Below are 144,179 nucleotides of genomic sequence, written 5' to 3' on the forward strand. Positions count from 1 at the left end.
AAAATTGAACTCAATACCTTTCTCCCCAAACCCCTGTTTCTTTCTAATTTCACTATTTTTTCCAAAGGCACCCCCACCACCCCCACCACCCCCACTCCTCACTTTCCCTCTCATACCACATATTGGATCTCCTGCTAAATGCCGTCTATTGATTCTACCTTATCACCATCTCTCATATATGCCCATTTCTCAATTCTTACATAGCCACCACTCTAGTGCAGGTCCTCATCACCTCACACTTGGATTATTGAAATAGTCTTCTGGTTGTTTTCCCTATTTTAAGTCTTTCTACTTCCAACCTTCAATTAGCTATCAAAGTGGTCTTCCTAAATTGCAGGTTGGACCACATCAACCTCCTATTCAATGAACTCCAATGGTTCACTATTACCTCTAAGATCAAGTACAAAATAGCTTGTTTGGCTTTTAAAGTCCTTCATAAATTGGCGCCCTCTTACCTTTGTCTTCTTACACTTTACTCTCCACCCTTTGTATGTTTTATGATCCACCAATACCAGCCTCCTTGTTCCTCACATTCTATCTCTTAACTATATTTTCACTGGCTGTCCCTCAAACCCAGAATTTTCTGTGTCCTTATCACCACCTCTGGCTTCCCAGGCTTCCTTCAAGTCTCGGTTAAAATCCCACATTCTGCAAGAAGTCTTTCATGACTCCCCTTAATGGTAGTACCATCCTTTCAAGATTATCTTGTTTGTACATAGTTGTTTGTATATGCTATCTCTTCTATTAGATTGTAAACTCCTTGAGGGCAAAAACTGGTTTTGCTTTTCTTTGTTTGCTCATTGCTTAGCACAGTTCCTGGCACATAGTAGGCCCTTAATAAATGCTTATTGACTTGACTTACTGACACCTGCTAGCAACATAAACATGGAATTGGAATTTTGGGATGTTTGACTAAAATTTTGAGTTTTCATTGGAATGTTGGTGTTTTGTAGATATAGCTTCTAGATAGATATCAGTACAAGTAGAGCATATCAAATATAGAGAATAGTAGGTATAATTCTGTTCCCATGTTCCATTGTTTATATTCATATTCACTATATTGATATAATCTACATTATTGAGAAATCGCCACATCTGCCCTCCAAATCTGGCCATTCTAACATGTGTTTTTATTTTCTTCCCCAATTTGGAGAATTTATATTACAAACCACCTCATATAACCTGAACCTATGTTTTGGCATGGCTTTTGAAAATGTTTTGAATATGGTAACAACTGGTATTTGGTTTTAATTATGCTTGATTACAATTTTAAATATACACATGGACACTAACAATGATGTTAAAATCCTACTTGTTTATTTTTCTGCTTTTTTTGTTCTTCAATTACTCAAGTTATTCATCCTAAATTCTCATTCCTCTTAATGAAACTCTTTTAAAGGCCTGAGCAAAGTTCAAACATTTTGTAAGAGATAGGTTATTTTTGGAGACATCAGTTTGGTTTAGCATGCATAACAGTGACAGAAACCAGGAGGTCTACAGTTATACAATGTGTTCTCTTTCCATAACTTTCCATGTCTCTAATTTATATTAGGACTAGCAATAAGTCATCCTTATTTACTTAAATCCTAAAAGTCCAGAACACATTCATTTAATGCACAAAAGTCTACTCAAAAATGTTGCTTAAAAAAAGTTTATGTGAAATATATTAAATTCTACACCCATGACAGTAATCCCTGATCCACAGGTAAAATGCTTCCTTTGTTTTCTACTAAGAGAGCATTTAATTTATTTCTCCTTTTTAAAACTTATTTATATGATCCATACAGCACAAATCCAAAACAAGGCTTAGGCCTGGCCATAGATAGACACAAGTAGACAGCTGAATCCATGTGTGATTTAAACAACAACAACACCACTGAAAGATTCACTTTCCCCAAGGATCTTCCCAGTAAAGGAGTGGCTCCTTTGCATTATGGGATTGTTGCCTCCAGAAGTTCCTTGTTAAAATTGTTCTCTTGGTCTTGTTTACTAGTTAGGGGATAACTACTACTACTCATGAAGGCATTAACATGTATTTATGTATTAGATTTTTCTGGAAAACAGAGAATAGGACCACAAAGGAATAAAATCCAAATTATATTGAATGGACTATTAGACCTGGGCTGATTATAACAGTGCAGGATCTTTGATCTAGACCTCATATTTCTCAATTTAAATTGTGGGGGCAGGAGTCATTGACCTTTAAAGTCCCTATCAATTCTAAGTCTATGTCCTCCAATAAATGACCAGCAAAAGGACTCTGCTCCAAGGAGAACGATGGGAAGCAGGATTCCAAAGGCAAACAGCTCCTACTTAACAAGAGTCTAGTCAATGAAGCTTGTAAAAACCACTCTTGTTACTGATGGAGCCAGTTTGAGGGTCATTGAAAGTTGGGCAAGAGCAAATCTTTCAATTCAGCCTCATTCAGATAATAGGACCAAAATCAGAGATGTGGTGAAACCAAGATTTTCTCCACATGTGTTCAGACTTCACTTCTTGTTAATACATTGGCTTTAAATTTTCATCATACAGTTATCCCTTCCACATGTCAGGGGTTAGGGGTGCGTCTCCCCTGGCCCTGTCCTACACCGGGAAAATCCACGTAAAAATTTTTTGGCCCTCCCTTCATACCAGAGAAGTCTGAATTATTATTGTGTTAAAAGATAAAATATGTTGATATTATATATACTATACATATATTTCTGAGTTTATAAACTTTTTTCATGTCATCTGCTGGCCTTCATGACAAAACTCCCACAAAATTTCCTTTTAATTTCTAATGCTGACCTGTGATACATCGAAACTGCAATGAGGAAAGTCTCGATATGGAAGGGATAACAGTAATTATGCCAAGAATTAAACTGGTTCTTCTTTTTAACCAATTTTGTTATTTCAAACAACACCAAATAGATAATTTTGCCTGAGCAGATTCTGCCCCAGGGGCCCTCTTTTTTCCTTTAAACACATCCTTTCTTTTTGCGACTTAATCAGATCCTGTGGGCTTAGTTATAATATCTTTGCAGACAATTCTCAGATTTATAGATCAAGCCCTAGTGTACTGCCAGAACTCCAGTCCTGCAGCACCAAATGCCTTCAGACTTCACACACTCCAGACTGAACTCCCATAGACAGCTTAACCTCAGAACAGAATATATTATCTTCCTCCCCACTCTGTTCCACCTCCACTCAACCCATCCCTCTTCTGAAGTTTCCTATTTCTATTGAAGGCACCATCATTCTTCCAATAAGGCAGTTTGGCAATTTTAGTCATCCTCAACTCCTTACTCTCCCTCTCCCCTCAAATCTTTTCAGTCACCAATCTTTTCATTTCTGTCCTCACAAAATCCCTCACATTTGTCCCCTTCTCTGTGGTAACATAACCACCACCCTAGGTCAGACCCTCAAAAACTTCTTGCCTTGTGTTATTGCCATAGCCTTTAATTGGTCTCTCTGCCCTGTCTCTCCTCTCTCCAGTCCACCCACCACACAATTACCAAAGTGATTTTTCTAAAGCACAGGACTGACTGTGTCACTCCCCTACTCAATAAAGTTTGTTGTTGTTCTGCAGTTGTTTCAGTCTTGTTTGACTCTCTGTGACCCCATTTCTTAGTTTTCTTGGCAAAGGTATTAGAGTGGTTTGCCATTTCCTTCTCCAGTTAATTTTACAGATGAGGAACTGAGGCAAACAGGGTTAAGTGACTTGCCCAGGGTCAAACAGCTAGTAAGTGTCTCAGATGAGATTTGAATTCAGGAAGATGAGTTTTCCTGACTGCAGGCTCAGAGTTACACCGAGCCCAAGTACACACTGCACCACATAGCTGGCCCAGTAAAGTTTAATGGTTCTCTATTACCTGCAAGATCAAATATAAAGTCCTCTGTTTGGCACTTAAATTTTGACTTTTAATCTACCTTTAATCTACCTTCATATACATTTCTCCACTTCACAAACTATTTGGTTTAGTGATTTTATCCTTCTTTCTCTTCCTCACAAAGGACACTTCATCTCCATGTTGCCAGGCCACTGCATAGTCTGTGTACCATGTCTGGTCTAACAATTAGAAGCACTGCTGGACCAAAGGGATTGGGGCAGTGAGTCCATCCCACTTCCACTAAAGGGCCCCTTTGTTCTGGAGTAAGCTCCATCCTGAGGGAGCCTGCCCATCTACTTAAAGTAAAAGACAGACTCCTTTTTCTCACACTCTTTGGCTCATTATGCCTCTCATTTCAGTGCACCAAGGAAGGTTGCATAAGACTTAAGTCTTTGGTTCATCCCGTTCAAATGGGGAGATTAGAAAGATTCTCAATGTACATTATGAATCAGATATGGGAGAGATATTTATTTCCTATGCACAAACACAAAAAAATTCTAAACACAAAACATGTACAAGTACACATTGACAGAAAGACTGAAAACAGAATTCATTAAATTAACTTACAGCTACAGTTATAATCTCACAGGAGACTGATACTTAAACCTAAACAAAACATAAAGAAGTGTGCAGAACTATAGAGGAGGCATTTTATATTCTAGCTTGACTCTGCAATGGGAGGAAGACATCTGGTTAAGGCTTGAACTACTCCTCTATTTGGTAGTCAACTTATCAAAGAGCACTGGATTAGTTGCTGAAGATTTCTCCCCTTGCCACCAGTTAGTTCTGGCCAAAGGATTCAAAACTATCAAACCTTTCAAACTCATAAAGTTGCCTCCAAGCCTGGACCTATCCATCTTGGGATCAATATTTGTTCACTTCAGTAAAGAACAAATACAAAACCCAGGATCAGACTAACCTAGGTAGGACATGGGCTTTAGCTGCCATGTGCTTGGCAGTTTTCTATTTCTGTTGGAATAAGGGGAAGGGTGGACCCTCCCTCTAAACACTCAAGGGAGAGTTACTTGCTACAGGGAGAGGTAAAGGGAGAAGAGAGCCAACAGTGGAGAGGTTCCCTTTTTAAAGGTCCATTGAGTCATCAGTTCTTCCTTTTAGTGTCTAATTAGGGGCTGGTTTCTTCATTCCTAGAAAGCCGTTCAGTGTTGAGACACCAAAACTAAGCAGGGTTTCATCATCCCCAAAGCACACAAGCACTAACATAGTAATTACACAGTCAGATGGAAACAGGCAGAGAACGGCTGCCCATTCTCTATGTAATCCCTAGTCATATTAGAATTCACTTCCTCCTTGGCTCTGCCTCTCAGAATCTCTTGTTCCCTTCAAAGTTCAGCTCAAGGGCCACCTTCTGCATGAGTTTTCCTAATCCTTGTTGATTGACTGAGCAACAGCAGTACCATTTTACAACCTGAGCCTGTGGTGAAAAGATAATAGAAGAAAGTGAAACCAGACAAAGAACAGATCTGTTTCTCAGAATAGACCAATTTTATATCTCATGGCCCAACTCAATTTCATAAAAGAAGAAAGTGACTGTTTTCATTAGATCAAACCACCAGAAAACAGCAGAAAGGAAAAGGAATATGATCTTTTGTTTTTTTTTATCCCTCCACATGTGATCCAAGTGAGGGCCCTTCCTTTGACAACAGCAGCAGTAAAGAAGCAAAAATAGATCAAATTGTAAGCCAAGATCCACTGCAGACTAAAGTCTGAAAAATTCTCATTTTTGTGTGAATTTAATTTTATTTGCTCCCACCATAGTGACTGTTTATCAATGAATAGCATTGGGGTTAGCATCTCCCCTGAGACAGGGATTTAGAAGAAGCCCTAAGGAAATTTACAGATGCCTATTTTTAATATGTTCGTTGATATGGGGATTGAGTGGCTTTGGGGCCCTGAAAAGGCTGCAAATCCCTGGTCAAGATTCAAAAAAAAGGATAGGCAGAATCCCATGTATTAAAATTCTAAAAGGAACAATCAGCACAGAAAGAGTGGGGGGAAAAATCAAGAATTAAATTCTGAAGACACAAAGGGGAATAACTCCAATAACAAGAAAAGCAGTGTCTGGGAAGATGGATATGGATGCCAAGGAATTCATCAACCAATTTCAATTTTTCAAAAGATTTATATAGAAGATGGAAGCAAGGTCAGGTAACAGATAATGAATATAACAGTCCGGCATGGTCCAGTAAAGCTAATGTCAATAGTGTTAAAGTTAAGAATGAGCAAAGCCTGGTGAGGTAAGCAAAGGACAGAAAAAAGGGTTTTTTTTTTGTTTTTTTTTAAGGCTATCTTGCTGGTGGGCTGGGAAGAGGGCGATCAAATAAAGGAAAGGACCATTGCTTAGCAGGAAATAAGAGAAATCTAAATTGATACTAGGTAGAAGGCAGAGCTTCTTAATTCTTAGTTTGTTTTCTCTTTCAAGGCAAATGGCCTTTGCAACAGGAATGATAAAACAAAAATTACCGACTATGGTAAGAGAGAAGGCAGTTGCCCTTGATGAATTTAAGGTATCTAGTATTAAAAGAACCAGCAGATGTGATTGCTGAGGCAACATTAGAGAGGTTTGAAAGTAGAGAAACAAAAAAAATACCAGAGTACTAGAAAGGGGAGACTCTTAATCCTGTTTTCAAAAAAAGAGAAGAGAATAGAATCTATAAACTACAGGCCAATAAGCTTGGTTTGATTCCTGGTGAAATTCTAGAGCTGATCATTATGGGGAAGGAAATAGCATTTTTATAGTGCCTGCTATGTAGCAAGCACTTTTGCAAACATTATCTAATTTGTACTTTACAACAAGCCTGTAAAATAGGTGCTATTATTATCCCCCTTTGACAGTTGAGGAAACTGAGACAGAGGTTCAATGACTTGCTCAGGGACACATACCTATTAAGTTTCTGGGGTGAGATCTGAACTCAGATCTTTCTGATTCTAGGCCTGGTACTCTATCCACTGCATCACCAATTGCCTCTAGTGCTTTAAAAAGACTGTTAGCTGATATCTAGCAAAGAAGTGGTGATTCCAAAGAGCCAACATGGACAAGTCATGCCAGATTAACCTTATTTCCTTTTTTGGTATTTAAAGGTCACCCCACCCCCCCCTTTCCTACATTTCTAGTCTTCATACTCTGCTCCTCTCTATGTACTCTACAGACCAGCTATATTACACCACCTCTACTTGCTTCTTCTCAAACACTTACCTCTACCTCCATGCCTTTGCATTGACTATCTCCTATACTCTCACATCTCACCTCTGCCTTTGGCTTCCTTCAAGACAAGGCTCACGTGATACCTTCTGTAGAATGACTTTCCTTGTCCCCCACCTACTAGAGCCTCTCCTCTAAAGTTACCTTCCATCCACTCAGTCCATATTTTCTGTGTCCTTTTTTATTTACGTATTGTCTCCCCTTTTAGAATGTAAGCTCCTGGAGACCGGGGACTGGTTTTTGCTTCTCTTTGTATCTTTAGAACTTAATATGGGGCCTGGAACTTAGTGAGTGCTTAATAAATGTTTATTGATTTTTTAAATAGGGTTACTATATTATTATATATGGGGAATGCTGTAGATATAGTTTACTTGGATTTCAGCAAAGCTAAGCAGTTGATAAAATACTATTTTCATGGAAAAAAAATATGGACAAGATAATAATATAATGGACTTGACACTGGTTAAATGGCTAAACTCAAAGGATAGTCATGAATGGCTCACTCAGCTTGTTGTAAGTCTGCAAGAAAGTGCCACAGAGATTTGTGTTTGCCCCAGTGTTGTTCAACATTTTTATCAAATACTTAGAATAAAGTATAGATTGCATATTCATCAATTTTGCAGATAACACCTGGCTGAGAAGGCTAGCTAACAAACTGGATGAGCCAGATACTGGAGTCAATATCAAAAGATATTGATGAGAGTAGAGCTCTGGGGGTGATCCTAAGAAGATACAATTCAATGGAGGAAAGTGTAAAAGCCATAAAATCATAAATTTTGAGCCAGAAAGAATTTTGGATGTCACCTAGTTTAATCCTCCCCCTTCATTTAACAGTTGAGGAAACTGAATCCCAGAGGGGTGAGGTGAAGTATCCAATGTTACACAGATATTAATTAGCAGAACAGGTATTTGAACCCAGATGAGCCAACTCCAAATCCAGTGCTCACTCTGCAAGTCTTGGGAAACAACTGGAAGCTACCATTGCAGGGAGGTTCTGGACTCCTTCAGAGATGACTTTTAGGACATCAGCCCTATGTCCTATGTCTTACTCCAAATTCATTAGATGAGAAAATCTTGGGGAACAGCTGGAAGTTATCAGTGCAAGGAAGTTCTGAATTCCTTCGATGACTTCTAGGAAGACAGTTATATCTCCTGTATCTACTCTGACTCTCTTGGATGAGAAAGTCTTGACAGAATAACTGGAAGCTGCCAATATAGAGAAGTTCTGAACTCCTTTAGAGACAACCTCTAGGAAGCTATATCTCAGCTATATCTCCTATGTCCTCTTCAATAGCATAGGGAATACAAAGCTGAAAATCCTTCCAGCTCTCAGGCAGTGCCTGCTGGGGTATCTAGAGAGGCTTTCCCTTTATTTATTGACAGGGAGACAAAGCCTTTCAAATTAGAAGAGGACCATGGAGTTGTGGCCACAACAACATGCTCTGTGTCTCACATAGAGTCCAGGACAATCAGTTCTTCAACCACTATCCACACTCATCCTTGGCAAACTCAATCACTCCTACCTTTATGCAGATGACTAACAAATTGTATTTTCAACCCTAAACTCCTAGTTGATCTCATATTTGGGTTAAAACATTAACTTCCTAAGTATAGGAATGGTTGAATAGCAATCTGTCTAAAAAGATCTGATAAAGCCATTTGTAAGCTGACCTCTTTCTACCTTTCCAGTCAGCTTAAACTCTACTCCTCTCCTCATACTCTATGAGCCAATGAAACTAGCCTCCTTGCTGTCCTTCATACAAGGCACACCATCTCCCAACTCTATACCTTTTCATTAGTTTTCTCCCATGCCTGGAATTTTCTCTATCTGTTTCACCTATTCCACCTGGTTTTCCTGGCTTCCTTCAAGCCTCAGTTAAAATCCCACCTTCTGCTAGGAGGCTTTCCAAGTCCTCAATTCTAATGCCTTCCCTTCGAGATTACCTCCAATTTTTTACATTTTGCATATTTATTTACAATGTTCTCCCCAATCAACTGTGAGTTCCTTGAGGGCTTGAACTGTTTTTGTCTTTCTTAGTCTCCCTAATGCCTGGAACATAGAAAGTGCTTAATAAATGCTTGTTGACTTATTGACTGACAGATAATCTTATTGGACTGAAGGCCCAATATGATTCAGCAGTATGATGTGGAAGACTGAAAAAAAACTCGCACAACTTTGGCCTGCGCTAAGAGTTGAGTAGTTTCCAAGAAAGAGCTGATAGGAACAGTACCCAGACCACTTCTGGAATCTGCTTTCAGCTCTGGGTGCCACAGTTTAAAAAGGATAATTCTGGAAAGGATCCAGAAGACAACAATCAGGACGGCTAAAAGCTGTTGAGTCTGTGGCATATGAAGATGAGTTGAAGGAAGAGGGCATGTTTAGCTGAAAAAGATAAGAATCAGAGAGAAAATGATAGCTATCATCACATACTTGAAGAGCTATCATGTGTAGGAGGGATTGGATTTGTTCTCTTTGGTCCCAGAGAGTACCACCAAGAGCAAAAGTTGGAAGGTAAAAGGAATTTTTAATTTAGGTCTGATATCAGGAAAAGCTTCCTAATAACTAGAATTGTCCAAAAGTGGAGTGGGCTGCCTCCTCCAAATGGGGTGGATTCCTCCTACTTGGAAGTTCTAGGTAGAGGCTGAACAACCATTTGCTGATTATCTTATAGTGGGGATTCTTTTTGGGTATGAGCTGAACTAGATGGCTTCCAAACATCCCTTTTCACATTAAAATTCTGTAACTCCATAATTCTTTGACTCTGGTATGTACTAGATGCCCTAGGTGTCTGGTTAAAACTATCATGGAATTGAAAACATAAAAAATTCTGGCTGTCTAGTCCTGTGTCATACAAATTAGGAGAATAAGGAAATGGTGAGAATCACTTTCATTAAATGGTTCCCTATACTTTTATTTGCATTTTATTTGTCACATACCCCAAATGATAAGTAGGCCATGTCTTTGATATTCAGGCAGCAGTTTTTTTCTACATCCAGCAGAAGAATTGAGAGCAGCCATTAGCCCACCAGACTACAGCTACAGGTTGCAGCCAAAGTTACAGCTTGTGCATTGAGCAGGAACTTCTCTACAGAGCAAACCCCTCTAACTGATCCCTAGAAATCCCTGAACGTGAAATGTGAAAATTCTGAGATTTTCTTTTACAATGGTTGAGTTTTTAGGCCATTCAGAGATTCACTTTATAGAGTAAGTTTAACCATAGAGGAGGACACCCAGACTTAGATATTAATGATTCTCCACCACCTCCAAAGTCCTTTCTACTCTTGGAGCCTTTGATGGTCATATTATATCATGAAAAGACTTACAGCTCTAAGAGAATCTTTGTATTTAGAAGGAAGGAATATGGTACAATATAAAGAGAAAATAATGAATTGGGAGTAAGACAACTTGGATTCCATTTTCCTCCTCTCCAGCATGGATTAGAGTGAATGTTCTCTATTGATTGTCCACTCTTCAAAGGAAAGGATGAAACTGTAAAAAGTAATAAAAGATAAAGGAGGCTGAGGTGAACCCAGAAGGCTGACTCCTAGGTCAGGTTGACCTCCCTGGTGCCTAAAAGTCAATCAACCAATCATTTATTAAGTGTTCACTACATTCTAAGCACTGTGCTAAGCTCTAGGGTTAGAAAGGCAAAAACATACACATACACACACACACACACACACACACACATATAGTATATATAGTATAAATGGAAGATAATCTTGTAGCATTTGAACTGTCTTGGGAAAAACAAAACAAAACAAAACAAAACAGAGATTCTCAGGCAGAGGTGAGGAGAAAAACTATTCCAGGCATGGGAGAAAGCCAGTGTAAAGACATGGAAACAGAAGTTGGGAGTACAGGGTACAAGGGACAGAAAATAGGGCGATGGAGCTGGATTGGAGAGTACATGGAGTGAAGTACAATGTAAGAAGAATGGAAACATAGATGAGGACCTGTTAGGGGCTGAGTTAGAGCCAAGCCCTGTCCTCCTCGGACCTCCAGGCCCAGGGGCCTGCTAAGATAAACTCAGGGCTTTGGGATGTGGGTGGAGCCAGGAGGAGGGGTCTCGCCTTTGTTGCCTCCCTAGCAATCCCAGGTCTTTGCCCGGGCCTGCCTGACTACGTGGAACTTCCGGCTCTCTGGCAGAGCATGTGGAACTTCCAGTTCTTTTCCAGTTACTGCCTGACCGCAGGGAGCTTCGGGTTAGCGCGGGAAGAGAAGGGGAGGAGAGTAGGCGGAGTCAGGGCGGTCCTAGGACCCAGGTGTATTAGCTTTACCTGTCCTTCACCCACGTAACCAAAGAATGTACCTATGTCACTAAAGATATAAATGTGCTGCTTGCTGAAATAATAAACGGAGTCCTTCACCATCTTTTGGCTCCCGCCCTGTTCATTGTCCGCAAGATCAGGTCCTTTGCTTAGGCAAAGGCCTGGGGCTTGGGGGGTACCCCGAGCATAGTTACGAGGCTTCGGAAGCCTGTAACAAGGACCAGGCTGTGAAGAGCTTAAATGCCAAACAGAGGAGTTGATATTTGATCCTAGGGGTAATAGGAAGCGACTGAGTTTTTTTGTGCATTAGGAAAATCACTTTGGTAGCTGAGTAGAGAATGGACTGGAGTGGAGAGGAATATAGGAGGCCAGAGTGGAGAGCAATTAGGAGGCCAGAGTCCAGATGAGAGGCACAAGGGTGGTGGTTACATGAATGGAGAAAATTGAAGTATTCAAGTGTCATTGTGAAGGCATAAAATGATGAGATTTGACAACAGTTTGGATATACAGTGTGCGCACAAGTGAGGTGTCAAGGATGACACTGAGGTAACAAAATCCTGACTGACTAGATGGGGGTGCTCTTGACAGTAACAGGAAAGTGAGGAAGAGAGGAGAGTTTAGGGAGAAAGATGAGTTCTATTGGATCTGTTGAATTTGAAATGCTCATGAAATAATCTAATTTGACATGTCTAAAAGGCAGTTGGCGATGCAGGATTGGGACGATAGGAGAAAGACTAGGACTGAATATCTAGATCTGGAAATCAACAGCATCAAGATTACAGCTGAACTCATGGGAGCTGATGAGATCCTCAAGAAGGAAAAGAGAAGAGGGCCCAAGACAGAGACTTGGGGGATACCTACAATAAGTGAATATAACCTGGATGGAGATCAAGCAAAGGATACTGAGGCAACAAGTAGGATGAGAATCAGGAGAGAGCAGTGTCACAAGGAAGGTGTGGTCCACAATGCTAAATTGCAGAGAGATGAAGAAGAATAAAGATTGAGAAAATAATATTAGATTTGGTAGTGAAGATGATTGAGAACTTTGAAGCAAGCAATTTCAATTAAATGATGAAGTTGGAAGCCAGATGGCATAAGTTTAGATATGTGAGTATGAAAAGACGAAATGGAGACACCAAGTATAAATGATTTTCTGAAGGAGTTTAGCCAAAAAGGGGGAGGAGAGATAAAGGATAACAGCTAATGGGCATTGGTGAATCAAGTGACATTTAAAAAAAAAAAGATGGAGGAGCATGGGCATGTTTGTAGGCAATAAGGAAAGAGCCAGTACATATGGAGGCATAAAGATTAGAAAGAGTGTGGGCTATCACAGTAGGGATAATCTGCCAGAGAAAATGGGAGAGGATGACCCAAGGGGACATCTTTTGCATGAGTGCAAGGATTCTCCTCATGGATAAGGACTGTCTCTTCATCTGAGATGGGGTGAAGGAGGAAATAGTGGGGAAAGATGCCCGAGTGATATGAGAAGAAAGTGAGCTCTTGGTGAATTATTTCAAATTTTGGTAAATTGTGGGGTAAAGTGCTCAAATGAGAGAAGGAAAGAAAGTACCATAGGGGCATTGAAGAGGAGAAAAAAGATTTGGAAAAGCTGCTGTTGTACATAGGATGGTGAATTGATTAGGGAGATCTGAAAGGATTGTCTTGCTTCAATCAGGGTTAAATTGAGATTATATAATATAAATTAGTAGTGGATTCGGTCAGCAAAGTTTTATGATTTCTTCCAGCTTCATTCATCAGCATGTAAATAGGAACAAAGGAAAGAGATGATGGGAATAATCTAATGCTGGTGTTTAGCAAGGCACTGTCAGCAAAAAGACTATGGTGCAAGTGGTTGGAGCATGGAAGATAATTTGAGGTTCAACTGATTCACCAAGGGGTCAAGATATGAAAAAGAGGAGTTGGATATCTAGTGCAGATGGAATAAAAATAAAGAAATGAGAGGTGGAGAGACTGGAGTCACAGTGAAGGCAAACAAGTGTTTTAGGAGTTGTAAGGCATAAAGAAGGATGGAGTGATAAAAGATTATTATCAGATAAAAGAATTTGGGATTTGGGGGGAGAACTTTTGGTGATGGCAAGATCAAAACTGTGAATATCTCCGTAGGTAGCTTAGATGGTATGAAGAAATGGGCCGTGGGAGCTGAATAGATTGAAGAACTGGGAATTACAGTGTTTGAGGGAGTGCTGGTAAGAAGGGCACTAGAGAAAAATGAGAGGGGTTTAAAAAGGGAGACAGGGATACTTCTGCATCACATGAACAAAAGATGGTAGACTAGACACTTTCTCTAATCCCCACAACCTCTCAAATCTATTCAAAACAGAAATGATACTCCAAATAAAGCAACCTCAGCTGTTTCCATGATCAAGGTTGTCTAGAATTCTACAGATTATAAAAAAAACAAGCCAAGAAATGAAGCCCACTTAGTCTGAGGTCACTCTATACCACCTCCCACTCTACTGGTAGTAAGGCTACACTGGTAGACCTGAGGACACAAGACAGATTTACATCAAAACCCACCCCTGTGTACGCCCTGGTCCCCAATCCCTCCTTCCAGTGTTGTGGAGACCTTGGCTCCAGACTGTGGGTGTTTTCCCTGGTCTTGATAGCCAGTTTGCTCACAGCCCATCAGGACCTGCCAGGTATGGCAATGTAAAAGTACCCACTGTTGCAGAGCCCTGAACTGTTGGTATTAGGCTTGAGAATTGAGGAATAAAGGAAATGGGATAGCTCACTAGAACAAGGAAACTAGTCAAGTCGATCAGTGAAGCACTCCTAAGTAATCTGATCTTAAAGACAGGATGCACAAAGACAACCTAAGGATCATAGATCTCACAGAGGAACATGACAGGACAAAAAAAGCTTAATACCACAATAAAGAAAATAATACAAGAGAACTGCCCAGAACTTCTGAACATAGAAAGTGAAATTATAATCAAAAGAATTCACAGATTGCCTCCAGAAAAGAACCCAAGGCTACAAATTCCAAGACATAAAGTAGTTAAGTTAACTAATCCAATTCAGAAATAATAAGACAGTTCTACAAGCCATCAGGAGAAAGTTCTTTAAATACAACGGAAAGGATTTTTGAATAATGCAAGATGATTTCACACTCACTGGAAAAAAGGAGAAGGAAACAGAGAGCAATGGAGCTCAGAATGCAGCCTAGGCGGACCTATTCTGCAAATCTTAACCATATAGGGCAAAAAAAAATGAACGTTCAATAGTAAAGAAGAGTTTGAAATATTTTTAAGAAGAAAACCAGAACTGAAGAGATTATTTGCCTCTTAAATACCCCAAACAACAGAAGTGAATAATGCATTCAGCCGTAATTCAGCATTCAGAGTGACAAGAGAAAAACAAGAGACTTCTTTCTAAATGTACACAAGGAGATGGGGTAAAGGTGGAAATCTGCTAGAGGTAACAGTAAAGAGGCAGAGGGGGTGGTATTATGAATCGAACCTGGTTGGTTGTTGTCCTTCCTTCTCAAAGAGGACCAAAATGGCATCACTATGCTTGAGTCAAGATTCGATGAGTCCGACTGTGGCTGATCAGGCCAATAGAAGCTCAGAAGGCTCTACCACAGGTCAGGCACAAATAGTCCATGTGAACATTTGGGGAGGATACTCCAAACTTGTGTATCCCGTGTTTCCTTTGAGCTGTTGCAATTCTGCTTTGCTTATAGAGCACAGCACCTTCTCTGATGTGGGCATGCTATATTGAGTGGTCCTGTGCCAATGTCTCCCATGTCACACAATCAATTCCAAAGTTCTCGAGAGAGACCTTGAGAGTGCCCTTGTATTGCTTCTTTTGACCACCATGTGAATGCTTGCCTTGTGTGAGTTCTCCATAAAATAGTCTTTTTGGCAAGTATCTGTTTTGCATTCGAACAACGTGGCCAGCCCATTGGAATTGTGCTCTCTGAAGCAGAGTTTGAATACTTGGCAGTTTAGTTCAAGAAAGGAACTCAGTGCCTGGTACCTTATCCTGCCAGGTGATCTTCAGAATCTTCCTAAGACAATTCAAATGGAAATGATTCAATTTCCTGGCATGGCGCTGATAGACTGTCCAGGTTTCACAGGCATACAACAATGAAGTCAGTACAATGACTCTGTAGACCTTCAGTTTGGTAATCAATCTAATACCTCTTTTCTCCCATACTTTCCTTCAGAGCCTCCCAAACACTGAGCTAGCTCTGGCAATGCGTATGTCAACCTCATTATCAATGTGTACATCCCTGGAAAGTACCTACCAAGGTAAGTGAACTTCTCCACAGCATTCAAAACTTCTCCATTTGCTGTAACTGAGGGTTCCACATATGGATGGTGTGGTGGTGTCTGACGGAGCACCTGTGTTTTCTTGGTGTTATATGTTAGGCCAAAATTAGCAGAAGCAGCAGAGAATCCATCCATACTTTGCTGCATCTCAGCTTCAGAGGCTGCGTTGAGTGCACAATGGTCTGCAAACAGAAAATCGTGTACCAACACTCCCTCCATTTTGGTCTTGGCTTTTAGCCTTTTCAAGTTGAAGAATTTACCATCAGTGCAGTAGCTGACCTTGATGCTGTGTTCATCCTCATTGAAAGTATTTGACAACATGGCTGAAAACATCACGCTAAAAAGCATGGGAGCAAGTGCACAGCCTTGTTTCACTCCATTGGTGACTGGGAAGGCATGAGAGCATTGTCTATTATCTAGAAATCGGGCAAGCAGGCCATCATGAAATTGATGTACAGTGTTGTTGAAATTCTCTGGGCAACCAAATTTTGACATAATTTTCCATAAGCCATCACGACTAACAGTATCAAAGGTTTTGGTCAGATCTACAAACGTTGTATACATACCTTTGTTCTGCTCCTGGCATTTCTCCTGGAGTCGTCGGGCAGCAAACACCATATTGACTATTTCTCAGCCCTTTCTGAAGCCACACAGGTATACGACTATCATCCAGGTGAAGGATCAGCCTATTAAGGAGGACTCTGGCAAGAATCTTGCCAGCCATGACTAACAGAGAGACCCCCCCTGTGATTGTCACAGGACAATCTATTTCCTTTACCTTTATAGAGATGGGAAATGGAGGCATCCTTGAATTTCTGGGGCATAACCTCCTCTTGCCATATAACCTGGAAAATTTCAGTCAGTTTTTGTATGAGCAATGGACCCCCTACCTTGTAAATCTCAGCTGGAATAGAATCAGCACCAGGTGCTTTGCCACATGAAAGGAGCCTAATGGCATTCCAAACCTCTTCTTCAGTTGGAGCTTCAGCTAGGGAGGGGCAGCTAGGTGGTGCAGTGAATAGAGTACCGGCCCTGGAGTCAGGAGGACCTGAGTTCAAATGTGGCCTTAGACAGTTGACATTTACTAGCTGTGTGACTTCGGGCAAATCACTTAACCCCAATTGCCCCTCCAAAAAAAGGCTACATAAAATAGAACCTGGTGACACCCTTCTTACAGGTGAATAGATAATTTTTTTATAACTACATTACAACATGGGAGGGTTTTAAAGGAGATGGGGGGTGGAGCAAGGGAATAGTGAGTTGGGGGGCTGTCAAGTGAAGGGCTAGCAAAGAGTAAGGTGACCTTTGTGGTCTCAGAAAAAAAGTCTATAGGTAAGTACATGAGGAAGATTAAAGGCAGGAAGAGGAAGGAGGTCTTGCTTTGGAGGTGAGAGGGGGTTCTATTGATGAATGCTCCTGTGGATGAAGAAAGATAGTCAGTGAAAACAGATGAGGACCTTAACCTGGATGAGACCTAGGGGATTTTGTGCTTGAAAAGTGTACTTGTCTTGGGAGCAGGGTAGATAGAATCCCTGGGGGCAACTGGCACCTGAAAGAATGTGAGACAATGGGCACAGGGAGATTTCTAGGCAAATGTAGAAAAAAATGTTCTATAGAAGAGGATATAAGTCAGTGGTGAGTACAAAAACAGGGATGTGGGCCCTTCTATGGGGCAGTGTCCTCTCTGACATCTGCAATAATTGGCATTGTTCTGGGAGTGGGGCCTAATGGAAGAGAGGAATCTACTTGACTAAGAGGAAAAAAGAGGGGGAAGAAATATATAACCAGATAAAAGCAGGATAAAAAAAAGAATAAATAAAACCTTAAAGGGAAAGAGGTATCTAAGAAGAAGAGGGGATTGGGGTGAGGGGAAGAGAGGCAGTAGGAACAGGACCACCTTAAAAAAAGATTAAAGTAACTGAAGGAACATAGTACTATGTTTATAGTAGGAGAGGGAACTTGAAATTGAAGAGTTTCTGCATAGATAACATTAATGCATCTAGGATAAGAAGGGAAGTGGTCCATGGGGGAAAAATCTTTATATCAGATTTCTTTGATAAGGGTTTGGTATCCAAGAAATATAAACAACACACACACACACACACACACACACACACACACACACACACACACCATAGCTATTCCCCAATAGGCAAATGGCTGAAGGATATGAACAAACAGTTCTTAAAAGAACCACAAAATATTCACAATCATCTGAAAAAAATGCTTCAAATCACTAATGGTATGACAAATGCAAATCAAAACAACCCTGAAGTTTCACCTCTCACACTGCAAATTAGCAAAAATTATTTTTAAAATGGCAACATTCAATGTTGGAGGGGTCGTGAAAAGACAGGCACATTAATAAATCACTGGTGGAGATGTGAAATGGTACAACCATTTTGGAAAGCAATTTGGAATTTTGCAAATAAAGTGACTAGAACATCCATACCTTTGGATTTATATTGCAAGGAAAAAAAGTCTTCAGATATTCCAAAATATTTACAGCAGCACTCTTTGTGATAGCTAAGAATTGGAAACAAAAAACATTATTCCCCATCAACTGGGGAATGGTTAAGCAAATTGTAGTACATAAATGTAATGGAATATTACTGTGCTATAAGAAATGATGTGTGTGATGAATTCGTAGAGATGAAAAGATCTAGATATTAACTGATACAGAGTGAAGTAGGCAGAACCACAAAAACAATAGCCATAGGAACTACAACAATGTAAATAGAAAGAATAACCACACACAAAGAAATCAAAAGTAAGTGTAACAAAATAATAAAGATCAAGTAGGACTGTAATGAAGAGACCTAAGAAGACATCCTGATTTGCCCTTTTGTGGAGGTAGAAGGGCCATGGGCGTTATACATTGTACATGTTTTCAGACTTTTTTTAATGTATTGAAAATCAGTTGCACTGACTTTTTCCTCCTCTCCAAAAAAATACTCTTTGTTGTATGGGATGGCTCTCTGGGAAGGGTAGAGAAAGGATACGTAGGATACTATGGTGATGTAGGAAATAGAAAATATCAGTAAAAACATATTTTTTAAAAAGGTTGTTGGAAAATTATATTTTTTAACCTAGAGTTAGACTTGAACCCAAGAAAGGGGAATAAAACTTTCTTCTTCTTTATCCCCTCTCCCTCTTACACTACTTCCAGGACCCAAGATTCAGAACAGCACTCTAGCAGGTACACTATGGTTTAAATAGACTTTCATTAGCTTCCTTGGAAATCTAAACACAATTTGTAATGTTGTTCCTATGGGGAAATATCTGATGAATTCTAAACAAAAGCTTCTCTTTTGGAATACAGCCTGTTCATAACCTGCTCATGTGCCCTATATAATAAATTATTTCACTAAGCATCAAACATAACATAGGTAACCAGGACAACTGCAAACAAAAAAACAAACAAAAACATACTCTAATTGGCTATAGCTCTTAAATCTGTACCACTTATTTGTATACTTAACCATGTATTTCTTCACAATGTTATTTAACTATCGAATGTACACATGTCCAACCTTTTCAAGTAGATTATAAATAGACAAAGAGATAGATGACAGAGAGAGCATTTCTTAAGTGTTTAGTATATGCCAGGCACTGGAGATACAAATTCAAGTAAGCAAGATAGTCCCTTCCTTTGAAGATTTTACATTATGATGGGGGAAGGCAACAAATAAAGGGAAATGGGAAAGCAAGGGAGAAGGTAGAAGGAGGACAGATATTTGCAGGGGGCAATGCAGCAAATGAGTCTGGAGAAAGTCCAGGAGTGAGAATGAAGTGTGGCTGTGATCTTTCCTAAAATGGTGGTCTGGGGAGGGAGTCACCAATCAAAAGAGGAAACCATAGATTTTGACCTCTTTGAGGTCGAGGATTATGTATTTTTATCTATCTACCAAAAAGTATCTAACACAGAGCTGGGCACAGAGTTGATTCAAATAATGCATGATAGTTTATGTTTTTGTTTTTCCTGAGCCCCAGCTCAAAATCTCAGGTATCCCCTACTAGGACATTTTTTTATTGTTTGGAGTATATTCAATATCCCAACTGGGATTGTGATAAAGTGGGAATCCCAGGGCATCCTTATACAGAAAGTCCCTCAACTACTTTTCCTGGTGGTTTACTTAGGTAACTTAAGAGTTTAGTATTTAAATGGATTGTTAGCTCAATATGAGTCAACAAGGCACTATGGCACCCCACCCCTCCCCAAAGTTAATGCCATTTTAGACTATATTGATATAAGCCTAACCACTAGGTGTCGCTGTTTCACAAAATATGTGTTTATATATGAATAGGTGTGCATAGACATAGAAGGGTTAGAATTAGGTTTAGCAGTATTTATGGCTAGGAAGTTTTTGTGTGTGTTTTTTTTTTAAAAAAGGGGAAGGAAAAGATGACTTTTTTATTTACTCCTTCTTCCCAACAGACACGTGGGAGGATCTACTCTTTCAAACCTTTCGTACCTTCTTCCCGAGGCCACCCCAGGAGCCGGTCAGGAAGCCAGACTAGGCCCTAGTCACAAGAATAATCAAAGATGAGTTCTTTTCATAGAGAAACTGGATGGTGAATGGTCTGGAATTCCCTTTTAAAAGTTCTTTTTGGGGGGAACTTATGTTAAAAGGAAAGAGGTTAGATGGCCATAGATTATGCTACTTTTAGTTATTAAGTCATTTTACTCACGTCCAATTCTCCATGACCCCATTTGGTGTTCCCTTGCCAAACATACTAGAGTGATTTGCCATTTCCTTTTCCATATGAGGAAACTGAGGCAAACAGGGTTAAGTGACTTGCCCAGTTTCACACAGCTACTGTCTGAGGCCACATTTGAACTCAGGTCCCCTTGACTCTAGGTCTAGATGTTCCAGATTATACCCCTACTTAGAGAAAAAGAGTCTCCTGGGAATTGGAAACCCAGGTTGCACAAAAGTTTCCTAGCCAGTTTCTTAAATTGCCAGCATTATCCCACTGTACACGCTCATCTCTTGAATCAACAGACATAAGGAAATGCAAATGCAAATTGACCACATTATTCTGGAGGGAAAGAGCAACATTTAGCACAAAGGAAATTGCTTAGCTTATAACACAAAAATCAAATGCAGACCAATACTTGTTAATGAACAGCAAGTGGAGGAGGAAAGGGAGTTAAGTCAGTTCAATCCTTCATGTTTCTTGCAATTTGATGACTCTGACTGCAACTTCAACCACACAGGTGAGCTTCCATGATATATAGAGCAGCCTACCTCTGCAGCAGTTCCTATCATCTCTTTCACTTCTCTCTCTGGTTTGGGAAGGGAAACTGTACCATCTTTCTATTTTTCCTTCAGCTGGTTTAGTTACTCCCCTCTCTGTCTTTCTATCCATGTCACTTTACATGACCATTCTGATTGGCTCCTTCACATTGTTCATGGTAGGTACTCAGTACTAATTGGACATTTCTTCCCTGGGGAAAGCATGGAGAATCAATTGGTGGCATTGTTGAGAGGTTGAATGCTTTTTAGAGACAAGGAGGATGTGCAAGTGTTCATCCATCCACTGAGGAAGACAGGGCCAATCCCTCAGAGGGTTCAAGGGGCGGGGCAAAGACTTTATATCTTAACGCTCCTACTTCATAGGGCTCCCAGGAAAGGGAAGATGTTGGGTGGTGGACAAGGAATATTAAGTGGGTGGTGGTACAGTAACTATATTGGTATTGACCCTGGATGTTTCATAGACTTCTCAAACTCAACACATTAAAAACAAAATTTATTATCTTTCTTTCCAAACCCTCCACTCTTCTGAACTTTCCTATTACTGTGAAAGATACTACCATCTCTCAAGTATCTAGTCCCACAACCTCATTGTCATCCTTACTATCATTAATCTGTTGCCAAATCTTGTTTTTACCTTCTCAATATCTCCTGTATGTGCTCCCTCTGCCCCCTCATAAAGTCATAACCCTAGTTCAGGTTCTCATCATCTGTCTTTTAGACCTCGACCCTAAAGCCATCCTCTATTCAGCTGCCAAGGGAATTTACCTAAAGTGTAGAACTATGTTATCTCCCTGATCAATCAGCTCCAGTGAATCCCTCTTACCTCCAGGATGAAATACAAAGTCCCTTATTTGGCACATAAAGTCCTTATAACTTGGTCCCTTTCTACCTTTCCTGCTTTCCTTTCTTACTCCCCTCCATATACTCTACAACCCAGCAACAGTGGCCTGCTGGTGGTTCCTCAAATATGACACACCATCTTTTGTCTCTGTGTTTTTGTATTGGTTGTCTCTCAGGCCTAGAATGCTCTGCCCCTCCATCCCTTAGTTTCCCTGCCTTCCTTCAAGACTCAATTCAAATCTCCTTCTGCAAGAGGCCTATCTTCATACTTTTATCTACTTTGTATATCTTGTGTATACCTGTATACCTTGTATATACTTCTGTATATCTTGTATATACCTTGTATATATTTACATGTTATCTCTGCCATTACAATGTATACTCCCTAAAGTCAAGGACTTTTTTTTTTTCGCTTTTCTTGGCATTTCTAGCCTTAATGCCCAACAGATAGTAAGCACTTAATAATACTTGTTAACTGATTGAATGGCACTGGGAAAGACAATGTTCAATAAGGTAATGATCTTTTTAGTTATCTTATTTAGATATAACCCTGATCTATGACAACAATCAATTTGCAAGAAATATATTCATCTTCACTATAGCAGTGGTGTTTTTGGCACTGCTCCTATTGGGGATTTATTTATGCTGAGAAACTCAAGGTCTGAGTCAGAGTCAATAAATATTTATTAAGTACCTACTATGTGCCAAACATTGTGCTAAGTTCAGGGGATACAAAGGTAAGCATAAAGCAACTCCCACCCTCAAGGAGTTCACAATCTATTGAGGGGAGACAACACATAAAAAGGGGAAAGGGAAGATATGATAAGTCTTAGGGGTAGGGGGTGCTGAGGACATAGAAGTTTCAGAATTGATTTCATCTTGCAAAATGATGATTTTCTGGAGATCTAAAGATCACCCATTAGGAACTGCAAAGACATGGTGTCACTCACCATATGGACCAAACCATTTTAGTTTGGGACTCTATCTTTCTGATGGGGGAAGGCAAAGTCTGGGGTTTCTGATTTTTATTCTCCCTTATTTGGTCAACTGTTTCAGGTAAGGGGGTTTGTTTTGCTGTCTTTCTGCTTTAGTTTTTCTTTTCCTCTTTCTTTGCTATCTATACCAGGCTTCTTGTATTTCTGAGGTCATACTGTCATAATTATATCTATATAAATATGAATATAATATATGCATTACATATACATATGCATATATATCTGCATGCATACACACACATATAAAATTATTATGGTCATTTAAGTGGTGGAAGGTCTTCTAGAAGACTTTTAGGAACTTACCACCAGTGGTTGAAGTAAATATCCTAAGCCCCTCCCCTCCCCTCCCACCACCCATCTAAGTTAGGGCCAGTTTTTCCTTAAAAAAATATTGAAAGTGTTCATGTCATTTAATTAGCTCAAGACAAAGTTCATACCGTTGATATAGCTTCCTATTCACTTGGGTACAAAAGCCAGGATGCAAAGGGCTGGAGCTCCTTCCTCAGGCTTCTGACCAAAGGCTAACAGGCTCATCAATAACACAGAAGAGTTGTGCTCAACCGAATCAAGGCTGTAACCTGGATGAACACCCTTATTTTCCTCCTGACTCTGCTTGTCTCACCAAGATTTTGCCGCCATTGCTCAATTGCCTTCTCACCCTAGAACTTTCCTCCATGCCAGCGGCCTTCTCATCCTGGAACATCCCTCTGCCATGCTGGCCTCCTTAGCAAATTAGTGAGTTCCTTCCAGGGTGCCTCCATTTTGTGGATGGGCCCAGGCCAGCCATGGTTCATTTCCCTCCTAGCTATGCATCTCACTGTCCTGGACTTCATCACCCTGCCCCTTCATAGTATACCCTGTAAGGGTACCTCTTTTCCCACCTCCATCCTTTTCTGCCTTTTTTTATGTGTTCTCTTCTCCCATTAGAATGTTTATTCCATGAGGTCAGAGACTTTCTTTTTGCTTGTACTTGTATCCTCAGCATTTAGTACAGTGCTCAGTATATAGTAAGTGCTTAATAAGTGCTTCTTGTCTTGCCCTGCCCTGCCTTCCCTGCTCTGAATACTCTTCCACTGCATTGAAGACGCCTTTTGTTAACTGTTGAATGGATTATAAATATATTGTTTCCAAGTTTGGATGTAAACTACAAAGAGACTGGCATGAGTCAGACCCTGCATATCAGCAGAGAATTTCCTATTCATGGCCTCTAGGGATGTCACTAATAAATTAGGGAAGATGGCACACGCCACACACAACCTCTTACATGTGAAAAGTTAAATGGCATCTAGTAAACTCACTTGTAGTTCACCCAACCTCACCCTGACTCTTAACTCATTGCTACTTATTTAATTTTATTCTCCTGAGCACTAAAGTAATTTCTCATGAATAAACTAATAATCTCTTTCTCATCAGGTAATCAATCAGCTCAAGCCCCCACCCCAGTTCATACAAATTATTTAATGAACTAGAGAAATCTTTTACCCCTATAGCAATTATTCTAATTTTTCTATATTTAAATAAAATTACTCAACATATACCTATATAATTTATTAATAGAATTAGTTAATATAAGGACATATAATTACTTATGTTTTGGATATGATCAATGTCACAACCCAATGTCACTTCAAATCTTCAACATAATTGTCAGTTGACTTTTGACTCAAAAATTATTCTTATAATGTTCAGCTTTTCCCCACAGTAAATAGTATAGATTGCTAATAAAAATCTCTTCTGAATATCTACTTTGCAAAATAAATTCGAGAAGAACTTCTTCAGAAGAGAAAAATGTTTCTACCTCCTTTCTTGGTCTTCATCATCATTCCCCCAGGAAACAATGTCCTCAGCTTCTCTTAAAGGGGTGGGCAACTTGAGGCCTCAAGGCCACATTCAGGTGTGGTCCTTTAACTGAATCCAAACTTCACAAAACAAAGCCCCTTAATAAAAGGATTTGTTCTGTAAAACTTGGACTCAGTCAAAAGGCTGAATCCAAGGACCTAGAAGGCCACAGGTTCCCCACCCCTGTGTCAGACTTAAGCTATCACTCTTTAAAGAGTTTCTCTCCACAATATATCAAAGGAATCCTCACAGATAAAACACACACCTCTAATAGTCCTGTAGAGGAAGATGCTTTACATCGCCTTTCTCCATGTCTTCTTCATAGATTATTCATAGATCTTCATGGATTGCAGTTAATACACACACACACACACACACACACACACACACACACACACACCCCTTCTTCCTTACTTCTTAGGGAGAAGCTTCTCACAATAAGCTATTTTCTTACCTGTATTTTCATAGATCTTCATGGATCGCTGCAAAAATATATGCCTTCTCTCTGATCCCACAGGGAGCACTTAATGTCAAGACATTTTTAAAAATTGACTTTTTCAACTATCAACACCAACTGTTTCTCTATTTGAGTCTCTCTGGCCCCTTCAGCTATAGTAATGATATCTGTAGTCTCTGTGAGAGACGCATATAAAAGGAGATTACATCTGTCCAGGCTTTTAGGGAACTTGGCGAGCAGATCCTATTGCTGTTGTTTTCCAACTCAGTTTTGCTGGAGATAGCAAGCCCTGGTCCCTTGTTGATTTCTTTGGGGTATGGCTGCTTATCAGCTTGGTGGCAAAGGGTTCCAATCCCCCCAACCCTCCTCCCTGCCCCTCCTTGAAACTTGTCATTCACTAATAGACCTATGAAGTATATAGTTGAGATCAGGCCAGGCACAGAGAGAGAAACTTCTCAGATGGTCATTTGCCACCTTGATTTCTCTTTCCTCTCCCTCAGAATTAATGTGTTGGCTGTGCCCATACCTCTTCTCCCCTGCCCCCAACCCCAATCCTCTTTTCTGCTCTTTTTTGTCGTCTCAACTTCATCAGCAGAGTTGTCGAAAGATACAGGGTCTATTAGACGCAGCATACATAATAAACCTACAAATTCGAGAAACCTCACAGCCATTTGATTTAAATATTTACTAAGCCTCATGGGCAAGGCATCATGCTAAGCTGTGGAAAGATACAAAATGATGAAAAAAGAACATAAAAAGAAAGATGATCTAGTTCTTACCTTTAAGGAGGTTACATTTTAGTAGGAGAGTGAGACGTACGCAAATAAATTCAATACAAGTGATAACCAGAAAAATCAATAGAAGTCATATAAGGAAACATAAGAAATTAGGAAGGAGAGGTATCCTTTACTAGAGGGAATCAGGGAAGCCTTCATGAAAATGTTGACAAATGAACTGGGCTTTGAAGGGAGAGAATTTCAATAGGAAAAGAGTTGAAGGAGTCTATACTAGAAAGGGAAGACAGTTTCACAAATGCACAGAGGTCAGACATAGGAGGAAAGGCAGAATTATAACAATGTACCTTCTTTTTTTGAAACTAGTGAAACTTCTGGCTCTGAATAAAAGTTTAACTAGGCTTCAGGCAAACATCAGGTAAGCAAAAAACACTTTTTTGCTTGTCTCCTTGGACCAGTTCCATGGATGTTTTCTTTAATAATGGTTCTTTACCAGCAAACAACATCCAGCTGGGGAAGGTAGAATCGTCTCTAACCAGACTGTGATGTTAGGTACCCATAACTCCTAATTAAATGTAGCTCACCTTTTGGAACCTTCCCCCAAAAGGATGTGGAGCAAGGGCAATAGCCCCCAGCTCCCTCTAAGCTCTGAGACGTTTCAGGTTTTACCTGAAGGAAAATTACCCAGAGAACTTTTCCTTGGATCCTGACCCTGAAGGGGTCTCGTAGGTAAAACAAGAACAACGACAAAAGCCAACCAAGTGAAATGTGGAAAGAAAGAAGCAAGCAGCAAAGGACCAAAGAATGTGACGTGGTCGAGAGGATGAGAATGATGAGGTACTGGAGCCATAGCAGTGTCCCAGCTGGATTCTGTACGTTGTATGTACTCTCCCACTGTAGGCTGAACCGAGGGCTATCAGGCACCTCTCATCCCCAGTGGCAGAGAGAAGCAATAAACACTCCGGGACAGAATCCCAGAATCAGCTAGAACTATCCAACATTCAGGAATGGGACTGTGATGAGGCTACCCTCCACTGGCTTCTCCCTTCTGCTTTCCCCATCCCTATGCATTCCTGAGGGGAAGAGATCCTCTCATTGGTTAGCTACCTCCTCCCAACATCCACTATACTCCCCTTCTGTACCCATTCCATAATGGGGGACTTGCTGTATCCATAATGGGGAACTAGGTTTCATGACTCCTTTCTCTAACCTTGTAGCAGCAATCTATGGCTACTCTTAAAACTGCTTGTAATCCATATTATTTTCAGTGTTTTCTCTGTGTGTGTGTGTGTGTGTGTGTGTATGTATTAAAATCTGGATGGCCATTAAATGGAAATGACAAAAGCTCTAAACCAAGGTTTAGTTGGTTTACAAGTTGGTACAATCCTTGGTAAAATGGAATGATGGATATGATGGACTGACTAAATAACAGAAGAAACATGCATGGTTTACTGATAGGACAACAAAATATTGGGGCCATAAAAGACATTGGAAAGCAGTAGCCTATAACCCATGTACTAAGAGAACTTTGGAAAGTACTGGGATAGGTGGAAGTAGTCAACATGCTGAACTTATAGCAGTACATCAAGCTATTAAAACAGAGAAAGGAGGACAGTGTCATATATTCACTGATTTACGGGCAGTAACTAATGGTTTAGCTACATGGATGCCAATGTGGAAAAATCAAAATTGGGAAATCCATGGTAAACAAGTTTGGGGCAAAGAATTATGGGAAGATATATGGGACATGTCTTTGGTTACTAATTTGTCAGTTTTTCACGTAGATGCTCACATGGCCCTCACTACGCTGGAACATGCTGATCTAGTAGCAAAGATTGCCACTGAACATATTGTCCCTACTTTGACACCGACTGATACTTCTACCTTCTATGTGGAGTCTCACATACTTTGCGATACAGAACCACATGGGCATTTTGACAATTATCATCTACATTGTTATTGCCTTATTGATACATTATTTATTGCCAATTTAAATTATTTGAAGGATAGCTTTAAGATTGGGAACTGAAGCATGACAAAACCCAGGGAGAAAATTAGATTCCAAATGATTAGGGTTATCCCAACATAAGTCAATCTCAATTGGGATTATCCCAATACAATTTAATGTTGCCTAAGTGAGATTTCTGACTGGGGTGGGGAGGGTGTGGTGGTTCAAGGAATCAAGAATTAATAAAGATGATAATTGAGGGAGAAAGAGAACAATCCTTGAGGACAGGTACATGCAGGTCAGTTTGTTCCTTTGCCCTGAAAGTTCATCCTTGTTGGGAGATCCTCTTTTGGAAGGAGAGACAGGAGAGAGGAGAGAGACAAGAGAGATAAGTGAAATGTAAGGGGCCTGTCCATTCAGTCTCTAGCTCAGTGGGGGGCTGACTGCTCAGCTGGTTGTGCTTATCAGAGCCACCTAGTGGTGACACAGATACAAGACTAAAGGGGAGTACAAAGGATTTTGAGGTCCAAGGAACCTCTGCAAAACTCTAGACTCATCCTTTCATTTTATCCATGATAACACTGAGGACCAGAAAGGTAAAAGGTGACTTGCTCAAGGAAACGCATTCCCTTAAGTAGCAAAGCAAGGTTTAGAACCCAGCTTTTCTTAGTCCTACGCAGGTCTTTCCACTACATCATGTTGGCTACTACAGCATTTAAAATAAGAATTTGGACTCAACTGGGTGCTTTCTACTGCCTTTGTCCATATTTCCTCAGCAACCCAAATTGCTTCAGATGACAGTGGAAAGAGTACGTAATGCCAATTTAGAGAGACATTGGATCTCACTTTTTGCTCTTTTAATTTCAGACAGATCTAACATATAACTACGATTTTGGATAATGACTGACCTTTTGAATGTTTAAAAATTATGACTGCCTCCAAGCAGATGTTTGTGGGTACACAACCAAGATGTCATACACATGATTAACCAGGCCATATGAATTCCTGGTATTTTGTATCAGGTCAGGATTTTTATTTTGGTGTCATATGTTTCAAGTACTCACATTGTCCTCTAACCTTTCAATTTTTTGTTGTTATTTATAACACAAAAATATTTTGGGGTGACTTTCCTATATCATATTTCAGTGCTTTTCCCCTTGAGATATGTTTTATAATGTTGATTCACAAACTATATTAGATATTTGTTTCAGGACCTAATATTTACAATAACATAATATAAACAAAAAGAATTTTCTTTAAAAAAAACCATAAGACTAGAGCTGATGTGGGTGAATTGTGCTACATGAGGAGTATCCATTGATTTTTGCCTACAACATATAATTTGTGGATTCTACTAATTATTATAATTATAAAACATTCACTGAATGCCAACAATACACTAGATATATGAGCAGCTATTTGACAAGTCAATCTCTCTGAGCATATTTTCTTACCTGTTCAATAGTGATAAATAGGACTGTTGTGGGCTAAGAGTTTTTCAAGACTTAAAATGACATACAAATTTTAGTTATTATGTCAGCTTCCTGTGTTCTTTTTCCTTCTCTGGTATCTTGCTTCAAACCCCTCCTACTCGGTAGCCTTTGGCCCTTTCTTCCTCCCCTCCCCCCCCAAACAAACAAACCTGCATTCACATGAAGGTGTTCGCATTTTAACCAGAATCAGAGCCTTAAACAAAAGGAAAGAGGTTTTTTTGGGAAAATGTCAGATACTATCTATTTTCTATGAGAGGTACTGTTTACTTTATGTTATTTTGGGGTGACCAAAATTCCAAACCCAATGAAATCACACACACACAAAAGAGACAAGATTCTATTCCACTTATGTTCAGGACAACTCTGATTGAAATTATTACTTGCTCTGTTTTACAGATGGCTCACCTGAAGCTTATAGATGACTAGTGATTTGCCCAAAGTTATTCCATGAGTCACTCATGAGTATATCTAAAAATAGAACCCACAGAATGAAAATATGACTCCCAGTCACATGTTCTCGCCACTGGACCATACGTCTGTTTAAAAATGTAAACAGTCTCTCTTACATCATCCGAAACTGAAAACTGATTTTCCTTCCTCTTTGTAAACATATAAAATTGACAAGGAAATTAACAGACTTGACACCTAAAGTACAGTATTATGCTCTTTTCTGGGAAGGATAGTGATAAATTGTAGGGTATCCAAAGAAGGGCAGCCGGGATGGTGAAGGGCTGGAAGACCATGTCATATCAAAATCAATTGAAGGAAACTAGGGTGTTTAACCTGAAAGAGAGAAGACTTAGGGAGTACTTAATAATTGTTTTCAAATATTTGAGGAGCTAAACTGTGGAACTGTGATTCCACTACTCTGCTTTGCTCTAGAGGGCAAGTCTCGATCAAAAGGTAGATATTATATAAAGGGCAGAATTCAGTATGGTTGAATTCTAAACAATTAGAACTATTCCAAAGTAGAATGGGCAACTTCAGGAAGTAGAAGGTATTCTTCCCTGAAGCTCTTCAAGCAAAACCTGGATGAAAAACCCTTTGTCAGGCACATTCAAAAGGGGGAGCCTTGCTTACCTATAAGTTGGAATAGATGGCCACTGAATTCTCCTTTTCTGAGATTGTGTGATATATCTAGTCATTTCTGCTTTATAAAATAAAAATGAATAGTTCCTCTTTAGTAAATTCTAATTCTTTGTTTAATAGAAGAGATTCCTACCTCCATTCAAAGGTACATCTCAAGGGCTACCTCCTATGCATAAACCCTTCCCTCATTTCTCCAGTTGCTAACAATTTTCTACTTTCACTCCCAAGTTACTTTATATCTATTATATATAGAATTGGAATTTTCTGAAGGGAAATTCTCACATGATATTCAGTTCTTATTAGGTCACTAGACTTTTTTTTTGTATTTACTTATCTGTGTCGTTTCACCCCATAGAATGTAAGTTTTTTGAGATCAGAAACCATTTTTGCTTTTATCTTTGTAGCCCCAGTGACAAGTACATCATCTGCAATATAGTAGGTTCTTAATAAAATCTTTTTTGAATTAAATTAACAGTCTTTTTGGTGGCAAGGAGGAAGCTGATTTTGCATTTAAATAATTTCACTGGTAAGGAGAGTCAAACTATCCTCAACCAGGAGAGGATTGGTAGTTTTGGGAACAAACAGAACATAGTAATAATAACAGTAACTAACATTTTAAGACACTTGACTCACAACAACTTTGTGAGGTACCTGAGTAATTAATACCCTTTTTTTTACAGAGGAAGAAATAGTGGCCCAGAGAGTTAAGTGACTTGGCCAAGATCCCTTCCTGAGAGAACCAGAATTTGAGATAAAACTTGAAAATCAGGAATATCTTGACTTTAATAAACAACCTTGATGTGACTCTGTCCGGCCTGTAGACAGTCTTATAACACTGGAGGCATTCTATCAATATTTTTAAGTTGTGCTATTATCTAAAATATTTTAGATAAAGTATAACTAGACCTGCCCCTGGATACAGGTCACCAACTTATCCGTAACTTCCAGACTTCCTTGGGGCACTGAAAGTTTAAATGACTTGGCCTATGTCATGTGGCTAATAAGAGAGGCAGAACTCAAACTTTGGTCTTCTTGGTGCTTAGACCAGTCCTCCATCCACTATGCCAGGCTGCTTCTTTAACCTATTTGCTTGGGTACTGAAGTAACTTTTCCCTACCATTTTCCCCTTTTGATTGCACTTAAGAATACATACCACATAGGGAATGTCTCCTCTTTCTACTACCTTACCTCCCTGTTATTTTTAGTGACATATGGAACATAGATTAACAATTTTTTGACTCCTGTGTTATAAGCTAGTATCATCACCAATGTTAGACTTTGAAAACACAATCTATGAGTTATTCCCTGGGCTAGATTTTGGGAAGCCAAGCCAACACATTGCCAGTAAAGAAATACAAATAAACCAGAGGAGGTAGTCAAATCAACAAAAAGCACTTAAGTGTCAGGCACTGTTTTAGGTGCAGCATACTCTTCTTTCCAATGCTTGCTATTCATTAGTTCTAAGTTGAATTTCTACTCAAATAGCAATAAATTATAATCCTCTTGTACTGCTAGAAAAATTCACTGAAGTGTTATTTTCAGGAGGAAAAAAATGAATTATCATTCTTACAGATTTTTTTCTACATAGAATTCTCATCATACTGGGTTTCTGAAGGATTAAGTAGAAATATGGAAATAGCAAAATGAATGCCCCTAAGTATCTTCTAGCTTTAAATCTTATAGTGCTATTGTACCTGGGGCACCCTCCTATCACATGTGAGCACTCCAGGATAGCCACTTTAGATTCAAGGTATTCTTTTGGGTCTGTATCCATTCAGAGTCTCCATCAATGTACTATAGTCAGCCAGAGGACACAGTTAAAAAAATGACATTTAAGAGCATGGCAAAGAAAGTCACATTAGAATATTACTTCACTCCCTTCCCTTACCTTTCATAACCACACAGATTATACCTGGGGAGTAGGAAATTCAAAACTCAGACACTGACTTTCTTCTGGGTATGTTGCTAGGCCTTCTCCCATCGGGTGTGAAATCTTCATTGGGAATGTTTTTAAATTTTTTTATTTATAGTTCCATATTCTTTCCCTCTACACTCCCCTATTGAGAAGGCAAGGAATATGATACTCATTCTCCATAGACAGTCATGTAAAACATATTTCTGCATCAGATATGTTCTGAAAAGAAAGAAAAAAATATGCTTCAGGCTGTCCTCTGGGTCCATCAATGCTCTCTAGAAGTGAATAGCTTTTATATCATGTATCTTTTAGGATCACTGTATTAATCAGAGTTACTAAGTCTTTCATAGTCAATTGTCATTATAATATTGCTATTACTGTGTAGATTGTTCTCCTGGTTCTGCTTACTTCACTTTGTATCAGTTCATATAGATCTTTCCAAGTTTTTCTGAAACAATCCCCTTTGTCATTTCTTACAGCACGACAGTATTCCATCTCATTCATATACCATAACTTGCTCAGTCATGGCCCAATTGATGGAGATCTCCTCAGTTTCTAATTCTTTGCTACCACAAAAATTGCTGCTATAAACATTTTTCTACATATGGGTCCTTTTTCTTTTATCTCCTTGGGCTATAGACCTAATAATAGTATTGCTGGGTCAAAGGGTATGTACAGTTTTATAGTTCCTGGGCATACTTCCTACTTGTTCTTCAGAATGGCTAGAATAGTTCACAGCTCCACCAACAATGCATTAGTGTACCAATTTTCCCACATCCCTTCCAGCATTTGTCATTTTTTTATCTATCATCTTAGCGAATCTGATGAGAATGAGGTGGGACCTCAGAGTTGTTTAAATTTGCATTTTGCTAATAATTAGTGATTTGGAACACTTTTTCATATGGCGATTGATACCTTTGATTTTTTCCCTCATATCCTTTGACCAATTAACAACTGGGGAATGGTTCTTAGTAATTTGGACCAGTCCTGTATATATTTGAGAGATGAGATCTTTATTGGAGAAATTTGTTGCAAACATTTCTCCCAGCTTCCTGCTTTCCTTCTAATTTTGGTTGCCTTGGTTTTATTTCTGCAAATACTATTTAATTTTATGTAAACAAAATTATCGTATTTACCTCCTGTGAACCTTTCTATTTTGTTCATGCTTATAACTTCTTTTACCTAGAGATATGACAGGTAATTTCTCCCATGTTGCCCTAATTTGCTTTATGATATTACCCTTTATGTCTAAATCACATATCCATTTTGAGCTTATCATGGTACATGGTGTGAGGATATTGGTCTATGCCTATTATTTATTTACCAAACTATTTTCCAGTTTTCCCAGTAGTTTTTTTTTTTCTGGTCAAATAGTGAGTTCTTGCCCCAGTAGCTAGGATTTTTGGATTTTTCAAGGCTACTGTGCTTATTTGCATCTAACCTATCCCATTGACCAACCATTCTATTCCTTATCCAGTACCAAATAGTTTTAATGATTACTATTGTGCAATATAGTTTGAGATCTGGTATTGCTTGCCCCCCTTCTTTCACATTTTTTTTCATTGATTCCCTTGATCTTCTTTACCTTTTTTCTTACAGACGAATTGTGTTATTATTTTTTCTAGCTCTATAAATGATTGAGCAATGTAATTGGCATGGCACTAAATAATTAATTTAGGTAGTATTGGCATTTATTACATTGGCTTGGTATACCCATGAACAATTACTATTTCTGTAATTATCTACATCTATCTTTATTGGTTTGAAGTGTTTCAAAATTGTATTGATATACTTCTGGATTTGTTTTGGCAGGTAGAATCCCAAGTATTTTATATTGTTTGCAGTTCTTTTAAATGGAATTTCTCCATCTCTTCCCACTAGGTTTTGTTGGTAATATATAGAAATGCTGATGATTTGGGGGACTTTATTTTATAGCCTGCAAATTTGCTAAAGTTGTTTGTAGCTTTGACTAGTTTTTTACTTATGTCTCTGGGGTTCTCTATAGCATCATGTCATCTGCAAAAAGTGATGTATTTTTCTTTTTTTGCCTCTATTCCTTCAATTTCTTCCTTTCTTCTTTCCCTTTCTTTCTCTCTCTCTCTCTCTCTCTCTTTCTTTCTTGTCTCATCACTATAGCTAGCATTTCTAGTGCAATATTAAATAATAATAATAGTGACAATGGACATCCTTGCTTCATGTTTGACCTTATTGTAAAGGCTTCTAGCTTATCCTTATGGCAGATAATGCTTAGCCTTGTCTTTAGATAGACATAACTTATCATTTTAAGAAGAACCCCATTTATTCCTATGCTTTCTATTGTTTTTAATAGGAATGACTATTGCATTTTGACAAAAGCTTTTTGTGCATCTTTTGACATAATTGTATGATTTTTGTTGTTTTTATTATTCATATGGTTGATCACATTTATAGTTTTCCTAATATTGAACCATCCCTGCATTCCTGGTATAAATTCAGCCTGGCCATAGTGTATTATATTTGTGGCATGTTGCTGTAATCTCCTTCCTGGTATTTTATTTCAAATTTTTGTATTAATATTCATTAGGGAAATTGGTCTATAGTTTTCTTTCTCTGTTTTTTTCTCTCTCCCTGGTTTAGGTATCAAAACCATATTAGTGTCATAGAAGGAATTTGGTAGTACTCCTTATTTATTCTTTCAAAGAGTTTATACAATATTGAAATTAATTATTCTTTAGATGATTGATTTTTTTTTGTAAATCCATCTGGTCCTAGTGTTTTTTCTTAGGGAGCTCATCTATAGCTTGTTTGATGTCTTTTTGTAAGATAGGGCTATTTAAGTATTCTATTTCCTCTTTGTTAATCTGGGCAATTTTTATTTTTGTAAATGTTCATATTTTTAATTTAGATAATCAGTTTTATTGACATTGTTGGGCAACTTAGCTCCTAATAATAGGTTTAATTTCATTTTCATTGGTTGTGAATTCACCTGTTTCTCTTTCTTCTTTAAAAAATAAAATTAGTGGGGGTGGAGCCAAGATGGCAGAGTAAAAGCAGGGACTTGCTTGAGCTCTCCTCCAAACCCCTCCAAATATCTATAAACAAATTCTAGAGCAGCAGAACCCACAAAATGACAGAGTGAAACAAATTTCTGGCCCAAAACAACTGGAAGGTTGACAGGAAATGTCTGTTGTGCTAGGCTGGGAGAGGAGCACAGTCCAACGTGAGCCACACCAGAACAGACTGAACCCCGGTGAACTCCAGGCCTCAGGAGACTGAACCACTAGTAGTTGTGGTGGTTTCCAGACTTCTCAACCCACAAATGCCAAAGACAACTTAGAAGTTCAGTAGAAAAGGTCTGTTAGACCTAGGTTAGAGAGAATGTTCCAGCCTCAGCCCCTGAGGGGTAGCAGCTGTTTCCAGAACTCTTGGCCCACAGACAGTGAGGAGATTGAGAGGCTGATCAGAATGGGGATTGCAGGGATCTCTTTGCTGGTTTCTCTTGCTTTGCCCATGTTTGGATCTGGGTCACAGTCTTGGGTGGTGATCCTTGGGTGAGGAGCACTGGCCTGGAGGAGCTTGTTGTAGTAGTGGAGAGGGAATCCTCCTCACGGTTCCAAGGCAGAAAAGAGTATTTGTGATCACTCACAGATCAGAGCACTGGCCAGGAGAAGAGAAAATACCTCCCCTTTGATCATATCACCTCAGAAGAACTGAAAATTTACAGGTCCCTAGAGGTATCTCTGAAAACAGCTGCACAAAACCCCTGAAGCTTGGGACAGTACACCTTCCACACTGGAAGCAGAGCCTTACCTTAACAAAAAGTTAAATAGTCAAGTAATTGGCTGGGGAAATGACCAAACAGGGGAAAAACCCTCAGACTATAGAGTGACAAAGAAGATCAAAACATACAACCAGAAGAAGGCAATAAAGTCAAAGCCTCCAAGAAAAATACGAATTGATCTAAGGCCATGGAAGAGCTCAAAAAGGATTTTGAAAATCAAGTAAGAGAAGTAGAGGAAAAATTGGGAAGAGAAATGAGAGTGATGCAAGAAAATCATGAAAAATGAGTCAACAGCTTGCTAAAGGAGAACCCAAAAATACTGAAGAAAATAATACCTTAAAAAATAGGCTAACCCAAATTGCAAAAAAGGCTCAAAAAGCCAATGAGAAGAAAAAATGCCTTAAAAAGCAGAATTGGCTGAATGGAAAAGGAGGTCCAAAAGCTCACTGAAGAAAATAATACCTTAATAGTTAGAATGGAGCAAATGGAGGCTAAGGATTCTATGAGAAATCAAGAGATTATAAAACAAAACCAAAAGAATGAAAAAATAAAAGACAATGTGAAATGTATATACACACACATATGTATGCATGCATGCACGCACACACACACACACACACACACACACACACACACCTGCACATACAAACACAGTCAGAAGGCACAGGGTGAGTTGAATATGAAGGGATGATATCTAAAAAATAAAATTAAGGGGTAAAAAAAGGAATATACTGGGAGAGGGAGAAAGGGAGATGTAGAATGGGGTAAATTATCTCACTTAAAAGAAGCAAGAAAAAGCTTTTACAGCAGAGGGGAAGAGGGAGAAGGTGAGAGGGAATGAGAATCTTACTCTTATTGGATTTGACTTAAGGACGGAATAACATACACTTCCAATTGGCTTATCTTACCCTAAAAATCTATCTTACCCTAAAAGAAAGTAGTGAGAAAGGGGATAAGAGCAGGCAGATGAAAGAAGGAAGGGCAGATTGGGTGAGGGGGTAATCAGAAGCAAACACTTTTTAGGAGGGCAGTGTCAAAAGAGACAATAGAATAAATGGAGGGCAGGAAAGGATGGAGGGAAATATAGTTAGTCTTTTGCAACATGACTATTATGGAAGTCTTTTGCCTGACAACACATGTATAACTTATATTGAATTGCTTGACTTCTCAATGAGGGTTGGTGGAGAGGGAGGAAGGGAGAGAATTTGGTACTGAAAGTTTTAAAAACAAATGTTAAAAATTGTTTTTACATGCAACTGGGAAATAAGATATACAGGCAGTGGGGTATAGAAATCTATCTTGCTCTACAGGAAAATAGAAGGGGAAAGGAATAAGAGAAAGGGGGGGTCATAGAAGGAAGGACAGATTGGGGGAAGAGGTAATCAAAATGTACACTGTCTTATGGTGGGGAGAGGAAAGAGATGGGGAGAAAATTTGGAACTAAAAATCTTGTGGCAGTGAATGCTGAAAACTAAAAATAAATAAATTTTTGAAAATTAGCTAACAGCTTTATCTATTTTATTGTGGGTTTTTCCATAAAACCAGATTCTAGTTTTAGTAGTTCATTTTTTTACTTTCAATTTTACTAATCTCTCCTTTGATTTTAAGATTTCTATTGCGGTGTTTGGGGACTTTTAATTTGTTCTAGTTTTTTTCTTAGTTGCATGCACAATTAACTGATTTGCTCCTTCTCTATTTTTAATTGATGTAAATGTTTAGAGGGACAAATTTCCCCTTTAGTAGTCTTTGGCTTCATTCCACAAATTTTGGTATGTTGTCTCATTGTTGTCACTATCTTTAATGAAATTGTTTCTATGATTTTTTAATTCACATTTTTAGGATGAGATTATTAGTTTCCAGCTAATTTTTAATCTATTCGTCAAAGGCCTTGTTTCAACAATCTAGCTAGCAGCTTCTGTGGGGGTGAAAGACCAGCAGAAGCCCAACAACAAGCATGCTACCAGCACGCTGCAAAAGCACAGGTTCTTTTGATCTGCTTTAATAAGGAAAGCAATGTTAAGGGGTTGAAAAGCTTACTTTAATTCAGCATACAAATATCACTCACTTAGTTCAGGGGAAAAAGCCAGAGCAAAATACAAACAAATTACAAACATCAACAGACAGATCAAATACAGATTCATAGTTACCAACATCTAGGTTCAGCGGGGGACCTCATAAAAAGGGCTGGCCCAGAGTCACACGTGCCAACATGGCTTTGGGCAAGAGCTCCGAAGAAGAGAAAGCCAACCCCTGGTTTTATATCTTTTTCAGGGTCAGGGGTGAGTCACACATGCAACTCACCCAAGTGACCTAGAATCATCACAAAGAGGCAACTTAAACCCACGTGGTCTAAAAGCCTCTGCTGTCCCAGACATGTCACTCAAATTTATGTGTAAACTAGGCCCTCCCCTGAGGCAAGGAGGCACCAAGGACACCCAAATCTAATCAAGGAAACAAAGGCCAAACTCTTCAAGGGTATTTGGTTCAACTATGTGCTAAGAGCCCATTTTGCTTACCAACACAGGCCTTTTATTCAAAGTAATTTTTATTATCAACTGAAAAGGGAGCCTGTCATGTCTTTATTTCTCTGCATTTGTGAGGTTTTAATTCCCTAATACATGGTCAGTTTTTGTGAAGATGCCATGTACAGCTGAAAGGTATATCCTTTCTATTCCCATTTCTCCAGAGCTCTACCATATTTAACTTTTGGAAATAGGACCTGGAACTGGGTAATGGGCAATGGAGCTGCTGAAAAGAGCCTGAACCTACCCCCATGCTAGTTCAGGGGTCCATCTATATGATGTTTTTTTTTTTTTGACCAAGTGTTCAATCTCCTTCCTCACACTACTGGTGCTGCCACCTATAAGACCCACAGTCAATGTGGCTTCTGTCATGCCATGCTCTAGGTCAGCTCCCACCCCAGTGACTGCAGGCCTCTTTTTTTCCTCCTAAGCTTCAGAGTTGGAAAAACAACTCACTGTGATTTTTTTTATTGGTTTTCCTACTCAGAATTCAATTTGATGAAGTTTGTTTTAAACTTATTTAGAGGGATAGTTTGGGAGAACTCAGCAAAATTGTTCACTTTATTCTACCACCTTGGCTGTACCTCTCTACTGGGAATATTGGTAACACTGGTCCTATGGGGATTCTTGATCTTGTAATGTTTCTTGGGCAATACTGTGTGCTATTAGCTTCTGAGCTTCAAGTCTTCAGGCCCACCTGCTTATGCTTTCAGCTCTAGTATGCTAGGGTATAGAGGTAAGATAAGGACAGGAGGAAATCTCCTTAGTCATAGTCACCCATCTCAGCTAACAAAAGCCCAGAAGATTGCACTCAGGCTAAAACTCTTTTCTTTGGAAGGGACCTCTGAAGTCCTCCAGTCTAAGTGATATATTTCTCTTTTATCTTTCTCATTTACCTCCCCATTTCCTCTAGATTTTCCTGAATAATGTGAATAGTAATTCTAATTATGTCTTTTATGCATATGAAGATTTTCAACTTTCACATGGTTTCCAGATCATCATCAATCCTGACCTGCAGGCATTCTAGTTTGTTTCTGAAATTCAAAAAATGTCTTCTATGCAAATTACATTTTATTTTGAGGTCACATGATAGAGGTAGGATTATGACATGTAAATGGCTACAAGTATCATAGAGGAAAATGTATTTGTCATGAAGAATGTGTCTGGTCATGAGTGCATCTTGCAAGCTTTTGTCACAGAATCTCAGAGACCATCCAATCCAGGCCTCTACAACCTGTGGCCTGTAGGTCACTTATAGCCTGCAGGCTGCTTGTGGCTCACCAAAGAATTTCCTCTACATACAAAGGATGTTTTCTCCTACATTTTTTGCAAGGTCACAGGTTGTGCAGGTCTGATCTAATCCAACCTGTACCTGAGTAGGGATCCCCTCTATATCAGCCCCAATGAAATGTCATTCAACTTTGGTTTGTAGACCTCCAGTGATAGGAAATTCACTATTTCCTGAAACAGCCCATTCCATTTTTTGGACAGCTTCAATTGTTAGGAATATTTTCCTTAGGTGAAGGCTGAATTTATCTCTTTTCAATTACTCTTTGTCCTAGGTCTGTCTCCTAAGAACAAGCCTATTTCATATGAAGAAATGATCATATTCTTGTTTCTCTCAATTTAAAAATGGCTCCACCAACAGAAAACAATTTTTAAAATTTGCACTGGAACAGATGACTTGGGTGTCAAATAAGGCAGTAGTTATTTAAGAAAAAGGGTTCTTAGGCAGAGGTTTATTTAAATGAAGCCTACCTAAAGATGGAAGGAAGTACTAAATTAACTAGCTGTGTCACTGAACCAATGGTTTCTACAGACATATCCAGTCTCTGTTACTGATGTGTTAAAAATAGAATGAAATATAGTGAAGATGAGTCTGTTATTTTAGAAAGTGTGCTGGGCTGGGAATCAGGAGACCTGACTCTGTTCTTGTTCTGTCTGTAAAATTAGTGTAACCTTTGGTAAGTCACTTAATCTTTCTGAGAATGTTTCCACAGCTATTAAAAAATGAGTTATTGGAAAGCTAATGTGAGGTAATACATGTGAAATCCCTTTGTAAATTGTAAAAGTGTTATATAAACCTTTTCCCAGCTTTTCAGGTATGCACAGTTGATAAACATGCAGGACACAGTAGTTTCTGAAAGATGGCTAAAATAACCAATTTTAAACTTTTCTTTCTCTCTCAGCTTAAAGTCATTTATGATTTCTGAAGACTTATCATTCATTTTTCTATTTAGATTTACTTGACTGAGAATTTATTTCTTTGGGAGAAGATTTTCAAACTCACAAATACCTTACCCTCAAGTTATAACAACTTACTAAGTTGTCTGATCTAGGCATTTCCCTGACATTCAACTTGACTGGTTTTGGTGTATAGCATTGCATTTGCACATCCGAGTCAAAACACTCGCAAACATCAAGACTGGTTTGATGAAAATGATGGGGAAATTCAGAAGCTGCTAAACGAAAAACGAGAACTCCACAGGGTTTAGCAGCAAGATAATTCACCCATCTCTGAGAAGGCAGTATTAAGTTCCATCAAAAGTAAAGTACAAGCAAAGGTCAGAGAGATGCAGGATTCTTGGCTCAGTAAGAAAGCAGATGAAATTCAGTTTTATGCTGAAAGTAATAATCCAAAGCACTTTTATGATGCCCTGAAGGCTATTTATGAGCCAAAGACCTAAGGTGCATCTCAACTACTCAGTGCTGATGGAGCCACACTGATTAGTGATCAAGACATAATCCTAGAGAGACAGGCTGAACACTTCCATAGTGTTCTCAACAGAACATCATCAATCAATGCGGAGCCCATTAACCATTTACCTCAGGTTGAAGTCAATCCCTCCTTAGCTGAAGTTCCAACCAAAGAAGAGGTTTTGAATGCCATTAGGTTCCTTTCATGCGGCAAAGTACTTGGTGCTGATTCTATTCCAGCTGAGATTTACAAGGTGGGGGTCCATTGCTCATACAAAAGCTGACTGAAATTTTCCAGGTTATATGGCAAGAGGAGGTTATCCCGCAGAAGTTGAAGGATGCCTCCATTGTCCATCTCTATAAAGGTAAAGGAAATAGATAGTCCTGTGACAATCACAGCAGGGTCCTCTCTCAGTCACTGCTGGCAAGATTCTTGCCAGAACCCTCCTTAAATAGGTTGATCCTTCACCTGGAAGATAGTCATCTACCAGAGAGCCAGCGTGGCTTCAGAAAAGGCTGAGGAACAGTTGATATGATGTTTGCTGTCTGACAACTCCAGGAGAAATGCCAGGGGCAGAACAGAGGTCTGTACATGTTTGTAGAACTGACAAAGGCCTTTGATACTGTCAGTCATGAGGGCTTATAGAAAATTATGTAAAATTTGGTTGCCCAGAGAAGTTCATCAGCATTATACATCAATTTCATGATGGTATGTTTGCCCAGGTTCTGGATAATGGACAATGCTCTTGGGCTTTCCCAGTCACTAATAGAGCATGCTTGCTCTCATGCCTTTTAGCATGATGTTTTCATGTTTTCAGTCATGTTGCCAAATGTTTTCAATGAGGATGAACAAGGCATCAAGGTCAGCTACTGCACTAATGGCAAATTCTTCAACTTGAAAAGGCTATAAGCCAAGACCAAAGTGGAGGGAGTGTTGGTGCATGATTTTCTGTTTGCAGATGGTTGTGTACTTCATGCAGCCTCTGAAGCTGAGATGCCACAAAGTATGGGTTGATTTTCCGTTGCTTGTGTTAATTTTGGCCTAACAATTAACACCAAGAAAATACAGGTGCTCCATCAGCCAGCACCACAGCACTCACAAGTAGAACCATTGGTTACAGCAAATGGAGAAGTTTTGAATGCTGTGGATAAGTTCACTTACCTTAGTAGTGTATTTTCCAGGGATATATACATTCATAATGAGGTTGACACACGCATTGCCAGAGCTAGCTCAGTGTTTGGGAGGCTCTGAAGGGAAGTATGGGAGAGAAGAGGTATTAGACTGACTACCAAACTGAAGGTCTATAGAACCTTTGTACTTACTTCATTGTTGTATGTCTGTGAAACCTGGACAGTAAACCAGCACCATTCCAGGAAACTGAATCATTTCCATTTGAATTATCTTAGGAAGATTCTGAAGATCGCCTGACAGGATAACGTACCAGACACTGAGGTCCTTTCTCCTTTCTTAAACTAAACTGCCAAACATTCAAATTCTACTGCAGAGAGCACAACTACAATGGGCTGGCCCCCTTATTCAAATGCAAAATGGATGCTTGTCAAAAAGACTATTTTATGGAGAACTCACACAGGGCAAGCATTCACATGGTGGTCAGATGAAGCAACAAGGATACTCTCAAAGTCTTTCTTCAGAAGTTTGGAATTGGTTATGTGACATGGGAGACACTGATACAGGATGGCTAAGCATGGAGTGCCCACATCAGAGAAGGTGCTGTGCTCTATGAGCAAAGCACAATTGAAATAGCTCAAAACAAACACAAGATGCACAAATTTAGAGAATCTAACCCAAATGGTCACATGGACTATTTGTGTCCAATCTGTGGTAGAACATTCCAAGCTCATATTGGTCTGATCATTGGCTCTAGCTTAGTGATGTCATTTTGGTCCTCTTTGAGAATGAAGGGCAACAACCAACCAGCTTGACTGGTGCTTGGCAATGTTTAAAAACAGCAGGATAATGAATATTTTTGGTCCTTTGGTTGTTTTTTTTTTGAGGTGCAGCAAGTAATAATAGATAATTAGACCAATTTGTCAAATTATTTTATATAGACTTGGTCACTCTGTTCAAAGTACTTATTGAACGGTAGATAGGGACATTCAGTTTAAACTGACCTAGGTCACATCAAAGAATCTTGAACAAAATGTTTCTCTCAGATCTTCTAAAATTTTATTTTATTAACAAGAATCTATTTTCTCTTCCTTCTACTTCCCTCCATATTGGGGGGGGGGGAAAACTCCAAAATAAAATCCTTATAATATACATGATCAGGCAAAACGAATTCCCACTTTGTCCATATCTCTTCTACTGAAAAATGTTTCAATGTGTGCCCGAGTCCATGACCTCTATGTCAAGAGGTAGGTACTGTTTCATCATGAGTCCTCTGAAATTGTGGTTGGTTATTGTGTTGATCAGAGTTCTTAAGTCTTATAAAGTTGTCTTTACAATGTTGTTGTTGCTATGGTATAAATTGTTCTCCTGGTTCTTCTCACTTCATTCTGTATCAGTTCAAATAAGTCTTCTCAAGATTTTCTGACACCATCCCTTTCATCTTTTCTTACAGCACAATAGTCCCCCATTCCATTCATATATCATAATTTGTATGGCCATTCTCCCAAACAATGGGCACTCCTTCAGTTTTTAACTCTTTGCTAATACATAAAGAACTGCTATGTCTACCTACCTAGAAATCACTTTAAATCTACATTGTATATAATTTTCTGTGTACATGCATTTCCCCTTAATGAAATATAAGCTCCTTGGATGCAGCCACTAATAAGAGTCAGAGTATCCTCTTCACCTAGCACAATGTCTGCCATATGTAGAAGAGTGGCAAATAAAAGGTTAAATTCTGGAACTAAAGACCATTAAAGCAAAATATCAGAATCTTTTAACCTTTAGTTTAAAAAATAAAAAGAGCTCCCTCCTACATTTTCCTAAAACAATGTAGAATAACTTCATTCCAGAGCTAAAAAATTATAAATTAAATTTTGTAAAAGAAATTCCTTGTTGAAGTACTACAAAATCATTTAGCCTTGTATATTTCTGCTAAAACAGGGACTCTACCTGGGGACCATAGGCTTTTTTAAAAAAAATTTTGATAAATGTATTTCAATCTAATTGGTTTTCTTTGTAATCTACATACTTAAGTTTATGTATTTGAAAGCATCTTGAGGAGTCCATGGACTTTACCAGACTGCAAGAGAAGTCTATGACCAAAAAATAAAAAGTTGAGAGCTGTTTAAAACTTAATTTCTTATTTTAAAAATCTAAATAGTGACTTTTAAGGGAATATTCACCCATAGGGATATTACTCAAAAAGTGATAGTTTTCTAGTTCTTAACCAAAAGTGTTATTTTAATAGCTCATAAATTTCTTGATTTGCACTAAAATTTTCTTGAGAGCCATATCTAGATAAAGAGAGTTCCAGCGTACTGGCAGTTTATGGTAGACCAACTCAGCCAAACTGAGTTTTAAAATCTCATTCCGGTTTATTTTTTTTCCTTATACTAGGATTTCTTATTTCTGCTCCACCCCTTCCCCTGGCTCCCACCAACCACTGCAATTGTTCCAGATTCTCCTAGACTTATAAAGGTATTGGATAGGAACAGAGATTTCATTGCACACAGCTTTAATCCTTAGGATTACTCAGAAAGGGTTGTTCTGGCTTGTCCCATTGATGCAATTACCCTTATCTGTCTACATTAATTCTATTCAGTCAAAATTTACCTAACAACATTGACATTTTGTTGCTTTTGTACTTGACACATTTACACAGCTGTTAGTTACTTTTTCTGGAAAATATGAATGAATATGGGGCTTGGGATAGGGTGAGATTTTTTTTTTTTATGATATAGCAAAAACTTGAGAGTCTCAAGTTTTTTGGGGACGGGGAAGTTAAGTATCTAGTACTCATGTTCTCTTGCTGTGGTGAATGATCTAATCTTGGAAATAGGAGATAGACCAAAAGAGAAATTTTTGGGGGGTGGGGGTTGGATTATTGCAATAATTGATTATATAGATTTTGTTTAATGGACCATAAAAATGGACTTTGGGTTTTATGAATGATTTTCCACAATGGCATTTTTATTGCCAAGCTGGCTCTCCAGTCCTGTATGGTACTCCTCCTAATCATGTATTCAAAATTTAAATTGAGGAGGAGCTCAAGAATCTTGAATTCAAATTTTTTTCTTGGCAGGTATAAGGAGAAACACTTGGGAAATATGTTCTTAGATGATGCTGGAGCAAAGGAGATTAAGTGGCATTTTGTCTATTTTATTTTTACTATTTGAATTTGGCCACTATCTATTTCTATCACTCTAAGAAATTCTAACCCCCCAAATAGGTAGGATAGAGAAGCTGTGTTTATTAATGACTCTGGCTGCAATTCACAATTGGATGATTGGAGATCTTAGGAACTTCTTATCCTGAAAATAGAAGAGAAAGTACTGTAACCTTAAGAAACAATGTTGCCAAAAGCTTTAAAAGTAACTGATTGATGATGGGTTGTTTTGGTAGAAGGTTAGAGTGCTCACCTAAAAAAGTAGTTTTTAGCAGTAAGTGTAGCAGGGCGCAAAAGTACTATAATTGGCAGTTGAGGCAAAATGAAGAGTCCACTAAAAGTGAAATCATAATCCTATTTTTAATATGTTTGGTTTATAAAAATTAAAAAATTATTTTCTAGGACATCACTCACTTAAAATGTGGTATTTTTTTGTGACAAAACTTCTAAAAAAAATTCTATACCTTAAAAAAAATTCCCATTCTGTTACCATATCTGTTATGTATATTTATGGAAAGGTTAAGCCATTAGCAGAAGAGGGCAAAAAAAATAAACAGTGAAAACATTCTGGAGATGTACTGCTTTTAATTTTTTGATTCATTGGCTAACTCCCTTGTCATTCTATATATTGCTTCCTGAAAACGTGGGTAGAGATTTCCATTGCACGTGTTATTTAAGTTGTTTAGTTCATCCCTAATCCTTAATAGAAGTAGTTGTTATATTTCTGTCCTTCCTTAGTCTTAAATATACACCCTTACTAAACCTCAGCACTTTGAAGTCCTTTGTTGCATAGATATGTGACTAACACTTACAAATAGAATTTGGAATTTCACCAGCTCCAGACTGATATCTACTAGGAACTCATTTGTGCCTTGTGTGCATACATACCCAGTTGTGGGTGGGTGTCAAAGGATGAGGGTAGAGGCGTGTGTTATGTGTGTGTTTGGAACTTGTGAGGAAAACAGTGGCTTAAGCAAAGAGAGGACTGTACGAAGTTTGTTGTTTCAGTCATGTCTGTGACCCCATTTGGAGTTTTCTTGGCAAAAATACTGGAGTGGTTAGTCATTTCCTTCTCTAGCTCATTTTACAAATGAGGAAACTGAGGCAAACTGGGTTAAGTGACTTGCCCAGGGTCACACAGCTAGTAAGAGTCTGATGCTGGATTTGAAATCAGGTCTTCCTGACTTCAGGCCAGGACCTCTATTCACTTATGAAGTTTAGAGGGGTAAGGACAATATGAGAACTAATGGAGGTGGGATGGGATGGAATAAACAAGGTGAGTACCCCTATTTGACCTGAGGAGGGACTACGGAGGATCTACAGGGTCAACCAATACCTTGGGATAGGCAAAAATGCTGGGAGATCTGTAAAATTAGATATTTGTAATTTTAAATTGGGGAGTGGCCAAGAATTTAAGTTACTTCTAGGGTTGCCTTTTGGATGGCAGGCTAAAAAGTATTTTGTGCCACACCAGTGTGGATATTTTATATTTTGTATTTATATTCAGAAAATCATTTGGAAGAAAAAGTGTTCAAGGAGATCAAACTAGAGGTGTCCATAGGATGTGGGTACCTAAGGTTTATTTGGGTTTCGGGTCTAGCTTAAGAGATGTGAAGGCCTAGTGTGGGCGGTTACAATTCATGTAGTCTTCATCAGAAACCAAGTTCTGCCTACAACCAGACTTCTGAAGGGCTATTTTGGGACCACATTCTACACGGCTCAGAACAAAACATGCACTTTCTCAACCACAGAGATCAGGAGACGATGCTACTCGCCAGGATGTGTGCATAGGGCGTGGGATGGTGGGGGAGGGCTGGGGGCGGAGTGTATGCCAAGGTGGGAGCTCCCCCCGTCCCTTCCTAGGGACACAGACACACCGACACACACACCCGCGCGAGCAGCTCCTATTCTCCCTAGTCTCTAGCAGGGTGGCGACGGGGAGGAGGCGGCCGAGTGAAGATGGGGTAGAGGAATTATGTCATTCCTAACCTGCCCCTCCTCCACCTTACCCTTGCTGAAGTTCCAGCCCAACAACATCCGGGTCTTTCCAGCTGCTACAAGGCGCCGCAGCTGTTGAGGGGAGAGAGGAAGGGGAGGAGGGAAGAAGGAAAGGGGGGGTAGGGAGAGGAGGAAGAGGAGGAGGAGGGAGTGGGGCGTGAACGCGCCTGCGCGCGTGCGCGCTGGAGGAGGCGGAGGCGGCAGCGACATTAGAGGCGGGAGCGCGCTTGGGAGCGAGACAACCGGGTCTCGGCGCTTCCTCGGCCCCGAGCTCGGGGACTCGGCGGCGGCTGGATCGCAGGACCGGGTGGCTGGGGCGGGGGTGGGGGGAGGGGGGGCCGAGAGACCGACCCGGGACCGGCGGGGCCCGCCAGCGATGAGCTCGCCGTTTGCTCCCCTTCGGGACCCGCTCAGCGCCTCCGTCCCAATGCCTGCGATGATCTGAGCGGCGGCGAGGGCGCCACGAGCCGGGGTCCCAGACACGTTCCGCCTCTTCCCCCCCCTCCCCTTCCCTCCTCCCGGACGATCCGGCCCGGCCCGGCCCGCGACGTGCGGTGACCCCCTCCCCCTTTCCCTTCCCCTCTTCCCCTTGCCCCTCCCTAGCCGGGCCGCCGCCACCGCCTCGGACCTGGGACCCGCTTCTTCTTCTGCCGCTTTCGGTAAGCACCGCGCCGGGGACGCAGGGCCCGGGAGGGGGAGGCCGCTCCGGGGGCTGCGCGGTGGCGACGGCGGCTCCTCCTGGAGGGGGGGAGGGGAGGGGCAGGAGGGGGAGGAGGAGGAGGAGGCAGCGGCCTGGCCAGGCCCGGGGCCTGTAAACAAGCTGGGGCGGCTGCTCGGGCACTCCCGGGAACACCCTGCAACCCCACCCCCTTACCCGGCCTCCCCCTAGGAGGAGACGAGCGGACGGAGGAGCTCGGGAGGCGCCCGCGGGGAGAAGCTCGAGGGTTAACGCTTCCTCCTGGGGCAGGCGGCGGGGGCTGGGGCGGGGAGTGTTCTTGTCGGAGGAGGAGGAGGAAGGGAAGGCGACCCTCCCCGGCCCCTCCCTCTCCCCCCTCCTCCTCTCCCTCCCTCCTCTCGGACCTCCCTGGTCTTTTGACCGGAAGACCCGGGCTTGCTAGGACCACCGGCTTTCCTAACTTTCCCCCCCCCCTCAAGGGAGATAGGAAGGTGCTTCGTTTTGAAATGGCCCAGATCTCCCCCACCCCCTCCACCCCACTTCCCCCAGCAGCCTTGTGCCCCGACTCGTGGGGGAAAGAAGTGGAGAGGCTTTGACTGAGATGATCAGAATCCTAATGTGGGAACAATTCTTACACCGGGGGCAGGAAGTATGTATGGTTTTCCTTCAGGTAGTTAGTTGATTAAGCCGTATTTGCCTTGGAGTTTATTTGGGGGAGAAGTTGTAGAGAACATGTAGGTGATGGGGAGGGGAGTAGGTCAATTAGGGGCTAGCATTTTAATTTGAGTCTGTCTAGTGAGGTATTTAAATTTTGACGTTCGGTTATTACAGGGTAAGCGGGAACCAAATCTACTGAAGTGAATTGTATTGATTTTTCTCTTAGCCTTTAAACCGTGGTCGTATAAAAGGGTAAACAGTTATTGGTGATGTACAGTGTAGTTGAAGTCCAGTTGGTGAATTTTTGCATATTTGAAACATTGTCTAGGAAGCTTGCTTGTGAAAAGAAACTGGGTACTTATAAAAGCCCCTAAGTTTTTTAGATTCTCTTCTTTCTTTTCCTCTTCCTGTATTAAACATCATGTTTTAAAAAAAAATCATGAACTACTTTAATTTGAATTGTTCAATTCAAGAAACCTGCTTAGTTTTTGTTCATTTTTCTGCTAAGCCCGTGGTGAACTGATGAGCAGGATATGTTAGGTGAACTAGAATTATGGTATTTATTGCTAGAATAAAGTCATATTTTTCCCACAGTAAGACATCTTTGGGTCCTTGAGTGGGCTTAGAGATTTCAGAATTTTTCTAAGAAATATCTCTTAAACTTTGCAAGATTTGAACTTTGTAAACCTTTGAAGTGCTACATAAATGTCAGTTATTAGTATTACTGTCATTTAAAATGATGTGCCTAAAAAAGCAAAGTGTGAGATATATATGTATATGTATGTATGTATGTATATATATCCACACACATTGTCATTTGATATTAATAATAAGTAGTCTGGTATAGTGGAGAAAGTGCTGAATTTGGGGTTTGGGTTCAAATAGGTGGGCAGTAGAATCACTATGATCTTGGGCAAGTCACAGAACTTCCTTGGGCCTTCATTTTCCTTATGTGTAAAAATGAAGGAGTTGGATTACATGACTTAGCTTTATAAACTCAGGAATTTTTAAAGATGAAAGAAGCCTTAGAAATCATCTAGTCCAGCAGCCTTACTCTGTAGATGAGGAACCTGATCCAGAGAATAGGTTCTTAATAAATGCTTGAGAAAAGTGTAACTCATCCAGCAGTTTCTTACTTTATGCATAAGATCATGTGTTTCACTTTTTCCGGGAAATACATTCAAACACAAAACTACATCCCTTCTATGATCAGGAATTAATTACAGAATCCTAAAGTCAAGCCTTTTTTTGTTCAGCTCATACATGTGGAGCACATTTCTAAATCTTGTTAAGAATTACCTCAGTTTATGCTTTTCAGCAATAGTCATAGAATTATAGCACTTTTCAATAAAGGATTCTAAAGCATTGAAATCATATGCTTAGCTATAATTTAACATTTTTCACTGTATTTTCATTATGTATGTGTATATGTATATATATACTCTGAGGCCCAAAGAGGTCGAAAGTTGATAAGCCTAAACATAATTTGAGGGAGACTGGAGTTCTTTTGATTTACCATAATTGCTTTTTTTCAAGGATTTCATAAAAAGTATTTCAGGAGTATGCTCTCTATTGAGTGTTATTTGAAGTACTTATTCTTCATACATACAACATCCAACATAAATCCTTTCAACGTGTGTTTCTTTGGTATTCTCAAATTGGTGTGTGATTTGCTCTCTGGAAAAAGTATTTCCGTAGAGAACCTCTGCTGATTTTTTTTTTCCTATGAGAAACTTTTGGTAAGAGGATGGAGGTAACTAGAGAAAAGTTAGCTGAAACTACAGGTCCGTACAAGCAATTCACACTTGATAGTTGATATGAATGGCATTATAATGGAACATTATAAAAGTTTTTCTGCCAGTTCAAGCTGGATCTTGTGTGTCTTGACTAGATTTACGTATTTATTGAATTTCCTATAATTTATCATTTACTTAAAATATTAAACAAGTATATAATATATTCATTTGAAGTTTGAGCTCTCTGAATTAGTGTTTTATTTTTCACCATAAAACTAGCCCCATCACAAAAAAAAAATTATAGAGATATTGGTCCATGAATAATCTGGCTCCAGTATACCTTTTTAGTACACATTAACCGAGTGTTGGGTGGATGAGTGCTGGACCTGGAATCAGAAAGACTTGAGTTCACTTCTTTTGGACTCATCCCAGCTGTGTGACCCTGGGCAATATCACTTGATTTCTGTTCTTCAATTTCTTCATCTGTACAATGGGGATAATAATTAAACCTACTTCCCAGAGTTGTGAGGATAGAATGAGATGTTTGTAAAACCATTTGTAAACTTTAAAGTGCCATACAATTGATATTGTTGTTAGTTGTTCAGTTGTGTCCAGTTCTTCTTGGCCTCATTTCCATTACATTTGAAAAAACTGAGACAAACAGGGGTTAAGTGACTTGTCCAGGGTCACACTGCTAGTAAGTGTCTGAGGCCAGATTCAGACTGAGGAAGATGAATCTTCTGGACTCCAGGCCTGGCACTATCCACCTAGCTTCCCACTAATAGTAGAATTTTATTGCTATTCCCCTTCACCCATTCTGCAGTCCAGGGTTGATATCCTACTGGTTGTTTCTCACTCAGCACCTTCTTTCTTTCATCTTTGCCTTTGCACAGTGTGTTCCCCATGCCTTCGATGCATACCCTTCCCTCTCTTTGCCTTTTAGAGTTGCTAACCCTAGTTGCTTTGAAGACCAAGACTCAGTTTGGGCGTTATCTTCTCTATAAGGACCTTCCTAATCCATCCCACCCTTCTTTCCTCCCCAGCTGGTCTCACTGCCTCAGCTCCAAATTATCTGGTACTTACTTTTTATGTATTTTTTGTTTGCATCAGTTAAAAACCATTTCTTAAGCTCTTGGCCATGTTTCAGACACTATGTTAACCCCTTGAAATGATGCAATGATATAAATGAAACAGTCCCTACCCTCAGAGAGCATAAATTCAATAGAGACATTGACACATTCACACAAGTATGTACTAATTGAGGACATTACTTATCTGTATACTTGTTTGTGTCCTCCCCAGCCTTCCAGAATGCAAACTGAGGGCATGTACTCTTCTGGTTTTTTGTGTTCTCAGTAGGAGGTTTATATTTAAATACTTGCTCATTGATTGACTAGCATCAGTTCAACCAGAGTTGTGTAAGAGTTGAGCAATAAGGTGAAACAAAGTGTGCTATACTTAAACCTTGGGTAAGGGGAGAAGTAAGGCAACTAGGTAACAATTAAGTAGACTTACATCCTCAAAAGTAACATAATGGAAAAATTCATTCTTTTTTTCATCTGAAACCATTTTTATGAAAAATGTTTTAAAACTCATGTGATAAGCCTGTAATAAAGCTAGACTTTTGTTCTTTTAATCAATTGTGTTTATTAATAATGGTACTAAATACAAGGTTAATTTCACTCATACCCTCCCTACCCCATCCATATCAAATAGCTAAGTTGCATATTTTAGTATTAGTCTTGACTTTTCCGTAAAAACACTTCTAGACAATTTGACCTTTGCATCTCCTAGTTATGTAGTATATCATCCCTTACTCATTTTCCCTGTTGTTGAGACAAGTAGGAGAATCTACCTTCTCTAAGTTTTCTACAGGTACTAGTATTGTATGTAGGCAATCCATTGACTGCCTTATATTAATACTTCTGTAATCCTCTTATTTGTAGCCTGAATTAAGTGATCTGAATCTATATCATAAAAATTCTGAGCTAATGTAATTATGTATAACACATTTTCCTAAGAGCCTTTTGAAGTAGGTAGTTTAAATACTTCATTTTAGAAATGAAGAAATTAAGGCTGAGAAATTAAATGGCTTGTCTGTAGTCACATAGTAGGGGCAGCTAGGTGGTGCAGTAGATAGAGTACCAGGCCTGAAGTTCAGAAAACTCATCTTCCACCCTGGGCAAGTCACTTAACCCTTTTTGCCTTGGTTTCCTCATCTATAAAATGAGCTGGAGAAGGCAAACCACTCCAGTACCTTTGTCAAGAAAACCCCAAATGGGCTTACCAAGTGTCAGACATGACTGAAAAAAGCCTGAATGGTCACATAGTAAATGAACCAGGTTTCATATCTAGGTCTTTTTTGGCATCCAAGTCCATTACACGTTCCTCTGTAACAAGCTAAGACAACTAGAGATTCAAAGAAGAAAAGTTTTTTTCTTCGTGTAAGGGATGATCTTTAGTATTGCTCTGTGATGCTTGCTGCCTCTTAAATTAAAAGTGTCAGGGCTGCATTCCAGCCAACACCATTTGAAAATAAATATTACTCCACTTCTTAATCTAAGAATAGTTAGGACCTTTCAACTTTGTTTAACCCAAGAAATCTCTTGGATTTTAGAAAATTAAGAATGGGATGAATGAAAGGCTTTCAACCATCTGTCAGGGAAGTTTTAGAAATTTTTACATTGGGAGGTTGATTGGGCTCAGCAACCCCAAAGGTCCCTTCTAGTTCTGATTCTATGATTCAGACAAAGAATTGTTTTGGAATTTGTTTTAACTGACTTTTAGAGATAAAAAAGTTTATTTAATTGGAAAAAAGCTTTACTTAATATTTTGAAAAAATTTTTTTTTCAAAAGTCACAACCTTGCTGGATCTTAGTTTCCTCATGTGTTGAAGCATGGGATTAATCTATATAACCTCTAAGGGACTATCCAGCTCTAAATCATGATCTTATGCTTAAAATAGGATTTTTTAAATGTAAAAAGTATGATATGAAAAGAAACGTTTGATCTCATGGTCAAGTGGTTTTATCTCCTAGTTTCTATGTAGCTTTTAAAAAGGTTAGATTAGGGTTGAGGATTTACGAGAAAGAAGAAAGTATAGTATTTGATGCTTTACTAAGTACTTTAAAGTGTATCATAAAGTTTTAAGCTTCACCCTTAGAGGTCTTGAAAGAGAAGTATTTAGGACCCACTTTGTGAAAAGCCTTGTGCCAGGCCCTCAGTAAGGTACAAAGGTTAAATAGAAACTACATACAGCTCATAGTCTAATATGGGGCTGTGACAAATGCACAGATAATCTATCAAACAATACTATTTGAGTGTGAGATCCCATTGGGAAAAGGTCATTACTGACTTGGATCGGGGAAACTTTCATGGAGGAGGTGGCATTTGAGTTGAGCTTTTAAAGATAGCAATATATTAACAACAATAGCTAGCTTTTATGTTCAGGCACTGTGCTAAACACTTTACAAATATTGTCTCTCGTTATTAACCTTAGGAGGTAGGTGCTATTATCCCCATTTTAAAGTAGAGGAAACTGAGGCAAACAGAGGTTGAGTGACTTGCCCAGAGTCACACAGCTAGGAAGTGTTTTGAGGTCAACTTTGAACACAGGTCTTCCTAATTCCAGGCCCAGAGCTCTGTCTCTTGTACCACCAAGCTGGATATACTAGGATTCACCAAATAGAGGCATTACAAGCATAGAAAGTAGTGTGATCAAAGTACAAAATCAGGAAAATTCAGGGAGTGCATGAATTTGGCTAGTGTTGCATATGTGATATGAGAGAAGTCTAGACAGATAGGGTGAGAGCAGGTTATAGAAGTTCTTCAATTCTGGACTAAAGTCTGAACTTCAGGCAATAACGAATCATTGAAAGCTTTTGAACAGAGCGATTTGATGAGATCTGTGTGTAAGGAACATTGGACTGGCAGGGGTTTGACAGTGAATGGATTGCTGGAGAGAATACAGTGGAGGTGATAGGACTGTTTGCCTTCCAGTAATGTAGGTAGGTGGTAACAGAAACCTTTAGTACAATGATAGCATTTGCAGTAGAAACCGGGGATACTCTCCATTGGTTGAAGTCTTACCTTCCTTCAAAACCTAACTTATGTTCAGCTGAAGGTAGTCTCTCCCTCATCCGATTTCTCATGGTTCATTACCTGGGCCACCTCTATGCACTTATTTCACTCTTCCTTGTATCCTAGTACTTTGACACTAGGAGAGTAAAACAAGTAGTAATTAAGTGTGGCATTCAAATTCATTTGACTGTGAGATGCCAGAAAAGTCACAGAAACCCTAAAGTTGCAATAAAAATGATGAGTTTGTGTATCTCCTTCCAAAATACAGTAGTCCTGTATTGTTATGGGAGAGATCCTACTTTAGTGCTATAAAAGATAGTAGAGACACCACCTCTCTCATTTGATAGATGAGGAACTAAGGCTGAGGGAAGTTAAGTGGCTTGCCTAGACCATCTAACTGGTAAGTGTCTGAGGTGGGATTTTAACCCAAGTCTTCCTGACTGCTAGTCAGCACTTTATCTACCGTTGTCCAGGGGTGGGGAACCTGCAGCCTCAGGGCTACATGTGGCCCCTAGGTCCTCAAGTGAGGCCCTTTGATTGAGTTTGGATTCCATCAGAGGGCTGCACTTGAGGACCTAGAGGGTCACATGTGGCCTCAAGGCCACAGGTTCACTACTCCTGCACTATACCAAGTTGCTTGTGAAAAATGATTGCATTCGCTCATCTATAATATGAGGGATTTACCTAGTTGATTTCTAAAGTCCTTTCCAGCTTTAACACTGAAAGATATAAATCTTTTTGAGGATGGTTTGTAACTATGCATATCATTTAAGCCTTGATTGTTTTAATCAAGGAAATCTTCCTAAGGTATCTTTAAGTGTTTTATGCACATTGTACCCATATCTACCTATAAATAGAATGGATATCTTACGTAGTCCTTAAACTCAACATGTTCAAAATTGAACTCTTCATCTTGTTGCCAAAATAGACTTCTTCCCTCCACTTCTTTATTTTTAGTCATCAGCACTGCTGTTCTTGCAGTTATTGGAGGCAATGGGGTAGGAAGGAAAGAAAGAAACAAGCATTTATTAAATGCCTTCTATATGCTTTAGAAATACTTTTTCATTTGATCCTCACAACAACTATGGGAGGTACATGCTTTTATTATCCACATTTTACAATTGAGGAAACTGAGACATTTAGTGATTAAACCACTTGCCTGGGGTCACTAAGCTAGGCAATGTCTAAGATTTGATTTGAATTCATCTGTCTGACTTTATGCTCGGTGTTCTAACCACTGCGAGCCATCAAGCTGCCTAGATGGTAGTACAGAGGGAAAAGCATTGGATTTTGAGTCCAAGGACATGGGTTGAAATCTAGGTTGTGCTACTTAATTATTACTCATTTTACTCTCCATTGGTTGAAGTACTGCTGTCCTCCAAAACCTAATTCATGCCATCTTCTTCGCAAAGCCTTTGACCTTATTCTCCCCCAGCTGAATGTAGTGTTTTACTGCTCACCTTTCTCCTAGCCACCTCTATGCACTTACTTCACTCTTTCTTGTGTCCTAGTTGTTAGTGTATATGTTTTTCTGTCAGATCCTTAGCTTCTTGAGATTAGGGTTTATTTATCTTTATGTTCCCAGTACCCAGCATAGCACTTTGCAAGTAATTGTTCATTTTAGTTGTGTCCTACTCTTTGTGACCCCATTTGGGGTTTTCTTGACAAAGACACTGGAGTGGTTTGCAGTTTCCTTCTCATTTTACAGATGAGGAAACTGAGGCAAACAAGGTCACATAGCTAGTAAGTGTCTGAGGCCAGATTTGAACTCTGGGAGATAGTCTTCCTGACTCCAGGCCCTGCACTCTATCCACTGCGCCAACTAGCTGCCTGGTTGCAAATAATAGGTGCTTAGTAAATGTTTGAAATGAATGGTAAAGAAAGTTTCTAAGCACTCCTTAGAGAACATTTTTTTTTTATTATTCTTGAGCACTAATTTTTACTGAAGGTAATTGGAGTACTTACCAGGCATTCCAGAACAAATTCGGAAATATGCATTGGAAATGGAAAGAACTCTGTCCAATAACAATGCTGGAAATGGAAAGAGATCAAGAGAAAAAAGTTGACTGTGGTATAAATAAAGGTTATCACTGTTCATAGACTATGTCAAATGACTGATCTCTTCTGTTTTTGTTTAATTTCCTCATAAGCAACCATGGAATTGTACAATATTAGGACTAAAAAGAACCTTACAGACTGTTTTGTCTTTCTTTCATTTTACAGATAGCAAAACTGAGACTAGGGGAGATTAAGTGACTAGCCCAAGGTCCTACAATGAATCATTTAATAGACTAAGGACTGTGATTCAATCTTCTCTACTACCTAAGTTCCTTTCTTCATTCTACTTAAGTCAATAAATTAAACACTTATTAAGCATTGACTCTATCCTGCAGGTAGAAGTAAATATAAACCTCTTAAGGACCTTACATTAAGTACAAAGTAGTTTTGAGAGGAAGAGTGTGCTAATCATAAAAGGTATTATTTTAAAAGTGGCATCTACGTTATGCTTTGAAGGAAACAAAGGATTCTGCAAGGTAAAAGTGTGAAAGAACTGAGTGCATTTCACACATGGCAAGCAATAACACGTACAAATGCATGAAACCTGAACACAGAATGTTATGTTTTGGGAATGACTAACAAGCCAGTACAATTGTATTACAGTAGTGAAGGGAGGAATAATATGAAGAAAGGTAAGTAGGAGCCATACAGTATAGAGCATTTTAAATGTCAGAGTGAGGAGTTTGTATTTTAGGGAAATAGGAAGGAATTGGACATTTAGTAGGGGTGGCATGGTCAGACCTATGTTTTAGTAATCAGTTTGGCAGCCGCTGGGGTGGGGGAGGAGAGGAGAGAGGGATAGATTGGATTAAGTTGGTACTGGAGACAGGAAAACCAGTTAGGAAGTATTGGAAGGAGTCAAGGTAAGAGATGATGGGGGCCTGAAGTGTAGGGTAGGGATTTTAGGAAAGGAGAGAATGGAACAGATGTGAGAGATGTTTTGAAGGTAGGAGTAGCAAGACTTGGCAGCTGATTAGATATGGGGGTTTGAGGTTGTGAACTTGAGTGTACTCAACAAAAATAAGGAAATTTGGGAGAGGGATGGGCTTGGGAGAAAATATGAGCTCAGTTTTGGACCTGCTGAATTTCAGATGCCTCTGGAACATTCTCAAGTGGAGATGTCTAATAAGCAGTTAGTAATGTGTGAGACTTTAGTTCATGAGAGAAATGAGGGCTGGATATAAAGATCTGGTAATTATCAGAATAGAGATAATTGAACAAGATAGTGCTGATGTGATGACCATCAAGAATGTAGAGAGAAAATAGAACCCAGGATATAGCCTTTTGGGACATCTACCCACTTGTTGGGAGGAGGATAATGCTCTGGTAAAAACAAAATAAAACAAACAAAAAAAACTGAGTTGGAATGATCAGCCAGGCAGGAGAACCAAGAGCGTTGTCAGTAAGCCAAGGGAGGAGAGAGTGGTAAAGAGAGAGGTAAACAGTGTCAAAATTTACAGGGAGATTCTAGTTAATAACTTCGGACAAAGAGCTCAAACTTTCATTCTTGAAATTCACATCACATTTTCAAATTGGGAAACAATAGTATCTTAGCATCTAGAAAAGCATCTTGTACCTAGCAGGCTTACAGTGTGGCAGTAAACTTAAATTTCTGTGGCACTTTCTTTAAAGTTTATGGAAGAAGCAAGAAAGCAACAATAATGATCATTCCAAGGATGGAGAAATTCGTGTAATTATTAGAGTACATTGAAAGAAAATGATAGGAATGGGCTTATGGTACTTTGGAAAATAGTTGATTAATTTTAATGGCGGAAAGCATTCCTGAGTCATGGCAGAAGAAAAGGATGTGAATTGGAAGGTGGTTTTAGGGGATCTGTGTTTGAGATTTTTATTCTCTCCTGCAGAGCAAGCATGTTTACATTTTAGCTTTTCTCTCCTTGTAGGAACAGGTCAGCTCTTGCCTCATTGACAGCTTATGAAAACTGTGTCTGTTATGAATGTGATAGATTTAGGATATGGATGAGTGTTAACTCCTCATACCTCCATGAATCCTCAGCATCTATGTGCCGGACACTGCTTAAGCACTGAGGATATAAAGAAAGGCAAATATAGTTCGTGCTCTCAAGGAGCTGTCATTCTAATGAAGGAGACAAACATGAAAATACATAGATACATACAAGATATATAGAGAGTAAGTAGAAGGTAATCTCAGAGATGAACGCACTAGCAGCTGGGGGCAGGGGCGGGGGATGACTGGTCACTTTCCTAGAAGGTGACCCTTGACTTGAATCTTGAAAGAATCCAAGGAAACTGAGAGGTAGAGGTGAGAAAGATGGAGCATTCTAGGCATCGGGAACAAGCAGTGCGAAAGCATGTAGTCAGGAGACAGAATGTCAAGTACAATAGGATTATTTAGCTGGATCTTAGAATGTATGGAGCTATATGTATAGTGGAAGAAAATTGGAAAGGTAGGAAGAGGTCAGATAATAAAGTGCTTTTAAATGCCAAACTAAGGAACTTATGTTTGATTCTAGAGTTAATAGGCAGCCAGTAGAGTAGGCCCCACACAGCCTGCAGCCCATGGTCCATAGGCACACCTGGTGGCTGGTGAAAAATGGGGGAAAACATCCTCTCTATTTTTCATGGGCTGCTGGAAATCCTTTGGTGGGCTGCAGGTTGTGCAAGCCTGCACTAGAGTTTATTGAGTAAGGGAATAAGATTAGTTAGACCTATGTCTTAGGAAAACCACTTTGGCAATTGGGTGGAAGATGAATTGGAGTAGGAAGAGATGTCTGAAGCAGGGAGACTTAAATAGAAGGCTATTTGATAGTCTGGGAGAGAGCTGATAAAAGCCTGAGTTAGAGTAGGTGGTTTTTTGAGTGAAGAGAAGAGGATAATATTTAGGAGAGGCTGTGAAAGCAGAAATTATAAGACTTAGCAAATGTTGATTATATGAGATGAGTGAAAAGAAGGAAGTGAGGATGACTCTAAGGTAATAATTCTGAGTGATAGGAAAGTTGCTGGTGCTCCCTGTAGTAATAGGGAAGTTGGAAAGAAGGGGGGCTAGGGGAGGATAATGAGTTCTGTTTTGTACATGCTCTTGAGATGCTTACAGGAGATCCAGTCTAGACACCAAAAGACAGTTGATGATGTAGAATTGGAGCACTGGAGAGAAACTGGGGTTAGATGTATAGAACTAACAATCATTTGCATAGAGATGTTGAGGTCACCATTAGAAGATGGAGGAAAGGAAGAAAGGGTCCAGGACAAAACTTTATGTGATGGTCAAAGTTAATGGGTGTGATATGGATGAAGAATCTAGCAAGTAAGACTGAGAAGGATCTGTCAGATAGGCAGGAGCAGAATCAGAAGAAAACAGTATTGTGAAAACTTAGAGAGGAAAGAGGATCCAGGAGAAAGTAGTCAAGTGTCAAAGGCTGCAGAGATTTAAAAAAAAAAAAAAGAATGAGATTTGAGAAAAGGGCCATTAAAATTGGCAATTAAGGAATTATTGGTAACTTTGGAGAGGGCAGTTTCAGTTGACTAATGAGCTTGGAAGCCAGATTGCTGATAGGTTAATAAGAAAGTAAGAGGAGAGGAAGTGGGGGCCCATAGTCTGGGCTTTCTCAAGGAACTTCTCCAAGAAGAGGAAATATATAATGGTGATTGATTGTTGAAGGGATGATGGGAGAGACATGGGATGTTTATAGGCATCAAGAAAGAATCCATTACACGGAGAACGATTTAAGATTTGAGAGAGTGGGGTGAAAGTGGGGACACTCACAATATAGGTGGTGCTGGGATCAACAGGGCTTGTAGAGGGGATGTCCTTGGCAAGAAGTGCTACCTCTTTTAACCAAAACAAAAGCAAAGGAGGAAAAAGGTGGACAAGTTTTTGGGTGAGATAGAATGGGAAGGAAGGGGAGAAGAGGGAGCTCTGAGCAAATGGTCCCAATTTTTTTTTTTTTTTTGGCATAGCTTTTGTCTTCTTTGAACTTGATCTTCAGCACAACCTCAGAAAGAGATCATCAATCTTTGCTGCTGCTTTTTTAATTTTGGTGCAGACTTGTGATTTCATTTGGCATAATGAACTTCCTGCTGAGGGGGCTTACTCTCCTAATACAGATTAGCTACTGTTTTATACTTTGCCCAGGGTCACATTGCAAGTTACTTACCTGAAGCAGCACTAGAATCCTGTTCTTCTGACTCAGGCTGGCTCTCAATACACTCTACTATGCTTCTTTCCCTCATTTTAGAGATGAGGAAACTGATGCTCAAAGAAGTTAGAAGACTGACTTAGGGACACATATCTAGTTAATAACAATTAGCCTATTGCTTTGTCTTTTTTGTTATGATTAGGAAAGAAGCAGTCTTTCCAGTCCTCTCAGTTAAAAATCTTACGGTGGAAGTTATTGTCTTAACCCAGGTGATCTGTTCTTCCTTGTTGATGAGAATCAAATCCAAATTTGAAGTTTTCTTTACTGATTCTTCTAGCTTATTGTGAGGGATGAAATTATTAAGACAACTCAAAACATTAGGTGAGGAAAGGTTTTGACTAAATATGTTTGATCAAAACCTGATGTCCAAAATACATAGAAGTAATTAACAAATATATAACTATTTTCAAAAGAATTGCTTGTTATCAACAACCATATGAAAACAGGCTCCAAATCACTAATAAGAGAAATGTAATTTAAAGTAACAAGCAAACTGTCAAAGATGACAAAAATGCCTGAAACAGTTGATGTTGGAAGGGCTTTGTAAAACAGGCACTCTAATACATTATTAGTGGAACTGTCAGTTGACCCACCTGATCTGACATACAATTTAGAATTATTTGAGAAAAATGACTAAATTGTTTATATTGTTTGATCTATTTATCCCACTCTGAAGCATATATCCCAAGTAGACCAAACAGAAAAGTTTAATATATTCCTGAATGTTTTAGCCTGTTTTTGTGGTTGCAAAGAACAGGAAATAAAGGTGTCCATGGATTGGAGAATCAGTAAGCAAACTGTGGTATGTGAATGTAGTGGAATATGATTGTGTAAGGAAAGACAAATATGAGAGCTCAGAGAAGCATGGAAAGATTTACATGAACTGAGCCAAACTAAAAGAACAGTATATGCAATGGCCATAGTAATTGAATTGGAAAGAATATTGCAAAAAAATTCCTGGAGAATAGGTAATGAAATATACCACCTTCTCAGCTGAGGTGTGGGAAGAATGAGTGGAAAATATTACTGTATTGTCAGATAAGGTCACCCTGTTGGGTTGTGTTTGTTTCTTTGCTATAAGAGAAGATTTAATTTTAGGATGAGTATTCAGAAATGAATGATATGAAAACAAAGTTTTTAGAAAACATAAAAATTGTTAATTCCATTTTGGGCAGAAAGAAAACTAGCAGATAATTGAAGTGCTCCATTACTACCTTATTGTCTCTGCTAGGCTTATATATTTATTGAACTCCATCTTTTTCCTCTTCTTCCCCCACCTGTTGTATACTCTGACAATATTACTTCTCTTTTTACTACTTGTTGACCATGCAAGTTCTCTCCACCATGCTTTGCCCATTCCCTCATCCCTATAGTTCCTGGATTTTTTTCACATAAGCAAATTTTTTTATGCAGTTATACTGTGCCTGTCAACCTCTTAACTACCTTGTTCTTTTCAAAATAAGTACCCTTCTAGAGCCCATATTCCAATTATAGACCTCATCCTGCCAAGTCTTAATGGTGCTAATGAAGTCAACTCTATCTCCACTTCTTTTCCTACACAATTTTCAACCCTTTCTAATCTGGTTTCTAACTATTCTTTCCAAGGTAACCAGCCATCTTCCAGTTGCTAAACCCAATGACTTTTTCTCACCTTTATTTTTGTTATTAATTTATTTAATATTTAATTTTTTCATTATTATTGCCTTTCTGCTATTTTTGACACAGTTGATTACCACCTTCCTTGTTTGAAACATGGAATTAGAGTTGGAAGCTGCCTTTGAGATCATCTGGTCTAGTTCTACCACTCAACGCTGGAATCTCTTTTACCTGTCCTTGACAGGTGATTGAAAACCTTTAATTCAGTCCATTCTTTCATTTCCTAAAATGCAGAGCAGTAACTAGACAATTTTCATATTTCTTGGTTCGGATCTTGTTTGAAGGGTATAATGTTTTGAGGATGTTCGACATACCTGTATTCAAAGTACTAACATTCTAAAGAATTCCCACAGTAATTTGCACTTAAATACATTTTTAATCTTTTGTATTGGCTAATATCACTACCCATATTATAAACCCCAGGAGGGCAGGGAGAGATTTTTTCCCCTCTTATCTTCTCAGGTCATAACTTAACATGGGTAATCAAAACTGAATATAAAATTTTATGAAAACAGCATACTTCTCAGACTGATGGAATTTTCTTGCCTTTAGCAGTTAAAAGTTTTTTTTTTTTAAAGAAATCTTACATTTCTTGATGCAATGAAAGAGAAAATTAAAGCTAGCTTGATTTTGCTTTGCTAACTAGTAACCCAAAATTGAGGAGATTTCAGAAGTGTTTTAAAGTTGTATTACTTCAGAAAGACAGCTTAATTAGTAGAAATAAAAAAAAAATCTTTTTACTTGACAGGAGTATATTGGTGAGGATTTATAGGCTCTTTTGATGTCTTGGGGAAGTTTTCAACGTGAGGGTTGTCATATAGTTGGTTTCTAGAGAATGTTCAGTTTGAGGTCTTGCCATTCTTTGTTATCTTCGTTTCCTTTACATGTATGGATACCACTCACCCAAAGTGAGTGAGATTCTTGCATTTTAAGATATTATTGTAATTTTAGGTAGCTGCATATAGCCAACTGGTTTTTATATTGTATAGCTTTGCTATGGTCAGTGGAATGAGAAACTCCTCAAGTACAAGTGCAATTATTTTATTTGTACATAAGTTGAATCTGAATTTCAGTGAAGTAAATTTTGCACTGAATACTTTGAAATACTATAACTTTCTAAACTTCCGTGAATTGTCTGAAGCTAGATCTTGGTATTAGAAAACACATGGGTTGTATATAAGTATAGTCATGTGACTATATTTATATTTTTAAAGATTTATTTATTTATAAATTGACCTCCCTTACCCCCACAGTTTCTTGGAAATTTTAGTAAGTTGGACTTAGTGTAACAACTATACTTTGGTTTTTTTTCAAGTCATTAAAATAAAATCTACTCAAATCAGATGTTCATGAATCTTTTTGAACTTTTAATATTGCAGTTTCATATTAGGAATTAACAATATTACCAGAAACAATGTTGAAGAATAGAATGTTGAATTAGTTACTATAAAAACATTTTTATTGGGTGGAGGAAAGATCCCCATAATAACAGACATACAGTGCTTTATAGTTTGCATAGTGCTTTCCTCACAGACCTATGAAGTTAGTAGTACAAGTGTTGTTATCCCCATTTTATACATGGTGAAACTAAGGTTCACAGAAATGGATTTGCCTACGGTCACACAGGTAGTAAGGATTGGAGCCTAGATTTGAAAAAGATTTTCTCAACTCAAAGACCAATGTTTTTGCTTCCACACTGTGAAGTTTATTAGGATAAGAGTAAAAGAAAGAATGATTTAGTAAGTTAGTAATAGGAGTATGTATCAGAGGCTTCCATCTTTTATCCTTGGCTTTGTGGCTTTATGAGCTTGACTGGTCACTTAATCTCTGTGTTTTAGCAGAGTGACACACCCCTAGGACAAAGTACACACTGAACTAACACTGCTTAAAATTTCAGAATACTATTGTGCTTTGTGATATCATACAGTCTAATCTGAAGAATATTATAGAAATGTTTGTCTTTATATTTTTATTTATATTTTTCCATTTGTGACAAGTTATATTCATAAACTGCTTATATCACCCAAATATTTTTTAAAATTCATATGTTCATAGATTTAGAGCTGGGAGGGACCTTAGAGACCATATGCTTCAAGCTCATTTTACAAATGAACTGAGACCAAGAGAGGTTGATTGACCTGTCCAGGGTGCTATAACTAATGTATGTGTGAGGCAGGTTGTCTTCCCTCCAGATTGTTGCCTTCTGCAGTATGTTTTGTGTTTGTTCCTTGCTATAGTGTAAATTGGATTGATAGGGACTCCATAAATGTTTTTAATTTTTTAAAATAGCATGAAGAGATGAACTGGATGGTGTACGAGGAGTTACTTTCTAGACTTTTTTGTTTGATTCTAAGGGTTTCCTCTATTCAGTACACCAGAGATGTCAAACTTGAGGCCTGGGCCAAATGTGGCCAATAAAATGCCAGTGAGGCCCAAATCAGGTTAATATGTAATTGAGAATAAAATAACATAACAAAATAAATAAAAAATATAATAAAACATAGATAATATTAATTTGTGTTTCTATTTGAATTTTACACCATTGCATTATACTACATTGCAAAACAAAAATTTAATAAAACTTTTCAGCCAGTAGATATGTCAGCAAAATTACTGTTTTGAGATTCTCAGCAGATGAGAGAAATTGTTGTGAATGTTGGAAACTCCCTAGGTAAGTTTTAAAGAAGACTAGAGCTACGGTGGCTTAAAATCTTTTCACAGCTGTTGTTGGTACTGTAACTGTTTTGAAAGAAAATAGATTAGGCTTTAGTTTCTCCTGTAACTAGAAACCTCCTAAACTAAATTTAGTTTGAAAATTCTCAGCCAGTAATACTTAAAAATGACTGCACAGTATACTTTAATAAACATATTGGAAGTGGGCTCTGTAAAGTACTGTGACCAATTCAAACAAGAATAGCATGTCTGCAGAATATTCCTAAAAGGAACCCAAGACCCCATCTTATTTAGCTGGATCAGTGAATTCTCTCTATTAGTATAAAATGCAGTCTTTTTGTACCTTTTCATCCTCTGATTCTTACCCATCCCTTTCGTAATTTATACAACACTGAAAGTTTTCCTTTGGCTCTTGAATAGCACCAATACTTCTCGCCTATGGCTGTCATTTTTGTTATTTCAGTGGCCTACCACCTTTTCTTATTTCTTAGTTATACATATCTTTTGATTATGTCCTTATGCCTTTTTTATGGGCAAGTCATGTCTAAGCCTCATGCTCCAACATGCATCTTTCTGCTATCCTTTGGTTTACCTATGGTTTTGATTTACTATATGTGACATAACCAGGAGGTGTTAAAGAAGAGCTTTTGTGGGAGATGGCTTGTAACTGAAAGCATAGAGTAATTTCCAAAATTCATTCTTGATCTTAGCCTCCTGTTCAATTGTGGTTTTTGCTGTCCAAACATTATATGATTGATTTTTTTTAACCCAAGGACAGAATTTTATATTTATCCCCATTAAATTTCATTTAATTATATTTGACTCAGTATCCTACCCTATAGAGAATTATTTGAATCCTGACTCTAATGCATCAAGTCATCATTTCCTCTTAGCATTTTAGTGTCTACGTCTTTGATATGCCTACCATTATAGCTTTTTTTCTATCCCTCAGTCTTGTTATACTAATCCCATTCTCCAAGCTTTCAAAGATGTACAGCATTAACATCACCTTGGGATTTATTGAACTCATCTAGTGCTACTAGTTGCTCTCTTATTATTGCTTTACTTTGGGTTTCAACTTTATCGGCAATTACTTGATCTGTATTTGAAGCTTTTCCAGCTTGGTAAAATAATTCAAGGTAAAGTATGGTGGGGGCAAAGGAAAGATCCTGAGAGTCCTTTAGACATTATCATCATCATCATCACATTTATATAGCACTTAAGAATTTGCAACACTCTTTACATATTCCTCACAGCATTTTCCAGATGAGGACACAAAGCCTAGAGAAGTTAAATGTTTTGCCCAGGGTCATGCAGTTATAGCTAATGAATATCTGAGGTGAAATTTGAATCACCTCAAAGTATGTAGGATCTGAATCACTTAACCTCCTTAGGCCTCAGTCTCCTTATCTTTAAAATTGGGTTGTATTAGATGATCTCTAACATCCCTTCTCCTTCTAGAAAAGTGATCCATAATATTTTTAAGCATTTAATAAGTTATTAGCTGTTTATTTGATAGAACAGAATAACAATACCTTAAAATTGGAAGGTACATTAGCAATATTTGAACCCACTTCATAACTGTACAAGAATCCATGCTTCAGCATTCCTGAAAAATAGTCATCTAACTTTCATTTGAAGACATACAATAAAGTGGAGCCTACCATTTCCTGAGGCAGCCCATTCTGTTTTTGGGTAGCATTCATTGATAAGGTTTTCCCTGCATGGAGCCTAAATTTGCTTCTCTATATCTTTTACATATTGCTCCAGCTTTTGCCCTTTGGGGCTAAAGAAAATGTTTAATTATAGTTTCACATGATAACCTTTCAAATGTTACTTTAAATTTTCTCGGACCTAATCCTGATTCCCTGATCTTTTTCAAATGATTCTCAAATGGCGTGATCTCAGAACCTCCATTATCCTAATTGTCTTCTTCTGGACACTTTCCATCTTGATATCCATCCTAAAATATGGTGCCTGGAATTGAATACTGTACTTCAGATGTAGACTGAGCAGAATAGAGAGAGTATAGTGGGACTTTTCACCTACCTCATTCTGGATCTGAAGTCTGAGATTACTCTAGCTTCTCTTGGCTGGCATTCCTTTGATCATGTCTCTTCCATCTTGTATTTCTAAAATTGATTTTTTTTTTAATCTGAGTAGAGAATTTTTCCTTTCTAAATTTTATCTTGTTATAGTTGTCCCAACGTTCCTGTGTCTTGAGAACTTTTTTTTTTATCCTGACTGATAGTAAGCAGGTTAGCCATTGCTCCTAGCTTTGTGTCACCTGCACATTTGATAAATATGCTGCCTGTTCCTTTGTCTAACTTACTGATAAAAATCCACAGGTTAAGAACAAACCTGAGAAACTACTAGCACATTCTTTCCAAGATGCTACTGACCTTTTGGGTACAGCCATTTAACTTAATATGTATAAGTGTACTATCATTTTGCCCACATCTCCTTATTTTCACCAAGGATAGCAGGAGAGAATTTGTCAAATATTTTGCTAAAATCTAGATAAACTGTATATGCAGCATTCCTCTGATCCATGAGTTATCTGTCAAACAAGGAAGTGAGGTTAGGATATAACCTGTTCTTGGTGAATCCATGCTGACTTTCTGTGCTCAGAGTTATTTTTTCTAAACGCTTTCTAACCACCCCTGTAATGATGCATTCTAGAATTTTTCCATGAATAGAAGTCAGACTCACGGCCTCATAGTTGGCAAATCCTCACTTTTGGTTTGAACACTGACACAACATTCTTTTCCGACCCTGTGGCACCTCTAGAAGAGAGTAGTTTTAATTGCTTTTCTCTTTGTCGGTAAAGGCATTTTCCTCTCCAGGGAGTTCCCTATCCCAGCAAAATTACAAGTTTAATCCCTATGCCCTATCAAGTATTCAGTAGTTCTTATTCTCTTTTCTGCCACATTCTTAGATCTTTCAGTCTCCTGACAGATTGATTTCCCTCTCACCTTATTTAGATCTCTTTCTTTTTGGATTTTATCTTGACACCTTCCGTTTTTAAAGAATAATTTATCCTTTATACCATCTACATTCACTTATAGGCCAGAAGTCAGCATTTAATTTGAATATAGATAGTTATTTGGCTGTCACATGCTTTATGCTGCTCATTCCAAAATTTGCCCTGCCCTCTAGTTTTCGAAAGCATACTCCTTAAATCCCTTTTCTATCTGTGACTAAAAAGCTCCTATAGCTTTCTTTCTCATGCTGTCTTCAGCATTTGAAGATCTTTCCATTGTGATCCCCTTTGGTATGATCTCAAGTCCCTTTACCCAATGTGATTGCTTTCCATCTGTGTGGGGTGAGACCACCCGCCAGCAATTAATCTAAAAAAGTCAGAGGTCTCTCAAATTTCTTTATTATGATCCTTCAGGAAAGGGCATTCTCCTAACTGATAGACAATTGGGGGGGGGGAGCGGGCCAGAGGGCAGAACTTAGCTTTATATTCTAACGTCTACCATCACCACCAACCCCCCCCCCCCCCCCCCCCCCCGCCACTGGCCTTTTACTCTCATTGGTGGAGTTCAGGCTTACAATCTAAATGCAGAAATCAACTATCCCAGGTACAATTTAGCCAATGCCAAACTCTTAAAAAAAACTTTTTTTCTTATTTGGCAGGGACACCATTCAGGTGATTTTAGTTAACTTGAAACTGAGGCCTAGCTGTCAATCAGAAGCCTTGAGCCATCCCGAAAAGTCCTCAACCCCATTCATTCCACTCAACTCACAGAAAAGCTGAGATCCAGATTCCGTGAGAGGATTTCACCATCCCACTCACACCCATCTTCATCTTGTCAATGGACTTTTAATAATATTTCGTACAGAACGGAGCACACCATTCTGTGTGTTATCTTCCAGTACACAGTATAAGAGAAATTTAAATCTAACGAATGGAAATAAAGCAGTTCTGAAATTGCAATTAAATGAAAATGCTATGGTGAATAAAATTTTGATTTACAGATAGATTTTCAGAGATGTCATACTTACTTAAAAGGTTCAGTCACATTTAATTCCATCTTTACATAGAAATTAGTTAAATAGACAAAGAACCTTAGAATTGGTAGGGACTCTAAAAACTTTTGATCTGACTTCCTCATTTTACTTGTAAGGAAATTGAAGCTCAGAGTGATACTGGAATTTAGCCCATTTTGCAACTAATACACTACAGCTAGCTCCCCAACCAATTAGTGTAGATGATGAATCCCTGAAGTGGTTGCGTGTATTCAGATTTGCACTCTTCAAAGTTATAATTATATAAAATATGGAAATTGATTCCAGCCCAATGGAAATATGCAATGTACATTTGAATAATCCAGCTACTTCAGGGGATTCTTTGTTCCAACCAATCTGGAATTAGCTGTATATAAAACTTAGCAAGTCACTTCGATGCTCTAGGCCTCAGTTTCTCGTGTGTAAAATGAAGAGCTTATTACTATGTCACCTGAGTTGCTATTGCAGCGGCCTATAGCCTAATGGCCTTTGTAATTGAGCTTTCTCAAGTACAAGTTAGAGTTATCAGAAAAAGCTTTGCTGTGGTTTGTTGAAATAAATAGAATGAAATACTCTCTAAATGAGGTTAAACTGTATTTCGTAAAGTGAAGTATACCTTGTGTTGCCCAGTGCCTTCTGATTCTGAGTGCAATAAACGTTGATTCTGATTGTAGAATTCTGTGGCTTAAATACTTACTGCCTTAAAAGTCATGTCTCGGGTCTTTCTGGTGTGCTTTCAGAGAGTTGATGTTTCTAGGCTTGAAGTGCAGAGACTAGAGAGTGTCTATAGTCAAGGTTTGTTGAATCTCAAAGCCAAGATTAATCTGTCTATGGAGTTTTTATAACTTTCGATTCTTAATTAGTGACATAGCTTATTTTATACAAATAGCTCTTGTTAGGGAATTTTACTTTACCCCCCTTTCTCTTTATTAAAAATACAATCGGTCTTTAGTTTTAAACATTCTTGAGTTGATTTAAATGAAAATCCTTTGCAAGTATTAGCCCGTAATTTTTCAGGTGCTGGGGGTGAGAACTATGTCTTCTCTCATCTCACCCCAGAGGCTTTTGTAGTCACTTAGCTAAATTATAAAAGCGTTTTTGAAAATATTTGTCTTTGTTTTACATGTTGAGTTTAAGATTGTGTTATTATAAATGCAACTTGTGCTTTAATATTTTTTTCTAATCTTCATTTATTCTGTGATGAAGCATAGACCATTGGTATATGCTATTGCAGGAAAAGTGATTTGTCAACTTAAAAGATACCTAAAATACGGTATTGTCGAACCAAAGTGCTCCTGGAATGAGTCTTTTCATTTATGTTTACTTGTTTTCCTGCAGAATTTGTAGGTAACACATTGTGTTGATATTTTAATGTTGATGAAACAGACTTGAAGGGAATATTCACAGATCCTTCTTGTGTTTAAAGCTAGAAGGGACCTTAAAAGTCCATATAGTCCAACCCTTTGTTTTACAGATGATGAACTAAGGACCAGAGAGATTAAGTAACTTGTCCAATGTTGAAGCAGCAGAGATATGATTTGAATTCACATGGGTACTGGGGATTTTTCTCATACACATTATTTCCAAGGTTGTCTCTATCTTGTCTTCAAAGTCACTGAACTGCATTGTGGTGCAGTGGAAAGAGTACTGAATTTGGAGCCCAGAACCTGGTTCTGTCACTTACTGTAACCTGTATGACCTTAAGCACTGTTTTGTGGGCCTCAGCTTTCTCATCTATAAAATGAGGAAGTTAGACTCAGTGGCTTCTTGGCTCTAGAGCTATACTTCTGTGATTTCAGAGGGCATCAAGTCCCTTTCCTTCATTGTATAGATAAAGAAATTGAGGCCCACAGAGCAAAGTAACTTGCACAAGATCAGATAGGTAGTAAGTTGCAGATATGGGATTAGAAGACTCCAGAGCCACTGATTTTTTTTTTTTATCTGTCCCGTGATATCTCTTCTAGCTCTAATTGGATGATGTGATAAATATTGAACTCTGAATAACTAGTTACATGAAGATGAATTTAACATCATAAAAAATAAGTGTTGTGGAGAATTTTCTTGCTTCTTTCTGCATTTCTCTCCTGGGTTATTTTCTCCTTAGTTGGTAACCTCAGGATATCTATACAAATTTTTATATATAATAATCTAAAAATGTAATCTTATTAATAACTTCAAATTTTTTATTTTATTTATTTTTTTACAAGTTCCTTTAGACCTGGGATTCTTATGCCGGGGGCTTTGAACTTTTTTTTTTTAAACTTTGATAACCATATTTCAACATAATTAGTTTCCTTTTGTAATAATACTATATACTTAATTTTATGCAATTAAAAACATTCTGAGGTTGTACTAGGCTTTACTAAACTGTTTCTAAGGGGTTCATGATACAAAAAAGGGTAAGAACCCCTGCTTTAGACTTTGCTGTCTAATTTGTTGATATGTTTGTCATTTGAGTCTTGGGGAGAGAAGTTTTGGGGTATATGATATGTCATAGACTGTTGGCATAGTGTTGTTACTAAAATAGGTGTCTTTGTTTTTTTGGCTGTAACTTCTAGAGCTGCACCTATCTCATTTTGTCAGTAGTGTGAGATTTTCCCCAAATGTGTTATTTGAAAGGAATACCTGTTTGAGATTTTTCCCCCCCAGATGCCTTATTTCCAAGATCATCCCCATTTTAATCTTTTATGGTACTTAGTAGTTTCACATTTCCTTTATTTGAAAAAGAAGTGTGATTACCCTTTAAAATATTATTTTTTTTAACCTACTCATCAGCTAAATGTTTTCACATACATATAAGAAAACTGAAGTGAAGGCAATTTTGTTTATGTCAGTATTTTATCTTCTGTGCTTGCATGTTTTCTGAGCACTGAAATTTAGACTTTTTAAAAAATATAGTGTGTTGTGTCATAACTTTTTGAGCAATCTTATTTTTAAAACTTTAGGTCTTTACATTTAGGGGATTATAGCTATGATTTTAATAATTTATTGCTATATTTGCATGTGTGGTGAAAATGAAAACCTTTATTTAGCCAGCTTAAAATGTACTTATTACATAAAAGCATAGTCAGAATTATACCATCAAAAATATTAGGAATCATACTCTTTTAAAATGTTTTAATTTCTTTCAATAAAGACAAGCATTTAAACATAAACCAAAAGTTTAAAAAAATTAATTCAGTGATTATAAATGTGTATATATGTGTATGCATATACATATGTATATATACACACATGCATATGTACACTTTGGTTATTTACCTATCAAAACAAAAAAGCCTATATTAACTTTAACAGAGTGGTAAAGGAATTATCCCATGTATTTAACACTCATTTGTTGCCTTTTAATGTTTTGATTTATTTACCAAGTTGAAGCTGTGCATGTTTTTCTTTTGGTTCTACTTTCTTTCACTCTAAATCTTCCCATATTTCTTTGAAGTCTTCGTCACAGTAATCCATTCTATTTCTATGCCATAATTCTTCCATTCCCCAGTCAGTCACTGAGACATAATTTGTTTCTGGGTTTTTACTCATATTAACAGTGTTACAAAGAGTATTTTTAATGGGTAAATTTTGTTTTCTGTCACTTGTGTCCTTAGAGTATAGGTCTAGTAGTTAGGATCCCGGGGTCAAAGGCTATACATATTTTTGTAACTCTCCATGTTGCTTTCCAAAAACTAGTTTACAACTATACCAGCAGTGTTTTAGAGAGCAAAAATTTACAAAGGTGACCCAGCATTGAGTTTTACTGTCCCTTATAATCTTTGTCTATTTGGGAATAAGTTGATAAGAGTCTTAAACATTTTCATTTTTCTGATTATTAGAGATGTTGAACCCTTTTTTTCAAGTGGTGGTTAATAGTTTTGACATCTTAAACTGAACATATCCAAAACTGAACTCATCTTACCCACCCCACCCCCCAAGCTCTCCCCTCTTCCTCACTTCCCTATTGCTACTGAGGGTACCACCATTCTCCAGTTACCTAGGTGTCGAGCAGCCTAGGTGTCATTCTCACCCCACTGTAGCCAATCTGTTGCCAAGGTCTGTCGATTTTACTTTTGTAACATCTCTCACATTCACCCCCTTCCCTCCTGCCATTACCACTGCTCTAATGCAAACTCAAATCCCCCCACACTGAGACTATTGCAATAACCTGCTGATTTGGTCTCTCTAGCACAAGTCTCTCCCCACTCTAGTCCATCCTCCACTCAGCTACCAAAGTGATCTTCCTAAAGCGCAGGTCTGGCCATGTCATTCTTCACCTCTCCTCAGTAAGTTCCGGTGGCTGCCTAACATCTCCAAGATGAAATGTAAAATCCTTTAGTATTAAAAGACCTCCACTCCCTTATCCTCGTAAACCTTCTCAGTCTCTGAAATCCAGTGACACTGGCCTCCTTGCTATTTCTAGAGTAATATACTCCATCTCTTGACTGGACATTTTCGCTGGCTGTCCTGTATGCCTAGAATGCTCTTCCTCATCTCTACCTCATATCTCCCTTCAAATCCCAGGTAAAATTTCATCTTCTCCGGGAACCCTTTCTCAAACTCCCTTAATTCTGTGCCTCCCTCTGTTGATTTGTCTCTTAATGTTGTCTCTCCCATTAGATTGTAAGTTCCTTTGAGAACGGTGTTTTGCCTTTCTTTGTATCTCTGTCACTTAGCACAATGCATATAGCACATAGTAGTTACTTAATAAATGTTTGTTTGTATCTCTTGATTCTATTAGAGAATAGGTCTTTTCCTTTAGCCAGTTGTATCAGTTCCTTTTAGATTGTGGGTGTCATACTTTCATCAGAAATATTTAATGTGAAGATTGCCACTCCCCCGCCCCGTTCATGTATCTTTCCATTTTCTGGATGCAGAAAAAAAATCTTTTCTATTTAGAAAAGATCTTATTTTTACATAATTACATCTTTATATTTTCTTATTTCCTTTAAGTCATAGCTGTTTTGAGAACTTTTTTTCCAACCACAGTTATGAAAGATATAACATTCCATTCTCCTAATTAGCTTCTTTAGAATTGTAACCATTTAACAATTTTGGACGTAAAGTTGGGGGCAGGGAGGAGAGAACCAAAATATTGTCATTTTTGGATTAATATTTGTTGATAACTTTGATTTTTATAATTCTTTATGTCTCACAGTTAACCTTGAGTTAGCTGCTGTTGTGAATACAATATACAATTTTTTATGTCTGTGCGTGTGTATATAAAATTTATAATCCAGTTACATTTATTATAGGAAGTTGGTTAGAAGTGATGTGCCTTACCTGTTACCATTCCAAATTTTCTTTTCTTTCCTCAAGCCTCCTTCTTCCATTTCTCTCTCTCAAATAAAGATCTTGCCTTACTTTGCTGAGAAAGTTGAGGTCAGTGGGGCTCTCTCTTCTTTCTACCTCTTCATGTCAGAACTCCTTGACATCATTTCACATTCTGCCTTCCTTTTCCCTAGCTTCTGAAAATGAGGTGGTTTTTCTCCTTGCCAAGATCCAACCTTCCACACATATTCTTGAGCCTATCACTTCTTGTCATCTCTAGCAGATTACTTTATCAGTCAACTCCCACTCTCTAATCTTCAGCCCCTCCTTATTCAATTGTTCTGTCTTACTGCCCTCAGATATGCCTGATCCCAACCTTTAAAAATGTCACTAGAACCTGTCATCTCCTCAAGCTATCATACTTTGTCTTTCCTCCCTTTCTCAATCTTTTTGAAAAAGCTGTCTACAGGGTGTCCCTAAAGTATGGACACATAAGAAATCTCATTAGCATCCCATTTCACAGAAGACTGTTGTTCAGCGACTTCTTTTTCTGGGGTATGCTAAAGGAGAAGGTGTACTCAATGAAAATCACAGATGCAACACACTTAATTGAACGCATAAAGAGTGAATGTGCTAAAATTGAGGGCGATGTGGAGTTACTGCATCGAGTTAACATGAATCATGTGAATCTTGCAAAGCGCATCAAACTTTGCATCACAAATGATGGGAATCATATTGAAGATGTTATTTGTTAATATTCCAATTAAATAAGATGTTGAAAATTTCATTCATTTCATTTCTTGAAATTATGCATTTTTGCCTATGTGTCCAGACTTTAGGAACACCCTGTACACTTACTTCACTACACCTACACTTCCCTACACTCACTTCTTAACCCCTTGCAGTCTGCATTCTAACCTCATTACTTAACTGATGAAACTACTCTTTCCAATTTAATTGACAAATCTGATAAGTTTTTTTTTTCAGTCCTTAGATCCTCTTGTTGTCTCTATGGCTTTTGACACTACTTTCTTCTCTTGGATACTGTTTTCCTTCTGGACTTTTATGATACTACTCTTGACTTTTACCTATCTGACTTATCCTACTCAATCTCCTTTGATGGTTTATTGTCCAGATCATGCTTCATAACTATGGTTATTCCCTTAGCTCCATTCTTTTCTCTCTACACTTTCCATCTTGGTGATCTCATAAGTCCCAGTAGGTATAATTATCCTCTAGATACACAGGATTTCCAGACATACATCTAGACCCAGTCTCTCCACTGAACTTCAGTCCTGCATCACCAGCTGCCTGTTGAGTGTCTCAGAGACATCTCAAACTCAGCATGTCTAAAACAGAACTTATCTTTACCCCAAAATCCATCTTCCAGACTTCTGAAGGCACCATCATTCTTCCAGTCTCCCACATTCATAATCTTGGTATCATCCTTGACTCCTCATTCCTCCCTCCCCAACATCAGTTACAATTACAGTCTGTTACCAAATCTTGCAAATCTACTAAATCTATTTTTCCGTCTCTTCCATATGACCTCTCCTCTGTATTCACATAGCTACCACCTAAGCACCTTGTGCCCAGATTATCGAAAGCCTCCTAATTGGTTTTCCTTCCTCAAATCTCTCTCTAGTTTGTACTACTGTCAAAGTGATTTTCCTTGAGTGCTTCTTACTGAACCTACTCAATAAACTCCAGTAGCTCCCTCCTGCCTCTAGGATAAAATAAAAACTCATCTTTAACTTTTAGAAACCTTCACAATTTGACCCCATTTTTTCAGCGTTATTGGACATTACTCCTCTCCTACTTTGTAATCCAGTTACACTGGTCTTCTCTTTGTTCCTCACACATGACACTCCATCTTCCATCTCTATTCCTTTGCATTGAGTATCCTCTGTGCCTGTAATGCACTTCCTCCTCACCTCTGCCTCATAGAATCCTTCTTTTCCAGCACCACCTTCTACATGAAACCTTTTCTAATCTATCAAAATGCCCTCCTCATGCTATGTTGTATTTTTCTACATTACATATTTGCATGTTATTGTTACAGTTTGTGTATACAAACAGTTCTTACTTTATGTAAGTGGACAATTCCAGACCTTTCTGTAGACCTTTACATAAAATAATTTTTACATAATGCAAAGTTGTCCTCAAAAATGAGGAAGAAGGGAGGCATATATAGAGAGAGGGGACAGGCACACTGTTCAGGGACATGTTGGGGACAGAGAATTGGGAGGAAGAACACATGGTGGCAGTGGGGAGAAGGGGACATGTAGGAGCCAGAGACACGGACTGGAGAGGACAGGTGACAGTGTGGGGTTGGGAACAGACATACAGTACTCTGGGGACTGCTGGTGCAAAGGTCTCAAGCCAAGCCCTGAATCTTATTGTACCCGGCCTGTCCATTCTTCTGCTTTCACTTTTTTTTTTGGCACCATGAAATGCAGAGCCTAGGGACAGGAGCAGAGAGAGAGAGAGAGAGACAGAGAGAGAGAGAGACAGAGAGAGAGAGCACAATACTGTACAGCAAAGTTAACATATTTTGGGGAGAGGACTGTAGATTTCTTTCAGAATTCATTAGGTAAAATCGAAACGTGTAGTGCGATGAACTGTCTGTATTTATATTTGTCCTTGTCGCTCATTTCTCCCATTAGAATGTAAGCTCCTTGCCAGTAGAGCTTTTTTGCATTCTTTGCATTTGTAGCCTCAGCACCTCTGATAGTGGCACATAATAGGCAATTAATGAATAATGTTAAAAAAATAATAAATTTGGGGAGAGGAAAGAAGGCTGTAGGATGTGGTGGTAGTGACTATGCTAGCCCCAGAACTAAGGGAGAAAGTGTGCGGTAGAGGACACATATGCCTTTGTCATTACCTACGCCTGAGGGGTATGTGGAGTGTTAAGGAGGATTTGAACTTCTTGTGTGAGGGTTTACTGACCCATTTTCAGGGCTGCTCATCTACTTCTGGTGTCCACCTGATTCACCCAACTCTCACCTGTGGCTTCAAGAAGCTGTAGCATGTGCAGTGACCAAACCCCGGTACACTGTCCAAGACAGGCTAAACCAGGTTGAAGATAAACCACAGACCTCAAACCTGTTGGTGAGTTAGGGAGATGTTTGTCCCAGGCGTGCGAAGACTTTGCCCTGGTAGAATGGGCAGATGAGAAGAGTTTATTCCAAAGGCCATGAAGGTAGCTGAAGCAGTTGCTGTGGAGTGCTTAGAGTTTGGTCAGGCATCAAAGATGCCAAGGTCACACACTGCATCCTGGGCCATCACCAATTATCTTGATTTTTGTCTTGCCACTGAAATTGGATGACTGGAAAAGAGAGTGAGGCTGATGATTTTGTGCAACTCTGCCTCATTTAAATCCAATTCATGAGCCAGTCAAGCCATCACCCCATGATGTCATTGGTTCTCATCAAAAACAAAGGACAAACAACAACCTACAACTGAGATGCAGTATAATAGTTTCATGTATAGGTTACCATTTTTAAAATAAACTATAATATTTTCATTTATCATTGATCTTATAAAATCTCAAATTCATTTATTAAACATATACATGTTAGTGCTTTGAATGAATGAAGAAACATTTATTAGGCACCATGCTAAGTGCTAGAGGTACACAAATAGAAATGTAAGAAAGTCCCTGCCCTTACGGAGCCCATATTCTTATGGGAGAAATATTATGTAATATATAAATATAAATGTGTATATTTATCATGTAAAAATGTGTATACATAAAAATATATGTATTTATATAAATATGTATTTTTATCTGTATATGTTATAAGCTTAGAATTGAGATAAATTCTGAACCTAAAAGATCACAGGGCTTAGAGCTAGTGGAGACCATAAGAATTCGTCTTGTCCGGCCCCTTTCTCGTTTTATAGGTTGTGTTAGCAGTCAGGAGGATCAGGAAAAGCCTTGTATGAAATAGGAACTGAAACTGAGACTTGGATGAAGATTGAGCCTCTAAAAGGAAGAGTAGAATGGATTTGAAAGATGAATTGTTGTATATGACCAACAATAAGAAGGCCATTTTGACTAGACAGTAGAATGTGTGAGAAGAAGTAATGTGTAATAAGTTGAGAAAGGTAGGATGGAACTATAAATACTCAAATTGAATTGAATGGAACTTCCCTTCCTCAAGTTTAGAAAGGTACCCTTCTTTTCCTAGTACTTCAGTATTTAAGGCCATGTTTATTTATACCATTTAAGATTTTTTCTGTTTTGATCATGTCTTTTGCCTTTCAAGACTAAAGAGTTAAAACTCCCTAGTCTTTCTTATACTTTTTGTATTATTATTATTTTTTAAGTGTTCATACTTTTTTTGGAGGGGGGAAGGCAGGGCAGTTGGGGTTAAGTGACTTGCCCAAGATCACACAGTTAGTAAATGTGTCGAGATTTGAAGTCAGGTCCTCCTGACTCCAGGGCCAGTGCTCTATTCACTGCGCCACCTAGCTGCCCCTACTTTTTATATTAATTAAGATACTCGGGATCTCTTCTTGTTCACAGGTGTCAGAACTGAAAAGGATATTACAGGATTATCTAGTTGAATTCTCTCATTTTCCATATGAGGAAGTTGAGGCCTTGGTATTTGAAAACATTTCCCTCAGGTCACACAGCCATATATTAAATTATTCTTGTACGCACTAAAGCCTGTCTACCACTATTTTTGGTGTTCACTCAGACCTTTGTGAGATCTCCTGCCATGTAGTTTTAAGCATTTCACTACTAGGAACAATTTAAGGTAATGTTTATAGAAAATTTCTTCAGTCTACTTTGTCTTCCAGTTATTTTTTAGAAATTATTATTTTTTTTTTACTTTGGCCACTTAGGCAAATCTGGCTATTAATATTCTCCCCCTCCTCTTGCCCTGTCTCACATCCTCCAATTTTTCACATTCATCTTTGTTGTCCTAACATTGAGTTGCCATATTTTTTAGACCTGGACTCATCAAATATAAAACTGTAGAACCATACAGGCTTATAGGACCAAAAGAGAACTTAGAGAATTGACTTATCCAAACCCTTCATTTTACAGGGAATAAGCCAAAACCCAGAAGGGGTAAGTGACTGAATCAAGGTTATACACCTAAGAAGTGAATGCAAGTTTCCTGATTCAGAATCTTGTAGTTGGTTCTAGTTCAACTCATACTCTAAACCCCAAAAGTTACTCATGTTTTGCTTGAAGAACTCCATTGTGGGTTTCTGCTTTTTGAGGTAACCCCTTCCTTTGGGATGGTTCTGTTAAGAATTTTTTCCTTATATGTAAGTTAAATTTGCCTCTTTTGCGCGCACGTGCACACACGCACCCCTTCTTATCAGTCCCCTCTTCCCACCCCCATACACACAAACACCTCCCTCTCTCTCAGGTCCTCCTAGTCCTTCTTTTGGGACCAGGTAGAACAACTCTTATTTCCTCTTCTATGACAACCCTTGACAATGATGATTATGTACCCTCTAAGTGTTCTCTTTTCTAGTTTAATGATCCTTAGTTTTTGCGATTGATTTTCATATGGCATGAACTTGAAGTCCTGTGCCATGTTGATTTTGTCTTCCTCCACACTCTCTGCCACGTATCGGTGTCCTTTTTCAAATATTGTACCCAGACTAATGCTCTTTGTGCTGTATTTCATTCTCAAAGTTGATGCTATGTTCAACTGTAGTAGAATATGGAGACTGTGTGGGCCTGCCAAATGTAATGATGTTGTGAGAAATGTGGTTTTGGGGATCACTGGACTTCCCCAAATTGTGAGAACACACGGCTTTGGGGATCATTGGACTTCCTAGGCAGGGCCAAAGTCCTGAGGAAGAACCCTGTGATAATCCCTAGGGAAGGCTGTACAGACCACAGGACTCCCAGAGGAAGACCAAGTGGTAGCCATCCCTTAATCTGTGGGGATCACAGGGCCTCCTAGGGGTCAGACCCTAAGGAGGACCCGAGTGATGGCCCCTTAGGATGGCGGTAAGACCGCCAAGGCTCCCAAGACAGGGCCGGAAGTCCCAAGTGATGTCTCCTTAAGAAGGTTGTGCAGACCACAGGGTTCCCCAAGGGAGTCAGCAGTGGTAGCCCTCTTAACACTGCAGTGGGGATCACAGGACACCCCAAGACAAGATCCAGGAGTAAGCCTGGCGAGCTTCCGCTGCCTGTTGCTTTCCTTCACTTGACCTTAGGAAAATCCATGTGATTTGCCCATTCTCACCCAAAGAACTCAAGACCAGAGTGGACAGAGGAAGGCATTTTATTATACTCCTCGAGAGAGCAGGTGTAGTGCTACACTCACACTGATATAGCTGCAGGAGCAGGGGTAACCATTCCCTCCACTCCTGCTAGAGTTATGGTTAGTTTACAATCTTTGTTTTTTTACATAGTTTTTCTAGGTTATACAGTTTATATAAATAGGATAATAAGGATACAGAAGCAAAAGTGAAGTTAATTAGATTTTCCTTGTCTTAGTTTGGGATTAAACTATATTCTTTTACTTCCTCTACTTTCCCTCTTTAACATATGCAAATTATGCAAATCAGTAGGCCTGGATTCTTGACCAAGACCAGACCCTAGATAAGCTTGAACTGGTTCAAGCAGTTTGGCCTCTCTAATTCCCCTGACTGCCTTCTCAAAAAGTATGCACATGTGTACAAGCCTCTGACCTCTCACCTGACCGACCTTGAGGCCTGGTCTCTGCTAAAGCTGGGGTGGGGGAGGGCGGGGAAGCACACCTTTAGTTCTGTGGAAACAAAACTCCTCCTCCCATTTCTTACAATGTTATTCACATTTTCTTGCCTAGTCTTACTTTATGGCAGATTACTCACTTGCTAAGTGACTAGCTAGGGTTAGGGATGTAGTATTTGGCTGTGAGACTGAACTTTTCCTCAGCATGAAGTTATCTGATCCACCCAGGGGCCAAATCTGTTACCTGGACTTCATTATCATCATATCCTAATCCACACCACTAATTGGCCCGGATAGTTCTCTATATGTGCATCATATACATCAACTAATGCCCATATGCTTTAGCAACTTTTAGTATATTTACTCCATCTGATCTTCCACCATGGCTTGATTGTGTTGTTCTACCTACCTCTCACCTAACATGTTATCACAGAAAATGTGCATCTCTTGCCTTTAAAACCAAACACTGAGAGCAAGGAAAATATAATAACAAAGTGCTGTGCATATTTGCACTTTAAGGCACTTTGAGATTTCTAGAATTCTTTCCTCACAACAAAACTGCAGGGATCTTTTGCTGGATTAGATTGGATTTAAACCTAGGTTCTCTAATGCCAGTATTCTTTCTATTCCTGGGGTTTGAAAAGAAGGGAGAGAGAAGACCTTTTATAAAGGTCTCTTGATAAGTCATCTCACTTATCTTTTCTGTCTATAAATAGAATCACCTAAGATCATAGGATTTAGAGCTGGAAAGGACTGTTGTAGTTATCATAATTCTATAATCCAGTCCCCTCATCTTACAGATGGAACTGTGGCCCAGGGAGAAGAAATGATTTTCCTAGAATCATACAGATGCAGAGAGCAGAGGCAAGGTTTGAATCCAGGTCTCCAGTTAAAATGCTCTTTCTTTTATGTTATAGCCTAGAGAGGTAGGAATCAAGTGTTTCACAATGAGGTTCCACAATTTCTCTTGGTAATGTAGTCCTTTACAGCTAACCTAAATCTTCGAAACTTATTTCTTCTTACTCATTTATTAGAAGACAGGTTAGTGAATCACCATTTTCCATATAATACGATATTTCCGCATGTATAAGATGCTCCCATGTATAAGACATAAAGTTATTGAACTCAAGTTTTATTCATCTGCTCATAGCTTTCAGGCATCTTTTGGGCAAGTCTGGTGCGTGTATGCATGCTTAGTCCATTCTCTTTCATGAACCTGAAGCACCAGTTGTGTCCTCCTTTGAAATCAGTAACTTCTTTTTCATCAGCAATTCTTCTTGCCTCATGCTGAACCATCTTTGTGGACACAGGAATTCCAATTGCCCTTTGCTCTTCAATCCACATCTTCAGTTCCCTCTCAATTTAAATCAGGCCATTTTGCTGACTTGCCTCTCATGGCCTTCTTCTGCCTTGGCATTTTCAGTAGATTTTCTTCTTCCTGTAGCCAGTCTCGGATTCTTTTCTCAGTTGGAGGAGGATCAAACTTACATTCAGCAGCATGATTTCCATTTACTTTTGCAAACTGCATTGCTTTTAACTTGAATTCAGCACTGTACGAAAATCTTCTGAGCCATTTCTGGGCAGAACATGGCAAAAGGTAACCTAATGTACCGGTAACAAATGCTAAATGATGAGCACAAAGACAACAACCTTGAAAAGGCAAGAAATGCAAGTTAAAAAAAAATCTACAATCACTGTATAAGATGCACCCAGTTTTGGACCCCAAATTTTTCAAAGGGGTGCATCTTATACATGGGGAAATACGGTAATCTTTCAGGGCATACATATGGATGCTCAGTGTTTGTTGTTTTAGATGTGCCTACTTCTTACCTATTTCTTCAGACTTATTAACTTGTTTACTTTCTAACTCTTTCACAATTAGAGCCTTGAAGTGTAGCACAAATAATACTATACATTAAATTCCATTTACTTTAAAAAATAATCAGGGCTTAATATGAGAATAGGAGAGTATTTTCTGTTTAAAGAAATAATGTTTTATTGGCATCTTTTATTTTAATATCACCTGCATTTCCAACTATATCCCTTGTCCTACTCCTTCCCAGAGAGCCACCCCTTTTAATAAAGAATAAAAAAAAAAGTTCTGCAAAACTAACCAACTTATTGAGGAAAATCTGAATTATATGCAGTATTCCACAGCATGATTCCCCACCTCTGTAAAGAAGTGGGGGGGTGTCTTCCCTTTTCTCTTCTTTGGGGCCAAGATTGGTCACTAAAATTTCATAGCATTCTATTTTAGTTGTTTTGTTGTTATATATTTTTTCCCTAGTATTGCTTACTTCATTCACTCTGAATTAGTACATATGAATTTTCATGTGTTCATATTAATAATTGTATTAATAGTATTGTATTAATAATAATTGTGGTAGGTAGGATTTATATAGAAATTTAAGGCTTGCAAAGCACTTTACATATATTATTTCATTTAATTTTCATAACAACTTGGGTGATGTAGGTTCTATTATTAGTCCTCATTTTATAAATAAGGAAATTGAGGTTGAGCAGTTAAGTGATTAGTCTAGGGTCACATAGCTAGTTAAGTATCTGAGGTAGGATTGAAATTCAAGTTTTCCTGATTTTAAATCTACTACTGTATCCATTCTACAGTATTCATTGTTTCTTATAGCGTATTCATATATCACAATTTATTTAATCATGTCATAGTCAGTGGGCATCTGTTTTGCTTCCATTTTTTTTGCTACCACAAAATGTGCTGCTATAAATATTTTGGTTCTTGTTTCCCTCTCCTATTGCTCTTGCTAATCTTACCAGCTCCCATGAATTTCAGATTATCATTTCTATATAGGTGATTCTCAGAGCTATTAATCCAGCCCTAACCTGTCTCTTAAATTCTAATCTCATTACCAACTACTCCTGGACTATTACCAGTAGACATCTCAAACTTAACAAGTTCAAAAGAGAACTTAGTATCTTTATCCACTCCTTCCCCACCATCTTGTCTTACTAATTTTCCTATTACTGTTGAGGGCATCGACATCCTTCCAGGCTCACGGTCTCAGTGCTATATACTCTACTTCTCTCTCATCCTCATCCTACATATCCAATCCATTGCCAAGTCTTGTTTCTGCCTTCACATCTCTTGCATACATTCCCTTCTTTCCACTCAGAGCTGCCACCTTAGTCTAGGCTGTCAATACCTGATACTTGCACTATTGCAATACCTCTTGGTCTCCCTGTCTTAAGTCTCTCCCTCCATGTCTATCCAAAGTGATCTTTTTAGAGTGCATGTCTAACCATGTCATCCCCACCCCATACTCAAATTCCAGTGGCTCTCTTTTACCTCCGGATCAAATATAAAATCTTCTGTTTGGCTCTTAAAGCCCTTCACAATCTAGCCCCATCTATCTTTCCAGTTTTCTCTCCCCTCCACTTACTCTGCAGTCCAGTGATATTGGCCTTCCTGCTGTTTCTCAGACATGAGAGTCTCTCTCCCCCCACTGCTAGTCCCTTCTCTCTCAGATTATCTTCTATTTACACTCACGTGTATCTTGTATGTACGAATTCATGGGTGTGTGTGGGGGTGTCTTCTTAATGGCAGGGACTGTGTTTTTGTCTTGTTATATCTCTGATGCTTAGCACAGTGCTTAAAACATACGCGCGTGCACACACACACACACACACATATATATGATTTGGATTTTTAAAAATTTTCTGAGTATATTATCATATATGCTTCATGTTAAAGTTTACTGCATTTCAATACCACCTTGCTCCCCTTATACAAAATGGTAAGAATCTTTCTGTAATCCCTTTTTATGAGTTTGTTTCTTTACTACTTTGAAGAGTTTTAGTACCATTCACAAACTTAGAATTTTAGCTCTTTTCAGGTAATGTATTAAAGATTTTTTTTTGTATTTTTTTTGAGGGAGGAAGGCAGGGCAATTGGGGTTAAGTGACTTGCCCAAAGTCACACAGCTAGTAAGTATGTCAAATGTCTGAGGTTGGATTTGAACTCAGGTCCTCCTGACTCTAGGGCTGGTGCTCTACTTGCTTCACCACCTAGCTGCCCCTTAAAAATTTTTAAATAAGACAAATCCTAACATGAACCCCTAAAGATGTCTGCCCTTTTAACTTCTTTTTCCAGATAAGGGTTTGTTTATATCACACCTTTTGTTTTCTATCTTTAAGAAATCTATGACAAAATATACTCCCCATTCTTTCCAAATCCCATGGGAAGCATAATTTCCACTAAGTAGTACACAAGGATAAAACACCCTTAGACACTTTTTATAATGCTTTGAACAACTTGTTTTGAGTTTATTTTTACAAAACATCTCCCAAGTTTCTATATAAATCACTGTTATTAGTTTATCCATGTCTAACTTCCCTCAATATTCCCAATAGGTGAGTAAAAAGATAGGGCCCTTAATTAAATTAAATGACGTAGTAGAGGATATTGGAAAGATCTTTGTGTCTTAATTCTAGGTTTGCTACTAAGTAGTACAAGCTTTGACAAGTTTCTAAGGAACCGAGGAAGGCAGCATAGCTTGACATATTTACCAATGAATAGTCTTGAGTTCAGGTTGTTGGGTTCTGGCTCTGTTACTGACTACCTGCGTAACCTTGGATCAGTCACTTCACTGCTTTCAGCCTCAGCTTCCAAATAAGAGAGTCAGGGGTTCTTAACCTGGGGTATATGAATTTTTTTTTATAGCATTCATTTTAAGTAGTTTTCCTTTGTATTGTTATGCATTTTAAAACATTCTGAGAAGCAATCCGAATTCATTATGCACACAAAAAGGATAAAAACCCTTAGACTAGATGATCTTTAGATTTCTTCTAGCTAAAAGTGCCCATTCTATGGACCTCAATCTCAGAATAAGGGGAATGTTAGCTATTCTAGTTTTTTTAAATGAAAATTTTCTTTTTCCATAGGTATTCTTCTTACTTTTCATGCTGTCTGCCCTTAGGGGCAAGTAACACTGTTTTGTCTCTCCATTCTTCCATTTTTTAATACTGATAAAGTCAAGCTAAAAACAAATATCAGGGAACTGTCTTGAAAGAAACCAAAAACATTCATTAAATGCCTACTATGTATAGGTACTATGCCAGTCCCTAGGGAGACATAGATTTAAAAAAAGAGATACAGCACATGCCTTCAAGGAGCTTAGGGTGGGGATTTTGGGGACAGAATGACAACATATGTAAGTACAAAATACGTACAAAGTAATTTTTTAAAATATGTCTTAGTTTCAATTAACAAGCATTTATTTTCACATTAAGCCCCCACCTCAAAAAAAAAAAAAGGAAGAAGAAAAACAAAACCCTGTAACAAATTTTTATAGACAAGGAAAGCAAATTCCCATGTTGACCATGTCTTTGTCATAAGGTGGGTAGTATGCTTCATCATCTGCCCTCTGTAAGTTTTTTTTTTTTGGAAGGACCTCTTGTAAAAGGTGTGGTACTTGAACTGAGTATTGAAGGAAGTTTAGGAATTCTAAAAAGGAAATGTGAGGAGAGAATTCCAGTCAGGAAAAAAAAAATCCAAAAGCTTTCAATATATGCTTACCTTGTGCCAGGCACAATGCTACTAAGTGCTCTGGATATAAAGAAAGGAAAAAATGGTACCTGCCAGAGTTCAAGTTCTAATGGGGAAGGCAACATGTAAAAAACTAGGTACATAAAAGATATATACAGAGTATATGGAAGGTCATCTCAGAGAAGGAAGGCACTAGTAGCTGTGGGAAAACCAGAAACGGCCTGTTGCAGGTGTGTTCTATGTTGAGTCTTGAAGGAAGTCAAAGAAATTTAACCAGGAGGACTATGAAGAGAGAATATACTAAGTGTGGGGGACAGCCAGTGCAAAGCCTTGGATATGAAATAAAGAATTTCATGTTCAAGAAACAAGAAGTAGGCCAGTTTGGCAGTAGAATAGAGTATGTGAAGTGAAGTGATGTGTAATAAGTCTGGGCAGCTGTATGGAGGATGGATTGGAGAGAGGAAAGACTTTGGACTGGGAAACATGTTGCAATAGTTAGAGACAATGAAGTACTGAACTAAGGTGGTGGCTACTATCTAAGTGGACAGAAGAGGATAGATGCAACTGATAGGCTACATGGAAGGGTAAGCAGTGAGGGAGGGATAAGGAGTCTAGGGTAATTTCTGGGTGATTGGAAGGATAGGGAGGTAACTGATGAAAATAGGAAAGTTCAGGAGAGGGGTAGGTTTTGGGGAAAAAGATACCTTGAACATGTTAAATTCATAATGTCTAGAGGACATCCATTTGTGATGTGGGGCTGGAGTTGAGAAGAGAAATTGTGCTGGATATATAGATCTGGGAGTCATCTACACAGACAGTAATTAAACCCATGGGAGCTGATCAGATCACTGAGGAGAATGAGCAGTGGTTTTTAATCTGAGATCCATGAACTTGTTTTAAAAAATATTCTGATAACTTGTATTTCAACTTAATTAGTTTCCTTTGTAATCCTATGTTTTATTTTATGCATTTAAAAACATTATCCTGAGAAAGGATTCATAGGCTTCACCAGAATACTGAAGGGTTTCATTGGGGGTGTGGGGCGGGGCGGAGAGATTACTCATCCTTGCCATAGAAAAAGAAGAGGACTGAGAACAGATCTTTGGGATTCACTCACATGGGGGGGGGGCACGGGGCTCGGGGTGCGGGGTGGGAAGTGAGATGTCAATGCTATCCATCAAAGGTGATTGAGGAGTGGCCAGATAGATAAAGAACTTCTAGAGAGTAATGTCATTAAACCTAGAAATGTAAGAGTTTCCAGGAGTGAGAGGGTGGTCAACTATATCAGGGGCAGCAGAGAATTCAAGAAGAATTTGGACCAAGAAAAGTCCATTGGATTTGACAGTTAAGTAGCATTGGTATTCATATCTTTGGAGAGTATTTTCAATCGAGTGATGAGGTTGGAAGCCCGATTGAAAGAGGTTTCACAAGGTGAAGGAGAGGAAAGAGGTGGATGCAATGAATATTTACAGGTTTTTGTAGGCTTTTGATGAGAAAGAATGAGAATATGAAACAGCCACACCCACCCACCCCCCCTCACCTCCCCCCACACAGGGTAGAATCAAATTAAAGAGGCAAAACCAAGGCATGTTTGTTGATGGAGCTACTAGATAGGAAGAGATTATGGGGAAGGGGGGAAGAGTGATTGTGGGGGCAATCTGTTAGAGAAGAGAGGGGGATGGATCAGCAGAACTACCTCATAATTAAAGGCTCTGGAGTAAAGGAGAGGATAGAGGATGTTGACAAGGGGTTTTGAGATATAGAATAGGAGTAATGTCCTCTATTTTCTCAGTAAATGATGAAGTATGTTCTTGTGCTGGGACGAAGTAGTGAAGGAAGTAGTGTGGGAGGCTGGAAGAGGAAAGATTTAGAACAGCTGCTGTGGGGAATGCTATGGTCAATTAAGGAAGCATAAAAAAAAACATTGCCTAGCATTATTGAAAGGGTATGGAAATGGGAGAAGTCATTCACACTTGTCTTTTACCTATTTTACTTCTCCCTCAGCCCCTCCTTTTTTGGATTTCAAATCTTAGGATTACTCTGTTCCTTCATACACCCTTCCTTTCCCCACCCGTGTGAAATCATCCCTGACCTAGCTAGGTGCTATTAGACCTGGGAGATTATAAATTGGTAGCTTCTGTAGGATCCAAGTATCTCAGCTGATCAGTTAGATCTGGGAGCCAAACCCTGTGTTTTACTGATGAAGAAACTATAGGGCAGGGCTGACCCTACAGAAGATTGTAGAGTAGTGAAGTTTTGGCTTTGTACCTTCCCAACCTCATTATTATTTATACCTAATTAACATGTAGCATAATTATTATGCATATCATTAAATTTTTGGATTAATTTAGTGTTGTAATTAAAGCTGATCTCTTAATATGAATATATGTGTTAAAATAGGCTTTTCATAACTGAAGATAAGAAACTGGTGAATTCATATTTTAAAACATTTTTGGAGGGATGAGATAAGGTGAAACCATGTAAGTGTCTAATTAAAACTGAGTATCAGGGCCAACTCTTTAATTTTGGATTAGTGAACTTTGTCACTGCTAATGTCAGAGACCCAATTCATGGGGTCTAGGCAGAGCAGTGGAGAGAGAAGGAAAGCTTCCTTCGAAGAGAAGGGAAGATCCTGTGCCCTAGTCATCACCCAGGTTAGGTGAACAGAAAAGAGAAGAGGCTTCAAGGGAGGGGAGCTATCCCTTAAACTAGAATATCTGCTTAATCCTCACCAAGGGATGATGTTTAAGTTGGTAGGGTCCAAACAGACCAGTAGAGCTGCCATTAAGGAATTTTATGCTTATAGTCACATTCAATAAGCTTATCTTCACTTTTAAGGACTTTGTCTTTGTTAATTCTTAGCAAACAAAACTTGCAGTTCTTTTTGTCAAATGCTTTTGTCTACTGTTTTCATTGACATGTGTCTTTTTCAGCATCTTTGGCACTTTCCCTGTGGTACTTCAGAGGGAATGTTAAGAATCTGTGGTGGTTAAGAATAGCATATAAATTAGTAATTTGACCCATCCTTTTAAAAGAAAATTACTATACTACAGTCAGAATATGTCTTGTAACTTTTTTCTTAGTTCTCCTTCTTGTCAATAAATGCAAATATTTGTGTATGTATATGTGTAAATTTTGTGGCTTTGACTGTGTGTGTGTGTGTGTGCGCGCGTGCATGGGGAGAGGGGGGCTGCTTTTAGCTGCTCATAAGGTTTAGCCTAGTTGACCTCGAGTTCAAAGTTGCTATCATATTCTCCCCACTTTGGCTAGATGAAATTTGAATACTGTGGGGAAATTACCATATTGTTATGCCATTTAAAATCTTAGACGCAGAGTTTATAGCATTTTCCAGTAGTATTCTTACTTCATGCTAGAGGTCTGGAGTTTGTATCCGAGTAAAGCCTCTGAGGCAGCCTGGTGAAATGGAAAGAACACTGGACTCAGAGTCAGACTTTAGGTTACAGTTCCATTAACTGACTTTGTAATCTCCTGCAGTCCACTTAACCTACCCACTGGTGATTTTCCTCATCTGTGAAATGAGGAAATTGGACTAATTTGATCTCTATATCTAGTAATCTGTGAATTTGGTTCTAATTTCCTACTCTTTAAATGCTTCCCATTCCTTCCCCTAATCATGATTAGTCAGAACCACTTCTGTAAAGCCATACACATCTCTCCTTTTCCCCTCTTTAATCTTGAGGCTTCAGATAAAGAGCTGGTAGTTCTATACCACAAAAAAGCACAAGGACCCAATCAGATTTAAAAGTTTCTTTGCAAGAGCTATTATTTAAAATCAAACTGTTGGTTGAATATTTTGTTTGTAAGAGCAGTTATTTGTTAGGTATCTTAACTGTATTTCCTCTTCTTCCTCAGAACTAAAGCATCAAGACATAATGGGGGCATTTTTAGATAAGCCAAAGATGGAAAAGCATAATGCCCAAGGACAAGGTAATGGGCTACGTTATGGGCTAAGCAGTATGCAAGGTTGGCGAGTTGAAATGGAAGATGCACATACAGCTGTGATTGGTTTGCCAAGTGGACTTGATGGATGGTCGTTCTTTGCTGTGTATGATGGGCATGCTGGTTCCCAGGTTGCCAAATACTGCTGTGAGCATTTGTTAGATCACATCACAAATAACCAGGATTTTAAAGGATCTGAAGGACCACCTTCTGTGGAAAATGTCAAGAATGGAATCAGAACAGGTTTTCTGCAGATTGATGAACATATGAGAATAATATCAGAGAAGAAACATGGTGCAGACCGAAGTGGGTCAACAGCAGTGGGTGTCCTGATTTCTCCCCAGCATACATATTTCATCAACTGTGGAGACTCAAGAGGTTTACTTTGTAGGAACAGGAAAGTTCATTTCTTCACGCAAGATCACAAACCAAGTAATCCTTTGGAAAAAGAACGTATTCAGAATGCAGGTGGTTCTGTAATGATTCAGCGTGTGAATGGCTCTCTTGCTGTGTCTAGGGCACTTGGAGACTTTGATTACAAATGTGTCCATGGTAAAGGTCCTACAGAGCAGCTTGTCTCACCAGAGCCAGAAGTCTATGAAATTGAAAGATCAGAAAAAGATGATCAGTTCATCATCCTGGCATGTGATGGTATCTGGGATGTTATGGGAAATGAAGAGCTCTGTGATTTTGTAAGATCCAGACTTGAAGTCACTGATGACCTTGAGAGAGTGTGCAATGAAGTAGTGGACACCTGCTTATATAAGGTAGCTAGATCTTTAAAAACAGAGAAGATGTTTCATGTATCTTAGTTATAGCATTTTGTTTCAGTTTGGAATCTATGGCTCTCAGAAATTGTTTTTAGCACAGTTTGGGACAGTTATCCACCAGCTATTAATGTTTTTATTTCAGAACAGTGTCAATAGAAAAAAAAAAGTGTAGAACCGTAATTTGCAGCAATGATAGCAGAGTGTTTGGTTCTTAATAACTATACTTACTTAGGCTTTTTAATTATATGTAAAAGCTTTACTTTTCATGTAGTAAATAAACCCTATTATTTGTTACCAGCATTTTAGCAGGTAGCCTCAGATAAAAGAATTATGACTGGGCAAGTTACATTAATACACATCAAAAGCAGAGGCTAAACTTTTTAAAATGAAAATGAAAAACATTTTTTTGTTCACTTTATTTTGTCATCTTGATATCTTTATAGTGACATAATAAAATTATTTCAGACTTCTCAGTCGTATTTCATAGGTATCAATGGTTTTTACTAGTGATTTTGCAGATTTTACAAAACTCTTCTAATATAGTGTGTGATTTTATCATGCAAAAGCAAACCACTATAATTTTTTTGAACTATCAACATACAGGAGCAGTGTGGTGTAATGGTTAGAGGACTGGCCTTGGAGTCAGGAAGATTTTGGTTCAAGTCTTCCTTCTGAAATACACTAACTCTGTGACCCAGGACAAGGCACTAATTTCTTAGTGCACACAGGCAGTTCTCCAAGATCGTACATAGAGTTTCTTCACCTGGAAGAAGTTCCCTATCCAAATGAAATCACAGGTCCAGACAAATCAAATATGCACACTGCTTGTTCTAATTGATCTTTGCTTTGAAATACTTAAACAGACAACCAAAATATTAGCGTGGTAGTTTGATATTTTAAAATAACACCTGATGGTGTACTATGTTGATTATGGGTTTTTTTTTTTTGCATTTGATACACATTAAGATTAAAAATGTTAATGTAGCAACAGCTTGAATAGGAGTCAGGATTTGGATTCATATCGAAGTTTGAGAAATGGGCATGTCTCTTGATCTTTCTAGGTCTCAGTTTCCTTATCTATTCTATTTAGAAAGTAGTAGTCCTTATGTAAATTACCATGTTCCCCATACATTGAAGTATCTTCAAGGGAATTCTGCCTAAAATAACAAACATTCACATATTAAGAACCATTTTTCACACAACAAAATTTAATACTTTTATTTAAAAATTTTTTAAAATAATGATAGTTGTGATGAGGAAGTCTCATTGTTGAGTACACTTTCTCTTTAGTATCAAAAATTGGCTTATTTAAAATAGATGCACTTTCTAGAGCTTAAAGCAGCCATGTAAAGTGTTATAAACTTGGTTTTCAATTTTTAGTTTCTGTCATCAAATTTTTAGCCTCTACATTTTGTAAAGTTGGTTGCAACTTTCAGCAGGCTTCTAGTAACATGGGTCTACAAAAAAGATCTTCACATTTATATATAATTCCATATCAAGTCTTGTTATCATGAATGCTAATAGGCTAAGTTCTTTTCTGATAATAGAATTTTCTTGAATGGAGTGTGAAATTTTCTTTCATCAGCTATTGTTTAAAGTAAGTAGGAACTTAGAAATCTTTTCATATTATAAAAGTTCAAAAATAGCTAGGTTTAATGGGACTTAATCTGTAATGCTTTTTGCCATGTTTCTTGGGGTGCTTTTGAGGGGGGGAGAAAGACCACTGAGTACAAAGAATAATTTATTTTGAATATAATTACATTGACATAGCAGTAAACTTTTATAGGATTGTTGAAAGGTTACAAAGAAGGGAGGGTGGGAAGGAAACCAGAATATTTTCTCAAACTCTTTTCTCTCCCAGGGAAGTCGAGACAACATGAGTGTGATATTGATCTGTTTTCCAAGTGCACCAAAAGTATCACCAGAGGCAGTGAAGAAAGAGACAGAGTTGGACAAGTACCTGGAAAGCAGAGTAGAAGGTGGATCATTTAAAAAAAAATAAGTAACTTTATTAGAGAGAAACCCTACAACAATGAACCTTTTCACACATTAGCTTTTAATTAAACCTTTAAGTGCTATTGATGTCTAGTATACATCAGTGGGACAAAGCACTTAATGTAGTAGCCATTTAGATGTATGCTATATGTCCTTCTAAAGTAATGCTAGTAATAAGACTACAGCAGCTGTGACCCTGGAAATTGTTTAGGATGCTTTTTTTTTCTCTTGAGGCTAAAGATGTACACTTTTCAGAGTTTCTTGTCAATTCAACTGGCAGGAATAACTTTATCAGTAAAATCTGATTTTTGGCATAAGTTAAATAAAAAGCAGTAGGTGAATTATGAAGATGGTAATTTAAGTGCCATTTTTCTGTGAAAAGCTATGTACATTAATACACTCGGGTCAACTAAGGCTGTTTGGTTGTTTTTTTTTTTTTTTAAATAACTTAAAGATCATAGTTTTGTTACTAAAATCCAGTTAATCTGCAAGTGCCACTATATTTTAAAGTATGTCTATGTTTCTATTTCAAACTGTATTTCAGGGTTTCATAGCAAAACCATGAACTGCCTGATTTTAGATATATTGGGTCTCTGCCTAGCAGTAACATAAGTGTTTGTGTGCCTTATATTAAGTTTGGGTTTTTTTTTAAGTTGAAATCAGTTGGGATTTCAGGTACATTTTATATTATAAAATTGCAAATGACTTTGAGACCACTAATGAACTGTTTGTAACTCTGATTAGTGCCTTTGGATATTTAAAGAATCTAAATTTTTTTTAGTAGCTACAATATGCAGAGTAATGAAATTTTCCTAAAAATACTAATTACTGCATATAAGCAATATAGTGTATAAATTATAAAGTACCCTCTAGGTAAACCACCTGTGGAATGACCATGTTAGTGTAAAAAGGCTATTTGGGGTCCATTATATTAATCACTTGCATGTTAAAGGCCTCTAATAGCATGTAAGCATTGATATAACACTATTCTGTTAGGTTCCATCATGTCTACATTATGAAAATTCTTATGCACTTTAATTTTGTTTTCTTTTTAACTTTTTGAGATTTAAGTGTATTATCTTGATCACTTTAAATTCCTAATATCCCATTTAAGGCTGCCATTTACCTTTATTGACTACTTTGTTCCTTGATAGTGGTAAATAACATGTGTGCAATGATTGCTAACTCAGTAAGTAGCTCTTGACATAATCCAGTGAATTCATTTCTTCACCAACAAGTTCCTTGGTTTTTAGTACTTTAAAAATTCAATAAGTATGCTTTATTCCTAGGTAACATGCTAACCTAACATTAATAGAAAATACTCAAATTGAAATCAAGTCACATTGATCTGAATCACTAATTAATGGGAGGAGGGAATTATAAAAATTACGTACATATATTTAAGGAATGATGTCAAATTTTAAGTCACTGGCTCTTTTAAAAGAAGGCCAGAATTTTGCTCATTTTGTTCCAAGAAAAACAGATATAAACACTTTAGTTTTGATGAAGTGTAAACAAATTTTAAATATGCATTGCTACTTTCTTTAGTTTGTTTCAAAGTAAAATGACCAAATTTTCATTTTAATTAGATATTTGTGTGCTATAATATTAGATTTTAGAATTGTTTATTAGTACCAAGCAAGAAATGCCAGGTAGGACATTTATGTTGGTACCTGATAAATACCTTGAAATTTTATTGTATTAAGTTTAATAATGTTTTATTATTAAAATACAGATTTTTTTGTATTCAAAATTAAAATTATCTCCTCTACCAAGGAGAAGGCCAAAACTTAACTACTATGGCAAATAATGTAACTGCTGCTACTTAAAATGCCTTAGAAAGAATGAAACTGTTAAAACTTCGCTTGAAAGAAAAGTAGAAAATACTAAAACATGTAAGGAATTTTTAAACCAACTTAGCTTAGAAGATAATTTTAGGATAATATTTGGTGAGCTGCATAGGATCTGAGTTCAGATTATCACATCTGCCACTGATTACCCATGTAACTTTGGGTAAACCATTTAAGTTCTCTTGGCCTCAGTTTCCTCATTTAAAAATGAGAGTGTGGGACAAGTTGGACCAGTCGGCCCTTTGAATTCTCTTTTAACCCTAGATCTATGGTCCTATGATTTTTTTTAAGTCCATTAATTTAATTAGAGGAGGTAGTTTGTAGAGAATTTTGTATGTCTTTTATTCTGGTTGAGCAGAATAAATTAGTCTTCAAATCCAAAGCATGCATTAGAAATTTTTTTCTGGCATGTACTAACAATTGCTACGAAATGCTAAACTTGTTTTTAATTACTTGGATGAAACTCTTATCTATGGGCGTCTCTTAAAACATGAGAAAATAGCTTTAGAAAGGCTTCTGGGTGCTCTCGCTTCTCTCTTTTTTTTTTTTAAACCATAATCTCTGTTTCTACTAAATATTTAATGGTTCTAGCAATAAGCTTTTTTATTGAAAATTAACTTTATAACCAGAGGTACAGTAAATTCATGAAAAGCCCCTTCTATATTTTAATCCCCCAGTAAGTTTAGGTGTTATTTTTGTAAAGTTTTCCATCTTTCTATTGTGAATCAGGATTGTTATAATACTTCTCATCCAGTTTCTAAGCTGATATTTTGGACGTTATTATTGTTGTTTTTATTTAAAATGCCTTGATGATTTTGCCTCAGCTTTGGGGTAGGATGGGGAATATCTATTAATATCCATGCTAAAAGGAATATTCTGCAGTGCTAATTAGAGTGTATATTTTAGGAATTGGGGTTAAAGGGATTGCTATTTTAGAGACTTCATTCCTGGTTTTGCTTTTAAAATTAAAAAAAGAATTAACAAGGTTTGTATAGTAGTAAGTGTCAAGTAGATTGAGCAAGTTTTTCCACTTGGAATAGAGAATCATTAGCCCTGTTTTTCAACTTTATATTTTTAGAACGTGTTTGTTTTACTGTATTTTTTTTTGCACTTTATAACAAAAAAGGGATACAAGTTACATTGAAACATAGGTGATCTTTTTTTTTTCCTTTTTATGACTGAAACCAACAGAATGGTTCAATTTGTCATCAGTGTTATTCAGATTGTATCTATAGTTATTTCTCTAAATAATTGTATTAACTTAGTGGAGTCTGTATGTTAAATGTACCAGGTTGTGAAATTGTGTAGCTTAGGTAAACACTAAATCCATTTATTTTTGTACAGCAGAATTTTAGCATTAGACTTATGTAGCTCTATTAGATGTTAAAGATTATACAATAAAGGAACTTGGAAAACCAAATCTGAGCTCTTTGCTTTTTATTCAGATTTAAGAGTGGTAGAAAACTTTGGACAATAAATGTTAGATGGTAAAATTTTGGCCTTTACTCTGAAAGAACAGTTCACCACTTAAATAATGTGGGTTACTGAATCTGGTGATAAATAGAATTCTTCCAAAATGTAGCCTTAGTGTTAGGAGTTTAATATTTTGATCTACAAACTTCATCTGATGGAAGGAAATAAAGAGCTTTTGTATAAATGGCTACTTTCAAAGGTATTCCTAACTTGACTAAGAACTAAGATGATGATTGCTTTTTCTCACAACCATGCAGATTGCTAAGAGAAAATTTATCTCTTGAAGAAAACTTGCAAAAACATCTAGTGTCTTTATATAACTGATTTAACCAACTATAATATGCATTTGAATACATATAACACATTTGACATGGATACACATGATGCCTTTGGCATGGTCCTGCCCTTAGAGTATTGTTAGTAATCAAAGTGAACACTTTTCATACTTAAAGAGCTTGTTTTAAGAATTCAGTGTACAAGGAGCTTGTTTTAAGAATTTATTGTACAATCCTGTGTACATTACTTTTTCTTTGGCATTCTGTGGTACAAGTGGCAAAATATATGCGTGCCTCACATTGTAACAGGTCACATCTATTAGTGTACCCATTATTGGAGAATTTAATAATCAGTATTTCTAATTTGTTCTTATTTGAGTAGTCTAAGAAAATTGCCTTTAAATTGGGCCATTTTCACACCGAACACACACATGTTGACAATGGAAATGGCATTGTAATATATCTGAAGCTCATTCCTAATTAGCCTTTCTATACATATGTTACAGAACTTGTGGCTTGTGAAATCTTAAATTTTCTTTAAATGAAGCATTAAGGGTGGAGTTTTAGCATGTAGAGCCTTGATTTACAAGCTTAAGATGGGTACATGCTGTTCTAACAGTGTCATTGTGTGACTATTACTTATCAAATGGTTATGGCTAAGAATATGACCAAATATTTTTAAGGCAATTACAAATTATTTCTTTGATTTTTGTAACTTTAAAAACTCTGCTGTGAAATGTTTTTGTTTACAGGGCAAAGTTCAGTAAACATGTTCCAGTCTAAAGAGAGGAGTTGGTCTACTCAGAAGTAACTAGTTGACATCTTTAAGAAGGATGTTCCTCCCATTTGTATACAAATTCCCCTGATTACGTAACATGTCAATTTAACATGAAATATTTGTGTATTTTTCTAATTTTAATCTTGATCACTCTTCTTTAAAATTAATCTAGAAAGTAACAGTTCAGTGCCCTTTTCTTTTTTTATGTCATTTTGTGCATTTGCTTATCATAAACTTTCAAAATTCGTCATGAATTTTCTTCCTTTTGGCACCAGTGTAGAAAACCTCAGATGTGATAAATGCCATTTAAAAAAATATTTTAAGCTATCTTTGATTGTTTCAGTCTTTTAAAGTTCAATGTGGATAGCACTTACAAAAAAAGTACTTCTGATTCCCAGAAATCATAAAGAAGCAGGGCGAAGGCGTACCAGACTTAGTCCATGTGATGCGCACATTAGCAACTGAGAACATCCCAAACCTCCCACCAGGGGGTGAACTGGCAAGCAAGTAAGTTTTCTATTTTGTATATGTTGTTCCTTGATCACAGTTTAGAAAATATTTTTGGTAGACAGTTGATAAGATGGCAATTATGTTTAAGACTGATTTAAGTGGCACAAGTATGTGTGTATATAAGATATTTTTACTGAGCCTTTGATTTGGAGTATTACTAAAATCATTTGTTATTTGATGAAACATTACCTTATAGGGTATTCTGTTTTGTTTTGGTTTTAATTTATACTAAAGAATGGCAGTTGTGCCTCAAATGATGACCTTGACTGAATTTTAGGTATCATTTGAGATAATGTCTTAATGGTCTTCTTACATTAAAATAATATACAGATGAAAAGTACTACTATCATGTAGTCTTAACCAACACCATGAAGCTTACTATCCCAGAATGAGTCTGTTCACTTGTTTGACCCTGTTTCTTTCCACCTTCTCTGGAACTTACTCAGATTGTGTTTTCAAAGGCATGGCTGCATATTTTTCCAGGTACTTTCACCAGTGGAATTGAGCTAACTTAAGAGATACTTAAGGTCCCAAGTGGAAAATTCAGATACCAAATCTCTTTTATCTAAAATAGCTGCCATGTAATTGACACAACAACTCTCGTTTCTGCCCTCTGTTTTTCTCTATACATGTCCACAACCTGGGTGAATTGACCTTCCTTATGCATTTAACTAATAGCAGTTCTCTGTTTAAAACCCTTTGGTGGTTCCTCATTGCTTGCTGAAAAAAGTTTAGACTCCTCTGCCTGGTGCCACGCTGGGTTTTCCTACCTTTTTTCATGTATTTCCATTTTGTGTCTTCCAAACTCCAGTCAGACTGGATTACTTTCAGGGCTTTGTGCCTGCTCCACATTTTGCTGCCTGTATTTCTTTGATCGTATTTTCTATGTGTAGAATTGTTTCCCTAGTCTACCACCTGTTGACTTCCTACTCATTTTTTAATGCCTAGTTCAAACCCTATAATAAATGCCAACTCCTCTAGGAAGCTCAGCAGAAGTAGCATGTTGCAGTGGAATGAGCAATGGATTTGGAGTCAGAGGAACTGAGTTTGAATCCTGGCTGTGTTATTTATTGCGTGTGTGACTTTGGGCAAGTCACTTGATCACTCTGGGCCTCCTTTTCTTCATCTCTAAAATTAGGTGGTTGGATTAGACTATCTCAGAGGTATCTTCCAGCTGTAATCTGATTCTGTGATCCTTCCCTGTTCCCCCTAAGTCAGTCATGAATCTTTCTTGCCTTGGACCTGAAATAGTATTTTATTCACATTTTTTGTTTTGTTTTGTTTTTTTGAGGGGTAGGGCAGGGCAGTTGGGGTTAAATGAGTTGCCCAAGGTCACACAGCCAGTGTGTCAAGTGTCTGAGGCAGGATTTGAACTCAGGTCCTCCTGCCTCCTGCTGGTGTTCTACTTACTGCGCCACCTAGCTGCCTCTTTATTCACATTTTATTTTGTATACTAGTTATTTGTGATTTATCACAGTCCTTCACACTCTTATATGTGTTCTAGTAGGGCAAGTAGTATGCCTTGTCGAGATGCTATAGATCCTTTAGCATCAAGTACAGGGGTGGGTTTACTGAGCAGGCAGGTTTGTTGGATTGACGTCTCAGATTTCTGTATTGGTTTTACTCCTGTGGTCCTGACTTTCTATTGAGGTGTTAATAATGTGCAAAAGGGATCCAAATGCCATTTTCTAGATTATATCTATTTTAAAACTTTGTTGAAATAATTCAAAAATTTCTCAACATCATGTTTTTTAGTATGCTATTGTTGTCAATGTTGCAACCGTTATTATAACAAACAACTCTATTTTAAAACAAAATTAGTACACATTTACTTGGGTTCCTTTTTCAGAACTGTTGCCCCCTCTTTTACAACAATTTTTAATCTACATTTTATTGAAACATTTGAATTTTAAGATTTGAGGGAGAATTTTTCACCATTTTGAATAATTTTTATTTTTATGCCCAAGTCACTGATTTTATAATAAAAACCTGCAAAAAGGGCATTTACTTGTAATTTTGGCTCCATCTTAAAAGAGATCAGGGACTTAAATCTAAAATAATATTTAAAATTATTATGTCAAATTTTGCAACTAGGTGGCACAGGGGATAGGATAGACTGGAGTCAGGAAACTCTTGAGTTCAAATCCAACCTCAGACACTCACTAGTTTTGTGACCCTGGGTAAGTCACTTGACCTCTGTCTGCCTCAGTTTCCTTATCTATATAATGGAGCTAATAGCATCTAATTCCCAGGATTTTCGTGAGGACAAAACGAGATCATATTTGTAAAACTCTTTGTAAACACTAAATGCACTATATATAAATACTAGCTACGATTAATTATTCCTAAGCCAGAACTAACGAATGGAATTCATGGCTGGTAAAAGTTGCTGCTATATCATAGAAACTATAAAATCACCCCTAAACTCTTAAGATGTGGTATATGCACCTTTACTATTTCTCAGTCTTTCCCCCTATTGTTAAGAATTCCATACATTGTAAGAATCATAGAACTCTACATTGTAGGTTATATCTACTTCAAATACTAATCTGTGGTACTGAAAATCAAAAGTAGCCTTTATTTACTAAGAGTAGGAAGTAGAAAATTGTACCTAAATGTAAAATCATTTGTAGCAATCAAAATATTCCTGCCATTTGTTGTTTTTTTTTTTTTTTAACACGAAGCAACGGGTTATTGAGCAAATGTTTGATTGGCCAAAAAGGAATAATACTTTTCTGCCTTTTTTTAAAATTTAGGCGGAGTGTAATTGAAGCCGTTTACAATAGACTGAATCCTTTCAGAAATGATGACACTGTAAGTACTGTCTTCTCTCCTCCTACTACCTCTTCCCCCCCTCTAAATGCATATCCTTCCTACCTGTTTTTGCAGAGCTGTTCACTGCACCCATTCTCTTACACACACCCCTGATTGATTGCTCTGAATTCTGCTTGCTCTGATCTCTGCCTGAACAACAGTTCTAGTGATTGAGGACATAATCCTGGTGAGTGGCCACCTCTCCAAAAAAAAAAAAAGAAAGAAAGGAAAAAAAAAAGACAGAAAGGAGGAATTTTGTGAAGTCTTCTAGGTTTGTAAACATCCTTGACTACATGCCTTCTGAATGTTTATTTCTACCATATAATTTTTATATTCAGGAGTAACATCTTTTCCCTAAAAATGGGCATTTTTAGTAGGTTTTCAGTTTTGATTTGGTACATGGAAATATTAAACCATGTTCACATTTTTAATATTGTAGTGTTGTTTTCAGATACTAGAAATCCACACAGTAATATACTACTGAAAGTATTTTTGTTGACACAGCATTCTGATTTTATTGGGTTTTTTTTTTCAAAAGAGTTAAATGGTTTGCATCAACTTTATTTCCCTCATCTCTGAAATGAGGGAGGTTTGGACTGAGGTATTTTCCAATTCTAATATTCCTCTATTTATAATCAGATTACACTATAAGATTTTTCTATTAACATTTTTGTCTTTACTGGAGGTCTTAATTTTTCCTTACATTGCTAAGGTTTCTAAAAATGGTGGCACGAAAAGAAACTATAGGGTTTAATCTGAGAATCAGGGCAAAATTATTTACCATCCTTTTAATTTATAAAGCCTTTGAACTGAACTCAATTTCTTCCTTGATGTTATTTATTACAAAACAGAGTCTAGTGTAGAATATAAGACATAGGAATCTTTTTAACTTTTTTCTTGTCAAAATTATACAGAAGGTAATATATTTGGTAGCTCTAGGCCTTAAAAAGTGCCTTTTTTTCCTTCATAAAGGACTCTACATCAGCTGATGATATGTGGTAAAAACTTCTCATCTAGCCTGGAGTTTACCTTCATCCTCCCAAGGAAGTACAGCCCAACCTCACTGAACCTTCCTAACATCCATCTTCAGTGTTAAAGAAGGGGACACTATAAGGGTGAGCAAGATGACACCACAGAACTACAGCAGTACAACAACTAGCCCAGAACTGATCCTTTTTTTTTTTTTATAAAATTGAGACTTATGTAAACGTGATTTCAAACCATAATTCATGTTGTAAATCAGACTTCAGCAATTTTTGTTGTATGATTTTTTTTTTTGGTAAAGTGCAATTGTCCTTGTACAAAATGCTCATATTTAATTATGAACTGCTTTAAAAATCCCTATCAAAGTTTAAAATGTTTGGCTTGTTGTGTGATGCAACAGATAGGTGGGTAGCCCTTTAAATTCATGTTGTGTTTTGGATCTGGGGTGGGGGTGGGGGAAGCGGCAGCCTGACCAGTGAGATGCTCAAAAATACACATGATTATGAAGAAAAATTGCAAAAGTCTTACAGAGATGAACATCCATGAAGTTATTCAAACACCCTTAATTTTCTTGGCAGTGGGCTAGCATAAGAATATAGCTAGTTCATTCATAAACTCTTTCAGGATGTTTTTTTTCCTTGTTGCCGCTTATTATTGCAGGTAATAGTGTATTCATAAGAATATTGATCATGGGGCTAGAATGCCTTGATTCTTTGCACCTCTTTTGCAAGTCCTTACATTAAATTACTAATTGATAAGGAACAGCTTCCTACATAGAGTAGGAATCTGTAGCATTTTTACTATCATGATTGGCTGGGCCTGCTGCTGTTCCTAGTAAAATATTCTGAACTCCATTTTATCAATAAAGCTTGATTTTAACAAACAAGACATTTAATCATGTATGTGTAATTCCTCTTTTTCTCCCCCTGCCTTTTAAAATGTCATGTCATTGTAAATGAGGGGTTTCAGGTTTGTAGACATGAAGACCCATTTTTAAAATGGACCACAATATTGCCCAAGGCATAGATAGAATTTCTCTCCCTCCCTTAGGTGGACTAGAGGATTTAAATAACTCTTATTCCTTAATCTATTTTAAAAGGGTTTCTTTCAGACTGCCTATTTTTCATTCAGAAGTGCATCAGCTTGAATTTATCCACCATTTAATGAAAATGTTAGTCGAAGCCTGACAATCTAACACTTTATGGTGTGTGTGAATGTGTTTGTGTGTTTTAATTGACCCACTTATTTAGAATACTTAGTGGTTACATTTGTGATTTGAAATAGAGCATGTTGACCACATTAAAACATTGGTCATTAAAAATAATTTTCAAAAGTTAAGGAATTATAGATATCAAAATAAAATTATCTTATTTTAGGCTTATCTTCTCCCTTTGATCATATGAAAGTAAGTTTTCAAATCAAATCATGTTGACAAACTACTGTTTTGTGCTCTTTTGTATTGTTGTCTCTTTAGGTTGAGAATATTGTATTATCAGTATGTAGTTTTAATCATTCAGTAGGCAGATTTCTTCACAGGAAAGTCATTAAAATGTAAGATTTAACCCTTCATCTAATACAAAATCAAAACTGGTGTAAAAATGTGGTATGATGCTCTCTATTTACTCTATTTGTCTTTTCCCTAATTTGGGAAGACACATATTTGTGTATATATACATAATATGTAGCCTTAAAACTAATGCAAGGTTAAAGAATATTGGACAAAGTAATTTAAAATGTCTCAGATTTAAGTATAGTTAATATACCAGCAAAATCCTTCCTTTCTCCCTCTTATGTGGGGTGATTAAACATAACTTAATTGTCTTTTTGTATCCTGTATCAGCATGAATGAAGAAAATATAAATACTACTTGACTTTATAAGTTTAAAGTTATTTGGGTTAAAGACCACTTCCTTCTAATGTCTAATTCCATTGTAGAATGAAAACTATCATAATGTCCTAAGTTATAACTTTGTGCACTTACACAAAGTTAATGTGTAGTTGTTATGACCAGTGATTTTGACTACCAGTACATACATACCAACGTAGAAAGCTGAACTCTTCTTAGGACGAGCCTGTTCTTTACTGTGTAGACTAAAGTTTAGTTCTACAAACAACAAACTTTGAACTAGACTATGGAAATTTTTGAGATGTAAAATCTTGAATCACAAATAGAATTGTGGCAGAAAGCCATATTTCAAATCATAATCACACAGAATGTCATAATGAAATTTATTTAAAAACCATTTTGAGAGGCCCTATCTAAAGAATGAGAACATAAAAACATTCTACTGTTACAGTTGCCAGCATTTCACCTGGGGCTGAAGGTGAAAGAAATGTCTAAAATAATTTATTCTGGCTTTGTAATTCAGTACTTAACTGTGGTCTGAGAACACTGAATCTATTATCTGTGAATAAACACTGCCGTGCTAGGTACTAATTTCAATTATGAAAATACATGCAATGAATATGTATACGTTATTAGAACAATGGACTATATGTTTTTACTATTCCCTGAAAAAATATTAACCATACTTTTAAAAGGCACTTTTTTGCACCTTTGTTGTGTATTTCATTTATTGTACCTATTCAATTTTTGTTGTTGTGCTAAAAACTTTAGCACCTCAGGGGCTGTGCCACATATTTTTGAAGTGTCATGTGCTGTTTCCCTTTTGCGGAAAATTCTTGTGTGGTAACAGTGTTGTAATGTGGTATCCAAATGTACTTTGATTTAAACTGTTCTGATAGAATGGACCCAGTTTACCTATTTAAGAAGGAAATGGCATGTTGTATACAAATCCACTTTTCATAAACCATGCAGATATGTTCCCTTTACTTAACTTAGCTTCACTGGTTTGTCAATTTTTGTGCGTACTGTCAGCCAGATAAAATGTCTTAATGGTTACTTTGGGTACATGTACCTTTTAATAGGTAACTGTTTAATGTTCTAAGCAATTTTCAATATTAACATTGACTTTTAGAAATCAATATATTCTTTATTTTATCAATTCAGCATTAAAGATTTATTAAATGAAACTTTTATTTTAGTTATAAAATATTGTGTTGACCTGCTCTTGTTGTAGATTAAGAACCACGCCAGAAATTGCTGATTTTATTTCCTGATTTCACATAGGTAAAAAAAAAAAGTCAGAATTTTAAAAAAGAAATGAATGTATATAATTAAGGCATTTTGAATTACAAGTGGTTTCATTCCTATAATACAATCCCTTTGATGGTATTTTGTATGCTATCCACTAACATACCTTCCCAGTTAATATTTATTGAACTCCTTGTATGTGCTGGGCACCGTGGAGGATTCAAGCAGGTCCTAACCGTAAGAAGCTTTCAGTGTAGTAGAGAAATTTAACTTTTGTGTGTGGCTTAGTGCTACATGCAAATCAAATTAAGCCATAAAATTGATATCATTTGCCCTTCATCGTTCCTTCCTGCCCCTTTTCCTATCCTTCAAATTGAAATCCTTTTTAAAAAAATCTGTGCTTAGCATAGGGATCTGAAATTTGGTATGTGAAGAATTAAGCTTATTCTATGTGCGCTATAGATTTAACTAAAGATATATAGCAGGAAGAAAACCATGAATCTTTCAGGAAGAAAACCATGAATTACTTGGACCCTAGAAATATTAGGTTTGAGCTTTAATTTTTAGTTCTGTCAAAAAATGTTTTCTACAGCCAGTGCCATCATTAATTAGCAGCTCAAGTCAGTAGTCTGTTCCTTTTCAGCAAAGTGGATGTTTGTGGCTTAATTGTAATTTCACTTCCTCTAATTATTGAACATTTATTTAGGAATTCAATATTTTACCCTATTGTGCTATTGAAAAATTGTTTCATTCTTTAAGACTCAATGGAAAGGTTAAATTAGAAGTTTAAGGAATCTAGTATTTTGATTTCTAGTTGTACAGTATTACTCTAGCATATGGTATTAGTATAAAAGTTTTCATGTAAATATATCAGAATATAAAAACTGTTTCAAGTTGCGTAATTGTACGCTTTGAGGGATCCCAATAACCTTCTTACAATATGGATTTGCAAACATTGCGGAGGAAATGACCATTTTGGTTAAATAACAGTGGTCCAAATTTCTAATGGATTTATTTTCCTTTAGGTATTGGGAAGTTTCGTGGTTTTCTTTATCCATAAAAGTTTATTTTAATAGTTAATAATGTGAAATTTTGGATATCTGATTCTTCTTTATGTCTTTTATTCATATGCCACCACGATGTATGCCATTCATTTGTGTTTGTTAAATTGAGGCCCTTCTTTTTAAAAGTAAACACTTCAGAGAGCTAAAAATAGGTGTTTTTTCAATATCTTCCAAATTCATACGTGTAGTTTTGTTAAGGAGAAAAACACCTGTTCTTTGTTAAACTATAAGTGATTCTCAATTATTCTGAATAATAAAGAAATAAAATGGAATTTGCCTTTTTCTGTTTCACCATCAAGTGGGCATTTTCCATTTTTATTTACTTTGGCATAGCTGGATTCTTTCCCTTTTACCTACTTGCTATTTTAAGCTGTTTGCTCATGGCCCCATGAAATTTCTAGCAAATGCTTAGATGAAAGGATTCATTAGGATAATTTTAGCTGACAATGGAACTCTATTGGCCATTTACACTTTTATTTCATAACTGAGAAGAACAAGAAAAAGAGGGGCCTGTTTGATCAGTTTGCTGGGTATGTAGCAAAGTGATAACGGTGTTTTTTCACTTGTCCTGCATAAAATGCCTCGTCCTTCTTTTCTCTAGTTTTTTCTCCTTTAACTTTATCTGACTGAAACAGGCCAATTTAGTTTGTTTGGCTAAGAATGCTTGGTGTTTAATCTTATTATAATGAGAGAGGGCATATTTAAAGGTATCTGAATGCCTAATAACTTTGAGGGATCAAGGTCAGAATCTAATTTCATTGGGGTGGAGAACTCTTCAAGTGAAAACTGCCTCCATTGTTACAGACTCCTCTGCAGCTTTTATGGTCTTAGGTATTGCTTGGAGTCATTGTCATAGGCTACATAATTTGTGCATTGTCCTTCCTAGTGCTTGTTTGTGTTAAGACAGGAATTCAACTGGGGTCTTCCAGACTCCAAGACTAGCCCCCTATCCATTAATGGCACCATGCTGCCTGTTATTGAATGATATTTTAAAATAGCATTAAAATAATGAAAGAAGTAGCTGGGGATGTCAGGAGGAGTGGGGATGAAAAGAGTAGGTCTTAATTATTTTAGAAGGTATAATAGGTTCGGGGGTCCAGTCCCACTGTGAATCATTAATGCTGTTTCATCATGTCAGGAAAATCCAACCTTAACTTCAACCAATATCACTTTTTGCTGCAAGATTGGTGATAAAAGTTATTGTTCCATCAACATGGAAATAACTTTTAAAAGAATTATATTAGTGTAGCCACTTATATTTTTTCTGAACTCATCTAAAAGCAGTGTTTGCTATAAAACTCTTCCTCTTTCATATTATCACTGCACCAAGACCCTCTAATAATCCTAATTCTATGAGTCATTTAAATTTTTCTGCTAATTACTTTCTCATCCACCTTAAGGTTTAGAAAAATTGCGTAGAGCCTTTTTGTTCTTTTGAACACAGAACGTTTTGATCATCCAGGAAGTTACTATTTAATAACATTTGCAAATATGTGTAGTACTTTTTGAAGCAACTTAGATTTGTGTACATAGTCGGCTCTGAACCTACTTTCCTAATTCAGTCATTGCAGGTATAATCGATGAGAGCCAAAAATGCCATATGCATAGTATATTTATATAATGGTTATTGTACTGCTAGACGCACGCACGCCGAGCATGCAAACCCCAAACAACCAAACCCAACAATTATCAGAATGCCATGAACTCAATTAACTTTAGCGAAGCTTGTTTAAGTTTCAGGGGGTTGAGGAGGTGCTGGGAGGCAAGAATTTTGCAAAAGTCTGAAATGGAGAGTTTCTTTCTCAAAATAACTAATGTCCGGGCTTTGTTCTGCAAAGCAGAATGTACCCTGTAGCTTTTAAAAATTTTATGTCGTAAGTATTGAAAGGTGAAGGGAAATGATACTGTTAGGACTAAATCTTTTTCTTTTTTAATCTTTGAGGAATATAATCCTTTTCTAAGAAGATTTGGCCCTGGAAACTTAACTGACAGAAGATTAAGTGGAGTTAAAAAAAAAAAGATTTATAGTAGAAACACTGACCCAAATAAGGCACATATAGTGTAGTGCTTGCTATGCATACTTTATTATCCACATACTTTATTGTCAGAGGTTCACTAATTTGTTTTTTTATTCATTGCTGTTGTTAGAATCCACTAAATATTATGCATATATTCAGGGCATCTCAGATTTCAAGGTATGATAATTTGAAGTACTAATAGAGAAGAAATTAATAATTCTCTCCAACTTTTCCAGCCACCAGCCCAGGATTAATGACATTTCTTATAAAACATATATCCAATAAAAAGAAGGTTTGGCTATTAACTGAAATTTAAATTTTTTGTCACTAATTGGGATGTCTTTATTAATTTTGGACCCGTCTCTAATTAGTAGAAGACCCATTTTGTATGCCTTTAGAATTAGAAAAATCACTCTTCTCTCACCTAATGCCCTCTTATGAACTCAATATCTTCATTGGAGAAAACACATCTCATTTGTAGTGCCATGCAATGTTGATTGTTTTAGCTCCTAGCATAATATTCAAAATTTTTTGTGAAAATGTAATTTTTCCCTTTAAATTGTATTAATATTACAAATGAAGACATGTCAGCTTAAAAAGCATGTTTGCAGAATACTTAGCTTCGTTATAAAATTTATAATTTTGAGACTAATATACAAAAGCAGAGCTATTTTTTCCTTGAATACAATGTATAATATTCTCCACAGTGATTACCCACTATTTGCAGTTTATGTGATCCAAAATGTGTTTACGATAAGTTCAATAAATGTATATTTTGTACTGTGTATCAGTTTCTGGTCCCAAAGAAAATGTGTGAATTTAGTTTCTAACTCTTTTAAGATGTACTCTCTGTTTGGACTCCATTGAAGAATTGCATTAAGCCTGTAAATGGTTACAGATTGTATATGGGAAATGGGACTTAGAAATAATTTATAGTTTGCCAAAAACAATGGTGCCACTAAATAATAAACAGGCAATTGCATAATGTGTGTGTATTGATGATTGTTTAGTTTTGTATAGAATACTTATTTAAATATGAAAGTCACTACTATTGATTTTTGTAGCTTTTGTTCTAAGGAAAAATCTGGATAACTTGAAATTGGCTTTAGATGTATATGTGGAAGAAAGTATTGAGCATATGTTGTTTTTATTAACATTTGTATCATTTTCTTATTCAGTGCTTAGCTTAAAGGTAAATGTGAAGTTTGCCATTTAGAATTACAGTGCTTTTTTTTATTCTTATTGGTCAAGAGCTATATTTCATCGTTACGGAGAGTTACCATTATTGCAGTCCTCACTGATATTGATTGGCAATTTTTTAATGCACAATCTTAGAGGATTTCTTGGTAGCACTTAGAAGTCAAATCACAGAGTTAGTTTGTGTCAGAGGTAATACTTGAACTCATGTCTTCCTGTCTCCGAGGCCAATCCTCAGTCCTCTCCATATTAAGCTGCTTTTCTTGTACGTGGGAAGAGTTATTTATAAGCAGTCATAGATAATCTAGTTCACATCAGCTAGATATTATAGTATGAAAAGGCTACAAAAGACTGACCAGAGCCTTAAATAACCAGGAAGACTGAAAGTTCCTTGTGGGAATACTCTTTTTTTTTTCCCCTTCTCCTTCCAGTAGGTGAAAACTGGGAGTTCAAGAGCTTGCTCCAAATGAAATATGTAGAGTAGGATTTGGACAGGCTTCAAAGAGGACAGTTGGTCAGATTGGATCTGCTCAGTTTATCTCTAATCAGCTGCATAAGTCAAATAGTTTTAAACAATTACTTATGCCTTAGCTTGGCATAATTTTTTTGAGAAAAAAATACCCGAACATACAATTTCAAAGGCTGTTATATTAATTCTGCCTTTAATCAAGTCATTAATCTATATCTTTGTTTTTCCCTTCTGTGAGTAATGTTAGGACAAATGAAATTATGGATGATAAATGTGAAGCACTTGGAGCTTCTTTGAAGCCTTTTGCTCTATGAATTCAAGTAGTTATCTAAGTGGAACATGAAGTCTTGTTTACCCTGATGATGAAGTCTGATAGCCAGAGTAGTAAAAGAATGTGATATTGATGGAATGAAATAGCATAAAATGTATTCAGCCAATGTAGAGTTGATATTCCCTTAAATAGTTTCAAATTTTTCTATAATTTAAAAAATATTAGTGGTAGAAAATCATTAGTATTTTTATTTATTGCCATTACTTTAAACTTCAAGATAGTTTGATACCTACTGAGAAATGACCGTAGGGAAACACTCTTCCTTCACTTTTTTTTTTTTAACTATTTTCATTTCATTTCATTTCACTAAGTTCAGTCTATTTAAACACTACCTCAGACAAGGGAATATTGTTTCTAACAAAAATAGTGATTTGTATAGATATGGGAGCCCCAGTAGTTTTTTTCGAATGAGATCTATACTTTCATTGGTTTGGGAAATTCACTTTCCTAGACAATCACAAAATTTAACTGCTAGGAACTGTACTTGGTAATGGGGATACATATTCTCAAGAAACTCACCAGGGGAGGCATGTGCATATATAGGAATATACAAATAGCAACAAGATATTTTAGGAATGAGAAGGCAGTAGTATCTAAGGGGATTAAGAAAGACTTCATGTATAGAAGGAAGCATATGATCTGAACTAGACAGTAAGAAAGGAATGCATCGTATACGTGGGAAACAGCCAGTGCAAAGACGTAGACCCGGAAGTTGGAGGGTCTTTTACAAAGAACAATTAGGTGGTCAGTTTGGCTGGACCATACTGTACGTGAAGGGAATATATGTATATTAAGGCTGAGGAAAAAAAACAGGAGTTCATAGGCAATGCTTGAAGCAAGAGAGAACCACTGAAGTTTATGAAGTAAGAGCTGCAGTTTGGAAAAATCAGATTGGCAGCTTTGGTAGTTGGGTTGGAGTGGGGAAAGACAAAGCAGGGAGAACAGTTAGGAGGCTTTGGCAGTAGTTCAGGTGACAGGTGATGAAAACCTGTGTAAGGGAAAATGCAAGAGAAGTTGTAGAGGTAGAAATGCCAAGATTTGACAACCAGTTTGGATGTATGGAATGAGGGAGGGTGAGAAATCAAAGATGACACTTATGAGCCTGGGGGACTGGAATGGGATGGTGGAACCCTTGAAGAAGTTGGTCATCCAACAGTTACTTAATACTATTCGAAGTTCAGAAGTGTTATGTATTTTAGACGTTACATTTAAGATGCCTCCAGGATATCCAGTTGAAAATGACTTATAGGCAGCTGGAGCTCAGGAAGGAGAGTAAGACTGGATACATAGATTCGAAAGTCACCTGAATATGTGTAAGCTGATGAAGCCATTTAGAGAGAAGACAAGACCTTGGGGTTTAATTAACATAATTTTAATTATGTTAATTAACATATTGAAATCATGTAAATAAATATGTAAAATTGCAAAGTTAATTATGTGAAATTAACATAATAATAACAACAACATAAATCTTCATAAATCCCAGTAAAGGAAACTAAGGTGGAGCAGTCAGAAAGGAAGTAAAGCAAGGCAGAGAGCTGTCATGAAAATCCAGTAGGAGTAGGTCAACAGTGTCAAATGATACATATCACGATAGATGATTAAGACAGGCCATCCTATGTTGCAATTGATATAGACAGGTTTTTCAAGGAGTTTGGTTGGGAAAGGAGAAGACAGTAGCTTGAGGGGATAGTAGCAAATAGTGAAGGTTTTTGGAGAATAAGTCAGAAGTATTGAAGTTAGCAGTAGATCAAAGATTAGTGAAAGAGGGAATGATGAAAGAAGGCAATCTACTGATGGAGTGAGAAGCAGCCTGGATAGTGGAGAGAATGATTTAGGAAGGAGGAACCATTGTCTTGTTTAAGTGAGGTCTCAGTTAAGATTAGATAACAAATTTAAAGCAGACCAAGTTAGCACGATTGTGTTACTTCTCCAGGTCTACAAAAAGGTATATGGAAGGAGCAATACAGGACAACTAGTTAAAGGACAAGGTAGCAATGAGAACAGTGCAAAGTGGAAATGGTTAAAGGGTTGAGATTGGAAATGAGGAATTCAAAGCCTAAAAGAGTGCTGAGGGGTAAGATTGTGGATTATGAGAAGGCTGGAGGATAGGTTTAGAAAGAGTAAGGTACGAACTGATAAGATTGTGATGAAAGAGAGAAGTTCAGAGTTCTTCAAGCACGAAAGGGGGTGAGGGCAAGCTTCTTTCTCTGCTACCATTGTTCAACGGCTTCTCGTTTGATGTTTACTTTATCAAAATTAAGCACCCTATCCAAATCACAGTGGCTGTTGTGGCTTCTTTCTCAAGAAGTGCAGTACCTGGCTCATTTGAATTCCTCTTCTTCCCAACTCCTGCTTTTATGTGAGGAAACTTCAACTGCAGCGTAAATTATGATGTTCCTCAAACACCCTAACCTCCCAACTCTTAAAATTCCTTAATTCCCATGACCTCCACTACCCACAGGGACAACTACACCCTGGATCTTACCAGTACCCACAAGTGTTACACTTTGTAAATCAAAAATTCTTTTCTCTCTAACCATAACCTCATGTCATTTCATATCTCCCTATATCTCACCTCTGCTAAGCCTTCCCTTACAGCCTCCAATTTGTCCACTCCTCTCTAAAGTCTCCTGGGCCTTGCCTTCCCTTTCTATAGTTTCCTAGTGACCTCCCAGCTTCCATCTGTGTGTAGATTATCCATAGATCTATGTATGCTACTTCACTCTCTCACCTGAGCTTCAGTACCACACCACCTGTTGAGCATTTCAAACTGAAAAGTTCCAGAAACAACTCAACATGTCAAAAACATAATTCATCTTTTCTCCCATATCTCTCCCCACCCCAGTCTTAACAATTTCTCTATTTCTGTGTAGGGTACTGCTCTTCCAGTCTCCCAGGGTGTCATCCTCAACCTGTATACGCAATGTATACATACATGTGATGTATGTATATGTGTATTATGTATGTGTGTGTATATCCAGTCAGTTAACCAAATCTTGTTGGACTTATCTTCATAATCTCTCTCCCCTCCTGTCTCTTCTCTCTATTTGCTCAAAACCCACCTTATTTCAAGCTAGATTATTCCAGCAGCTTCCTAATCTCCCTGCCCCAGTTCTTTCTCTGTTCCATCCTCCACACAGCTCCTAGCGATTTTCCTTAAGTATGTGTTCCTGACTATTTCTCTCCCCTACTTAATAAGCCACAGTAGCTCCTTATTGTCTCTTAAGATAAAATATAATTTCCCAACCAATCTTTTCAACTTCATTGGACATTACTCCCCCGTTGAGACCTAGCTAAATTGGACTTCTCTTTGTTCCTCACACATTGGACTCCCATCTCCATACCTTTCCGCGAGCTTTCTCGCATGTTTAAAACACTCTATCCTTAGCTCTACCTCATAGAATCCCTTTCTTCTTTTAAATTACAACTGAAGTTTCCTCATGTATATGGTCTTTCCTGACTCCACCAATTGCTTGTACCCTTCCTCTTTAACCAACTTGTATTTATGTCTAATTATTCAGTATCCTTTTTGTATATGTCTCTGCTGTCTCCACTGTTAAAATGCACATTCCTTGAGTATAGTGATTATTTTATTTTTTTAGCTCCTCTCACAGTGTCTGGCACTTTATAGGTATCTAACGTATGCTTATTGATTGATTGTCTTGTTTTGCTGAGTCGGAATGGAGGAGTATGACATGGCAGTTGAAAAGATTTAGGAAATCAGGAGGTTAGGTTATTTGAGCAAACATCTACATATATACTGAATTGCTCTATTTATAAGAGGCAAGATTTAGGGAGTAGAGCAACTGCTAACCAAGGACATATCTTAAGAAAGAAGGAAGAATGACTTCTAGATATAACAACCTTCAAGATATGGATTGGGTGATAATTTCCCATGAAGTGATGATGGCAAAGGGAGTGTCTGGAAGTATCAGTGGCAAATGTGGAGAATTCTGACTCTACCTCCCAGACCAATATGAAAGCATCTATATGTTATAACCTTAAAAAGGGTTAACTGTAGTACCAAGAGGTTAAGCCACTTGTGTATACTTGCACATTCATTACACTAATAGGCCTTTGCCTCACATTACTTCCATAGGTTTAGTTTTCTTTATTCTTTTTTCCTTTGCACTTAGTATTTTATTTTTTCCAATGACATTTAAAAATAGTCTTCAAAATTTGTTTTTCTAAGATTTTTGAATTTCAAATTTTCTCCCTCTCTCCTTTCCCTCTCCCCTCCCCAAGAGAGCAAGCAATCTGATATAGGTTGTACATGTATAATCATGTTAAACATATTTCCACATTAGCCATGTTGTGAAAGAAGAATCAGAACAGAAGGAAAAAACCATGAGAAAGAAAAAAAAATGAAAATAGTATGCTTTGATCTGCATTCAGATTCCATAGTTCTTTCTTTGGATGTGGATAACATTTCCCATCACGAGTCTTTTGGAAATTGTCTTGGACCATTGTATTGCTGAGAAGAACTAAGTCTATCGTAATGGATCATCACCCAATGCACTGTTGCTGTGTACAGTATTTTCTGGTTCTGCTCACTTTACTAGCATCAGTTCCTGTAAGTCTTTCCAGGTTTTTCTGAAATCCACCTGCTCCTCATTTCTTATAGAACAATAGTATTCCATTACATTCATACAACACAACTTGTTCAGCCATTCCCCAGCTGATGGGCATCCCCTCCATTTCCAATTCTTGGCCACCACAAAAAGAGTTGATTTAAATATTTTTTTTATATATAGGTATAGATTTAGTTTTCATAGGACTAAATAGGAACTGGTTTTTTTTTTTCAATCTTGATCATTATCTGTTAAAGGAAGAAAGATATTGGTGAGTCATTTTTGTAATATATATTGGATAATATAAAATGCTTTCTACTAAATCTGAAATCCAGAACAGCTAGGTGGTGAAGTGGATAGAGTACCTGTCCTGGAGTCAGGAAGACTCATTTCCCCAGGTTAAAATCTGGCCTCTGACACTTACTAGCTGTGTAACCCTGAGGAAATCACTTAACCCTTTTGCTTCAGTTTCCTCATCTGTAAAATGAGCTGGAGAAGGAAATGGCAAACCATTCTCGTGTCATTGCCAAGAAAACCCCAAACGGGGTCTGAAAGAGTCAGACATAAGTGAAACAACTGAACAACAAGCCTGAAATTCAGGATCTAAATTATTTTTAAACTCCTTAAGAATTTAATCACTTTAGATTACTATGCTTGTGTGGCTGCACTTTTAGCTAAGTAGTAGCTTATCTAAACAAACTGTTTTATATCTGTACTAGATAGACATTTGGATTATCCAGACCTAAGAGCTTCCTTGGTAGTTATTTTTTTTTAAGTTACAAAATATTTTTTTCCAGATACTTTCCCAAACTGGTTCTCTTGAATGACCCTAAAAATCTAAGTAAACACCTGATGTTTCTTAGATGTCATTATATCTGTGTCTTAAATATATGTGTGTGTGTGTGTGTGTGTGTGTGTATGTCTTATAATTACTTTGTAGTAATCAAATAATGTGTTTTTTTAAGAGGAAAAAAATATCTAATTCTCTTTTACTGATATTTAGACCAATGCCCATTTTGCATTGGCAAAAAAGTTTGATTCCATAGTTTTTTGTGATATCTTCTGCTGTTTGGGGTAGAGGATTATTTCTTACAACTCATAAATAATGTACTCGTGAAGAAGGTATTTCAGTAAAGAGAAAGTTTTTTTTCCTTTTTTTAAAAAAATTTATTTAATATATTTAGTTTTCAGCATTGATTTTCACAAAAGTTTGAATTACAAATTTTTTCCCCATTTCTACCCTCCCCCCCACTCCAAGATGGCGTATATTCTGGTTGCCCCGTTCCCCAGTCAGCCCTCCCATCTGTCACCCCACTCCCCTCCCATCCCCCTTTCCCTTCTTCTCTTGTAGGGCAAGATAAATTTCTATGCCCCGTTGCCTGTGTATCTTATTTCCTAGTTGCATGCAAAAACTTTTTTTGTTGTTGTTGTTTTTGAACATCTGTTTTTAAAACTTTGAGCTCCAAATTCTGTCCCCTCTTTCCTCCCCACCCATCCTCCCTAAGAAGGCAAGCAATTCAACATAGGCCACATGCGTATCATTATGTATAACCCTTCCACAATACTCATGTTGTGAAAGATTAACTATGTTTTGCTCCTTCCTAACCTATCCCCCTTTATTGAATTTTCTCCCTTGACCCTGTCTCTTTTCGAAAATGTTTGTTTTTGATTACCTCCTCCCCGTATCTGCCCTCCCTTCTGTGATCCTCCCTTTTTTAAAAGAGAAAGTTTTTAATAAAACTAGGATTGCCAATTAATAATGGCTAACATTTAATAACTTAACAATTAAGCTTAGAGCAGTCATCGTGCTACTTAAACAATAAGAGCATACTTCTTACACAATCAGCATTCAATGTGACCACTAGGAAATGGGAAAAGAGAGGGGAAGGTGAAGGAAAAGAAAGAAGAGAAGATCAGGGAAAATTACTGGTTTATTAAGAACATTATATAATTAAATGAGACAAACTTTGATACATTGCTAGAGCCTTGTAACTGTCCAGGATCCTAATACTGTGATTGAGGAATTCTCTGTATGTCGTATTTGGTAATGCAGTCATACCTGGAGTTTGGGGAACTCTTCTTCTAAAGTGACAGTCAAAATGGATTTAATTTGCACTTATATGTACTGACTTTAAATCTTGAATATGTTTCGTTCATTTCCCTCATTGCCCTTTGTATTTTACTTATACAACCTTGTGATAAAAAGTTTGAGATCTTCCAAGTAATAATGCCAAATAAAGTGAGAGCTCTAGATCTATGATTCCTAAGATGGTCTAATGATTAAAAGAATTTTTTTTTAAATGAGTTTAGTGATTATTCGACTGTCCACTATTCCAGGACTCTGTGAAATGAGATTGGCATTTGTTATTGTACCATTAAGTTATGAGTTAGGGGTCTTTGGAACTGTACCCTCCTTCCCTATTCTCTGCATTTGGGTACCAGAGTAGTGCTACTACGTGTTTTCATTTGGAAAAGGATCTTTTTCATCATCTCTTAAGATGTCTTCAGTTAGCTTACCCTTTAAATTTTTAAACTGTTCTGTTAGCTGAAGTTATTGAGTAAGCTCACATAGTAATGTGTTTTACAAACTTTAAAGTACTATATTAATGCTGGCTATTACTATTATTATTTTCTGAAGTGATTCATTAATTAAGCCAACTATATTTTCAGAATGTTTCCAGTAAAATAAATTTCTTTTGCTTAACTTGGAGGATACATGGAAAACCACCACTGACTTCCTTCACTTGTCAGAGAAAACCAAGAGAAGGACTGATGGATGAACTAAACTTTTCTACAAGAGCGTCTTTAGGTACCTATTTTTATAGGCTAATAGTCTAATACTTAGAACACAACTAGCCCCTTGGCATCAATTTCCCAACATTGAATAAATACAGTGAAATGTATGTCTGTTCCCAGGGCAACTTCTAGGCTTCTTTCGTTTCCTTTTTTGATGGAGAAGTGGGAATAGGGGTAACCTTTATGTCAGTGCAAAAATGTGGCTGATAATTGGAGTTTTTAGGACTAGGATTCAAATCTCAAGATGTGTCATTCTGCTGCCTACGTCACCTGGGGCAAATCACTTTTACCATTCTGAGCCTTAGTTTCCTAATCCATAAAATGGGAATGAGGACTAGAAGGTCTACGCCAGTATGACCCTAGGATTCAGTTGTGAACGTTTCTTTTTATTCATTTTGCATATGAGGTCATTGACTACATTTCCCCATAGGGATTCTGTAATCAATTTTCAGAACAGTCTGAGGTCATTGCATTCTACTACACTCCCAGGCTTCCCAAGGATTTGTGTCATGTGTCTTGACTTGATTTTTTAAAACATTTATTATAGCCTTGACACCCCGCTGACTCTGCTGTATGGATGACACAGATGGCATACGTTCTTAATGTATATGCACACAAGTGTTTATAGATTCAAATAAGAATCCACATCTGACTAGGGTTATGTTTCCATTTTCTGGCCTTAGAATTAGTATTGACCTGCCTCAACAACAGATATTTGGCATCTAAGAATGCCTGTGTACTCCCCACCTAAATGGGCTCCAGTGCTCAATAGGAAGCTTTCTAGAGGAGGGGTCTTTGCCACTTAAGGAAGAATGTAACACTGATTTATGAAAATTGCTTGGTTTTTTGCCTAAACTTGTTCTGGCATTTTAAAGGGAAATTTGGAAGTGTGATTTTTAATATAGTTTCTCAGAAACTGAAGATCTTTTTTTAGTGATTCAATACCTTTAAAAAAACTATGCAGATGTAAAAGTTAAAATTTGCATAACTGAAAAATCCTTATTTATAATCTTTATGGCTTTTCTTAGATATTTATTTAAATGGGAATCATTTTTGAACTTGGACTTTTCCTTGTGGTAACAAGAAAGAAAGTGGACAAAAAAGAAGGGGTGGTAAGGAGGAGTTAATTATATGATCATGGGATTTCAAATTGGAAATGAATTTAGAGATCTTTTATTTGTTTAGCCCCCTTATTTTATAGAGAGACCCTGAAGTTAAGAGAAGTTAAAGTACTTGCCCAAAGCCTCATAGGTAGTAGGATCTAACTCTGAAGTCCAGTGCTTTTCTTACAATATTGTGTCATGAGAAAGAGGATTGGAACTTCGATTTTTTTATTTAAAAGTTAGTATTTAATTTTAAAGAACTCTTTTTATGACATAATGAAAGATAAATATAAAACTTAAAATGTAGCTAGTGAATCTTAGAAAACATGTCATCCACATGTATCATGCCATTTCTTTCCTATTAACTAAAAACTATTGGGTAAAAAAGAAATTCTGTTCTTAGGCCAGAAATCTGTTAATTTAGCCCTTACTAACTTAGTCTCCTCCTCCTTGATAATTGAGAATTGACTGTATCTACTCCCTGTGTGATCTTCATTCTTGAGGTAGGTATTACTGTAAGGACTAAGCCATCCTAATGTAGAAGAATGAAATATTAATAACTAAATTAATTATTATTAGATTAATAGAAAATCTCTAAAATTCCTATGAAAATAGGGTTAGAAAGAGGCTTGGTAGGGTAGGATTCAAGCTCCCAAGGAGATAGCAGAACAGCAAGTAGCTCCCTCAGTACTCCTAGGCAAGAGACACCAACAACCTGTCTCCCTGACCTTTTCTGTCACCTAACAACACCAGGATTATCATTCCTTGGAGAACTAGCAGCTGTTTTATTGGAGCATTCAGTTCTCTACTCAAATTTTTAAATTCCCAGGTATTCAGTGATCCTTTGTCCCTTTCTTTATGTGAGATTCTTCCATCTTCTTAACAATTGTTGTTCATTCTTCATTCTTGAAGAGGACCAATGACAGTGCTATCCCAAAGTAGAATGGGCTGCTTCAGCATGGCAGTGGAATCCCTCATCAACGACGTTCAAGCTCAGGCTGAATGACCGCTTGTCAGGTATGCTACAGAAACGAAAGAGGTTTCTCTCAACTCTAATACAATGTGATTCTGATTTTGTGAAATGATCTTTCAAATTTTTTTATATTATTAAAAGATGAATATTGGTAAAACCCTGAGGGATGAAGCAGGTGGAGAGGAGACTCCCTTCTGGATGCTTGGCTTCTGCCTTGTGATGACTAGTAATGATCTCTCTGTTTGCATTTGAGATTGATCATGGAAGATCAGAATCAACTTGTAATCCTCTCCCTTTCCTTAGTTCTTCCAGATGTCATCATTTCAAAGGTACACACACAAAATATCAAAGAATTTAATAGTTGGAGGGGACCTCAGCAGTTATCTGGTCCAACCCGTATCCAAAAGCAATTCCTTCTGTAAGATGCTGGACAAATGGCTATCCCCCACTACTTGATGATCTCCTATGAGGAAGTACCCATCACCTCAAGGCAAACCATTTCCATTCTTCAATAGGAAATTTTTTTCTGACATCAAGCCTAAATTTGCCTCTTTGCAATTCCTACCCGTTGCTCCTAGTTCTGCCCACTGAGGTCAAATAGAATATGTCCAATCCTTCTGCCAGACAGCCTTTCAAATACTTTTAATTCTTCAGAATCATCTCCAGGCTAAATATTCCCAATTTCTCCAACTAATCCTCAATATGAAATGGACTCAAATAGTTACCTTTCTTGGCCAGATGTCTCATCAATATATTTCTTAAACTGTGGTAGCTAGAACCAAACACAAAATTCTATATGTGGTCTGACTAGGGCAAAATACAGAGAGACTCCCTTGTTTCTGGAACTTATGCATCTGTTAAAGCAATCCAGGGTCATTGCCCTTCCCACAGTGCCACCTCACTAATGCCTTTATTTTCTCTTATTTGTTGCTTCAGCCTTGGGTATTTGTATATACACATTTGAGGCCCTGGGTTTTTTATTCCTGGCTTCTTTCTTGGATTTTGTTTCTCATGAACTTCTAGGTGTCTCAGTTTCAATTTTTCCATTTTTATCATAGCTACTCTATCCTCATGCTTTCTAGTTTAAAGAAAGCCCATTTAATTAGATTTGCTAGAATCCTTATCAGCTTTCCTTAAATTTATTTTATGCCTGGTCAGGAAAAGTCTGTCATCCCTGTGTTTTAAGTTGTGGTCCAAACCACATTCACAGATATTACTTTCTTAGCCAGATGTTATTTCCAAATCAATTTTTTCTCTTCTGCATGGTTGCCTTCCATTGTTGGCAGTGAGAAAAACATAACCTGTGAGTCCTGTATGGTCTTCATTTTCTTCCCCATGATTGCATGACCTTTAGCAGTAGTTTTTAGACTTCTTCCAGCCCCATTCCTCCTGCTTTGAATTTTAAAAGCTTCTCTGTTTTATCTTGGATATATGCCTTAAAAATACACAGAGCATTGTTATTGTCATCAGATGAGAAAATAGCTGCCTCGTGTCCCTGAACAGGCAGTCACCAACCATCACTACTTTTCTCTTCCTCTGACACTTATCAGATGATCTTTCACTTGATAGCTTTTTATGGTGGTACTATATCATTCTTTGGAGGGCAACTCATTGCTTCTCAGCATCCAGCTCCTTCCTCTTCAAGAAGAGCCTTAAATCTGGGTTGTTTTTTTTTAACCTTTATGTATAGGTGTACTTGTCCTTCTCTTACTCTGCTATGCTCTCCAGCTTTCTGACAAATAGTATCCCTACTTACTTTCACTTGAGATTCAAAACCCTCCCCCTCTATTAAATCCCTTCTTCCATTTCCCATAGGAACACTTCATTAACCTTCAGAACTTGGCAGAGTCATTCCTCAAGTCACTTTATCTTCTCTTCCTAAAGGGAGAACCACAGCTTACACTTGCAGCACAGGTAGCTGCCGTGTCACTGTTCCCTGTGGCAAACATTTCACCCTTCATACACATGACTGCAAAAATCAGCCATGCTCTCCATACTCATATTTTCAGCCTTTTAAAAACTTGGTAGATTTTTACACTTCATCCATAAGCATCTCATTAAGTTTTTTATAGCCCATTATCATCTTAATAACTTGACAGCTTCACACAGCTTCCCTCTAATTTCAACAACTCTATGGCTGCTATGCACACTACTTCTGCCATGCCCTGGAACCAGCCTCTCTGTTTCACCAAATTTGCCCCTACCCACCAATAAATTATAAATTTCCTTATGCAGTAGCTTGTTCCACCCACCTTTCCTTGTCAAGTAACTTTTCCTTTTATTTAAAAATTCTCTTAAATCATTACTCCCTAATCTTCCTTAATCATTCCCTTCTTCCTTCCCTCCCCCCCTTCCTCCCCCCCACATACGCACAAAAAAGGAAGCTGGAAGTAGAATCTGGACTTGGAGAATATACTTACAGCTTTCCTCTATTTCTCCCCCAAATTAAATTTTTAGCCTTCTTCACAAGTGCAAACTCTTTAACCCCTTCACATCACCTATAAATTTTCCTCATGTCCTCTCTTTTCCCTTCTTTCTCCCCACAGAAGCTAAAGGTAAAAAAAAGTCAGACAGTTGTAATGGAAGGAGCAAGTAGAGCAAGTAGAATACAGTCCTAATTCACTATCCAAATCCCATGGTAGATTGAAAAGAGCACTTAATTTGGAGTTGGGAAGCATAGCTCTGATACTTTATGTGTCAGCGAATCACTACTCTAAGCTTCCTAAAATGAAGAGAGAGGTTGGACTAGGAAGACCCCTGTGATCCCTTCCTGCTGTATATATATGATTCCCAGTCCTTTATGGAATACCTGCTGTGTGCCAGATACCATCCTATGTGCTGGGAAGACAAAAACAGAAGTAACACTCTCTGCTCCTCAGGAGATTGATTATACATTTAATAGTTTATAGTTAAATAGAGTTCTCATTTAATTAGAAATCTAGTTACTGATTTGTATTTTTTTCCTATTCAAATTCAACAAACATTTACTTGTTTGATGAATAAATGTTTATTTGATTCCTAATCATTTTTTGTGGTGACTTTTTTTTAAAGCCATTAAAAATAGCATTCCTCAAGGTCAGGCATTACATTGACAGGTGACGCTTAAACTGTTACGGGATCCTTGGCTTCACAGACAATTTGCTTATAGCTAGAGCTACTTCTTCTGCTCCCAAATGACCTGAATATATAAGGTGCAATTAAGCAACCATGTAAAAAATGCTTATGTAAGTTTAATCAATAATGCATTTTTCTGTCCTAGGAATTTCGTTTTTATAAATAGAAATTGCCCTGAATGAAAGCCAACAAGAAGACAGTCTTTAAAAAAGGCAACTATACTCTATTACTGATGACTTGATGGATAATTCCTTGTGCTGTTACTGCATCTATTAAATGTTATTTAAGATATTGTTAGCTTACCTCCCATTATTTTCAAAATGAGAAACCACTCACCATAAAGATCTGAATATGGGAAAAAAAATCCCCCCCAAAGCTAGATGTTTGACTGTTTTAATTGCCTTTTTAAAAATTGCTGAGCTTATAATGCCTTCACCCCTTTTTAAGTAATCTTGCAAGTGAAAAGCAGAGTTGTAGAAGTGACGTCTGAGACCATTTAGAATCCAGTCTCATTTTATAGCTGAGGAGACTTAAGGCAAAGAGATGTGATCCAATGGCAACTGATGCTTTTTAACTAGTTTGAAATAAAGAAAAAGGATGACAGTTTTTTGAAGAACCTTAGGGGTGTTTAGGGAAACTGATGAAACTTCCGCCTCCTCCGCTCAATCAGCTAGGGCTGGAGAGTAAAGGCCTTTGAGGGGGAATTGAGGTGGGGGCAGGGAATCACCAAGAGAAGAGGCACCTCTGAGTCATCTCAACTGGAATTTTTGCTAACCAGGCTAATCAGTCTGCCACTGTTGATTACAATACCAATCACACCACATTTTATTTTATTTTCCTTTACTTTTACAAGAACATCAGTAAGATTTACCTGCTTGCCTTTTCCCGGTAGTCCCTTGTACAGTTACTGACCAAATTTCTTTTTCCCCATCTCTTATCGATAACCCCCCTCTCTTACACACCCCATGTTCTATTCTTATAGGGCATTTCTGTCAGTTGGCTTTTACAGATACAGCTTAGGCACTGATAGATTGAACCCTTTTATTGAGTCTGCTTTATCTTAGGTTAAGTTTTGACGCCTCAAGTGACACAGAAAAAAAAATGAATTCTACTTTTGTGGCAAGGTAATCCTGGATGCCTCTAAAGCTAAATGTATTTAGGTGAAGCAGATAACAGTTCCTATTACGTTATACTGCCCCAAAGTATTTTTCCATAAAGTATATTTCCTTTAAGCAATAAGGTCTTAGTGTAGCTTTCTAATTTTTTTTTACTTTTGTCTGGAACGTGGTTGTGAAAAATCTGACTAAAATTAGACCTGTGGTCTTAGGAACCTGTTTAAGGATGGGGTTTGTCATGGTACTAACAATGTTTTCCTGACTGACTTCAGGATTTCGGTAAACTTCTGAATAGCTAGAGTCTAGTCATGGTGTGAACTACTATGGACAAACTGAGGAAATTTTCATAAACGAGCATCAGAAGGCTGCAGTTTTGTGTTTGCTCTCTGAGGTCTTAGTACATTACATTACCTTTTTACTTCTCCTTGGAGGTATTCTAGCACTTCTCATTCTACAGAGCGAGATGCAGGCAATATCATAAATCTTTTGCTTACACTTTTTAATCTGTGTGGAAGGCGTTTCCAAGAGTAAAAACAAAAACAAAACTAACCTAGTATTTTTTCCCTTTGAAGAATGTTTGATTTTATTATTTCCTGGCCATCTTCATTCCATGGACATTGATGAACATTTATTAACTTCACCCACCAAAATTTGTCATTGGACAAGATCTACACCGTGAATGCTATTTGCCAGGGGAAAATGGCCATTTCTGGCTGTTTGTAATCCGTGCCGGGAGTGTATTCCTGCATCACTTCTGTCTCTGTTTTCCTTCAGGATTCAGCTTAAGCACTACCTTCTTCCTCCCCAGCTACTACTGTACTCCCACAAAACTACTCTGAATTTATTTGGTTATGTAATATATCTACTAATGCATCTGTTTGTCCCTATTAGGATGTAGGCTCCATGAGGGCAAGGACTGTTTGCCTTTGTCTTTGTATATCCCAACACTTAGCACAGTGCCTGGCACATAGATACTTAATAAATACTTGTAGATTAATTCAAAGTAATCATAAAAGAAGTTGGAAAAAATAAAAAGGTTGTACTCTCTCCTGATGGAACAAAGAGTACACAGAGGGAAAGAGTCAGTAGCTAAAATGAATTTTCATAATTAATACCTAAATAACAGCCGCCAACACAGAAGGCTTCAGGATTGCAAAGCATATGACAAATAGCTCATTTGGACCTCATAACTGTTCTCTGAAGTAGATGCTATTAGCAGTCCCATTTTACAGATGAGAAAAATGCAGATTCAAAAGTTCAGTAACTTTGTAAGTTCTTGCAAGTAGGAATTGTTTGAAGGTGCTTGGAATGCAGTAGGTGTTTTAACAAACACTTGTTGATTGTACACAAAGGCCTTGCAGCTAATAAGTGGCTTGGGCAAGATGCAAGCCCAGCACTCTATACCATCTTCCCTCCCTTTCGCCTACAACATATTACTACTAAATGTGCTCATTACTAGCTTGTCTAAAGAGTCCAAAGTCATTTAGTCCAGACTTTCATTGTACAGATAGATTTGAGGCCCAGAGAGATTGGATTCAACATGACACAGCCAAGTAGTAGCAAGAGAGGACTAGAACTACAAGTTCTTCTCACTCACAATCCATTATTTCCACAGCTGATGAAGTATAAAGTTGGCAACAGCTTTCTTAATTCTTTTAAGGAACTTTGAATATTTGCTTATATCTTCTGTAATTAACTTGTCTTTGTATTTAGCCTCTCATTGAATGTAAATATATTAATACAAATTAATCACTGTTCTTCACCTCAAAGGAAGTCCTGCCCTCCCTATTGGATGGTTTTACCAGGTGTCACAAAAGTTTTTAAGTACAGTTTTTAAACTATTAACAACTTTAATAGACTTTTTCTAGACTTCTGTTGTTTTCAAGACTGGGTCTCTAGGTCCTTCTCTGATCAAAACAAGACAAGAGCTTAGCCATGCTGTTTCCCCAGTATTGAATAGTTTACCCCATCTCAGGGGGACTTACCATATTTAATACCGAGATCGAAGCATGGGCTTGGCCCACTGCAACTCAGAACCTTCCCCAGCCTCAGCATCCCTAGTAGCAGGGATTATATTCATGCCCTACCACTGCTGGCCCTTTTGAATGATGTTTGAGGAGCTGTTGTTCCCAGATGGATATCATGGGATCAAAGCTTTAGATCTGGAAGGGACCTCAGAGGCTGTCTAATCTGATTTCTTCATTTTATCAATGAAGAAATGAGGCCTGGAGAGGACAAGTGACTTACCCAGTGTCACAGAGGCAGGATTTGAATGAGGTCCTCAAGTCCAGCCTGCTTTCTACTTCCTTACTCTGCTTTTTTGAGAATGTATGCTTTTTCCTAACAAACTCTCTGGGAATCAACACTTTGAAGGTTGGAAGTAGTTTAGTTATAGCCCTGAAGTTGCTTTCTTTACTGTTTTAAGTAGTCTGTTCTCTTTGGGCCTACCCTTACATTTATTGACTTAGCTCCTACATGTGCTTAATTTTAATTACAAAATAATTTATAAATGTGTGGGTCAACACTTTTAGAATTTGCAGAAGTAAAACTTAATGGTTCTCTGGCCAGCAAAAATTCCTCAAATAAATTAATATTATAGTTTATTCACAGATCTGAGTATCTTGTGCTTTTGAAAAACAAAAACAAAAAATGACTTTCTTTTAACAAATCTTTTAATACTAGTGGCTCACTGAATTTGGCTATATCCTGGGCTGTTTAAGGAATAAAAGATGAAGATAAGGCCTAATCCAAGCTATTAACAATTACTATTTCATATATTATCTCCCAAAGTAGGAAGGAAAAAGACACTGAAATCATTTATTCATTCAAACAGGATTTGACACGTATAGTTTTTTGTGTTTTGCAATACTCATTGTGGTTCTGTGATAAGAGGAGCAAGTACACAAACAGAAACGATTCTATGCTCCCCATGTTTAGTCAATGTTTGACCAAAAAAATTTCTTCTGCCACTCCCCATTAGGACAATAGGAGAAAGCACCTCTCCATAAAAACATACTCCTCGAGTCCCAGGTTTTCACATTTCTAACTACTATAGGGTTTCTATCCCCTTTCAGTCTTTCCTGGTATATCAGGATTTTTAATTGCAAAACAGTTATGAAAACTTGAGGAAATATAAATCTGCATCACACATTAGCTTGGCACAATTCTAAAACATTAAGAAAAAATCACTGCTGGAGCATATTCATTCTCTTTCTACCCAATGTTGGCTCCTCTAACCTTTAGAGTTACTCTTCTTACTTATTTACCTTCTTTCCACCCTCAGAGCCAGTCCCCTCAGTTCTACCAACTGCTAGTAGCTTTCCTAGCTTTAACCCTTAGACTCATTTTCAATTCTTAATAATTAACCCTACTTCCAGTCACAAGCCCAGCTAGTTCTCCTTTAGCTCCATTGGTCCCTGGGGCGGGAAAAAAGCAGTATCCTTTTCTATCTAGGTCCCAGGTCTGTTTCCCTTGACCTCAGTTCAAAACAGCAGTCCTCATGTCCACCTGAACTACTCATTTGGAATGAAAATTTGGAGGAAAAAGCAGCTGCTATCAGACAGTCCTATAATTAGATGATTTCTTTATATTATTTACTCATTTTTTGTAATCCAGCCTCAGACACTTATTCACTGCATGATCTTCAGCTAATCTCTGTTCAGTTTCTTCAACTGCAAAATGGAAGTGATAATAGCACCTATCTCCTCAGCTGCTGTGAGGAAAAAATGTGATAATATTTGTAAAGTTACTGGCACATGGTAGATACTAAAGAAATGCTAATATCATCATCATTATTATTAATATATTTAATCCATCTTGTTACCTGCTATTTAATATGCATTCGTTATGTGGACCACCCAGGCAATGTCCAGAAATAGTTGCAAATAGCCACAGATCCTAGTACAGTGGAAAAAGCACTGTATTTGGAGTCAGGGCACCTGGGTTTTGGTCCTGATTTTGCCTCTACTTGTGTGACCTTGGACAAGTTACTTAATCCCTCAGGGAGGCATTGTCTCAGCTACAAAATGAGGGAGTTGGACAAGATGAGCTGAGGTTCCTTCTGGCTCCAAAGATATCATTTGATTCCTGTCATGATAGAAATCAATGACGATGGGGCAGCTAGGCGGTGCAGTGAGTAGAGCAGTGACCCTGGATTCAGGAGGATGTGAATTCAAATCCGGCCTCAGACACTTGACACATGTACTAGCTGGGTGACCTTGGGCAAGTCACTTAACCCCAATTGCCCTGCCAAAAAAAAAAAAAAGAAAAGAAATCAATGACTATGTCATTACCAGAAATTGGGACCTTTTACTATTAAGAGCTTGGGTGGTCTAAGAAGAATTGGTAGAGGGAACAGTCCAGTCTCTGGCAGTGTGAAGCTTGGGGAATATTGGGGGTGGTAAATCTATTGAATGGAAGAGATAGAATATAACAGGAAAGAATTACCTACTTTCCTCAATGAATTCTTTTTAAAAAAAAGCAACTTTGGTTTTTTACATCATCTACAATTCCTAATTATCTCTCCCTCCCATAGAGCCATACCTTATAACAAAGAATAGAAAAAAGAGAAAATAGTTTAGTAAAACCAACCAACACTTGAATTAAACCTAACATTATGTGTAGTGCTCCACACCCTTGGGACCACACCCACTTCTGCCCAAAAGAAAGAGAGGTACATGCTTCTGTCTCTTCCTTGGGACCGTTTTTGACCATTATAATTACACAGCAGTCAATTTCTATTGGTCTTTCCATTTACATTGGTCTCATTGTATATTATTTTCTAGACTCTGACTGCACAGAATCACTACAACCTCCTTGAGGTATATGCCTGGCAGTCCTTGAACACATTTTTTATTCGAACTTCTCTCTTCCCCCAAGAGCTGATATGAGAATTAAACAGACCTTCAATGGGATTGATAGTTTCTACAGGGACATTGAAAGGATTAAAGCAGATAAAATCAAGCATGCAGAGACTTCAGTTGAGATGGTAGTGAATAGGAACAGTTCAGCCTATATATACTCCAGAAAAGATAAATCAGATTGAATAATGTGTAAGAACATAGTAGAGTGCTGGGCCTGAAGTCAGCAAGACCGGAGTTCCAATCAGGCCTCAGACACTTACTAACTGTGTGATCCTGGATAAGTCAAGGTTTTCTTGTCTGTAAAAAAAGCTGGAGAAGGAAATGGCAAAACCACTCAGGTATCTTTGCCAAGAAAACCCCAAATGGGGTCACAGTCAGACATGACTGAAACAACTGAACAAGAAAAAAAGAAGCTACAGTAAGTACCTTCATCCAGGCTAAGCTGAGGCTTTAAGGATAGGGGCTAGTTAGAGGAACCAGGGAGAGACAAGCCCAACGCTGAAAGGCCTTCTAGCCAGGAACTTACGTGGCATTTTCAGTCTGGAAAATACACAAAGTACTAGAAGATTTGTCATCTTTAACATCCCAGATAATAAAGATTTGGAACCCACCATGCCATCCATGTGTGCAAGAGCACCCAGAGCCTGGTATTGACAAAAAAATATATAATCCCAATTCAGGAAGTAAGAGTAGAAATAGGAATAAAAGAAAGTTTGTGGATTTGGGGATGTCCAGGAGGGGAAAAACTAAAGGAAGAGTAACTCCATAGAAATTATGGCCAAAACCTCAGATGAAGGTATGACTTGACCCCAAGGTCCATTAGAGTTAATGGAAGACATAAAATAAGAGATTAAAAAAAGGATAATATAAATGAGAGTTTTAGAGGAAAAAAAATGAGAAAAGAAATAGCTGCTTAGAAGCAAGGTACAAAATCTTACCCAAGTAACAGGCTCCCTAAATGTTAGAATGGTCCAAACTAATAAATCCATGAGACAGTAAGAACTATACGAGGAGGTATACATATATGTATATATTTTATCAAAAACAATTGACCCAGAAAATAGAACAAAGAGAAATATAAGAATCATCAGAGTACCTAAAAGCCATAACAACAAAAAAGCCTTGGTACCATACTTCAAAAAATTACAAAGAAAAACTGCCTAGACCTATTAGAACTGTAAAGCAAAGTGAAAATAAATTTACTGGTCACTTAAAAGAAATCCTAAAAATCTAACCCCTAGGAATGTCATGACCAAAATCCAAAGCTTACAGTTCAAAGAAAATACTGTGAATAACCAAAAAGAAAGCATTCAAGAATCAAGAAACCACAGTCAGGAAATTTTTAAGAGGGAAACAGGTTTGTTACATATAAAGCAGGCATTATAAAGAGTACAGTGGAGTAGATGGGTATTTTTTGATTGGGCCATGAGGGGGAGTGGAAAGGAAATTAGGGATTGGGCAGTGGAGGAATTTGATGTCTGGATGGCTCAATGGAAAGAGCACTGGGACTGGAGTTCAAATTTGGCCTCAGACACTTACTAGCTAAGTGACCTTGGGCAAATCACTTAACCCTGTTTGCCTCAGTTTCCTCATCTGTAAAATGAGCCGGAGAAGGAAATGGCAAAACCACTCCAGCACTTTTGCCAAATGGGGTCATGAGTTGGGCACTACTGAACAACAACAGCTATTTTTTTTTTTAATAACAGAGATTCTTAACCTGGTTGGAGTGAATTTTTTTTACATTTATAACTATTTCAACATATCTGGTTTACTTTTTTTCATTCAAGAACAATTTTCTTCAGCTTTTGTTTAGTATTTTATTTTTCTCCAGTTAACATGTAAACATTATTAACATTCATTTTTAAAACTCTTGAGTTCCAAATTCTCTCCCTTTCTCTCTCCCTTAGGTTATACCTGTGTAGTCATGCCAAACATATCCATAATAGTCATGTTGTGAAAGAAAACATAGACAAAAAAAAAAAAACCTCAAGAAAAGTAAAGAAAGTAAAAAAAAAAGTATATAACATTCAGACACCATCAGTTCTTTCTCTGGGGATGGATAGCATTTTTCATCCTAAGTCCTTCAGAGTTGTCTTGGATCATTATATTGCTGAGAACAGCTAAGTCATTCACATCCAATCATCTTACAATATTGCTGTACCTTTGTACACAATACACTTCACTTTGCATGAGCCCATGCAAGTCTTTCCAGGTTTTTCTGAGAGCATCCTGATCATTATTTCTTATAGTACAATTTGCATTTCTCCAATCAATAAGTGAGCATATTTTTTCATATGGCTATAGATAGCTTTGATTACTTCATACGACAACTGATCATATCTTTTGATCAGGGAATGGCTTATTTTTATAAATTTGGCTCAGTTCTCTATGTTTGAGAAATGAGGCCTTTATCTAAGAGACTTCAAAAATTTTTTCGCACTATTGAATCTAATTGTATCTCTCCATCCTATTCCTCTCCCTTCACCCTGTTTATTCTATTCTCTCTCTTCTGTCACCCTGTCCCTCCTCAAGTGTTTTGCATCTGACTACCCCCTCTCCCAATCTGCCCTCCATTCTATCATACACCCCCTGCCCCCCCAACCCCGCCCCTGCTTCTCTTATCCCCTTCCCCTCCTACTCTCCTATAGGGTAAGATAGATTTCTATACTCAATTGAATGTGTATGTTATTCCCTCTTTAAGCCAGTTCTGGCCTTACCTCCCCCCTTTTCTCCTCCACTACAAAAGCTTTTCCTTGCCTCTTTTATGTGAGGTAATTTACCCTACCTCTCCCTTTCTCTTTCTCCCAGTACATTCCTCTCTTGCTCCTTAATTTTATTTTTTAAATATCATGCCTTCACATTCAACTTATACCTGGGCCTTCTGTCTATATGTACTCCTAACTTCCCTAATGATGAGAAAAGTCTTGTGAGTTACAAATATCTTCCCATGTAGGGATGTAGCAGTTTAACCTTATTACATCCCTTATGATTTCCCTTTCCTGTTTACCTTTTTACGCTTCTCTTGGGCCTTGTATTTGAAAGTCAGATTTTCTATTTAGCTCTGGTGTTTTCATCAAGAATGCTTGAAAGTCCTCTATCATTGGATGTCTGTTTTTTTCCCCGAAGGATTATATCAGTTTTGCTGGGTTGTAATCCTAGCTCCTTTGCCCTCTGGAACATCATATTTCAAGCACTCCACTCCTTTAAGGTGGAAGCCACCAAATCTTTTGTTATCCTGACTGTGGCTCCATGATATTCAAATTGTTTCTTTCTGGCTGCTTGCAATATTTTCTTCTTGACCTGGGACTTCTGGAATTTGGCTATGATATTCCTGGCAGTTTTCATTTTGGGATCTCTTTCAGGAGGTGATTGGTAGATTCTTTCAATTTCTATTTTATCCTCTGGTTCTAGAATATCAGGGCAGTTTTCCTTGGTAATTTCTTGAAAGATGATGTCTAGGCTCTTTTTTTTTTCATCATGGCTTTCAGGAAGTCCAATAATTTTAAAATTATCTCTCCTGGATCTATTTTCCAGGTCAGTTGTTTTCCTAATGAGATATTTCACATTGTCTTCTATTTTTTCAGTCTTTTGGCTTTGTTTTATTGTTTCTTCATTTCTCATAAAATCATTAGCTTCCATTTCTTCCATTCTTATTTTTAAGGAATTATTTTCTTCAATGAGCTTTTGGACCTCCTTTTCCATTTGGCCAGTTCTGCTTTTTAAGGCATTTTTCTCCTCATTGATTTTTGTGATCTCTTTTACTATTTGGCCTACTCTGTTTTTAAGGTGTTATTTTTTGTGTCTACTTTACCAAGCTGTTAACTCATTTTTCATGATTTTCTTGCATCACTCTCATTTCTCTTCCCAATTTTTTCTCTACCTTTCTTACTTGATTTTCAAAATCCTTCCATGGCCTGAGACCAATTTGTATTTTTCTTGGAGGTTTTGGATGTAGGAGCTTTGACTTTGTTTTCTTCTTCTGAGTGTGTGTTTTGGTCTTCTTTGTCACCATAGTAATTTTTAATAGTCAGAATTTTTTTCTGTTCTTTGCTCATTTTCCCACCCTATTAGTTGACTTTTAACTCTTTGTTAAAAAGTAGGGCTCTGCTTCCAGAGTGGAGGGTGCACTGTCCCAAGCTTAGGGGTTTCATGCAGCTCTTTTCAGAGATACTTCTAGGGACCTGTAAATTTTCATTTTTTCCAAGGTGGTATGATCTAAGGAGAGGTGTTTACTCCTCTCCTGGCCTGTGCTCTGATCTGTGAGTGACCACAAGCACTCTTTTCTGCCCTGGAACTGTGAGGAAGGTCCTCCCCTCCACTGCTGTCACAAAATCTGTTATGCTAGTGTTCCTCCTCGTCCTGGGACTGCCACCCAGGACTGCAACTCCGATTTGAGCATGGGCAAAGAAACAGAGTCCTGAGTCAACGCTAGCAAAAAGACCCCTGTAATATCCTTCTGACCAGTTGCTTGACACCCTTACTGTCTGTGGGCTGAGAGCTCCTAAAGCAGCCACCACTGATTTAGTCATTTCCAAGGTCTGCTCCTGGTTTGCTGGGGCTGGGGCTGTAATGGCTTGGCCTGCACTGGGCTGTGCTTCACTCTTACCCAGGAGTGATAGACCTTTTCTGCTGACCTTCTAAGTTGTCTTTGGCATCTGTGGGCTGAGACCTTTTCTGCTGACCTTCTAAGTTGTCTTTGGCATCTGTGGGCCACTGCTCAGTTCCCCTGAGGCCTGCTCCAGGTTTGCTGGGAGTGGTTCTGCAGTGGCGCAGCCTGCACTGGACTACCCTCCTCTCTCACCTTGGTGCAACAGACCTTTCCTGCTGACTTTCCACTTTTTCTTGAGCTGGAAATGTGTTGTACTCTGTCTTTTTGTTGGGTTCTGCTGCTCTAGAATTTGTTTAGAGTCATTTTTTAAAGGTAATTTGGAAGGGTTTGGGGGAGAGCTCAGGCAAGTCCCTGCCTTTACTCCGCCATCTTGGCTCCACCTTCTATTTGGTTCACTTGGTAATTCTTTGTATTTTATTTTATGCCTTTAAAAACACTGTTCTGAGAAGGGATCCTGGACTTCTGAAGACGCCCAAGACACACAAAGAAGTTAAGAACCCCTGTATAATAGATATCAGCCTAATTTGCAAATTCCTCTTTGTTGCTTTTTAAGCAGTTGGTGAGGAAGGCTGAATTTTCTCTGGACTGTATTTAAGAGCTGACAAGGGAGTTAGAATAAAATTATTCTACTAAGTATGGCTCAGTAAGAATTAGGAAGAGTTGTCGTTTAGCCATTTTCTATTACGTCTGACTCTTTATGACCCTATTTGGGGTTTCTTGGCAAAGATACTGGAGTGGTTTGCCATTTCCTTCTCCAGCTCAGTTTACAGATGAGGAAACTGAGGCAAACAGGGTTAAGAGACTTGCCTAGGGTCATACACCTAGTAGGTGTCTGAGACCAGATTTGAACTCAGGTCTTCCTGATTCCAGGCCTAGTACTCTAACCGCTGCTCCTATAGCTATCCTTAGGGAGAATGGTAGTTCTTAATTATATTCACCTGAGGAACAAGAGTCTTTCCCTCCCCCTTGCCCCATGCCCCACTGAACCCTTACAACCCCCACAAAATTTACCAAGAGTTATCTGGTTTAAGATCCAACCTGGAAGGAACTAATACTGAGCCAGAATATGAACCCATCACAAGGGAAAGACAATCTAAATATGAGGCAGGAGGGTTCTTTGTGATTCCTTAGCAGTGTGAGGGAAGCATCCAGAGACAGGATTGATGTTCCTGCCCAACCTCCACCCCCCAAATAATTAGTGCCAGGATCCTTAAGTGACTGGAGAAATGAAGTCTCATTCTACATGCATGATGCATGAATAGGTCACCACTGACCATACCATTGCAATAATCCCATTCACAGAGAGCTAGAGAAGAGTCAACCTATTGGGAAGTGTTAACTTGGGGTCTCCCTTTAAATTCTTCTGTAATTCAAAGAAGTCTTAATTCCCCAATTTGAGAAGCTATTATTTCAAGACATCTTGAAAAGCTGTGTCCTCCTTCATGAAAGGATGTGAGAGGACACAACTCGGGGGGAAACATACCCAGAACTTTTTCCTAAAGTGGTCAAGTGAGATGCAAATACTGAAGTTTCTCTTTTGTGGTTTTCTCATAAGCACCTATTAGTTGCTTAATTCAACCCTTATCTGAAAACAAGTGATCGTCCTCCAGTTGGATACCACCACTGATGAGAAACTCCAAACCTCATTCCACTTTTGGACTATGCTGTCCACATCTCTCTACCTTGTCTGAAAGAATATTTAGACAGACAGACCAATTATTTGGCAGTTTGGACAAAATCTACCTCCCTAAAATTCTGAATGAGTTATTCTAGTTCTACCCTGTTAGCTCAAAAAGACTAAGAAGTCTAATCCCACTTCTCTCAATCAAGAAGAATTTATTAAGCACATACTGTGTGCTAAACACTGGCTGTATACAAGTATAAAGAATTTAAAAATCCCAACTCACAATGAGCTTACATTCTAATGGGGGAGACAATTAGTACACATATAAACAAATTCAGCCTTAATATAAAGCTAATAGGACAATATACAAAACTTAAAATCAATGACCCCTATGATCCTTTGGGAAGAGCAAGCCTAAGGACACACAGCCCTATGACTCAGCCTCGTGCCTCATCATCTTGACTCTTCCATAAGCAGGCTCCCCCATTCTCTTCCAAATGGAGAATTCCATGAGGTGAGCATCGATGCACTTGGGACTGGTGAGAAGGACTGAGCTCGTTGGCCAGTTTTTTGTTACACAAGCTCTCCTTTTTTTTTTTTTAACCTGCTTCAAGTTTTCATACAGGTGGTTGTGTTAGATCTTGCTGTGTGACCTAAATGCTCAGTTTCCCAGGATCCTTCTGATCACTTTAGCTGCCCAAGAGAGATGGAAAGGTGTTGCCAGAATATCTGAAACTTCCTGGCTACCTCCCAGACCTGCACACCCCAATATGACACTTTCTATCTGACCTTAGGCAAGTCATTCTGACTTCTCTGGACCTTAGCAAATGAAGAGATTGGACTAGTTGATTTCCAAGTTGGGTTTTTTTTCCCAGCTCTCAACTTCTGTGATGTCTGTGGCTTTTCCACCTCTGCCCTCTCCCCCTTCTATTAAGAAACTATCTGTTTGCTACTTTCCCATAAGATACTGTCTGAGGACTTGAATTTTTCTGTATAATTTGTTCACCATCACAGTGTATAAGATGATTAAAATACAAATAGCCAGCCCACATGATTTGATCCTGTAAACAGATTCAGTCAGACTTGATACCTTTTGCCCAATCCAATTCAATTAACATGTATTAAGCATGTACTATGTGCAAGGTACGCAAAACAAAAACCAGCCCTTGCCTTCAAGGAGCTCACATTCTACAGATAAATTTACACGATAATTTGAGGAAGTGGGAAATAGGACTAATAACCACTAAGGGGATAAGGAAAGGCAGACAGCTCCAATTGTCTGACCTTTGAATATACATATAAGCAAGGAGATAATAAGCATTTGTTAAGCACCTACTGTGTCACAGGAACTATATGATTAAGCACTGGGGCTACAAAGTAAAAAACTAAAATAGTTTCTACTCTCAAGAAGAGAATATCTTTTGGGGAGATATAAAATGTGTACATACAAATATGTATGGCTTTAGTAGCTTCACTAAGATTTGGGTTTCTCTGTATAGAATAAATACAAGAGAGGCAGGGAGAGAGAGCACTAGGACAATAATCTTTTACCCATTATCCTCTTGTTCAATTGTGCAAGCACTAAGAATTTTTTTAAGAAAAATTATTATTATTTATTTTTAGTTTTCAACATTCACTTCCATAAGATTTTGAGTTCCAATTTTCTCTGCCTCCCTCTCCTCCCTCACCCCAAAATGGCATGCAATCTGATACAGGCTCTACATATTAGTCATGTAAAGAAGAATTAGAACCAATGGGGGGAATCACGAGAAAGAAAAAAAAAAAGAGAGCAAATAGTATGCTTCAATCTGCATTCAGACTTCTTTTTCTGCATGTGGATAGCATTTTCCATCATGAGTGTTTTGGAGTTGTCTTAGATCCTCACATTGCTAAGAAGAGGTAATTCTATCAAAGTTAGTCGTCACACAGTGTGACTGTCACTGTGTACAATGTTCTGCTTCTGCTCACTTCACTCAGCATCAGTTCATGTAAGTCTTTCCAGGTTTTTCTAAAGTCCACTTGCTCATCATTTCTTATGGAATAATAGTATTCCATTACATTCATATACTATAGCTTGTTCAGCCATTCCCCAATTGATGGGCATTCCCTCAATTTCGAGTTCTTGGCCACCACAAAAAGAGGTGCTATAAATATTTTTGTACATGTGGGTCCTTTTCTCATTTTTATGATCTCTCTGGGATACAGACCCAGAAGTGGTATCACTGGGTCAGAGGGTATTATGCACAGTTTTATAGCCCTTTGGGCATAGTTCCAAATTACTCTCCAGAATGGTTGGATCAGTTCACAACTCCACCACAAGCACGAAGAATCTTAAACAGTGAAAAGTTTTCTCCAATCTCCTTTCTCCTTCTCCCATCAACTTTCTTCAGTCTGCTTGTTGAAGTTTAAGACCTGGTGTTGCTCTCAGCTATGATGGCAAACATGAGCCCCTTGATGAGGCTAGTTTCATATACACTGTTCTCTGCTTTGTCGTAAAGGACAAAAATTCAGTCATGAGGAAAAATGCGTAGAAGAGTAAGTAAGTTTCCTAACCTTCAGGAGTCATGGGACTATAGGTTTAGAGCTGGAAGGGACTTAGAAGTCATCTAATCCAATCCCATTATTTTGCAGGTGAGGAAACTGACAGAGAAGTGACTTTCCCAGGTCACATAGATATGAAGTGTCAGAGCCAAGAACCGAACCGAGGGCCTCTGATTCTAAACCCAGTGCTATGTGTTGCCTTATCAAGCTTGAACTTATATATTCCATTGCCTTAGACTTAATAAAGTTTAATTACCTGCAGCACTAATCTGGCTTGAGTGCTACCGGTAAGCACTCATGAATGAGGAGCAGCTATAGCAAGGGACCATTTGGTCTCTACTGTCCCTAACTCCATTCATGTTTTCACAGGGACAGGTCCTTCCGTCCCTGAAGAACCCTGCAATTAATTCTGCACAGTCACCTGGGGCTCAGAGCAGTGTATTTTTGTTCCTTGGATAAATTCCATTTCCTTTTCATTGTCTCACGTTGTTTGGTGACGTAACACAACACTCAGAAGAGGATACTTTTAAAAGGAAACGTCAGTTGGCAAATTACCATTCATGGTTCCATGAATGAGAAAGTCACAGGAGATGGTTGGATGAAATACACTTGTATAAATAATTACATACTTGAAGTGGGGGCAAGGCAGGGAGGAGGTATGGGAAAGGATCTAGGAAACGTGAAATGCAAGTAATTGTTTAGGAGTGGATCATGGGGGATGTGGAGTGGAAGGTGGAGCAGGGAAAAAAAAAGTGCTTTTGAAGACATTGCTTTAGACAAAACTAAATCTCACCCAGGCGTCCAACCTTTTTTCTTATTTTTCCCTGCTTTGGTGCTCTTATTCCTCCTCTTCACAGATTTTTCTTTGTTTGGCTTCCTGAAGAAGTACCAGGTGATTAGTGAGTTTCAGAAATGAAAGCCGTAGTGTTTCTTGAGAACCCATATACATCAAGACAGCATACTTTCTTCTTCAGCCATGTCCTCTGATCTTTAAACTAAGAGATTGCTTTTAGCAATCTAGGAGTTTATTCTATCAGTTCCTTGAGTGAGAGATTTTGAGAACAGATGTTATTAAACATTTACTATAATATACTGAGTCACTGTGATGGCCCCATTAATATGCTTGTTCTAGTATTTATTTTTCTGATTAAGATTGATTTAAACAGATAATAGCTAACATTTATATAGTGCTTTCCTGTATAAAATGAAGGTGTTGCATGAAATAATCTCTAACCTCTCTTCCATTTATATGTAACAAGAACTGCTGCTGGGCCCAGTGGCACTAGGGTACCCACTCTCTCCCTCTCCATTAAAGGGTACCTTTCAGCTCTGGACCTGCTCACATGGACTAAGTTCAATCTGGGGAGATCTTGACTTCCAATGAGAGAGGGGTCAGGCTCTTTTGTACTCTCTGGTTCCCTATGCCCATTTCCTAGAACCTCAGAGAAAGCTATTTAAAGGTTAGGTTTCTCTCATGGTGTCGCCGCAAAAATGAGGAATTGAATAGTACTTGGTATACAACATAAATCAGACATAAGAGAGCTATTTATTTCCTACATACAAAAGAAATGCCTAACAAAGGAGACTGGAAGTAAATGATAACTACCGTTACTCTCTTCCAGCATGTTCAAGACGTGAAGCAAATTGAGGGAGTGCTAAATCAGCATTTCACATTTTACCTTAACTCTGCACTTTCCAAATAATTCCCTCCAGGTTCATGTCTTCCTACAATCCCAAGCAGGGCGTGGAATCCTTCTTCTTGCTGGTGGTCACCTTATCCAAGAAGCATTGTCCTCGTTTCCTAGACTCATGCCAGTACTGGCACTGACTGAAGAAGGATCCAAGAGCTTCAACTTTGTCAAGTTAGAAACATCCATCTCAGGATCACTGTTTGGTCATCTATGCTTAGAAAAGACACACACACACACACACACACACACACGCATGCACGCACGCATGCACACACACAAAGGATACACAAAGCAGAAAAAGCAGTCTGGGACCCAAGGCCTAGGCTCAGCACTTCTAATCAATCCCTTGCTCATAGCTCTCCTGCTGCTGAGGCTGGGAAAGAATACCATTCCCAGCTCTCACCCCTCCAGAGAGAAGCTCCAATAGTCCTCACTCACTTTGCAGACAAGGGGTAGAAAGAGACAGAAGGAAGTGTCGCTCCGTTATCAAGATCCATTAAGCCAATGGCCTTTCCTATTCAGTAGCCAATGAATGCCAAAAACATCTCAGCATTTAGTCACATGTGTCCCCAGAAGTTGCCAGGGGAGCTCTGACACAGTGTCTATGACATGGTCCTTATTGGGTCAATCCATGCTACATGTAAGTAAATGATCTCTCTCACTCTCTACATATATATATATATATATATATATATATATATATATATATATATATATATATATATATACACACACACACACACACACACATATGTATATATGTATACACACACATGCATACGTATGTATGTATACATATATGCATACACGTATATGTTCATGTATTTATGTACACACACACATTTGATTGCCACCACAATCCAGAGGAGATACCCGAGGCATTATTATCTTCATTTTATAGAAGAGGAAGCCAAAGTTCCGAGAAATTAAATGACTTGCTCCCAGTCACATAGATTGTAAATGATGGTGGCTGTATTCATACTCAATTCTCCCCTGAATCTCTAAGTCTAGCATATCTTTTGCTGGACCATGCAGCCTCAACTGATGCCAGGGATGAAGTATTGCACTCTCCTAGAGACAAAGTATTCCACCTTCACACTGTTACTACAGTTACTGTACTTGGCAATAACTGCTAGGGGTTGGCTAAGAGACATTTGTAAAAGTAAGATTAAAAAAGCAATAAAGCCGCTGAACAGTTAGGTAATGATACTGGAATAAGGAGCATAGGATTTAGAACTGGAAGAGACCTTAAAGAACATTTGGCTCAACACCTTAATTTTACAAATGAGGAAACTGAGTCCTGGAGAAATGACTTGTCCAGTGCCACAGACATTGTAAATAGTGGAGCCAGGCTGAAGAGTTTGTATTTTATTATAGAAGCTCCTTATTATAATATTCCTTATAGCAATTAATGTAAATAATATAATTAATATAACAACAATATAATGTAACAGTATAACGTAATATAACAATATAATGTAACATTGATCTATATTTTAAAAATATCAATTTGGCAGCTATATGGAAGATAGATCAGAGAAGGGAGACTTTTTCCACTAATCCATATTTTGGGGTGTAGGTTTTGCAGGGATACTGTAAATACCAAATAGTAGCTTTTGGCCAGGAACCCTGAGGGTCTTCCCCTCCCAGTTTGATTTTTTTCTTTTTGGAGTTTTGACTAAAGGGGCCATCTCTTGATTAACTTCTTAAAGAGGCCTATTCGCTGAATGGGCGTTACCTCACTCAAAGTGCGAACCTGAAAAGGCCTTAGCCTGAAAGGGCCAGGGTTTCCCAATGCATCCTGGGTCATCTCCAGTCGTCCTGGTGAATATCAGGTCACTGGACCCAGATGGCTCTGGAGGAGAAAGTGAGGCTGGTGACCTTGCACAGCCTTCCCTCACTCAGATCAAAGTCAACTGCAAGTCATGTCATCATTTCCCTGTTGTCCTGGTTGTCTTCAAAAATGAAGGACAAACACAACAACCTGAGCCCTACTGACCCATATTCTGGCTAAGATATGTTCTGTGCTAAGTTCCTTGCAACTGTTTTGTAGTCAGGAGGCCAGGAAGTGATGTCTGCTACCTGAGGCTTTGGTCCCCTGAGCCAACCAAGTCTTAAGGATGGTTTTAGTATCTTTGAAGTTAAAACTGGCCTAACTTGAATGGGAGCAGAAGTTAGGATATCATTCCTGTGTGATATATTCTCTCCATGACCACCTAAAACCTTGGCCTTCTCTGCTGAGAAATTGTGTGATTTAAGTACACAGGTTGAAAATTTAAGTTTATCAAGAGTGTGGTTTGTGAAGTTTAACAGGTGAACCAGACCTTAAAAGGATAATATGAGGTAGGGAGTGATCTAGACCAAATGCTTTTAAAAACATTTGAGAAGGGAGAAAAAAGACTGTCATGGTGGGGAGGGAGGGAGGGAGAGATAAGGCAAAGCCACATTGAAAAGATAGCATGGGTTGAAATTTCAAAGCAAGAGAAATATTCTGGAAGGCAGAGATTAGAAAGGTTGACACTTTATACATGGGGGATGGCTTACAGACTATGTGGAAGCAGAAGCACAGTGCTGAACTCATGAGTAGAGAAAGCCAGCTCGAACCCTGCTCACTAGAGAGGATTGTTCAATTTTCAGAGTAAACATTTAAGGCTTGGAAACTGGCAAATGCCACAAGTCGGAGCTTGATGTATCGTTGGTTGGTTGTTTAAACTTAAGAAAGGGTTGGACAAAAACGTTAAGATAAATTAAACTTAAAAATGTGTTATGCGTAATTTTTCTTTCCTAGAGAGCCTGTTGTTTAACATTTACCAGCACTCCACTGGATGTGGGAAATAGCTGGTAGCAATGGTTTGGCTAGAATATAGACTGTGTAAAGGTGAGTAAAGTTGGAGGGATAAATTGGTGCCAGATTGTGAGGAGTTTTAAAATGTTAGACTAGTAAGTTTGAATTTTATCCTGGAGGTAATCGGGAGCTCTAGAAGGTTTTAAGCTGGTGGTCCGAAAGGCAGCACGCTGTAGTAAAAAGAGGTTAGTTTAGAAAAGCAGTTAGACTTAGATTTGAATCCTGCCTCTGACATTTACTTAGTATGTGACTGTGTGCAAGTAGTTCAACCTTTCTGAGTCTGGATTGTTTTTTTTTCATCTATTAACCAAAGAGGTTGGACTGAGGTTCTTCAGTCCTTAAATTTATGAGCCTATAATCCTATGATGTATACTCTACAAACCTTAAAGTACTATATAGAAACCAATTGTTATTTTTAGACTGTGTATCTATTTATTATATTAGATATATGATATATGTATTACATATATGTATATATATATTAGATCTATCTGTGCTTGCAGAGCAGTTTAGCCATATTCGGTAAGGCATATCCGCACTAAGTGTTGATTTATTTTGGCTGCAGCAATTCACATACACAGAGAGATTGCAGTCTGTCTTGGTTCAGGGTGTTAATTGATAAAATCACAGAACCTCAAAATATTAAAGCTTATACCAAGCAATATGGACTAGTGCCAGTGATAATTTTTATATTTTTAGTGTAGGGAAGTTATTTAACATAGAATTGATAAAAAAATCCTCAAAAGCCAATCACTCAAATGAGTTAACATAGGCAAAGTCTTTTGCAAAGCATTATATAACTGCAAACAAGTATTATTACTAGCTTTTAAACTGCTTCATCTTAGGAAACTCCCCATTTTGCTCAATCAGTGAGTTAGTCAATAAACATTTATTAAACACCTGCTGTGTTCCAGGGCTTTGTGCTATGTGCTGGGGATACAAAGAAAGACAGAAGACAATCCCTGACCTCAAGTAGTTCACAGTCTAATGGGTGAGACAACATGCAAACAACTATTTACAGACTAGCTATACACAGCATAAATTGGAAATAATCAACAGAGGGAGGGCATTAGAATGAAGGGGGATCCAAAGGGCTTCCTGTGGAAGGTGAGATTTTAGCTAGGAGCTGAAGGAAGCCAGCAAAGTCAGGAGACAGACGAGGAAGGAGACCATCTCAGTTCTGGAGGACAGCCAGTGACATTGAACCCCCAGACACATTTAAAAATGTGTTCTGCCAGCTATGACTTTTTATCTTCTTAATTATTCAGTTGTATCTGCATGGAACAAAGGCAAGCTGGTGAGACTGTGGTGATTCTGTCCTTTCTGGCAACATGACTTAGTTTTTATCATGCTCTGTTTCTTCCTATAATCATTAAGTCAGTCTAATGCAGCTACACAGCAGCCAGTCTGATTTTCCCTGGGGCAGAGGATCTAATGTCAGTATAGCAAAATACAATTCATATTGAGTCGGATGCATTAAATCTTTTTACTTAGGGTCTTGTCAAGAAAAAGCAATCTGCCTGCTCTCCAATGTCCTGAGAATACCCTTGCCCAAGCAGTCATATGTGTGCACTGATCACAGAAGGATCTAGAAGCTAAAGCTTGGGTGCGATTGCCAAGGTCAATGTCTTTGGTCTCCTAAAACAATAACAAAAAGGACTGTATCCAAATCCAACCTTTAAAGAATTTCATCTGTAAGGCTCAAGTTAACCACAATTAAAAAGGAAAATGTGCTTTTTTTTTCTTTTCCTGATTGTTTTCCCCTTTCCACACACATTCAAATTGAAACCCAGTGAAAAGATTAACATATGGATTGTAGCAGCAGAAGTTATTATTGCTTATCAAAAGCTCAGGGATTCAGAATAGAGACACAAATGGAATGGGGAAGTATTTTCTAATAAAAGCAAAAAAATGTTAAAAACTCTTGTCCTTCTTTAGTAAGAAGATAAGATAAGAGATAGCCTTTATCCAAACTCTTTAGTAGTTTGGATAAAGGCTATCTCTTCATAAAGCAATTAGTCAGATAGGTGGTACAGTGGATAGTGTTGG

The 144,179-nt window shown here is 37.9% G+C and overlaps 1 protein-coding gene across 1 annotated transcript; it reads left to right on the top strand.

The window, feature by feature from the left end:
- The first annotated feature begins 47,842 nt into the window (after positions 1-47,842).
- Positions 47,843-109,271, top strand: PPM1A (protein phosphatase, Mg2+/Mn2+ dependent 1A). The gene is made up of 6 exons (XM_036735467.1): positions 47,843-48,164; positions 90,575-91,428; positions 93,293-93,410; positions 98,201-98,309; positions 101,069-101,126; positions 102,099-109,271. Exons 2-6 carry the CDS (start codon positions 90,595-90,597, stop codon positions 102,126-102,128), a joined length of 1,149 nt encoding a protein of 382 aa, XP_036591362.1. The 5' UTR covers positions 47,843-48,164; positions 90,575-90,594; the 3' UTR covers positions 102,129-109,271.
- The last annotated feature ends 34,908 nt before the right edge of the window (positions 109,272-144,179 follow it).

This window comes from Trichosurus vulpecula, chromosome 8, assembly GCF_011100635.1.
Source record: "Trichosurus vulpecula isolate mTriVul1 chromosome 8, mTriVul1.pri, whole genome shotgun sequence".
NCBI lineage: Eukaryota > Metazoa > Chordata > Mammalia > Diprotodontia > Phalangeridae > Trichosurus > Trichosurus vulpecula.

Coding starts and splice junctions, on each gene's coding strand:
- PPM1A (XM_036735467.1), top strand. CDS start 90,595: ATGGGGGCATTTTTAGATAAGCCAAAGATGGAAAAGCATAATGCCCAA. Junction 91,429..93,292: donor TGGACACCTGCTTATATAAG/GTAGCTAGATCT, acceptor TTTCTCTCCCAG/GGAAGTCGAGACAACATGAG. Junction 98,310..101,068: donor GGGGGTGAACTGGCAAGCAA/GTAAGTTTTCTA, acceptor TTTAAAATTTAG/GCGGAGTGTAATTGAAGCCG.